This window comes from Nothobranchius furzeri, chromosome 12 (genome assembly GCF_043380555.1).
Source record: "Nothobranchius furzeri strain GRZ-AD chromosome 12, NfurGRZ-RIMD1, whole genome shotgun sequence".
NCBI classification, from domain to species: domain Eukaryota; kingdom Metazoa; phylum Chordata; class Actinopteri; order Cyprinodontiformes; family Nothobranchiidae; genus Nothobranchius; species Nothobranchius furzeri.
Window position 1 is genome coordinate 32,418,768 of NC_091752.1, and position 144,179 is coordinate 32,562,946.

The window sequence follows — 144,179 nt, forward strand, 5'->3', positions numbered from 1 at the left end:
CGATATTTAGGTTCAACTCTGAGGATGTTCATTATCTTGACGATTCACGGGAAAAACCACCACAATGATTCTAGTCGAAGAAGAAGAAGAAAATATCATTTCTATAGCGCCTCTCAAGATAAAAATCACGAGGCACTACACAAAAACAAAAAAAATGTTAAAATATAAAAAAGCATTTAGAAAATGTTTAAAAATATATTAAAAATGAGCAAAAATAGGCAATTGGGATTTAAAAGAAAAAAATGTTAAGAAAGAGTTAGAGTGAATAGGAAAGAGGGAAATCAGTGGATCCTGAGGAAGGTGGAATAGGTGGGGAGGGCAGAATAAAGAGAGAGTGTTGAAGAAGGTCATACAAAAGCCATCTTGAACAAGTGAGTCTTCAGCTGCTTTTTAAAGGAGACCACTGAGTCCACTGATCTCAGGCTCAGGGGGAGAGAGTTCCAGAGTCTGGGGGCCACAGCAGCAAATGATCTGTCACCTTTGGTCTTTAGCCTGGTGCGCTGCACAACCAGTAGGCTTTGATCACTGGACCTCAGGGACCTGCTGGGGGTGTAGGGACTAAGAAGATCACCAATGTAAGATGGTGCTTGTCCATGTAAGGCCCTGTAGACCAGAACCAGGATCTTGAAATGAACCCTGAAGTTGACTGGCAGCCAGTGAAGCTGGAGGAGAAGCGGGGTGATGTGGGTGTGTTTGGAGGACTTGGTCAGAAGCCGAGCACAGGCATTCTGAACCACCTGTAGATGGTTCAGGGAGGTTCTGCTCAGACACGTGAAAAGAGAGTTACAGTAGTCTAAGCGTGAGGAGATGAAGGTGTGGATAACTGTCTCAAGTTCAGAGCGAGACAGAATGGGACTCAGCTTAGCAATGTTCCTGAGATGGAAGAAGGAAGAGCGAACAAGAGAACTGACATGAGAATCCAGGGTGAGAGCTGGATAAAAGGTCATGCCAAGATTCCTGACAGAAGGTTTGGTGTGAGAAGCAAGCTGACCAAGAGAGTCTCTGACTTTGGGAACCAGCTTGTCTGGGGCACAGATGAGGATCTCAGTCTTATCTTCATTCAGCTGAAGAAAGTTCCCAGCCATCCAGGTTTTGATAGAGTCTAAGCAGGTGTGTAACAGGTGCAGCTTAGACATCTCATGGGGCTTAAAGGAGATGTACAGTTGGATGTCATCTGCATAAAGATGGTAGGAGATTCCTTTGAAGGAGCTCAGGATGTGCTGAAGAGGAAGAAGATAGAGGAGGAAGAGCAGAGGCCCCAGCACAGAACCTTGTGGGACACCATGGGTAAGGGAGGTGGTGGAGGACCTAAACTTGGAGATGGCCACAGAAAAGGAGCGCTCAGAGAGATAAGAGGAGAACCACTCCAGAGCAGATCCTGATAGGCCTACCCATTCTGTCAGCCTCTCCAGTAGCAGGTGATGGTCAACAGTGTCAAAGGCTGCAGTCAGGTCCAACAGGACCAGAACAGAACAGTCCCCTGCATCACTGTGAGTCTGAAGGTCATTAGAGACCTTAAACACTATGCAATTGACTTCCGTTTAATTAATCAGAATTAGAATTTTGCTGACCTTGTTAGGACTTTCTCACATGGAAAGCTGCCTGTCAGTTGGAATTTTCTGCGCAGAAGTTTGGAAAATCCCCTATGCACAAGACTGGTCTTTCACAAGAGCTTGTGCTTCGACTGAGTGAGGTAAGTGTTACAGTGAGCATGCCATGTGACACATTGTGACTCTAATTCACAGGGAACACTCGCTCCTGTCCTGGCATTGTTGCACAGGATGGCCATCTGCAGCCACTTGACAGGATGCAGGAGCCAACATGCTGGAGAATAATTGGTGAGGGAAGAGGCGTGGAACCGAAGCTGGGCTTTACCTAAATCAATTAGCAAGAGCTGGAGCAACAAAAGCAGTCTGATTTGTGTGCATGTGCGCACATCTACGAATACAGATGAACATTCACATACTTAACCATGTACTCCACAGCATAGACGGGCCCCCTTTAGATAGATTCACTCACCGCAAAGGTGCATGATTTATTCATGCCCTGAGGGGACATCATTCCTATACGTTTCCTTGCACCATTTGCTTTCCTTAAACATCACTCATGTGTTGTAATGGAAAAAAGTCTATGTGTAAAGAAATGAAGCTGTCAACTCGCACAATCCTCATTTTTACAGGGTAAAACACTGTGTGCTATACTTTTGCATTAAATGACATATTGTGCAGTTTTTTCTTTGCTCCTTCACAAATCACCGATGCAAATTTATCGTTTCTAGTTTCCTGCAACACAAAAAAAACAGCTTTATGACAAGCGTTTATCATGAAAATGAGCAAACATACAGTAAAATCTGCTGTATACTGAAAAAAAATCTAAAACTGTGTGTGTGTGTGTGTGTGTGTGTGTGTGTGTGTGTGTGTGTGTGTGTGTGTGTGTGTGTGTGTGTGTGTGTGTGTGTGTGTGTGTGTGTGTGTGTGTGTGTGTGTGTGTGTGTGTGTGTGTGTGTGTGTGTGTGTGTGTGTGTGTGTGTGTGTGTGTGTGTGTATCTTAGAAACAAAAGCAGCTGATAAATCTCATTGTTCTTAGACTTTCTACTACATGTTTGGCACAAATGATTATTTACAGCCTGCTGTCAGTGCAGTCTGTGTGAATAAATTCATGCTTTAAACCGCACGAGGCTCAGCATTTAGGTTGCAGGATGTCCTTGCATGAGTCTCAGATGGCTGAGTGAGTGACAAATGAGTCCTTTCTGACGTAAGAAGTAACACTTTAACTCGTGTCAATGACTTCAGACTCTTCTCATGAAAGTACAAAGAGCTCTTAGAAAAAATATAAAATAATAATGCAAAACCTTTGTGCAATTTTTTCTTTTGTTTCATTTCCCCTGTGTGGGGGGACGGGTTCTGACTGTGGTCTGTGCTTATGCACCAAACTACAGTTCAGACTACCCACTCTTTTTGGAGACCTTGGAGGGGGTGCTGGAAAGCGCTCCTTCTGGTGATTCCCTTGTTCTACTGGGGGACTTTAATGCTCACGTGGGCAACAACAGTGAGACCTGGAGAGGTGTGGTTGGGAGGTCCAGCCCCACTGATCTGAATTTGGGTGGTGTTTTGTTATTGGACTTCTGTGGCAGTCATAGATTGTCCATAATGAACACCATGTTCAGATATAAAGGTGTCCATATGTGCTCTTGACACCAGGATACCTTAGGCCGCAGCTCGATGATTGACTTTGTTGTTGTTTCGTCTGACCTGCGGCCGCATGTCCTGGACACTCGGGTGAAGAGAGGGGCGGAGCTGTCAACTGACCACTACCTGGTGGTGAGTTGGCTCGGATGATGGGGGAGACCAGGCAGGCCCAAACGTATCGTGAGGGTCTGCTGGGAACGTCTGGCAGAGTCTCCTGTCAGAAGGAGCTTCAATTCCCTCCTCCGACAGAACTTCCAAAATGTTCCGGGGGAGTGCGCTACCAACACTATCTATAGTGGGGACGGTGTGCTGCTGACCTCTACTCAGGACGTTGTGGATCGGTGGGCAGAATACTTCGAACACCTCCTCAATCCCACTGACACGTCTTCCAGGGAGGAAGCAGAGTCTGGGGATGTTGGGTTGGCCTCTCAAATCTCTGGTGCTGAGGTCACTGAGGTGGTTAAAAAGCTCCTCTGTGGCAAGGTTCCGGAGTTCCTCAAGGCTCTGGATGTTGTGGGGCTGTGTTGGCTGATGCGACTCTGGAATATCACGTGGACATCAGGGGCAGTCCCACTGGACTGGCAGACCGGGGTGGTGGTCCCCTTATTTAAAAGGGGGACAGCAGGGGGATCACACTCCTGAGCCTTCCTGGTAAGGTCTATTAAGGGGTTCTGGAGAGGAGGGTCCGTTGGATTGTTGAACCTCAGATTCAGAAGGAGCAATGTGGTTTTCATTCTGGCTGTGGAGCACTGGACCAGCTCTATACCCTTAGGGAGATCCTGGAGGGTGCGTGGGAATTTGCCCAACCAGTCTACATGTGTTTTGTGGAATTGGAGAAGGCGTTTGACCGCGTCCCTCGGGGGGCTCTGTGGGAGGTACTCCGGGAGTATGGGGTACCAGGCCCTCTGATATGGGCTGTTAAGTCCCTGTATGACCGGTGTCAGAGCTTGGTCCGCATTGCCGGCAGTAAGTCAGGCTCGATCCCAGTGAGAGTTGGACTCCGCCAAGGCTGCCCTTTGTCACCGATTCTGTTCATAACCTTTATGGGCAGGATTTCTAGGTGCAGCCAAGGTGTGGAGGGCATCTGTTTTGGTGGCCTGAGGATCAGGTCTCTGCTTTTTGCAGATGATGTGGTCCTGTTGGCTTCTTCAGAACGGGATCTTTAGCTTTCGCTGGAGTGGTTTGCAGCCGAATGGGAAGCAGCTGGGATGGGAATCAGCTCCTCTAAATAGAAGAGTTTAAGTTTCTCTGGGTCTTGTTCATGAGTGAGGGAAAACTGTAGCGTGAGATCGATAGGCGGATTGGTGCTGCATCTGCAGTGATGCGGACGTTGTACCCATCTGTCGTGATGGAGAGAGAGCTGAGTCAGAAGGCGAAGCTTTCGATTTACCGGTCGATCTGCGTTCCTACCCTCACCTATGGTCATGAGCTTTGGGTAGTGACCAAAAGAACAAGATCGCGGATACAAGTGGCCAAAATGAGTTTTCTCTGAAGAGTGGCTGGGCTCTCCCTTAGAGATAGGGTGAGAAGCTGGGTCTTCGGGAGGGTCTTGGAGTAGACCCGCTGCTCCTCCACATCAAGAGGAGCCAGTTGAGGTGGCTCGGGCATCTGGTCAGGATGCCTCCTGGATGCCTCCCTGGTGAGGTTTTCCGGGCACGTCCAACAGGGAGGAGACCTAAAGGAAGACCCAGGACACGGTGGAGGGACTATTGGGCCATTCCCATCTGTACCGGGTCGGCCCGGGCCGGGTAGCCCCAGTCGGCCCCAGCCTGGCCCGGTTGATTCCACACATCCTTGCCTTAAGTCCATGTGGGCTGATTCTACCCACCAATCAGAGGCTTGCTCTAATGGAAGGTGTGAATTTGCTGTCAGCAGTAGGTGTGTTGGCCCTGGTCGGCCTGAAGCAGACCCCCTCGAGAAGAGGGCTGAGAATGAGCCTTGGTTGGCCCGGAAAAATACCAGGCCACCCAGATATGTAAACAACCTACGCTACCCGGCCCGGGCCGACCCGGTACAGATGGGAATGGCCCATTAGTCTCTCACCAGGCCAGGGAACGCTTTGGGATTCCCCCGGAAGAGCTGGCCCAAGTGGCTGGGGAGAGGGAAGTCTGGGCCTCTCGCCTTAGGCTACTGCCCCCGCGACCCGACTCCGGATAAGCGGATGAAAATGGATGGATGGATGGATGGATAGATAGATGGATGGATGGATATATTTTATTTTGTTTGGATCTATGTGAAGCACTTTGTGGTTCCACAGAATGTCTGTTGATAAATAAAATGTACCTACCACTTATTTACTAATTTACTTACTTTTTCCTAACAAATTATGTTTAATCTGGATTATATTTTCCTCACATTTAAATGATAAATCTGTAAGATTTCTTACTCAAAATGCACGATTGAATCACAACATGGCAGTGTCTTCTGTTTTAAAGACTCCTGCATTTGCAGCTATGCTTATGATATAGTGACACACATCACCATGACAGTTCCCACCGAGCTCAGAAAAACACTCATTTAACTGTAGGGAAAAAAACGGTTTGGTATCCCCCCTCTAAAATAACCCTAAACCTAACTATAAATTAACTGCATGGACCATGGACCAAACCCTGGTCCTCTACCCTAACTATAAGGCCCATAGACCTGACCCCTTGCCTTTGTTCTACCCTAAGGTTCATAAATCTGACCTTAACTTAAACTTGACCCTTGGCACCAAGGCACAACTCAGAGATCTCTCCCTTCTCCCACTCCTACTAAGCAGAGCACATAATAACACACTCCAATAAGATCTGGACTTCACTGAGACCTAGGCCTCGGTGCACAGCATATCTCAAATCAATAGGTTGACTGCCGAAGGTCTCTCGGAACAACCACCTGGAGATACACTTCCCTGAAAACCAGATACCGGTTGCTCCTGATTGGACTTGAACTCGAGTAAGCGTGCCTACTTTTGGATTCCATACCAAACTCTGTGGAGTCATCCAACGTTAGGGGGATTCCTGTGAGATAATTTCTCACACACCCAACCCCGACCCTGCAATACCTGCATTTTGAAATAATTATTTTGAGAATAGGACAAAGACTAAAAATAAATAAATAATTAAGTAAGTAAGTAAGTAAGTAAAAAAATAAAAAAAATATAAAACACCAAAGACAATCCTAATCACTGAATGTCTCTGTGGATTAATTCTTCGTGTTTTTTAATATTATTGGATGCTTACAATACTAATAGCCCATACATGTTAGCCTTTGACTTAATATTTTGTGATCCTTGGCTGGCTTTGTTATGGGCAGATGTTTGGCAAATAGCAAATTAGATCTTTTTCCAAGGTTGGAGGGAAATGAGGCTATTGGGATGCTAGGCTTGTTGTTTCTGTGTTTGCGTCTGACAAACATTCAGACATGAACTCAGATAAAGAACTATTTCTAAATTCTAAAATGCACTTTTTCATAAGTCCTGTTTGTCAGCATCGCCTGTCAGCTGATGAAAAGAGAGTCGGTGTAAGGTCCAGTGTATTTCTTTCAGAGTCACATCAGAGTTGTCAGAACTCACTCCCAGTGCCGAAGGCAGATTACGATACACGTTCAAACCAACAAGCTGTCATCATGAGCTGGCTCAGGGCTGTTCTCTCTAAAGATCAGCAGGCCTAATTAATACAACCTCAGAAGGGTTTATGTTTTTAATCCTTTTGATTTGTACATTTTTTCCCCGTTTCGCCTCTTTTGTTCTTTTTCTCTTGCTGCATTATTAAACTAGAGCATTGCCTTTTCTCTTGCTTCTCTGCATGGAAAAACACAATACCCTTCCTTCGAGAGAGTTTGGTTATTGCTCTGAGTGCAGTCAGTCTAAGCAGATTGTTTCCCTTTTCTGCTTTTGTGATAGAGTCTAAATTAGCGAGGCTTCATACAGCTTTTCGGGTTCTCACTTAACCCTCTCAGGCTCAAAATAAGTTTTGATAAAAGGACGAACAACTAAGTCCTTCATGGGTACTTCTGAGTTAAAAAATGCTCATGAAATACGTATGTGGAGTAACCGGGTAGGTAGGTTTTAACGTTACAAATCTGCAACGCCTGCTTCCAGAGGGTTAATCATTCTCTCAGAGTGCATGCAAATGGACCCAATTTAAATTTTGTTGATTGATTTAGTTTCACATTGAACATATACGTGGTGTGCAAGTCTATATATATATATATATATATATATATATATATATATATATATATATATAAATAAATACCTACCGACCGCAAAAACAGTGGAGTACGTGCTGCTTGCTGGCCACATCAGTTAGGTGCGTCACCGAGTACAAACCAGGTGATGCACCCCGATCCACAGCAGCGAAATGCATCAGGCACAAATAAAAGAATAAAAAAACAAAAAACATAAAAGGAAATGAACCGACATGAACGATCGCGTGTTAAATTAGTTTTTGAGGTGGCGACACCTGATTTGATAATGTTACTGTGGCCGTGCTCAGGACGCAGATGTCTGGAGCGCGTCAACAATCAGAGCTTTGCATGCGCAAGCTGGTTAAGGTTAGGATGGGGGTGAGGGGAATGTTAAATTGCAAGAGGGTAAACGTCACAATTTGGTTAAATGTCCGTTTTACGGCGGGTGTCTGTACCGACGCTCTGGCACAACGCGTTGCTTCCCGACGAGCAGGAGCTTGTCACCTGCTGACAGCAGGCTGCTGTCTTTTCCGTGGACTGCATCTTGCCGGTCATTATCACGTGACAGCGACTAGTCGATGACAGGCATAAAAAGTCACTATAGAGCGGTGAAGTCGACTAGTGACTAGTTCATACAACCCCTATTGCTCTCCAGAGTGTTCTGCAGCATAATTAGCACGTTCTCTTTGAACTTGATATCAAATTTTCGCCTCCTCTTCGTCTCCGCACCTGCCACGGTTAAAGTTACCCTCGCAGTCTATCACTGGCAAATCAAAAGTGAGACGGATGACACAACCGCCCCCCGTACCTGCTTGTTACCACATTCCACCCGGCCACAATAAAAAACGGCCATTATTCACCTCTGCCGACTCCGACACCGGCCAAAATATGATACCCGGCAGTTAATTAAATACAGGCTAATATTAGAGGATTTACGGTAGATGGATAGATAGATAGATACACACACACACACACACACACACACACACACACACACACACACACACACACACACACACACACACACACACACACACACACACACACACACACACCAGCAGAAGCTGGCCACGCCCACCCCTCCCTCACTTAGACACCTTTACCCCGGCTGCACACTGAAAGCGGAGTGGAATGGCTTACTTGTGACAATCAGCACTCCAGTGCACACAAGAAGAGTCTCAGCAGCGAAGCAGCTTCTCTGCCATGCTTGTGGCTCGACTCGTAAGATCACGCAATCCCTCGAGACTTCAAATGTTACGGTTTGTTTATGCCATACGCCATTAAACCAAAAGGAAAGGAAATCACATTATGTTATGGACATTTTTTATATTTAATTACTTTAGTTCTATTAACAAATCTTTTAACTGAATGTCCTGAAAGCATTCACACACACACACACACACACACACACACACACACACACACACACACACACACACACACACACACACACACACACACACACACACACACACACACACACACACACACACACAAACAAACATGATCCACTCCCTTTCCTTTCTTATATTTTTGTATAAGTAAACTCTGTGACCAGATGTTTGGGGCATTTGCCCTGTGCACTTGCCACAAATCATGATTTGGTTGTATGTCTGCCTTATTGTCTCTTGTCCCTCTCTCTAGCTGCAGGAAATATTGATAAAATCCTTAACACCTTATTATCGCTGTTTGATGTCATATATGATGTTCCTCTCCACTCCCAGGATTAAAGCCATGAAAACACACCGCTGCACTTCTGGAACATTGCTGTGGGTAAATAAGCCATTAGGTCAAACGTAAGCTTCATATATTTGAAATCGCATCACTGCAGTACTTTTATTTTGAAAATTACCGGGGGATTTTACACTGAAACCGTGTGTGATTTCCTTTCTAGCCCTGTGTTAACTGCGGTAATTGATGCATTCCAGAAGCGGCTCACGGAAAAAAAAAACCCAGTTCTATCTTTAGCGGCGCGTTGTGCTGCTTCTGGGATGAATCTGAAAATTGCTGCTGGTTTGTGACACTCCATAGACTATAACGGATTCTATTTGAAGCAGTGCTGTTCGGCTGCTGTTTCACACCGCTGATGCTTCCAGTGTGTAGTAGGGTTATGCTGATGAGCTTCAATATTTGGGAGGGGATTAGAGTACAGCCACTGGTCTTCCAGCATGTGAGGTGATTCTATTCTAAAACAAGAACTTAATTTAACTATTTAATTAATTAATTCCTTTTAGGGGTGGGAATTTATTTAAGAATATCCAAATTGTGGTATTTGGGAGTCAGCCAATCAGTGACCTTTAAAGACCAGTGACAGATACGTTGGTGTGCTGTGCTTGCCATTTACCTGACTGTCATCATCACTGCAGGTAAATGATCTCTTATATCTGTGTAAACATGGTCTCAAACATCTTAGGTTCACAGTTTGATACTAGGGCATTTGAATGATCACTTAGCGGTGTTTTGGCCATCCTTGCTGCTGCAGCGGTGCCAAAACTTGTCTAAGGACTGCTCCCAGTTGTGCCCTTCTGTCAGTTCAGCTGGAACATGGAAACTGTTCAAAATGGATAGAAAGAGAGGCCATCCTTACTGCCTCCCATCAGATTCATACAAACACAGAGACATGCATCCTGCTAAAACATCAAATAGAGACACGCACCTAGCTCCTTTTTTAGCTTTGACTAATGACCCGCCCATCTTTTTCATCCATTCCGACGACTGCAGCATGTTGATGTGACAGTAACAGAGTGGGTCATTTAGCGGCAGGCTGAGTGACAGTTTTCATACTTGGGTGGTGAAATGTGGACAGTCAAATGAAAAAGACAAATGATGAGAATGGCAAATTGCTGTGGTATTTATCTGAAATGTTTAGTTTAGTTTTCACTCTCTGTTCTGTGCCATGTAACCTGAATGGATTTTGTTGTTATATCCCAGTGACAGAAAATTAAAAGGAGTACAGAATAATTTTTATTATTCATGCTCAGTGCCAGTAACAGTGGTGCAGATCCCATAAATCAGACTATAAGACACTCTATGCATATATAAAAGGGGTTTTTAGTAGTAATAAAACTAAGTATTACTGACTTTAGAAGGTATTTAAAGGTGCAATGATCTTTCTTAGTCCCACTTGCACATTTAATGAGTTTGATTTATGAAATAGAAAAGAATGTGTGATGAACACACCTCTTATATCAGGATCCTTATATACACAAATCTGCTTTCTCTTGATTAAGATGAGCCTGTAATTATAAAAAAATTGTCATATTTTATTCACCTGTTTCTAAAACTTTTAGCTCTTTAACAAGATTTGTACATTCCTAAAACACCTGCAGTATCAAATCCTGCCATTTTCCCTCTGGTGTCACATCAAAAGGCTTTAGGTATTTTTGCTGCTATTCTTGTCAGGATCTGCTTCATCACTCCCTGCTGTCTGTCTCCCCTTAAGTGTTCATTTAACTCACCTGCCTCTTGTTACCCGACCCACCTGTTTCCCTGATCATCCTCGTGTATTTAAACCTACTGTTTGTGCTTGTCTTTGTCAGATTCTAGTCTTGTCTTCCTGTCGTGTCATCCTACCTGCTGTTATCCAAATAAAACAGTTCTTTTACCAGCCAGTCTGCTTCTTGTGTCTGTTCTTCTGCATTTGGGTGCAAACCAAACACAACCACTTCTTGTAAAATCTGAATTTTTATTGTTTTTATTCATAATTAAACTATAAAATATAATTATTTTAAAATTACATATATCAAATATAGAGTAATATTGTTAGAAGAATTTCACCCTACCCTTTTGTTTTTGAATCAGCTTATAAATTTGCAGTTAGGTTTGCTTTGTTCAGTTTCTTGTTCAGGATCCCCATCTTCTTCCTCACCTGTCAACATCTCCAGTAGCTTTTTTCATTCTTCAGTTTGGGCTTTCAAGGATGAAGAGAAATAGGAGGAAATGGTGTACAATTACAGAATTGAAAGCACATGCAACACAATGTGGATTCGACACAGAGGCAATGATCAAGCCTTAGTTATCCTGCTTCAGGACCAGTCTGCTGGGGGACCGCCAATGATGCAGTAGAAACATTTCTCAAACATTCATATGTTTCACTTTTCATTCATTTATGGTACAATTGCATGCCATTATAGTTCCATTCATTCATTGGCTTTTCCTCTCCTTTCTGTTTCTCTGATTCCAGACCAGCATAATTATTAATTAATTGTTAATTAATTAATTAATAATTATTGTTTCTCACAGCCTTTTCCACCCTGGTGGTAATGTCCCTGTTGGATAAATTATGGATACATAATTTTATTATTTTTTTAAACGAAAGCTTCATCCGGTTTATTTTCAAATGCAACAGCCAGGTGTTTGACCTTGCCTCTTTCCAGTCCTGACTTATCAGTAAGAGCGCCCTGTGCCCGCGCCTGTTGTCTCCCTGCTCGCTGAGAGTCTAAAGGAATGTCAAAGTGTGTGCGTCTGCGTCAATGTTTTAGTGTGTAAATGTGTGTGCGTTTTACCATTTTGTGTGTCTTTAATAAATGCTTTCTGAGGGTTCTGTCTGAGGAGAGCGAATAGACTATCGACTCCTGTGTATCATTTTATCTCTCCACTTTGCAAAGTCTAAATTGTTTATTGTCAATAAGATTGGTATGGGTTAATCGATCGGCTTATTAATATAACCCCTGCGTGTTGAACTTTCCCTCAGGTAACCCTGGATGGGAAAATGAAATTACCTAACAGTCCCCCTGGCTTGCACAAAACTATTACTATTAGTGTTAGACCAATATATTAGTTGGCCAACATATCGCGTCTATATTTTCTGTTTTTTTACATCGGCCTTGGCTGATATTTGTTGTTTTATTAAGCCGATTTGAAGTCAGGCACATGCTCAATCAGCTTGGTTGCAGAATATAAATTAAATGTATTTTTATGTTCACTAATAACATCTGCTAATAAATACTCAAAATGTACTTTATTTAAGTTTCTGACTTTAACATTGAGCAGTACACAAAGTTCAGATTTAACAATTAGTTAAAGCCAGAGATCAAAAACTGATTCAGTTTCAGAAATTTAGGGCATCAACTGATGTTATTAGTGACATTTTCTCTAATTTCCCTCTGGGATTAATTCTCTAATTTCCCTCTGGGATTAATAAAGTATGAATTGAATTGAATTGAATTTTAGCATGAAAATTAGGGGGGAAATATGTAGATATCAGTCATGAAAATCGGCAGTGCAAATCGACAATCAGCTGATCCACATATTGACATCGGCATCGACAACGGAATAAACAATATCAGTCAAGCTCTAATTGCTAACTACCTCGCTATGAAAAAGTTAGTTCAGAATAATTAGGGGTTTGACATGCTGTGCATAACAACTTTTGTTGTTATGGTGGTGTTATGATCTGGTGGATTTGTAATTAAAGTGTCATGGATCGAGACTTCTGCGCTCCAAACTGGAAGGTTTTGCAGGAAGAGAAGAAACTTCTTATAGGACCTAATTTTACCAAAATGAAATGCTCCTTGCTGAAGAAGGTAGTGACACACTGCACAAAAGGTACAACTCATAATAAACTTCTGCAATTTCAACAAAACAGAAGCAATTTTGTTCATGGCAGCAGAGTGAAACACTTTCTAAGCATCTGTCCACTTTCACAGAACAGCAAAAGTTGGTTAAAGCCACACTAAGCAGCCTGTGGGAGTGAATCAGGGGAAAATTGACTTTTTCATTAGTGTTCAGGTGGTTTGTGGGTAAATAAAATGTTCTTTTGGGGAAGAAAAGTGTCAGACATCAACAGACGTGTTTGTCACTGTAACGTGAGGAAGTATGGGTTTCTGTGCCAAAGGTCGTATTTGCCCGGCTGGGTCAAAGCTGGGTCAAGCAGCACCTTCACCCACAGATTAAGACCTAAGCTGCCAGCAAGTCTGAAGGACTCCACAACAGACGAACATCTGCTCTCCAGAAGAAGGACTTCAACCCACAGTCTAGTCAAAATAAAACAGAGTCTTAAGCTTTCTTTATTTCATTAATGTTAAATAATCATTTTATCACTTTGCTCATTATAAATGTATTTTAATCAAATGAATGATTATTACGCTTTGGGTAATCATAATGAACTATTGAATCAGTATACTTAATTAAATAATGTTTTTGAAGATGTTTAGCGATGACCTTCACACCTGCTCACACAGGTCCGTATCCACAGTAACTCAAAACACATTTGCTCTGACGCACAACAAGTTTGCTTTGGGAAGAGAAGTGGTTTCGGTAAGTTAGTCAGAACGAGAGTGAGAACGGAAGAGAGCGGAAGTGCGGAACCAACGCCACGGGGAAAGGAGCCCTGCCGGCTCCTTTTCTCCCTCCACGCTATTTCTGTCAAGCCAGACAGAATAGCTGATATGCAACCAGCTAACGCAGACTCGTCCCAGGGTCTTTTGATTTCTGAGTTAATTTAAACTTGAGAAAGCGCATCTGCCGAAATGCTTCAGCAACGTGTACCAAGGTCAACTCTGGACTGGACCGTCGGACACCTTTGTCTTCTCTGCCAGCCAAGGTGTCATCTGGAGAACACATCCTCCGAGGTCCGGATCTAAAAGGGGGTCCTAAGTACGGTGAGACAGAACACGATAGATAGCGTTCTGATGCTGTTTTTCTAATAAGAACTAAAGTTTAATTGCAAAACATCATTTTTCACTCAGATTCACCTTCTCTCTCCCTGAATCAATCTCAGACACCTGCATGCACGCATTCATAATTCCATCATCCTCAAATTTTAGCACATCCAACACAAGGTCTATTTGTGCAAGCTTAAAATATCAACTGTTAAAGATTGTCCAACAAGGTTGCCAATGTTGATTGTTTTTCCTATGATTGTCATTTCAAATTGTTAGTTTAAATTGAAGAATTAAAACTCTTAAAATTTAAATTTGCCTTTTCATTGAACTGAAACACAGACAAACGGATATGATCATCAGTTTATCGATGAAAACAACCTTTGAGTCTTCTTATCTCTATAACATTTGGTTATTAATTTGTAAAAATTAAGATTCCAGATTATTATGTAGAATGGTTTATCTTTCATAAAAGAGCCAACAACCATTGACTCAGGTGTGCTTCATTTCACATGTGTATTTGCTCAAATTTAGACAAAATTTGCTCAGCTCACCAGTGTGACTTTGCACGAAAAACAATTTGAATGAACTGCAAATAAATCAACTGCAAAACTCATCACATGACATGACAAAGCATAGGAAATACCTGGTGTTTGTGGTAATTAAAGCTATGGAAGCCCATTCCCACCACTCAGATAAAAACATTTATCTCATAATTATTTATTTAGCACATTCATTAAGCAGTTACATTTGTTGTATTCTTTCAAATTTCACAACATTGCGACAACAATGCTCAAATGGAGTGGGCTGAAGCAAAGAAGGTTATGTGCACCTACCCCACATTACAATATTATACAATTTACAATATTAGATTTTTTGACAGTAAATGTTTTGTTAATGAACCTTTCATGCATATTTATTCATGCATATTTATTCAATTTTATGGCAATGCCCCTAATCCCATTTTGTTGTAATTTATTTAAAAGTATGTCATGGTCTACTGTATCAAAGGCCTTTTGGAGGTCTATAAATATGCCAATAGAATACATTTTATGATCCATTTTTTCGGTTACCTCTTCTATGAGATCCATCAGTACAAGAGCAGTTGGTCTATGTTGTCTAAATCCATATCGATTATTATTGAGTAAGTTGTATTTTTCAATGAAACCGTTCATGCGCTCCACATACAGTGTGTCCAATATCTTTGATAACTGAGGAAGTATAGAGATCGGCTGATAGTCAGTGATCTGATGTTTTTCTCCACTTTTATAGATTGGAGTGACTTTTGCTGTTTTCATCAGTTTGGGAAACTCTCCGCTTATCAAAGATAAATTGCAGATATGGGTTAAAGGTGTTGCTATATTAAGTATTGCCTGTTTTATTAAAGTCATGTCAAGATCATCACAATCAGTAGACTTTTAATTTTTACAATTATTAACTATTTTGATGATTTCATTTTCATTTGTTGGTGATAGAAATAAAGGGTGTGCATTATTATATGTATTTGTACTGTCAACGTCACTATTTGATTTTGATATTTTAGAGGCAAGTTGTGGTCCGATGTTGACAAAATAGTTATTAAAGATCTTAACAATAGTGATCATGTTTGTTGTTTTTTCACTGTCAATTATATAATCTTGGAAAACAGCTCTGTTCAAATCCTTATTAATGGCCTGATTTAACACAGTCCATAGTCCATTCATATTATTTTAATTTCTTTCAATCAAATTTCTGTAATAATTTTTTTTACATTGTTTAATTTTATTTATAAATTTATTTTTTATACTCAAATGTTCTCTTCCTCATATGTTTTTTTATACAAGGTATTTTTCTTTTTGCATGCTTTCAATAACCCTTTTGTCATCCATGGACTACTTATTTTTAGTATGTGTGAATGTACAGGTTTTAGCTGGACAATGCTTATCATATAGTTGTTTAAATATGTCAACAAAGTTTTTATACGCTTCATTTACATTATTTTCTCCAAGAACATTGTTCCAGTTTTGTTCCGAAAGGCTTTTGTTAAGAGCACTTATTGAAAGTTCAGGTCTCTGATTTCTTTCTTACAGTATCGCTTCTATTTTCTGTGTTTGCGCTGTATTCGAGAGATATAAAAATTGGCAAGTGATCACTGACATCATTAATAAGTACTCCACTTGATATGCTGGTATTCATAACGTTTGTAAAAATATTATCAATTAAAGTAGAGGAATATGCAGTGATCCTGTTGGGACGAGTGATCACTGGGAATAATGAAAGACTGTACATGGTATTTATGAATTTTTCTGTAGGTCTGTGTAATTTTGATTTTAATAGATTAAAATTAAAGTCCCCACAAATAAATATTTATTTGTTGTTGGGCTTTTTTAAAAACCTCTCTACATAGTTAATGAATACTTAGTACCTGGAGCTTTGTAAATACAAGGTATAAGAACATTTTTCCTTTATCCATAATGATTTCAACTGTTACACATTCAAACAGATTATCGACAGTTGTAGTCTTGCTTTCCACCAATTTTGCATCCAAATCTGTATGCACATACAGGGCAACTCCCCCTCCGAGTTTGTGGTTTCTAATTTGATTGTACATCTGGTAATTATCTAATTTAAAATCCCCATATTTATTTTCATTTATCCACATCTCAGAGAGTGCTATTATTTTAAAGTTTATATCTAATGTATTCAAATATTCTTTAAAGTTATCAATTTGCACAGAGGCTCCTGCAATTTATATGTAATATAGACATGTTTTCAGATTTTATCAATACCTTCAATTGTTCATCTTGATAATATTTACAGCTATGAGAAATTATACCTTAGTATTTCATAATTAGATACTAGGGATGAGCGAGGCCACCATTATCTGTATATGTATCCGTTCAACCATATAAATTATCTATACTTGGAGTGGGCAGGGCCTAAACCGGAATTGGGTGTGGCTTAACTAGAAGTAGGTGGGGCTTCAGAAGTTGCTACATGTGCGTGGCAAAGCGCTGTTTGTGTGTGTGTGTGTGTGTGTGTGTGTGTGTGTGTGTGTGTGTGTGTGTGTGTGTGTGTGTGTGTGTGTTTGTGTGTGGGACAGCAGCTCCAGCTGTTTTGTGTGTAGGGAGGGTCTGTCCAATTACAAAGTGTGAATACAGTCAGTTACAAAATGAGGATTTTCCTTCAGCATGGACACAGTTATTTACTTGTTTTCTTGTTTTATGCTTGTACTCATCAAAAATGTTACTTGTCTGAAACGAGTAACCGGCTCAAATCTGTTAGATACTATCTCAATTATGAGCTACCTAAGTCACAAAAATGAGATGGTATTTCATAATTAGTATCTCATATTCATGATGTTGCGAAGTCATGATTATGAGATATTAAGTCATAATTATGAGATTTTTTACCAGAGTGGCAGGAATGGGCTTCCATAAAAAGTAGTTGCATATTTTTAGCAGTTGAAAATTTTTATTGCTTTGTTGAAAATAAAAAAAAGCACCAATATAGATTTAAATGTGATGAACTGTCCTTGCAAAATTAGTCTAAACAGTCTTATTAGTGAAGGATTACTTCTAGAAAATACTTATAAAGTACTCAGATAAATATGGTAAGGTATTTGCCTGACAAATTCTCATTAGTTGAGTTTATGTTCCTTGTGGACATAGTTCATTCAGAGGTAGACATAATACAACTGCAGAGTATCAGACAATGAGAAGACAAAAATGAATTAAGTATTGTAGAATGAAGGATTTATGACTCCAGCTTTTGTGCAAACTGACCAACCTTTGCTGCTCTTGGTACAAACCTTCCTCCTGTGAAGATGAGCACATTGCACAGATCCCAATTTATCTACTTGCCTCCTTTCCTTGGATAAATCCACTGTCCCTTTGCACTATATGTCTGATGAATTGGTAAGTGGTCTTGAAATTAATTTCAGTGCCTCAGCTTTCAAACCACCTGCTGGGTTTTCGTGCTTTTTGGGGGGTTTAAATGGTTTGAGAGATAGCTGGCAGCTGTGCTAAGGCTTTCTAACCAGGGAAGGAGAAACTGAGGAGCTAGCAGTCAGACCTTGTTCTACTGCTAACAGTGCAGCAGTGCAGCCATTTGACAAAGTAGCTTGGGTGTGGAACTAATACAGACCTAATGTAATCCCTGATAAGTTACCCTGTATATTTAGAGATTATTAGGCATATGAACACTGCAGAACTTGTGTATAGTAGATGAAATATGACTGGAGTAATACATTACAATGAATGACACACTTCAAACCCCAAACACAGATTAGGACCGTCCCCTTGGATACAACATCCTTTCCTGGAACTTTGGTCGGAATACTTGGATTTGGAGGACATCACTTCAGCACATCCATCAGAACTGTCATGTTCTGGGGCGGTTGGCCATCCGGCGGTTCTTTTCAGAGGTACGTTGAAGGGCAGCGTGGTCACTGCCACAGGGATGTGGTGGCTGTGATGGGCCGGTGAAGACTCCGCTGGTGATCGATTCAGCCCCGGGGGGTGTAAACCACGGGAATAGAGCTCCGGACCCCACGTGACTCTCAGTTAGTAGACGCCATTTTGGCAGGTAAAAAAAGGCAAACAAACACATGAACGTGAACGGGATCAGCTTGGATTTTATTTAGTCGGAGTTTACTTCACACTTTAAAACCGAAGAAATCATTTTATATAGTCAGAAATTAAATAGACTAAACATCTCCGACCCTTACCGTGTCCCTGGGATACTTTTTAAAAACGCCAGAAGCTGTCGTAGCGGACTTCTTACCGGACCTGGCCGGGGAATCCCTTGGGATTTACCTGGAGGAGCTGGCTCCAGCGGCTGGGGAGAGGGAAGTCAGGGCCTCTCGACGCTACTGTCCCGCAACCCGACTCTGGATAAGCGGATGAAAATGGATGGATGGATGGACAAATAACAGATTTACACGTAAGTAGTTTAAATAGAGTGCTGTGCTGTTTGAATGTATAAACTGAACGCCAAGAGAAATCACTAGTCTGATTTTTTTTTCCGTGAATAAAATAAATATGTCAGGCAGGAGCGTCTCAGGATCTGTCTCGGTGAGACAGATAATAGCAATCCAAAGTGCTTTTTATGTGTGATCTGACAATTGATCAACCATTGCTTAAAAATGAAATACAGCTTAGCCGGTTAATTGCTGTGATCATAAAACACGGAAACGGCAGCACGCAGAACTCACGAGGCAACGTTTTACGTGATGTTTACTTGTTGCTATGAGTAATAAGACAGAAAAAGCTACGCCAAAATAAGTTTAGGAAGCCCACTAAGAATCGTAATAAAAACATTTAAAATAAATACCATACACAGTTGAGGAAACGTTAGTTTAAGTACCTGATATGAAGCGGTCGCTGCATAAGTGAAATCCTCTACTCTCGGGGTCCCACAGTTTCATTTAAGCCCGGTCACTAGCGCGTTTTATTACAATGATCCAACGTTTGCGGCACTCCGGATCTTGGGGAATCCTGTAGAAAGATCTTCCCTTGACTTGTCCCCGTCTGTTCTGGCATCCTGGGGCACAACAGGAATCGACCATATTTCCCGTGTGAGATTTATGACAACAAATAGTCTAGCTGCGGGCTTCTGCCTGCCAAAATGGTGCCGTTTCGATTTGAACTGTTGCATGCTGGGAGAAGTGACGTCAACTCCCGGAGCTCTATTGCAGCAGGAGGGGGAGGAACCGCGGGAAAAAAAATCACTGCTAGCAGGGGGGTGGCATCAAGGAGAGAGCGGACGAATCAGCACGGATTGGGATAGATTAATGTCCATTATTGGGATTTTGAGAGGTGGGTCCCCAGAATCTGACCACTGTGCCGCTTAAGATTCTATTTATTCTAAGGTTCTATTTTTGCCACGAGCCACTTCTGTGCCGCGTCCATTCCTGCAGTAAACATATGGCTAGACAGGAAATCACAAAAAGTTTCAGTGTAAATTTCTGGCAATTTTCAAAATAAGACTAATGCAGCAAATTTCACGTCTATATGTCTCATGGCTTTGTTTACTTTCAGTTTCTTTCAAGAAGTGATTTTCAGCATGGACAAGGCTTTAACCTGGCAGGGGAGGGGCACAGCACACTCCTGCAGCTTGCACACCTGAATGGTTACGGCCAACTCTCCACATAAACAGGAAATGATCAGTCATGGCGAAAAATGTGCCCCAGAAAATAAAAGAACTGCAAAGATGAATGTAAATGTAAAGGTTAGGTTGTCCAGTAATCAGAAGGTTGCACGTTCAATCCCGGCTCTGACCAGAGAATGCTGCTGTTGTGTCCTTGGGCAAGACACTTAACCCACCTTGCCTGATGCTGGTGGTTGGAGGGACCGGAGGTGCCTGTGTTCGGCAGCCTCACCTCTGTCCGTGCCCCCCAGGTCAGCTGTGGCTACCCAGCTAACAGGGAACGTTCCCATAACTTTTGCTAACATTCTTTAAAAGTTTTTTTAATGTTAGTACATAACGTTGTTAAAGTAATGTTTTTAAAATGTTCTTTGAACGTTATTAATGTTGCTGTAACGTTGATGGAAAATGTTCTTAGAAGATTGTTATAAGAACGTTGTAACAACGTTATTTCTGCATGATGAAAGTTCTCATAACGGTGATAGGAAACGTTTTCATAACAACGTTCTTTGAACGTGTATATAATATTTTTGTGATTGATTAAAGTTCTCATAATGCTGATAGAAAACATTCCTAGAACCATGTTCTTGCAACGTCTTTACAACGTTATTTATGGTTGATGAAAGTTCTAACAATGTTTGTTAGAAATCATTCTTTGAACCACATTATTGGAACGTCTTAACAACGTTATTCATGATTGATGAAAGTTCTCATTATGTTGTTTGAAAACATTCATAGAACCACATACTCGGAACGTGTTCACAACATTATCTGTGATTGACGAAAGTTTTCATAATGTTGTTGAAAACATTCTTAGAACCACATTCGTATAATATCTTTACAACGTTTTTTATGACTGATGAAAGTTCTAATAATGCTTTTTAGAAAAGAACCACATTATTGGAACGTCTTAACAACATTATTCGTGATTGACTTAAGTTCCCATAATGTTGTTTGAAAACATTGGTAGAACCGCATTCTCGGAACGTGTTCACAACATTATCTGAGCTTGATGAAATTTCTCATAACGTTGTTAATGAACATTTTAGAACCACGTTCTTGGAACATGGTAACAACGTTATTTATGATTGATTAAAATTATCTTAATATTGTTAGAAAACATTCCTAGAACCATGTTTTTATAACGTCTTCACAACGTCATCTGTGATTGATGAAGTTCTCATAACGTTGTTAAAATACATTCTTGGAAACACGTTCTTTTAACGTCTTCACAATGTTATTCATGATTGATTAAAGTTCTCACAATGTTGTTGGAAAGCATTCTTAGAACCACATTCATATAATGTCTTCACCACAAATATTTATGATTGATGAAAGTTCTAATAATGTTTGTTAGAAAACAGTCTTAGAACTACATTATTGGAACGTCTTAACGTTATTCGTGATTGACTGAAGTTCTCATAACGTTGTTTGAAAACATTCGTAGAACCACATTCTCGGATCATGTTCACAACATTATCTGAGCTTGATGAAATTTCTCATAACGTTGTCAATGAACATTTTAGAACCACGTTCTTGGAACATGGTAACAACGTTATTTATGATAACGTTCCAGATACTTTATGCCGATGTTCCAGCAATGTTTTGCTAACCTAAAGATAACGTTCCAGAAACATTTTTCTAGCCTTTAGATAACGTTCCGATAATGTCAGGCTAACGTTTTAGCAATGATTTACTAATGTTGCAACAATGTTTTTCCAAACATTAACAAAACGTTCCGGTAACATTGTAGCAGTATTGCAGCCATGTTATGAACCTATTCTGGGAACGTTATGCTAATAATCAAATAACGTTTCAGTAACCTTATGCTAACGTTCCAGTAATATTATGCTAATGTTCTGTTAACGTCATGCTAACCATAAAATAACGTTCAAACAACTTTTAAGCAAACATTCCAGCAATGTTTTTGTAACGTTAACACACTATTCCAGTAACGTTAAAAAACTAGACATTTTTACATTTTTCAAAATAAGCATTCCCATAATGTTCTTACAACAAATTTTTGTTAGCTGGGTACATGGTAAAGCACTTTGGAGTCCTCTGACTCTGAAAGGCCCTATACAAGAGTGGGTCATTCATCATTTAGATCATGGACCCAGAGATGTTTATGAATCTAGAGAACGACGTTCCTGCAGGTTCTGTCAACACACAACTGACCGTGATGTGACATCTGGGAGGCAGAAGCAGCGAGCTTCAGGAGCATCACCTGCTAACTCTAGAAGTTCTGCTAGATGAACCCAGATGTGAGCGGCTCCTGCTATCCTGATACTTCTCTGTTAGAAGTGAGGAAACCAGAACACTCCATCCGTAAAGCTCTGCAAGCGCTCATCTCTGACCTCATCCCTCCTTTCCTTTTGTAGGTCACAAACACGAACAGCAAACAGCAACACCGACTTTCACACACAAACAATCATGTAGTTTGTTTTTCAAAGTAAGAGAAATAAAGCCTTTTGCATCTGTGAAAGTGATGTAAATGCGTAGGGGAAGTTCGTTAGAAATTCGTTGGAATATGCCAGATAATTAATAAAACTAAAATCACTTCCCCGAGTGATTCAGTTTTTGAGCAGAACTTCTGAGATGCCAATCTGGAGGAACCTCTTTGAACCATAAAAGCTGATGACAAGCAGTCAAAGCCTGCCTGCAGCTGATGCAGCAAAACTCTCCTACCGTTTTGGTCAGATTTTTCCATAGTCCATTGCTTAGTTATCACGAGTTTTACTTTTTATAAATGAGTAAATTGCAGGTAAATTTTTTTCCAATTCATATAAAATGTAGTCCAAAAATAGTATTTGAAATGTTTATTGTGGATATTTGGTTTTAAAATCCATAACAGTAGAGTTTTCTAGTAAAAAGTTCCTTTCTCTTGTTTCGAAATCTGAACCTCTGACGTTACCAAAGGGAATTAGAAGCTAGGCTGCCTCAGCTCAGTGTGGAGAGTGGCTAGTTTTAGGGTAGAGAGGTTATCCAGTCAGTGTGTGTTTACTAGTGTTGGATTGTGTTCAGTGGCGGCTGGCCAGTAGAGGGCGATAGGGCGCCGCCCTCCCAGTTTCCCCAGTGTTTTTAATTTTTATTTTAAAAAATAAATAAATGAAATTAACAATAATCACATATTCTAAGTTAATTGTGTGTTTTGTAACAAAAATAAATCATATATATATATATATATATATATATATATATATATATATATATATATGTATGTATGATTTATTTTTGTTACAAAACACACAATTAACTTAGAATATGTGATTATTGTTAATTATTGTTAATTTCATTATATATATATATATATATATATATATATATATATATATATATATATATATATATATATATATATATATATATATATATATATTGGTCTTTGCCGGTCTCTGCCGAGCGGTGGAGGCTGTGTGCTGTTTTTCAATCGCCCAAACAAGACGGGACCAGTTGTCCAATTGCTGACAAGAAAATCAAAGGGTAGGAATGGGAATGTATCCAATCAGCGTCGACGTTGTTTCAGAAGCATGATGGGCGATAGAGCTACCGCCAAGGCTTTCGTTGGTGTTCGGTAGAACTCGGAGAGTCTCGACTCCAGCACGTTTTTGGTCATGACTCGTGACGGTCGTGACGCAGACGTAGACATGGGCGCCAGTGCGCCTACAACCAGCAGCATGGAGACCGGATCTCAGCTGCCACTGAATTCGGTCTCTTCTCCAGTATCCATTCGAGAGGAGAACTATGGTGGAAAAACTTAATGTCAAAGAGCTTGGACCAGATCAGCCCGACGTAAAGATAAGCCAGCAGGAGGAGGAGAAGGGTAAATTGTACACACGACGCTTCTCCCAAAATTGGTACACCAGGAAGCAGTGGCTAGCTGGATGCAATCACGCTAATGCGTTATTTTGCTTTCTGTGTTTGTTATTCAAAACGGCTGGGATCCACAGAAGGTGGATGTGGAACTTGTGTCTCATTGGGGACTCCATTCATTCTCTGACTGAGGAATGCAGCGCATCAGTGCAGCAGCCAACAAAGAAACGGAGGACGTTTGGATAGGGAGAACAGCAGCTGGGTGCAGAGGTAAGCTGTACATTACATTTCTGTAAACAAGACAATCAGAATCAGAAATCCTTGGTTGTCCCACAAACCGGGACATTTGTTTAATAACATGTACATTGTTTAATGTGCAATAACTGTAAAAACTAATTTCAACACACATACCTATTATACATATTTAATCATGTAAATGTGTATTTCAAGTAAATTTGTACATACATCAATCTGATTCCATTTTACTTGTTACACTTCTGCTGCAGCAAACAAATCTCCCAGCTTTTGGGACAATAAAACATTTCTGATTCTCAATGAGATGTTTTTACATTTGAACTACGGCCTCTTTCTTCAGTTATCATGTTTGCTCGGTAATATAATGTTCTGATTACTGACATTTTGTGTATGGTAGGGTATTCTGATGTCCATAATAAATAATGGTCTGTGTGTGTTGGTTTCCTATATGTGTTTATGGTTAGGGTCCTGTCGGTCTGCCTGGTTATTTTCATGTCTATAAATGCTATGCTGTCACCTGTTTCTGACTTAAATGTGAACTTTATGTTACCTGTGTCGTCAATGTTATTTAAGTGTTGTGTTAGTGTTTGTGTTTGTCCTTTTGGTATGATTTCCAGTATGTCATCTATGTAGCGTTTACATAATTTTATTTCGCAGTTTGGGGGAGCAGTGGCTATGGCTTTTTGTTCTAGATCTTCCATGAAAAACTTGCACAGGGTGGCAGATAACAGGTTACCCATGGCGAAGCCTTCCAGTTGTTTGTATATTGTGTCATCGTATGCGAAGTAAGTAGAGTTAGCTACCAGTCCTATCAGTTGTGCTATGTCATCTGCTGTGAGGTTTGTTCTTTTGTGTAAAGTCTTGTCCTGTCTGATTTTGTTAACTACTATGTCCATGGTTTTTTGGGTTGGTGTTTTTGTAAACAGGGATGTGACGTCATGTGAGATGAGTATGTCGTTATCTTCTATTGCAATTTTTTTTAGTTCTTTTGCCAGTTCTATATTTTTGCAGTGTTGATCTGTGTTGCCTAATAACGGGCTGATGATTTAGCTGATTTCTTTGGCCATGTTGTATGTTGGTGTACCTATGCTGTCTACTATTGGTCTAAGTGGGGTGTTTTGTTTGTGTATTTTTGAAGTTCCGTATATTCTTGGTATTACATTTGCTGTAGAGATCCAGTGTTTGTACATGCTTTCTGTTAATTTGCCTTTTTCTTGTAGTGACTTCAGTAATTTTGTCATGTTTTTCTTAATGTTTTCTGTTGGGTCTTTTGTAAGTATTTTGTATGTGTTTTTGTCCTCTAGCATCTGTTTCATCTGTTGTTTATATTTTTCTTTGTCCATTACCACTATGGTTCTTCCTTTGTCTGCTGGTAGAATAATTATCTGTTCATTTTTTGATAATGCTGCCATGGATACCCGACATGGGCAATAAACAAAGGAAAACAACAAACAACAACAGAAAGAAAGGAACAACCAAAGCAAAGGACCAGAAACCTAAAAAGACAAGAACCAAAACCAGTGATAACCCTACCATACATCAAAGGCATAACAGAAAAAATAAGAGCAACAATGAAAAAACGCAACATAAACACACCAACAAAACCATACACAACAGTTAGAAACAGACTAGTACACCTAAAAGACAAGATACCAGCAGGGCATAAATGTGGAATCATTTACGAAATCCCATGCAAACTCTGCAATAAAACTTACATACATAAGAGAAACCGGACACCAACTCAACACAGGAACAATAGAACATAGAAAGGAGTGTGAGAAAGAAACAAGTCAAAGACACACAAGAGCAGCAAAACAAGAAGCAGAAAGCACAGTAAAGAAGTCAGCCATAACAGATCACTGCATAAGAGAAAAACATTTAATTGACTGGGACAACACAGGGATCATAAACACCGAACAACAGAAATACAAAAGATGGATAAAGAAAGCCATAGAGATAAGAAGACGTGGATGTGGGACCATGAACAGAGACGATGGAGTTTACTCATTGGATTATGCATGGGACTGCATCATCGGAGAGGGGAGAGTGGGCAGCAGAGGGCGACAACGTCCTCTGCTGCACGCGGATAAACGGAGTAGGAAGTGACGCCACTAACAGCATCAGCTCTGAAGATGTTTGCTGCCGCAAACGAAACCGTCACCAAGGTAAAAAGAACCAAAAATGGAATTAGAAGACAAACACAGCAAGAACGTACTAATTAAATTGTCTGACTCTCCAGTGAAAGTTTACGGAGGTGGAGAGTTGGCAACCTGGAAGAGCTGAGGCGCGGGTTTTGCACTGAAGCTCTGCGGGGCTTGGGACAGGAGGTTCCACAGGAGAGACATTGTACGTGGATCTGGCAAACCAGTTCATCCATCTGACACCGGGGACGCACTGGCCGCGGAAGTGCCGCGAAAATGGGACCGCCTTCATTCGGCGCCCTTTTTAAGCTATTCTATAGACCACATGGGCCGCCGAAGCGCCGCGAATCGCCTCGCGCCGGCACTCCAGCCCGCGCCGTGCAGCGATCATTTCGGCATCTGTTCTATTTTTTCGCGAGCCGTAGGTGAATCGCGTCAATTCTGGCAGGAAGTCAAACCTAGACATAAGAGGCAGGCCGGTAAATTTAACAAAATAAAGCATTTCAAAATAAAATTCCGCGAGCAGCGGCCGAATTTCGTGAGCGATTCGCTTCTCGGCGCTTCCTGGCGCTTCCGCGGCCGGTGTGTTCCCGGCGTGAGCCAGCCGTTGGTTAGATGTGGCCACTTGATCCAACAAGGTATATATTGCTCTTTCGTGTTGCACCAGGGTCTCTGAAATAGCTGGGGGGACTGATCCTTTTGGGTCTGATTGGCCAGATGATTCTGTCATGTTTGGGTGGAGGCGTTTGACCCAGGGCATGAAGAAACAGGCAAGCTCCAGGAAAGGAGTGAAACGACTCAAAAGGCAACAGCCATGGGTCCAGAAGAGGTGAGCAGTGGGAGAGCTTGCGGATGGGTAACAGGTAGAGACGTGGCTCAAAAGAGGTCCAGGAAGTTATTGTTGACTGGTGGATTGTTCCCGGAGAACCTGGAGATAGGGGAACAGGTTAGAATCTGGAAATTGCTTCTTGGAAGACTCGAATGTGGTGTCACTTGGTTATACCCAAGGTGAGTATCATCCGGCATCTTGGTGTCGTCTGCCTGCTCCTTAAATAGGTCATCCTCGCAGATTGGGTATTAGTTGCAGCTGTCCCAGGTCAGCACCTCTCACCTGAAATCGAGCTCAAAGATTGTTAGCTGTAGGCCACTCACCTCAGATGGTGACAAGAACACTCGAAGTTAAAGATTAATGAATAATAAACTCAGGATCTAGACAGCTGACAATAGTTCCGTCAGAGCAGGATGATGATTAAAAATTACAGTAATATTTTATTTTCTTAGGCTGGGCCAGTGGTGAAATGAAAAATTAGTTTCTTATTTCTTTTGCCAGCCAGAACTAGATGTCCTCTGTTGTGTGCATAAGTATGTGGGTGTTTCTGAGCCTGTGGATTCCTCTTCAACTCATCTATAAATGATAAATCACATTCTTTACTGGAACACAGAAAAGCCTCATATGTTTCTAAGGCATCGAGGGGGTCAGAGTTCAATGAGTCTGGAAAAAATGGTTGATCTTCTTTAATTAATATCCATTAATCATGCCATAAACAGAACCCAGTTGTCATGAGTTTTTACATTTAAGAGGTTTTGAACAATTGATTTAAATTTTTTCAAGATTTGCATGTACCAAACAGTGCAAAGCTTTAAACCTGAATTATTACTTTGCAGCCAATGAGCCAGACTTTGTTGAAATGGTAAAATTAAGCTTGATCAAAAGTGGTACTGGGGATATGAAAAAAAAGTTCATTCACCATATGATTTTTCATATCAGTCCATGTCTATATAATTATGGAAGAAATCACTATGTTGCTGATCTTTAATGCTTTCTGGTACTTTTGAGTGAGATTTGAAGATATCACAAGATAATTAATTAATTTAAAGATTTATTTTCTAAAACATAATCATGTCATCAAACATTGTACAACTGTTTTGTATGAATAGAATGGGTTATTTAAAACTAAAATCTGCAAGTGTTAAAGTGCGAGTAACAGCTAAATCAGCTTTCTTCTATAGATGAGTGTCTTATAGTGCTGTAGACATGTAGTCATTAATTTGGCAGTTTAGTGCAACAGTTTAGTGCAAAATTTATATTTCAGCCCAAAACCATAATTACAGTGGGATGCTAAAGTTTTGGCAGCTTCATGAATTTTCTGTATAAATCGTTGGTTGTTATGATAAAAAATTGTCAATTAAATATATAATTCAGGAGCCATACACAGTGATTTTTAATGAGTAAAACAAAGTTCATAGGATTTACAGAAAGTGTGCAATAATTGTCTAAACTTAATTAGGCAGGTGCATAAATGTGGGTACTGTTGTCATTTTGTTGATTCCAAAACCTTTAGGACTAATTATTGGAACTCAAAAATGGGCCATTTCTTAATTCTCATTGATGCTAGTGTGTTCTTGTGTACTAGACATATATGTTCTTTGCAAGGATACCAAAAAATCTGTTCAGTACAAGGAAGCGAGGGCGTCAGTTTGTTTTCAGAACTGCTGGGGACAATAACCATACACTTGAGTGGGGTTTAAAAACTGCTGGGGACAATAAAGTAGGCTAGCACAGGAGTCGGCAATCCGCGGCTCTGGAGCCGCATGCAGCTCCTCCATCCATCTGATGCGGCTCTCTGTGCTTGTAAAATAATGAATGGATATTTAAATAAAATGCTTTATATTTTACTGCATTAATTTTACATCTGTATGCCAATTCTAAATGTAAAGATTGTCTGCGTAAACCTGAACAGGTCCAACCCGGTCTTACTGTGAGACCGGGTTGACGCGTCACGCTTGTGCGTAATCATAGGCGCATTCTGAGCTGCTTTCTGACCTTCCCACCTACAAAGTTTAATAACAACAATCAAACGTGACAGAGCCTGGATTTGTATTCTGAAAGTCTAAACATGTTTTAAAAAGAAGCGTGTGACAAAAGTGGCACCTGCTCTGTAAAACCACCAACAGGGTGAAAAATACCAAAATATTGTAGGCAGAGACGGGCTACAATTTCTGGATCCACTTTATATAAATCGTTTTATTGATTATCGTCTTATGAAAGATAACTTTGACGTACATGAGCGACCAGGCACGTTGCAAGATTTTCAAAAGTGTGGGGGATGTTGTCTGTGCCTAAAATAATTTGATGTTATTCACCTTGTTAGTTTAATTTCCATAATAGCGGAGCAGGTGCGAATTTTAGATGCGTCACGCATGTCTCCGTTTTAAACATGTTTAAACTGTTCAGAATACAAATCCAGGCTCTGTCTCGTTAGATTGGTGCAACTAAAGTTTGTACTGAATGAAACTTTACATTAAACCATGTTGAAAAGAAAAGGATCCGATTAAATCGTTTCCCCCTCATTTACAGTCATGGAGTACAGTGCGGTGCGCATGGCTCTGGAGTTAATCAAGTTTAGTTGTTTCTCTTTGCAACAATCTTCACAAGAAGGCAAAACAGTTAAATGGCAGGTTAGATATTTCCATTTGACTGTTTATTTTGACGGATAAACTCAAGGATGCTGGTTGATTTCCTCCCACTGAAGCGGTCTGGAAACCCGGTCTCTCTGAGGGACGTGTCACTTGGAAAAATGTTATTTTTATGAAATTATGAAACTTTGGCTGAACAGCGCTTGTTCCCGTCTCTAATAAGGAGACGCATGACGCATCCAGTCTGAGGCAGAATTGCCACTTCAGCTCAGAAAGCACCTGTAGAGACATTTGATCACGCACAAAGTTCATGTGGAGCAGAAGAGGTCGGGCCACGGCAGGTGAAACGTTCCTAGCCTACATGAAGTGAAACTGTTTAATTGTAACATTAATATGTTACTGGGTACGCTGGTCTGGTTGGTTAGACCAGCGTTTGAAGTGGAAAACACACACACACACACACACACACACACACGCACACACACACACACGCACACACACACACACACACACACACACACACACACACACACACACACACACACACACACACACACCAATTAAAATAATGCTGACTGCATGGACTAGAAGACAGGTGATGGTTTATGTATTTAAATGATGATCAGGCTGCTGTAAAATGTAATCTCCATCCACATCCAGACAGAATTATACTCTATTCTTTCTCTATTTGCTCTGCTCTTGTCTGGGCTGACGTAGCTGATGGTGCGCGTGCCACGCCTAACTAGCGGCTGATGCACATTTTACGCATTTGGAGAGGTGGACTGGATGCTTTGCTTTTACTGGAAGATGGTCCACTTAACGCACGGGTGTAGACTACATATTAATGACAAATGAATGAAAATTAAACTGGGAGTTTTTTCTTCATATTTTAGAAATAAAAATGACGGGGTAAAACATTTATGACGTCTTTTTAAACTAAATTTTCCAGCCCGACCTGCCTGCTTCACTTAGTCACTGCTTATTAAGGTCCGTCCAAAATTACCGTGGCCCATCCAAAAATGAAAACCTGGCGCCGCGCCTGTTATAATCCTCTGCACATTGTTGTTCTCCACTTTATCAAACTCAGACTTTGTACAGCTAATGTCAAGATGTAAAATTATGAATTCAGTCGAGCTCTTCCGTCCCTCCCTCTCCTGCTCTCCTGGAAACCCGACATCGGCTGTCAGAAGCGGGAGGTGAAGAAGGAGATGAGGCAAACAGAGTGAGTGCGACTTAAAGAAACCAGACTGGTGTGGAGGTGAGCAAACCAGCTGGAAAAGTGTGGGTGTTGAATCCCCCACGGGTGCCACGCCCATGCGAGCGACCGGTACCGGCTGCTGTCACCTGTTGTGAGCAGCTCTCTGCTGTCTGAGGCTAGGCCCCACCCACAACGCTGCGACTGCTGCAGTGTTTTCTTTACTGTGGGAAATGGGTAATAGGTTGCCGACCCCTGGTATAAGATCTGAGCTGGTAAAACAAAAATCCTCATCAGCAGGCTTTTTTGAAAGTGGGGGGACACAGCTGCCAATCACAAATTTTGCCGGGGACATGTCCCCGGTGTCCCCGGTTAAAATGACGCCTATGCAATGAAGGCATTTGGAACAAAACCGTACTCTGTTGCATCATGGCAGCAAGCGTTGCTTTTTTCTACAGACGGTTAAACAACCTGACATAAAACTTAAAGTCTAGTTTGTTCCTTAAATAACAACGAAAAACATTACTTGTATTATATTTAGTCACATTTTGATCAAAACTGATAAAATACTAGCATTTTCCACCGTTAAATGAATAAAAAAGTTTCTTTTTCATCAAGTCAGAGCAACTCTGCTTTTATTTTAATAGTTAACTTTTTCATTAATTACCTTGTTAGTTTGCAACCCTTCTTCAAGCAGCCGGCCTTTGTCGCACACACATTCTTGACTCATCACTTGAGAGGGGACTTATTTTTTCAGAACTTAATTGAAAAGTATACAAAATCGCAAAATGTATAAACTCATAGAAAGCTATTGTTTACATACGGGTAACTGCGTACATCCACACAAGCTGGAGGGCAAGAACCCCGTCTCCAGCTATTAACCATAGCTGCATCTCTGTGATTGAAGCTAACAAAATAAAATATAAGGGTTTAGATATTACTACTTTAGAACATTTAACACATCTTTGTGCAGAATAACTAAAATTTCAAAGCTAATAGTGTTTAGTATTAAGCTTCCAGATCCGCTTAAAATAGCTAGTGAGCTATGGGGACGACAGTCCTCAGAAGCGGTCGCTTGCACATCTCACAGTTAAAACAACGAATGTGTTACTGGATCTTTTCTACATTTTGCGGGTTAATTCTGAAGGATCGCCGTGACAACGGTCGTTGGAAGCTCCATTTATTCTGACGAGCAACGTAAACACACAAAACGAATGACATTAGAATAGAATAGAATGCAATGGAATTGACTTTATTGATCCCACAGTGGGGAAATTCCCTGGTATTGCACAATTATTGAACACATACTGAGTATTGCATTGATATTATTGTGTAGTAGGATAATACCAATACCAGTTAAACTGAGGAGTTAAGACTCTTACTGCAGAGGGATGACCTACGGTAGCATTCTGTTTTACATCTTGGATGACTCAGTCTGCCTCTGAAGGAGTTGTCCATGGCCTCCACACTGAAATGCAGTGGGTGGGAGGGGTTTTCCAAGATAGAGCTGATCTTCCTCAGCATTCTCCCTTCACACATCTCCTCAACTGAATCTAGTAGGCAGTCCAAAACTGAGCTAACTTTTTAAACTAGCTTGTTCATTCTCTTTCTGTCTCAATTAGAGCTGCCTGCACCCCAACAGAGTGAATAACAGGGCAAACAACAGAGTGATGAAAGGTTTTAGCAGATGGGAATTAATTTCGAAGGACCTCAGCCTCCTCTGGAGGTGGAGGCGGCTTTGGCCCTTCTTATACAGAGCATCTGTGTTGTTGGACCAGTTCAGTTTACTGTTGAGGTGAACACTAAAGGTACTTAAAGGTATCCACCACCTTAGTATCTGGACCCTGGATGTTTACTGGTGAGTGAGAAGGAATGTTTCTCTGGAAGTCAATCACCATTTCCTTTGTCTTACTGGTGTTCAAGCGAAGATGGTTATGCTCACATCAATTCGCAAAGTCCATGATGACTGATCTGTACTCCAGGTCATTCCCCTCAAACACACAGCCGGCAATGGCTGAGTCATCAGAGAACTTCTGGAGGTGACAGCTGCTGGCGTTGTAGGTGAAGTCCGAGGTGTAGAAGTTGAAGAGAAAGGGTGATAGCACCATACCCTGTGGAGCTCCAGTCCTGCACACAACCTCTGCAGACATACAGTTGTGCATCCTCACGTACTGTGGCCTGTTAATGAGGTGGTTGATGTCCATGCAGTCAGATGTTCATCCACTCCTGTATCCCTCATCTTCTGCTGCAGTAGAGATGGGTGGATGGTGTTGAAGGCACTTGAGAAGTCGAAGAACATCACTCTCACAGTGCATTTTGCATCTCGAGGTGGGCCAGCAGCCGGCACTGCAGGTAGATAAGCGTGTCCTCCACCCCTATGTTTAGTTCATGTGCAAATTGCAGTGGGTCTATTTCAGCCCACTCCAATTACACAACACATTTTGTGTAATTGTTATAGCAAGACTGTTATGGCAGGTCACACACAGAACTACACACCACACTGGCGTTGACCGCTTGACATGTTTATTTCTCAGGACTGATCAGCAGCATAGTTCCCCTCCCCGCTGCTGTCTCCACACGGTCAGCGCTTCTCCCCCGGCTCCTCGTGCCTCACAGCCACATGATTTTTATAAAAAAGCCTGTAGGTTGTTAAAAAGCTATAACATGCTTTGTGTATGGGTATATGGGTTAGATATTTAACTTTTTTAATTTAACTATTCTATCATGAGACTTTGTTTGACACGATGTGGGAGGTTTATCCACTAGGATTCTCTACATGGCTGTTTGCCTTCAATGTATTTTAACAGCTAGAAACCTGTAAAATTTAATGTTTATTGTCCTTTTTTCTTTTACTTGTGCAGCCTATAGCTCTATCTGTGGTAACGAAGCTGATTCACTTTATTTTGCCACTATTTAACTGTTTATTTACAACTAACAGAAAAACACAACGATGGTCAATGGGGAGACGCCGGCTACTTACCCTCAAGCTAGAGGCTGGGGATGCACGTGACATCGCTTTTCAGTGGGTCCATACAAAGTTTAACACAGAACAAATGCTAGGGTGCAAAAATATGCATTAAATTCAAACAATTTATATGTAGTGAAATTATAATTTTTTAAAATGCCTTTTTGTCATGCAATCCATTAATTAATTTCATATAAGTCTTGGTATAGTTTCCGCTTTCACTTGTCTCTCTTCAAAACCCTTTCCCTGTCGGCTGAATCGGCACTCAACACCCCCTACACACACGCGCGCCACCACCTCCCACCCACCACCACACACATACACACACACACACACACACACACACGCACACGCACGCACACACGCGCACGCACGCACGCACACACACACACACACACACACACACAGACACACACACACACACACACACACACACAGACACACACACACACACACACATTGGTGGAATGGTGGGGAAACAGGTCTTTTTATGATGAGTCTTATTATGCAAATTATTTTGGTCATTTATCAGGGCTCCTGGGACATTTGGGGCACCAACAAAATTTCATATGCTTTATAGAAGCTCAAAGATCAGTTTCCAATTTCAAATAAATTCAATTGTTCTCCCTTCAATTACATCTTCATATACTGTCTATCGTCTATACAGTTGTTATATTAAATTACAGTTTGAGAAATTTGCATCACTGTAATTATGTTAAAGCCCAAATCTTACCACACATGCTGCACAATGAAGATGCATTTGGACAACAATTTGGCCATTACCTGACAACAGCACTTGTCGTCTTAGTTTATAGATGTGTTATATTTTTCTAGAGACTTTTATGATTTCTTAGCAACCATTTTTGTTTCTCCCAAGCTTCTAGCCTTTCTAATTTTCCACATGGACTCCTTAACAAACGTGCATTCACCGTCCTTCTCTGCATGAGGTCTACCAGCTCTACTGGTAGACTATTTATTTTGTATTACCTTACAGCCACCACTGCTGTTTTCAGTTTATTTAAACAGTAGCCACAAAAATGGGAAGGAACACTGCAGACTATGCAAAGCAGAATTTTTTTTTCTTTGAAGTCCTGACATTACTCCGCGAGAAATCTGATTGGTTCTTTGCAGTAGAGAGAGTGCAATAAAAAGGGATGTGACGAAGATAGTGGAAGCAAGCACAGAACAAGTTTAACAATTGATATCTTTGAGTCAGGCTCACAGAGCAATTTTCTTTTCAAAGCCAAGCTGGAGTACAGAGCAGAGCATATGGAGACGAACTACAGAGAGACACTGCAGGCGGACTTTGATGCATTTGATTTATCTGAAGAGCTGGGATTTATCCTTGAGGAGCCACTGGTGAGGTTTACTGTCATCCTTTCCTTCTCTAATACAGCAGACATCCTTCAAATGTTCGAAGAATACCAGTAATGCTCATTCTGCACAAGCTGATATTTATTTTGTTCACCCTTAAGCACTATTTTCTCTTCTACTGCCTTGATCTAAGTGTTTGGTCAGCAGCACTAGTAGTCCCTGTAGACTGAAACAGATAAGTGTGGTTGTTCTTGTGTAATGTTTAGGGAGGTTATTGATCCAGTGGAAGACTGCCTTTTCACATGACTCATGTAAAGGAGCTCAATTTGCTAAAAAAGAACCAGATTTGGATATTCGTTTCAGTCTTGTGAGCTAGTCAGTAGGAATGGGCCTGATTTAGCTTCCCTGATGATTTTCAAACTTTATTTATTTCCGCTTTCATTACATTGTTTCTGCCTCTGACTGATAACACCAATCATTCTCTGGCATGTAGGTCAGGCACTGTGGCAGACATGAGCTGATGATAATAATACTGATTATAATCAGCATAAAAATGCACAACACACTCACACACTCAGAAGAAAATCAATGAGCAAGTCATTTTACTCTCATTATCTTCTAGACTCACCTTCCAGACTATTATCGCGTGTGGTTGGACTTGGCAAATAATCTGACACATTTAATAGAGTCACGCAAGCTACGAGATCGGGTTCATAAGGTAAGAGTAAGCAAAGTTCATCAGAAAAACAAACTCAGAAGAGATATTCTTTGCAGTATAGCATCACAGTTTCAGCAGCAGAAATCCGGTGGTGTTTACAGTAAGTGTTTAAATCTGATTTTAATTCAGATGCCAGTTTTGAGTCCCCATCTGCTGAGTAACCATCGGGAGCTCAGACTAGCACACTTGGCCCTGGGGTTCATCAGCATGGGATACGTGTGGCAGGAGGGACAACAAGCACCTGGTCAGGTAAACATCATTGCAGAGGATTCAACTTTAGAGGAAATACTGTTTTAGTCATTCCGACTGCGCCACACTGGTATTTGCCAGCTGCTCTGTGAGGCTTAAGGCAGCTTTAATGTTTCTGCTGAAGTTGAGATACCTCTTTATTGACAAGTCGTCTTAATAAGACTTTCACACAGTTTTTGGAAACACTAAAACCTATAAAGTCAAAGTTCCTTGATAAAATCACACAAATAACTCCAGTTCTAACTCAATGTGGCTGAGCTGACACTGTGTCTGTCACAGGCCACTGCAACTGTGCAGGACAATTTTTATATTCTCAGGTCTTCATCTGGTCACAAAAACACAGAAAAGGAAAGAAACACAAAACAATGGGTGTGACTGATGACGTCTTTTCCTTTCACTTTCTTCACCCATGATTGACATTAGCACTTTTCTTATGTTCATGATACTATAGTTGGTATAGTCTGGGCCTCTCGACTTAGGCTACTGCACCCGCGACCCGACTCCGGATAAGCGGATGAAAATGGATGGATGGATGGATGGTATGGTATCTAATATATATAAAGTTGGGAAATCTTTGTTCTCCAGTGATGTATGCATCAGTGTTTAGGAACAAGAGGTGTGTGTGGGCAAGAATCTGGCAATACAATAAAAATCACAATACAGGGTACGATGCACGATTTGATAAATTAATACTAAAAGCCAGACGATATTTGCGATTTTTAGGACAGAATCCAACTGGAAAAGTCAGGCAAGACACATTCAGTGTTATCGGAGGATCTTGTTGTTGCATCAGAAACAAGGTGGTAGAAACTGTTGTAGACTAACCCCTCCTTTCCACCGGAGCCGTGATGGATCCGTCAGCAGCACGTTACTGCAGCAGCACGTCATAGCTGCTGATAGGAACCGCTGTGGTCAACAGAACCTTTTCCACCGGAGCCATCAGCAGCGCGAGTCGGCCGCGTCTCAGGAGCAGCATGTCGCGGCCCTTACGCGCCGGTTCTATTTTCTACACGTGACGCCTCTGAAACGGGTCAAGTTCGACATTTTTGGGGAAGGAAAGACAGGAAATCGGACGCGGAAATGGTGCGAAGCTTCCCGAGATTTTCAGAATAAAGAAACATACTGCCTTCCGATTGCTTTACTTTAAATAAAAAAGTTATCACCTAGCTAGCGGTCTCCTTTGTTTTTCCATAATGGATGACGAAAGGTTGATTACTGAAGTAGAGAAGTACCCATTCCTGTTTGATCCCAGTCACAGTTTTTATAAAGACAACGTCAAGAAGGATAACGCATGGAGTGGCGTATCTGCGGTTTTGGGGCAAGATGGTGAGTTATGTGAGCCATGTAGTAGTTTTTTCCTGTTTCTTGTTGTGTTTACTGACAAAGTCATGCATGATTTTGCTAATGTCGCATGACTTCGTGCTCTGTCAGTTACAGCTGCTCCCCTGCTGCTTCGCGTCTTGTGGGAAGGGGCAAGCAGCAGCTTACGCAAGCAAGACGTGCTGCTGCAGTAACTTGCTGCTGATGGCTCTGGTGGAAAGGAGGGGTTATGGTCAGAGTTGGAATTGCACTCCATGAAAAAAAAACAGTGAATGCTTGCATGTAAATGCTCTATAAAAATTGATACACTGTTTTTGAATAGCAATACAGAATGATAACAGGAAATATTGTGATATTTCAGTATATCAACACTTTCTTACATCCCTATTAGGAGCTTAACTTATTGGTCTTAAAGCTGAATAACTCACCATTATGAGGGAATCAGATGTGTAACCTTTAAATACTTTAACGTCAAAGACTCATTCTAATAAAACAAGATTTTGGTAGTCATGACGGATATCTGCTCATACTGAATCAGGATCCTCTGGAGGTTTATCCTGTTAAAGGGGCGTTTTCCTCCCCACTGCTGCTACTTGTTTGCTTGTTATGGGGATTGCTGTAAAGTCCCTGACAGAACAAGTCAGTGACTTGATGCACTCGGCTGGGTTCTTTATATAGGAAACTTTCAACTAATTGGCATAATTACGTGAACTCAATTGGAATGTTTACTTTGTGAAGTGCCTTCAGACGACTCTTGTCATGATTTGACGCTATATAAATAAACAGAATTGAATTGAAATAGAATGCATCCTATAAGTTAAGCTTGCCAATTAGCACAAACATAGGGAGTTATGTTATTTCATCTTGATGAAGACAAGATGCTATTCAGGATATCTTGTCTGAAAATGTTTAACTTTTGTATTAAACCACTTATTCATTTAGTATTTATGAGCCGAAGTAAAACCTTAAACCTACCAATGAGTTAAAAACATCAGAAGAGTCATTGGGTTCAGACATGTCCTCTGGGAACATCAGTTTTTACAGATTAGATAAATAGTATTGACTGGTTGAGGGCTGAGCAGAAAAACAGATGCTCAGAAACATACAGTTATCATTTTAAAAATGATCTCTAAACTGACCTTTACTTTTATGATGGTTTAACAGATTCTCCCAAAAGCACTGGCCTGGCCTTACTGGAACATTTCTCGCAGACTTGGACTTCCGCCCATCTTGACCTACGCAGATTCAGTTTTAGCCAACTGGAAGTTAAAGGATCCCACTGGGTAATTGGAGTAACTTTTATGTTCATAAAAAACGTTGTTGTGGTGTAAATACGCAATATTGTGTCTCTATAAATCTTTTCCCACCAAAATAATGGCAGTGTTCTTTCACTTTTGTTTCAGGGACATGGAAATTGGGTAAGTAGGACAAAGGACTGTTCTCACTTTCAGTCAACACTCGTGATACTTACTGTCTAACCATTTATATGATGTTTGTCCAAAAAATAAATAAATAAAAAATAGGAACATGGACCTGATATTTTCCTTTCCTGGTGGGGAAAGCTGCAGGGGATTTTTTATGGTGTCATTACTGGTGGAGATGGCTGCCAGTTCAGGCATAACGGTCAGTCCTATCTGCTTCCTCTTTTTTCTATCAGCCCAAAGATGGCCCAGCCTTCAGCCCTACGTTTCTATTTTGTCTCCTCTCCTGTTTGCCTCCCATGCAGATACTGTGTGAATCTTTGCTTCTTGTAACTTAACAGTAGATTTTAAACTTTGACCAGGGGGCCCTGGAGGTGATGCATGCCATGAAAGTCTCAGATCTTATCGGCATACAGAAGGGTCTAATCAAAGTGACGCAGTCTTTGAAGAAGATGAAGGAAACTTTCCAACTCATGCACAGTAATTTTGATTTAAACCTACTTCAATGTGAATTAAACCAGTTAACATGCTGTGCCTTTTATTAAAACTGCAGACTTGAAAGTAATTAAAATGACTCAACCTCTGCGCTGTTCAGATCATGTGGAGCCAGCTGCATTTCATGGAACACTGAGAATTTTTCTCTCGGGGTGAGTTTTGGGGCCATGTTCCACATATTGACATTTTTAATTATCTCTTTTTATCCTTCTTTCATCTGGTGAAGATTTATCTCTTAAGATACCACCTTGAAACTTGAAGGAACTCGTTCAAATTGTTTTAGGTGGCGAGATAACCCCATGCTTCCAAGAGGGGTGCTGTACGAAGGAGTCAGCAATGAGCCCATTTCCCTATCGGGTGGAAGTGCAGCCCAGAGTTCCTCAATTCAGTGCTTTGATGCTTTGCTATGCGTCCAGCACGAGGGTGAGACAGGTAAAGAGGCATTTCCCTCCGTTGTTAACCTATTCGGAGGGTTGTGATGAATGAATTTGTGCAGTTTGTGCAGTCAGTCGATAATTTCTGGCAGAGAATACTTCCGGGAGATGATGTTATTTTCACTCTTTCACAGTCTCCTCTCTGTTGTCTTTATCGATTGACCCTATCTAGGAGACTTCCTGACACGCATGAGAGATTACATGCCTCCTGCACACCGTCAGCTGATAGAAACTCTGTCTGTGTGTCGGTCACTGCGAGACTTTGTCATTAAGTCTTCCAGCTCCGACCTCTACCAGGCCTACAACTCCTGCGTCTCGGCCCTGGCTGATTTACGGAGCTACCACCTTAATACTGTTGCCAAGTATGTCATTGTGCCAGGAAACCAAGTCCGATCTATGGGCTGCCCCCTCAGGGGGGTGGGCTCTGCTCTCAACACTACCGGGACTGGAGGGTCCAATGTTATGGTCTTCCTCAAGAGCGTTCGTAACACCACCCAGAAAGCACTAATCTTAGAGAGACCAACGACATCAAGAGAAACAAAGATGTGATCCTTTTTTTACACCCTAATGTCTTGTACACATGCTAATATTTTATGCACTATTTGTTTATACGGTTCTATTTATGAAATATTTACTAAAAATGATAGCTAGAGATTTTGCTGGGACCAATGCTAGTCAGTTGTGGTCTTTTTGAAGTCCCCTCACCGCTGCAATGCAGTATTTTATTTTACAGGAAGACTCTGCAAGCAGAGTGAGCTTTAGTTTCCGTCACCAGTTCCAGAAGAGGAAGTTAGGAGTTGAACTTCTCTTTTGGCTGAAGAAATGCTGTGGTCATTATTCTGTGACATCACTGCCATGTGTTCAGTGTGAAGCTTTGAAACGGAGAAAGGTCAAACGCTGTTATTTAGTCCTAACAGTTGCTCTTGGCAGCAGCTGCCACCACACTTCTTGGCTCTTTTGAGCCACAAGAAAGAAGTAATGAATAGAATTTTCAGAAACAAAAACATTCATGAATGATACAGAAACTGAAACATGTACTAATCCTATTGGTAGATGTGAAATAACACTTTTTTGTCATGTTAGGCTTTGATTATGAACATGCTGCTGAGTAGCAATATTCCACTACTGCTTTCAAGCCACAAATGTCTAATCTGTAAAGCTCAAAGGTATTTGCACACCTTTAAATCTTTGAGTATCTTTTGTTACAAGATTCCTTATTTTATAAATATTTCTACTTGCATGTATTCCTGTCTGTTCCTATAATATTGATTGATCATGTTGTTTTTGAGCTTTGATGGTCCAAAAAGTCAATATTAAAGAGCATCTACTGTATGCATTAAGTAAATGATGCTGGAAGGTTGCTGAGAAAGTCAAATGAAATGAGAAAAAAAAATTAAAAATATGTATAAAAACAAGAGGAGGGTATGATAGAAGGGTGTAAATGTTAAAATAAAAACAAAAGCAATATCCTGAAGGGAATGAAGAAAGACACAGTAGTGATGAAAAGAGCGAAGGATGGATGTGGGATCGGGTCACTCAGTTTGATGGACTAGAACTGTATCTCCCCTGCAAGACTTGAGGGTCGCGTGTCTTCTTTCTGTTGAATCACATCTGAAGATGCAGGGAGCAAGCACAGCTTCACAGCTGCTCAGCCCTCATCATAGTCTGAGGAAAACATGGACTGTGAGTGTGACAAGCATTAATGGCACTCGGAACAAAGTTTTAAACACACCAACTACCAACAGCATTTTCCTCATCCTTTTATCAAAGGTCAAGTTCTGCCATTTTTTTCAAAGCTGATAGTGTCTCTAAAATATGCACACAGTGCCCTTTGGTGTCAGCACTGCAACACACCTTCCATGGCAATATGTGGCACTTGGTGCAAACGCTGTCATGCAAATGAACTGAGTCTGTCGAAGCAGGTCAGGTGGTCATGGTAAATCACTTTTGTCCTTGAGGGGGCCAAACATACTGTAGGACTGTTTTTTAACCCTCCCTTGCAGAGCAACAATCAACTAATTAAGCTGAGGATTGATGTCTGTTAAACATTATTTAAACACAAGGTTTTCTGTTTGGTCATTTTTACCCTGGTTTACCTAAAACTTTTGTCTATACACCACTTTCTCATGACATCCTGTTGTGGACAAAATATGAAGCAGTTTGCAGAAGCACTTACTTAAGATGACATTAAATTCTTTTACAGAAGTAAATGTATAGGAGGAGTTTGGAATTTGATCAGCTTTTCAAATGTATATAATAGATCAAAATTTGAAGAGATAATGTGCAGCTTTTACCAATAATCTCTGGAAACATCCATCAAAATGTTGCTGAAAATTAATCAAATGATGCCCAGTTTTTGAGAAATATTGGCGGCTTTGTAACATAACCATAAAAATTGGGTCTAAAATACATGGGAGCGGGTCTACGGCTCTGGGCGACGCCATATTAGACGCCATGTTTCCTTTTTACGGGAACCCGTGGGGACAAAATGTGTTTACTGATCTGTAACAAACGGTTACAAAACTTTCACCGTTGATAAATGTGATGGTTTTACACATTTACCTCTTCACTCGTTGCAAGTGATGAAAGGGAGTCTGATGTGCTTGTTATTTTGCTGGAGGTTGCACTCCCAGGGATTTTTGACCCTAATGGCCATCCATTGGTAAGATCTTACTCAAAGACAAAAATCCAGTTTGCTTGCAATAATTTAGGTATGTGCTGCCCCCTATTGCCAGGGAAAATATACAACAAATAAGTCCAGTAGTGACTAAAGCTGCAATAAATGTGTTAAAAGTTAAAATATTTAACTGCAACTGTGCTTACTGAGTTCATTTTAGCATATTTTGAATAAAAAAATGTTAAGCCATTATCCTGATTGGATGTTACTGTTGGATTGCAAAACAACAACATTTTTTAATGAAATTCTGCTAATTTACTGACCTAAATCAAGTTTTTAAACAATCAGGTCACATGATTAACATTACATAATTGCAAACATCTTGCAACAGTTGTGTGACTGCAGTGCAATATAATTGCTAGAGTCTTGGTTAAATTTCCATTGGTTTGCAGGTAACTCCTTTTTAATGGCTACGTTCTTCTCTCGGAAAGTCTCCATATTTGTTGCAATGGCTGAACGACTCTGTGACTATTTTGCAAGAGTACTTCTAACATGTTCAAAATTCCAGCTACTTTATATCAAGTTGTTGCAACTAACTCAAGGGAATTCAGAAACCTTCGAAATGTTTCAAGACATGCTGAACACTCCCCTATGAAGCAGCTTAATGCAATACCACCATAACAGTTCAAATACACCATAAACTTTTTAAAGTTGCATGGATAAAAAATATTCCTCTTGCATCTTGTGAATTATAACAGATTTTCAAGCATTGCTGTACAAAATGTGAGGAATAATGTCAGCAATTATTTTACTGGGTCAATAAAACTAATTATGTTTTGTACATTTTACGTGTGGTAAATAATATAAGTGGCTTATTTAAGAATTTTCTCCCAAATTAGATATATTTAGGTGTGAACAATTTAAATGTAACCCAGAGTCAATCATAGAACATAACTTCAGCTTATCATCAATACAAAAATCTGCTGATGATTCAACACATTTTTTTCCATGGCTCTCCATTCCAACAACATTCCATTAACCTTTGCAGCAGACATAATGCACCAGAACACCTTCAATTGAAAATGTTTTAATTGAGGTTTTAAAAACAGTAGAAAATGCATAATATTGCACATAATCATTAAATTGCACTTTCTTAAGGTACGGCTCTTTGAATGGATAATAGTGGCTAGAATAGTGCCACCCATGGTTTATTCTATTGAAGAGAGCCCAGCATTTATTCTCCTAACATTTAAAATGATCTACCCCGAATCTAAAGTTACAAAAGGCTTCCTATTCAATCAGTACCTGCTTTGTCACGAGCTGCGTGTTGCTGCTACATCATCAGTGTTTCAGTTTTTTGTTTTTATATACATGACCAAAGCTGGTAGCTACAAGTGTGTCCTGCTGAGCAATTACTCCTTTAGCTCTTTATGTAGCCCTTTCTGCTCTTGCAAGTTCAGTGCACAGTTGTTTGTGTGGGCTGACAGACACATTTCTGATGCTGAAAACATCCATCCATCCATTGTCTGAACCCGCTTGTCCATGTAGGGTTCCGGAGGGGCTGGTGCCTATCTCCAGCTGTCAATGGGCAATCAGGCGGGGTACACCCAGGACAGAGTGCCAGTCCATCGCAGGGCAACACAGAGACACACAGGACAAACAATTATGCGCACGCACACACACACACACACACACACACACACACACACACACACACACACACACACACACACACACACACACACACACACACACACACACACACACACACACACACACACACCTAAGGACAATTTAGCCAGACCAATCAACTTAACAGTCATGTTTTTGGACTGTGGGAGGAAGCTGGAGTACCCGGAGAGAACCCACGCATGCACAGGGAGAACATGCAAACTCCTTGCAGAATGATCCCAGGCTGGGAAGCAAACCCAGGACCATCTTGCAAGGCAACAGCTCTAACCACTGTGCAGCCATGCTGAAAACAAGAAAACAAAAATACATTGCGTTTCTAGCAGAACGGCAAGAAAAATGAACGCACCTATGGAACTGGATGTTAAACAGAAAGTCAGTTTTGCTATGAAGCTGCAACATCTTCAGTAAGAGAATTAAAGTAACACTTGGTGGACTGAGAAATGCTTAAAAAGCCTTTATGTGTGACAAGAAAAACAAAAAAATGTAGCAGCTGTTAATTAAAATTTTGTTGAAGTTGTGAGGCTGTCATGATGAAAAATGAAAAAAAAAAAAACTGAAACACAGAAAAATTGCTTTCAATTTCAAAATATTGAGAAGTCACAATATTTAAGCTGTAAAATCTGTTCTCACAGTAAATTGTTAAAAAGATTATTATTTTGTAAAATATAGATTCTCAATGTGACTATAGCCAGATGAGAAACATCTGTTTCCTGGCTATTCGTCTGCACGGTGAGCTAAAGACAGGGATTGAGAGAAAAGAGACAGAGCTAGAAAGACATGATTTTAGCAGACAATCTATCAGAAAAGAGAAAATCAAATGAGAAGCAAGTTATAAAAACAGGAAAAAAGCGGAGGGGATAGTACAAGGTTATAAGAACAGCGCTGATAGTCTTTTACACATATTTAGATTTTTGATTGATTTGTGCTTTACTGAAGTTGGGGCTGATGTCCATTCAAAGAGTATAGCTTCTGTTATTCACGGTCCACTGCGCAGCACCTCCTCTTGTAGTAAAATGCTATAAAGGGGAGAAAAGCACAAAAATACATTGGATAATGCTGTCCATCCAACCTCCTGTTGGTGCTACACTTTTAAAGGTGTGAAACACACTTTTAATCAGTACATTTGGGGTGGGGGGTGGGGTCACGCCAGTTTGAGGGACTAGCCAACTGCCAGATTAGAGGAGAGCTTCAGACAACAGAATTTAAAGGAAGCGGTGTCCTGACCAACCACAAGCTTGTGCTCTCCATCTTGTTCAACGGATGTTTAGAAATGTGGGCTCGACTCCGTCTGTCCTTGCGAGTCTGTTGGGGAACCCTTGCAATTACGGAAAATGGAGTTATGTGTCTCTGTACCGACGCAGACGCATAAACTACGCTTAACTCAAGCCTGGAGGAGTTCTGCATGTGATGGAGCAGCCAATGCTAAGAGTTAGCTTCTACTAGCCAAGATGTTCTCTGGTGTCTCATGGACTTTAAACCAACAACAGACCTTCCCCGTCATGAGTCAAGATGGGTGAGTCCATGAATGTTAAGTGACAGCGTGATGTAGATCTGCCCCGATTTTCAAGTCCTATCGTTTCACCGTCTATTGTTTTTCAGAAGTTAATGCAGGAGATAGGTGTAGGAGACTATTTTCATGTTGAGCCTCAGAGTAACCATTTATAATCAGGAATAATAATTAAAATACGTTTTCAGTGTTCCACATGCATTTGTAGGCTGAGCAGCTGAGTTGACTATCATGAAAAAAGAAAGAGAAATCTTTGCCGATGCCATGCAGTTTAATCTACTGACACTTGCATTGGATAATTTTTTATAATGATGTCACTGTCTTGACCAAAACCTGTAACCTTACTGGTGGAGCTTCCAGCTTACTGTTGTTTGAGCTTCTCTAACTACCATTGGAAGAATCTGGATTTACGGTCTTGTGTTTTTGGAATTCAATCACCCAGTTCTTTAAATTGCCTCAGATAAGAGGTAATCGCAGAATAAGCTGCTTGGAAGAGAAGACGTGGCTGCTTTTCATGGGAAAATCTCATATATTCAGTTCTGCTGCTCAACCAATAAATGCCTTATAAAGTGTCATCAACCAATAAATGCCTTTTAAAGTGTCATTATTAATGTGGCCCCATTTAATGGAAAATAGCTGGGCTTTCCAGCCATGTAAGATTTATTGCCTAGGAACATTGTTTCAACAAAGAAATAATTGAGAAAACACAAGTGTCCTTACTTTTTATTACTAACCTTACATCAAATGAACCGATATGTAAATTGCAGCTCACCTGGTTTTTTGGAAGTGTTGATTCAATCCAGCAAACAAGCCAGAAAAAGAATTAACTGAATTTATAATGTTTTACGTTTCTGCTGTCATCCAGATGACCAGTCAGTCTGTGCTCAGAGCCCCAAAATCAACTGGCTTCCGGCATCATCCATTTGAATGGGTTGATCATCCTCATCTGCATATTTCCTTCAACCCTTCCGAGGATACCCAGGGTGTGATTGTGCCCCATTAAGATGGCCATTTCCAAAGCCTTCGTGCTTCATTCAAAGGAACCAGAGTTTCCAACGAGCATGCTTCTTGGACTCTGTCTTGGATTTGCGTTTAGGGGTGGATGTGAACACTTCGTTAGAATAAGGCAGCGCGGGGCATTGTTTGCTGTCCAAGGGGCAAAGTCTCTTCATCAGGGGCTGCAGCTTGTCCTCCTGCTGTTTAAAATCCAGCTCCACGCTGCAAAGTCAAGCAGAATAAGTGGAGTGTTAGAAGCTCCTGATTATTCTGTTTGGTATTCATGGAAGCTAACATCAGAAACATCAATTCAATGGCTTTGTCCTGCTTAGATTATGTTTGCATTAAAATATAGAAAAAAGCCAGGATTTTAGCTGCTCATGACATCAGACCTCCACATTCATGAGTGTAAACCCAGTTTGCTCGTCGTGATTTTTGTGCCCGCACCATAGCCAGACTATCTCCTAATAAGTCTCTCAGGCCTGAGAGAAATGTGGGACTTAATCCCATCCAAAAGAAACCATTGATACGCTGGGCAGACCCTGAATAAATGTCTGTATTCAGGAAAAGACTAAATGCACCATTGTACACAATTTCCACTTGCTTTATTGCTATTGATTTCTAGTACTTTGTTAGTTTATTTACTCCCAGTTTCTGGAAATTTATCAGAATGGAAAAAGAAAACATTTTTTTACAGAACTGATACCTCTAAAAATGTACCCATGTTGGTAGAAAATTCTGATTAATTTGTCATGCCTCCATTAGGCTATCCACACATAAATCCATTCCCTTCCAGTTCCATCCAAGAGCACTCGGCTAGCCCTCTATTAAAAAGCACTCTCCAGCTGCATCTTTTCAGACACATTTTAAGGTTGATCATCCATAAAAACCAAGTTCAACAAATTAGCAGTTGTCTCTAGAATAATTAAATGCCTTGTGAGTCAGTATCTTTGGGGAAAATTTATAGGAACTTCCCGACATGCGCTGCCGGCCGAACAGTCGTTTTCCGGGCCGTTTTCAGGAATCTTCGGAGTACCTGATCAGGAGTAGGTACTCGGAATAGCCCGGTGGAGTAGCTGAGCAGAACTTTTGGTTAACTCACTCTGATTGCTTGTACCTCAGTAGGAAATGACATCAGCAGACATCCAAAACAACCAGCATTAATAAAATTTGAAGAGTTGCTGGTGAAGTAGAGTGAAAAGTGAAAAAACACAGATCATGCTTAAAATTAAACTCCTGACACCGGACCATGGCCCATGCAGTAATTATCCAATAGCAGGCTCGTATCTAATTGCTTAGTTAAATCCAGGTGACGACTTTATTTTGGCCGGGCAGTGTACGTTTTAACAAATTCCTTGGTCTGCCTCTCCAAAGGAAGTTGGTATTCCAAACAGATGCCACCTCAGATGACTCCTTTTGATGTAGAGGTGCATCGGCTTTACTTCAAACTTCCTGCAGACAAAGGACCCCATATCTTCTTTTTAAAGGGCTCAGCCCAACCAACCTTTGGAGAAAACTCTCTTGTCTATGGTTTATTTTGTCGATCTAAATCTTGAGACCATATGTAAGGGTTGGAACGTAGACAGACCAGTGGTTTTACTGTCAGTGTGACTCTTTGTCTATGACAGCAAACATTACGGTAAAACAAAGCCCCGCCTTGTTGGCCCATCTCTGGCTCCATACTTTCATGGCAACATGTAGACGAAACACCCAGATGCGTAAACCCCTCGGCTTGAGGCACAAACTCATTCCCAACCACAAAGGATGCATTCTTTCTAATCTCTGATGAAGAAATTGAATAAAATGTGAAATAATCATATACAGAATACTTCCATTTTTTGTTGCTTTCCTTTCATTTCAAAAACATCTTGACACATTATCCCATTTGAACAACTGAGCATGACACATAGAGGTTATTTCTGACACTCTGACAATTACAAGGAGAAGAAAAATAATCTGACGAGGCAAGGTCAAACGTGTGATTCTTTTCCCCTCCGGTCAGTCGAACGGACATTGAGGAACAAAGATTGCCTCGATAGGGTCATCACTTTGATAGGCAGTATAATTAGTTCGCTAAAGGATATGCTTGACTCAAAGTGATATAATGAAACTGGAACCTGCCCTCGCTCTGACAATGAGTGTCAGTACGGATCAGAGCTCTATTAGAACCTTCAGGGGGGGGGGGGGGGGGGGGGGGGACCCAATGAAGTGCTGGGTGGTGGATTGGCAGGCAGGGACCTGCAGCAAATTAGTGCATTGGATGAAAATCTAGCAAAGTAAGACAAAACACTGAATTAATGGCTTGTAAAAAGGTCTGTAGCTCATTTTATTATTTCAAAACAAAACCTCTTCCACAGCAGTTGGTTTATTCTCCCATGTGCACTCTTTAGTTCAAATTTACTGGAAAAAGAAAACGAAAGAAAAACAGATTAACTTGCAGGTTTCTTCAACATTGATTCCCTAACAACAAGGAAGTCGATTCTCAGAGCAGAGTGAAGCCTTTCTCTCTACAGAAATGCTGTTTGCAATACGCATGTCCCATCTCTTATTTATACCATCCACTGTTTCATTTTCTCACTTTTATCACTGTTCACATCCATTTTTTAATGGTAAAAACCTCAAATCACACAGCTGCTATTCAAATGGCGTTGACCTGACAGAAAGCATTATGGACTAGCAGCAGCAGAGAGCAATGCAGAGTAGCCCGAGCAATTATTAAGCAATTAATCACTTGGCAGATCAGTGTGATTGCTGCACACTGTGGACAAATGCCTTGGCGGGATGCCAAAGGCAGCGCTGCTTGATGCGTTTGGCACTGGGGAGCAGGTGCCGCAACAAACAAACGCCCTATATCTAAGATCATCTCTGTGCACGAACAGATTGAATCAGTTGGAAACGGGGAGCTTTTCCAGGGTCTTCAGAAAAACAGATTAAGTGTCCCCTTAGCGTAGTGTGAGTAGCTGTTGCTGTGATCAGTGGCGAGTGGTTTGTTTGTTAGTGGTTGAGGTGCGCTGAGCACAATTCACTAATTGTTGCTCCATAAAGGGATATTGCTGCTCTCTGTTCTTCCTGCTTCTGGCACCATTAAAGTTCCTTCACCTCTCATGATTTGCGTCGCTGCTAACCATCCATCGATCTCTACCCTCAACCAAAATATGAACGACATGATGGGGCATCGTTGTAAAGCAACAGAAAATCAAATACAGAACTGGTGTTGAAACGTCCATCAGGTTATCTAATTGTTGTGCACAATTTGCATTAAATGAAAAATAAAACAGTAGTCTGTTACAAAAGAGGAGAAATAATTATCTCATTAATGTGAAGAGAGCAGAATAAAGCACTCTTGACAACTGTGCAACAAACAACCGGAGCTCTGCCATCCCAGCATGGGACATGAGTGCTAATTAGATCTTTGTGTCTGATCATGTTGAAAGACATTTGCCTTTCCCTGAACTCAGCTGTATTTCAAAGTCATTGTTAGTCCCAAATGGGAGACTGTGTATTGTGCAGTTTGATTCAAATACTGGCTCTTAGTCAACACCGGAGGTCATGAATAGAAGTCATCGGCGCTTTGATTGGAGGACAGTTTCAACACGGGCCTCTTGCTGTAGTCCGGGTTGACTCAGAGGTGGGCCGTGTATAATTTGGAATCAATACCGCAAATCCTTGAACAATGAAGGCAGGCAAGTATTGTTGAGGAGCAAAAGGAGAATAAGGCAGAGTGAGCCCCTGTAGGTAAACCAGGTTAGAGTTATTTTAATTATTTCATCTTTATTTAGGATTATCTAGAATCATTTTTTAAAATAAAATTATCAAAGCTGCAATTATCATTAATGAGATGTAAACCTTTAGCAGCAGAAAACCTATAAGTGTGACATCTCTATCGGCACTGCACAAGAAAGGGAATTATGTTTTTAAAATAGGAACGGAAAATTTTTAATGGAGTTTTTCACCCACTGTGACGAACAGTGTCTTAATAGTCAATTCCTGTAATATATCACATGCAGCCCCAACCAATCCATCCTTATTTTACCTGCCAAAACCATACCCTATTTGTAGCAGTGATATATGAGATCCTGCTCAATACCAAATGTGGGAGGAGACTGTCAGGGGAGAGCTGAAAGCCTGGATACAACCCACAGATTGACTACCTGAGCTCTGCAGCTGCTGAACTCCTTAATTTATTGGACATTCTGGATATGCATTAATTCCCTGAAACTGATCATCTCAACCTAGTTTCAGCAGCAACATGACATCACTGTCCAGCTTTGAGTAGTAATTGGACACAACTTGCTGTTTTTAGCTGGTTTTTAATTCACATCTGCCCCCAGACCTCTTTATCAACATGCTGGAGTGGTTTGTCCAGATTTCTCCTGCCTTATCAGCAGTTTAACATACTCAGTGAGGCAAACCTTAATAACAAGGAGGTGGTGATGGGATCACACAGTATTTAGAATGGTTAAGTGGTCTGTTAAAATAAAAAATAAAATAAAAAACAATGGAGGAAAAGCGTATTCTCATTCATTCATTTTTTTGTTTAAACTCATTTGACCTTTAATATAAATTCATTCCTTCATCGCTTTCTGTGGAAAAAAAAGCTCTGGCGCTCCAGTTTCAGGAAGCAAAAGTTAGATGAAAAAGATGGGGGAAGAAAACAGCAGGATTTAAGGTCATACTCATTATAATTCATGGTATTTGAACATCTTCCCTCTGATTGGCTAACAGCAATGCAACTCTTCTACAACCGCTGTCAGGAGTTTCTGACACAAGCGTTTCCCTGTCAATTTTCTTTCAGTAGTTAACACAGGAAATAGAGGTAGAAGAGTATTTTCACGTTCAGCCTGCATGTTAAACCCAGACTGGCCAATCGTATCTAAAAAAAAAAAGAAAAAGGTTCTCAGTGAACTTAGTCTTTAAGATTGTCATCGTTGTAGGAAGGATTGTGTTGTGTCTACCACTAGGAGTCAGTATAGGATAGGAGAGGAGAACGTAGGTAGGAGAGAAGGAGAACAAGTGCTTGAGCGGGAATTTAACATGGATGCCTGACTGCTACATGTGACGCAGGTTGAACAAAGCTTGGAAAAGGAATTCTGCCTAATTGTTCTACTTCCTGGTACGACAGCTGACCATAACAAATTTTATTAAAACAAACCAAGTAGCATCATTTGCAGAACTGAGGTGATATGTCAAAAGATTCTTGAAATCAGTCAAAGAAACAGACAGATTTTATGCCACATCCTTCAGATCATTGTGAGGTTAATGAGCAAGTCACTCCAAATCAACATATTTTTGCTGATAAACTATATAAATGAGTGTCTGATCGTGCTGTAGACATGTGTAGTCAATAATTCAGCACTTTAGTGCATCTTAGTTAAAATTTAAATATTCTGCCTAAAACTGTCAGTGTTGCACCGTCATCAGGTAAAAATCTAGCACTGTATTTGAATTTTAATCTGCCATCACTATTGGCTAAGTGGTACACTATGATAATAGATGGTACATTATGATGTCACAATGTCGTGAGAGTGTGTATTTGTTAGCGGCTCCGCCCTCTCAGTCTGCTAGGCTACAACCTTTGTTGCATTTTTCAAACAGGAAGTGGGAGCTGAGTAAGATTCTGGTAGGGGTGACTCGCTCTTTAAACAAACCAAGTCACTTGTCTGAAGACGGCCCCTCCATGTGTAGTAAGCCTCCAGTCAGTGTGTTGCTGTTACAAATCTAATGATTCCACTTAGCTTTATGACGCCCACAGTCCCTTGATTATCCCATTTAGGGAGTCTACAGTAATCAGCATGTCTAAGAGAAAATCATAGGAAACAGATGACACACCTCACAGGATCATTTATGGATTTCAAAACAGCTCTACATGCTTGTTCGACAGCCTCTACATTCAAATCCCTGTAACTGAGCCACAATATTGCCTGAAACCCTGAAAAAAAGAAAACAAATCGATAAAGACGCCTGTTCGGTCAACGAGAACTCAAATCCCACAGACTGCAACAGAGACACAAATTGACACATGCCGTGTTGGAGTCGCCGTGCACGTCTTGATTAAGTCTGAATTGTGTTACGTTCATTATTTGTAATCACTACACAAGTCGAGCAATTATTCTTATTACAGGAACAAAGAAACAGTCCTTTCTGATGAAACAAACTGCAGAAAATTGTCAATTTCTTTTTCATTTTAAGTCTGTTGAATTATTTACAGTTGATGCCTGAGGTGGACTGCTTTAGATTTCAGGTGGGATTCATGAAGTTCATTAACCCGAGGGGAGGAAAGACTTTTATTACTGTGGAACTCACAGACACAAGAGCATGACTTTGTCTACAAAAACAAAACAAAACAGAAAAAAAGCACTAAAGTTTTTCTCTTGGTTTCTCTCTTATTCTCAAGAGGATGTTAAAAATCTTTGTGCATAACCTCTATACTGAAGCAAGTGAGACAAGAGTAAAATTATAAATTCAGCTGCAAAAACAATTGTGATTGAGCCTTTTTTTTAAATTGTACGGGATGAAAGTCCAATCGAATGTGTTCACTGTTCATAAGTAAAATCATTAGGAAGATAATTTCAGGACTCTATAATTAAAAATAAAGATTTTTCATTGCTTAAAGAGTGACACCAGACTTACAGACTGAGCTGTGATGCATCCATCATTGGAAAAATAACTGTGACAGGCCTTTCAATCAATTCTGAGAGCTCATACTCAATTTTCTAGCTCTGTGCCGTGCTTTAGTGGGGTTTGGATTCAAGATGGACAAGGCGGGAGGCAAAGTTGTTTACGTTTACTTAGGAGAGGTAACACCTGGATGGATGAGAGCTGTATGTTAAAGGTGAAAAACGTACCATCAGATCTATTTTAAGATGTGGAACTCAGAAAAATATAGTATTATTTAATTAATTTGTGATTATTTTGATTATAATCAGACACTCTGAGTTTTTCATGCAGGCTGAACATAAAAATAGACTCTTACATAGAAAATAGATGGTGAAACTCTAGGATTAGAAACGTCTGACAGATCTACGTCACACTGCCACTTAACTTTCATGGACTCACCCATCTTGACTTGCGACAGGGAAGGATGTTTATTTAGCATCAAGGAATCAGCAGAGAATGTCTTGGCTGGTAGAAGCTATCCGTTAGCATTAGCAACTTCACCACACAGCAAAACTCCTCTAGGCTTTTGTTGTTTGGGGAGGTAAAACCTCAACCTTGCAAGTGTCCAGGAGCCAGGATCACCCAGCCCCAGTGATCAGCCCAAACTCACCCCTTCTCTTCCTCTTCTCAAGGCCACTGATGAGCACAACTGACCTGAATCCATCTGATGTCCCAAATGGGAGGCAGAGGTGGAGGGGTTCTGCTGTCCTCCAGGCTTCAGATTTAGTTTTAAATCTCTTTTAGTTTAAATGAGTTTTAACTAAAAAGGTATAACTCTGAGATGATCCAGAAGGAGCTTTTGGCATCACAACTCAATGGTCACGTTAAGGGTAATTCCCCCTTGGACGTCAACTCATGTTGACTGAGATATGATCTTTGTGATCTCTGTTTTTTTAAGGTTAACTCTGGTTTGATTTTAAGACTTTTATCAACTTTGTGGATTTTAAAGTGCCTTCTAGTTTTGGTAAAAGTTTGAACATGTTTTAACCAGGTGTTTTATTGTTGATAAGTTGTCTTTTAACTGTTAACCTTTCTGTGATTGTTTCGTTTGGCATCATTTTCATCATGCCCTCCATGTGTTTGTTCGCTTGTTTTTAGAACCTTTTTATGACAATTAAACCCATTTTAATTCCACTGTTCCAAGTTCTTATGTCCCCCCTCACATTTTTACATCTCCTGTCGGAGTTGTAACAGCAATCAGTGGTAGTCACGTTTCCGTTAGCCAATCCGAGATGTCTAAAAATCGGGAAGTAGGACTCCAAAGCCTGCCGTCTGGAGCTCAGCTGTGATGTGGGTCGCATCTGACCCCCCCACCCGAGACAACTGCAAATGTGTTCATTAAACGAGTGTTCAACACCTTTACAGTCCAGCTGTTTAAAGGCTTTATTTAGTTCAGCCTGCACATTGTCTCAACAGCTGGATAGGGAGATAAATTTGATTTGCTCAGAATACGTCTGACTGTTCTATGTTATTTAGGTTTAGCTCAGTCTTCATTGACAAGATCTGATGTGTCTGTGAAGAGTCTTTTCACATCGGAGATGAGTGACGTCTGCCTTCAGATTGCATTTGATGGTATCTGATGGCAACTCATATTCAGTCTGCTGAGACTTGAGTCTGTTTCAAGTTTTATTGACTACAGTCCAGCGGCTCTGTTTAGCCCTGATGTGGAGGAGTGGCTGTCGCTCTGCAGCACTCTGTTAAGCTCCTGGATTTCTGAGAGGCATCAACAACAATGCTTCTCAGCTCTGCTGCCAACTTTACACTAAAGATCCAGTTCCTTTTTCTGCATGTGCAGAAGAGGGGATGATCTTTAGTCATGCTTCATTTCTAGATTAGCAGTTGTTATTATTTTATATTTAAACCAGAGCTTGCTCCTAGCCCCGGAGATGAATCCCAGATCAGGGATTTCAAATGTAAATCACAATAATTGATATTTATAAGTGCTCTGAGACATAGTGAATCAAATACCAACTCTTCATGGTAGCGTACTTTGTATTATTTATTGTAATGTCAGTGAAAAACTACAATTTAGTTACAGTGATCATTCCAACAAAATTCTTTAGGGAGCTATTTTGTTTTAGTTGTGTTGGTTATTTTAGACAATTCAATAACCTAGCCTTGTCTTTAAATTCCAAATAATTGAACCTAAAATATTTTGTTTGATTTAGAAAACCTGCAAAACTCTTAAAAAGTTTGGATGCATCAAACTTGTAGACCAACGATGTTTGCACAACTGAAGCCTACATAAGACTAAATGATTTGTCGCTCCCCTTAAGCCTTAATGAATTAGAGCTTCTGCTTTCAAGTTCCACACTGATCTTTCACCTCAGTCTGGGCCAACGTGATGAAAAGCACTAATTAAGGTGAGGAGAGAGGCACAAGCCTGTCGATAGCCAATGCAGCGCCCTATCTGCACTAAAAATGGAGCTTCCAACTAAAACTAAAACAACACATAAGTTTTTTTTTACAAATACTAAAGAATGACAAACTTCACTTTAATTAATTATCTAAAAACTCAACAGATTTAACTGGAAGCCTTAAATTTTCTTAGATTGTTTGCAGATGCTCAAACAGCAGAAAACACCTGTAGTCTTGTGTTTGCTTGTGCACATGTTTGCATTTGTCTTGTTATCTCCCCTTGAGCCTAAATAAGTCTAAACATGAAAGTAAAAAGCAGAAGTTAAAAAGATATGAACTTTCATATTTAAAAAAAACAATGCACTGTGCAGTCTTCTCTCTCCCTTTTTTCCTGTTTCATTTAATTAGTTTTACAAAAATAAACACAAGTGAGATTTAGAGGGAAGCTACTACATGAATGTAAAATCTGAGTTTTTTTTTCTCCTATGTCTAAAGGTAGAGTACATTTAGAAATACCCACACAATAGGGAACCCAAGTCTCCTCTTTTTCTGCTTGGCTCATGGGTCCCTGGAAGAATGAAAAAAATGAAACGGGGCTAAAAGAGCTATTTTCTAATCAGCTTTGCCTTACGACCTGAATCGCACATATGTTGTACTGCAATTTTAATGAAAAGTAATGAAGTGTGTTTTTACCATGCCTATCAAGTACTTAGAGATTTATCAGCATGTAAAAGTTTGCTATTAGCATGACTACAAATCAGACATCTGCACGCCACATAAATGACGTCACCACATAATGGGGTCAGCAGTATCTCGACAGGTTGACTGAGTCGTCCAGTAATCGGAAGGTTGCAGGTTTGATCCCGACTTCAGACAGAGAATTCTGCTGTTGTGTTCTTGGGTAAGACACTTAACCCACCTTGCCTGGTGGCAGGGGCTGCATGTCAGTGTTTTTGACAACTAAAATTGTGCCCACATTTTCTAAGTTAAACAGATCTCTTTTAACGACTGTAGTTTCTGCATCCTGCTTCAGCCCTCTCCCCCCTCCCTCTGCGCAGTGGCCGCAAACTCACGATGCGCCATCAGCTTCTCAGAAGTCCTGCTGCTCTAAACGTTAAAATAATTATTTCATTTTCTGTTCCTCACTTCTGATTACCTTCAATGTGTCTGTTTGTTGCAACCAGCAGGTACAAAAACTGACTTGTTTTTATTTGACTATTTTTCTGTCCTGTTTGTTTATTATCTTCCTGCATCTCCTCTCAATCCTAAAGAAAAACTGCTACCTGGGTTCATATATATTCACCTTATGAGTTACCTTTGAACTGTAGTTCTAAAAGATCTACCGACCGCAAAAACAGCGGAGTGCTCGCTGCGCGCCAGCCGCACCAGTAAGGTGAAGTCCAGAGGACAAAACAGGTGATGCGCTCCGCTCCACAGCAGCGAAACGCATCAGGCCCAAATAAAAGACATCCATCCATCCATCCATTTTCATCCGCTTATCCGGAGTCAAGTCGCAGTAGCCTAAGGCGAGAGGCCCAGACTTCCCTCAAGAATTATTCTGTCAAATAAAAGACAGAAAACATAAAAGGAAATGAGCCGACATGAACGATTACGTGTTGAATTTGCGTCAATGATCAGAGCTTTGCATGTGCACGCTGGTTAAGGTTAGGATGGGGTGAGGGGAAGGTTAAATTGCAAGAGGGTAAATGTCACAATTTGGTCAAATGTCTGTTTTACGGCGGGCGTCAGATACCGACGCTCTGTCACAGCGAGTCACCTCCCAACGCGCAGGGGCCTGTCACCTGCTGTCTTTTCTGAGGACTGTATCTTGTTGGTCATTATCACGTGACAGCGACTAGTCTATGAAAGGCATAAAAAGTCACTACAGAGCAGTGAAGTCGACTAGTTGATACAACCCCTACCTGGTGGTCAGAGGGACCTGTGCTCGGCAGCCTCACCTCCACCAGTGTGCCCCAGGACAGCTCATCACCATCAGTGTGTGAATGGATGAATGATACACTGTAGTGTAAAGCGCTTAGGAGGTCTCTGACTCTGAAAGGTGCTATACAAGTGCCAGTCATTTATCATAATCTCCTCTCCCCTAGAGTAGCTGCTACTTACCACATGGCCTGATTTATGGTGGTTCTCTACTCCTGAAGGAAGGATTTGAAGTTCGTTCAACTTACAGCTGTTCCCCTCTGTTTTTCCCCGTGTCTGGTTCGATGACATCGCTTTCGTGAAGCACATTAGTAGTCCTGGACTTATTTTCACACAAAACCTAAAATAGAGTTCCCCCCGTTTGAAAATAAGCGAGTTCTTGGTATCAAATTGCGTGTTTAAAATTTACGGACATCATATGTGAAACCCATGACACATAACAAGCGGAAAATAGCGTTTTTAGCCTGACTGACTTGCATTCAGCTTTTCATTCTTCCAAGGAACCATGGTCCGGAAGTAGATGAGCATTACTTAGTTTCCTTATTGTTATTATAGGGACAGCAGCAGCTCATGAGGTAGAGTGGACTGTCCCATAATCAGAAGGTTGCAAGTTCAATCCTGGCTCTGACCAGAGAATGCTGCTGTTGTGTCCATGGCCAAGACACTTAACCCACCTTGCCTGCTGGTGGTGGTTGGAGCGACTAGTGGCGCCTGTGTTCGGCAGGCCTCGCCTTTGTCAGCGTGCCCCAGGGCAGCTGTGGCTGTATCGTATCATCCTCACCAGTGTGTGAAGTTGTGAAGCGCCTTGGGGGGGATGTAGAACCCTAAGAAGGCGCTATACAAATACAGGCCATGTACCATAACCATAAAATTAAAAAAATATTTAGATAAAAAAACACTTCTGCTACTTTCTGGACCAGGGAAGTCCAAAATGAGTAACTCAAAATGTAGATTTTTGTTCATGTTTTTTGTGTCTAGGTCAGCTTCTTTGGGATTTCTCAGACAAAGCTATGCTGCATAATTTTTCTGTTCATCACATTGAGGTCAGACGTTCTCCAGAAACCATTACAAATAAAACAGAAGACGCCATTTATCTCGTCTTAAACATTTCTAGAGAGATATCAGACCTATTTTTCTGGTTCTTGTACACTTTCAACCTTTTTTTTTGGATTTAAATCACAAAGACAAAGGTTTGCTAAGGCATCACTGAGTGTTGTTTGGATCGTTGCTGCTTTTATGTGAGGTGTTGCCAGCACATGGTTAGAAGTTTGTTTTGCTGTTAAACTATCACAGCTAAACAGTGTGTAAAAGTTGCTATATAAAAAAATTTAACTATATAAAAATAAATTGACAAGTACATTGAGACAAGCTGAGAGAGAGCATTATAATAAAAAGGTAAAAGAAAATAAAAGTAATATTCAAGGGACTTGGAAAATTATAAATAATATTATTGGTGTTTGATCTGCACTCACTGACCTACCTAAGCAGTTTATTAATGACAATAAGGTCATTGAAAACAAAAGTGACATAGCAAATGAGTTTAATTAGTTTTTTGTTAATGTAGGACTTAATCTAGTAAACCATAAAAGAAAAGATGTGGAGCAAGTAGGAAGCCATATGAATGGAAGCAGTAGAATGCTGCAATCTATGTATCTTGGACATGTAAGTGAGACTGAAATTAGAAATGTTGTGAACAAAACCAAAAGTAAAATATCCACTGATAGTGATGTTATTGATATGGATTTTGTTAAAATGACTAAGCCTTTAAGTTACAATTTTCATCTTTCATTTCAGCCTGGAGTTTTTCCAGACAAAATGAAATACTGTCTTTACTTTCACAATTCTCAAAAGTGCTTGACAAATTATTTGCACAAAAATTAGATGCATTCATTAAAAAGCATAAGTTCTTGAGTGAGAGTCAGTATGGTTTAAGATCGAATAGACCAACAGCTTTTGCACTGCTGGAAATAGTCAATGTCAGAAGTCATTAAAATAATGACTCGAGTCTGACTGGAGTCCACACCTCTGCCTATTACTAACTTATATTTGAAGCAGTTGTCCTCTGGCACAGAAAATGTTTAAAATTTAGGCTTGCACGATAAGAGTAACTTAAAATGCTGACTTTTTCATTTTTTAGGACGGGGACACAGTATATATCGGTATCGGATGAATGAGACAATTTCGAGCATCCCTAGATTTTACATGTACTCTGTGCAGAATTAAACCAAATGTAGTGATTTATTAAAGTAATACTAGGCAGTTTTAGCACCCCCTAGTGTCCATTTAGTTGTTGCGCGGTTCATTTTTGAATTAAACTTCTGGTAAATCCGAGATATGACGCACTTTAGCATGGGCCGACCCAAAAGCATCACATGTAAAACAGCATTTAATGCAACGTTAAAGAGCAGATGTGCTGAAAAGCTCACCTGTAAATGATGCAGGCGCTGTTTCGACATGTATCACAGTTTGCTGTGTCTTGACCTGTTCTATAGGAGAGCCTGTGTGAGGGGAGAAAAAGAGGAAAACACATTTATTGGGTTTACCTTTACATTTCAGCACCTCTGGGCTTCAGCAATATAATCTGTTCTACTTTGTTTCACCTTGCCTTGTGTAAAGCTGTAAAATAAAGGATTTCTATCTTATAATTGGTTAATTAAGTGTGTGAACTTGCTAATTCAACCTAATAAGATTAGTTTGCTTTGCTATCTAAAAGGATGAATACATCTTCTGTAAACACGTCTTTCGTCTTTATTAATGCACAACCTGTGCTACTCTTTTTATTTTTGTACCCCATCTGACTCAATTTGGTATGAACAGTTTTTTTTAACAATCAATTGATGCAGCCTAGAATTAATCAATAATTATCCAAGTGAGCAGATACAACACACTGCTATCCCAAAAGGTATGACTTTTAATAAACTATCATTTATAGTGAAATTCTTTTCTTATGCAACTGCATGTACAGGTAAAGGCTTCAGTGATATGGGAATAAAATGGGGAGGCCTGTGTTAGGATCGCTCGTGTAATAGCTTGATGTCAGAATAGCCCTTCACCTGATGGATGACATCTGGGGGGGGGGGGGGGGGGGTTGACCTCAACTGTGCATGATGGCACCAGAGGTGACCACATCAGGGGAAGCTGAACAGCATCTGTGTAGATCGAAAATGCTGATGGGGGCTGGAGGGCAACAAGTTCATCCATCCCGACCCGTTCTTGAATAAAGTGTGCTGGACAGCTGTGAGCAAGAATGGTAACTCAGCGCATTGACAAGGTCTGCTCCGGTGCCACGATGCAGCATGGATTTTCACCTAGACTATTGTAATTTAAAGAGCTTCGCTCTAATAACTGAAATGCATTAACCTAAATTTATAATCGCTGACTGTTCTCAACATAACCTTTTCCTAGTCAGAGGGAAATGTTCATAATCCCTGTCTACTGAGACTGTTACAACACAGAACGCTAGTTACATAGATGTTTTTGCAGGTTCATCTCAAATCAAACTCTGACTTGCTGCTGCATTCTTTCCACAGGTTAGCTTTTGAATTTTCTCATGGACGACATTTCCTCTGTGATAAAATAAAATAAAAAAACTTCTTTGTTTGCACACTATCCTCTGTGTAAAATGCCACATTTCATGACGTTTGTAGCATACAATCCCTCTCACATAAAGGCATTTCAGCAGTTTTATTCTTGACATTTTCAGTACCTTCCAGAATGAGCTGTAATTTCCTGTTTGTGACGTCACAATAGGAAACTTTTTGAACTTTTTGGCTTCTTTTAGACACATAATTCCTATAACCAAACACTGATAGAAAACATATGAATGGATGTTTTGGCACTGGAGTTTTTATAGAGGCAGGAAATACCCACATGGCAACACAAAAGGATGCAAAAAGTAAGCTTTGCCTAAAACAGGTGGGACTCGATATGTTAGCATATCGACCAAATGGTAAATGGCCTGCATTTGTATAGAGCCTTCAAGGGTTCTACAACCCCTCAAGGTGTTCACAACACAACCAATCATCCACCCACACACATATTCACACGCTGGTGATGATGTGCTTCAGTGTAGCCACAGCTGCTCTGGGGCGCACTGACGGAGGTGAGACTGGTGCCACCGGTCCCTCTGACCATCACCATCAGGCTAGGTGGGTTAATCATCTTGCCCACAACCTTCCGGTTATGAGACGGGCACTTAACTCCTCTGCTGCCACCATCCAGAACAGCAAAAGTTAATTTATGTCAGTAGAAGCGAAAAGGACCCTAACCAAGTAGTGAGTACATATGTATGATCATCCCGCTTCAAAGGTCCTACATTTCTCTATTTAAAATCCTTGTTTTGTTGCTTTCATGTAATATTCTATTCGTCTGAGATTTTGAATGTGGGGTTTTCATAAACTGTAAGCCACAATCATCACAATTACAACAAATAAAGGCCTGAAATATCTGGCTTTGTATGGAATGAGTCTATCTCATATATTAGTTTCACCTTTTTATTACTGAAATAAATGAATAAATGAACTGCTTATTCTATGTTTTGAGTTTCACCTGTTTAGCTTTTTTAATATACCATGAATGTTCTCCCTGGGCTGCCACCTTACCGTGGTGGAGGGGTTTGAGTGTCTCAATGATCCTAGGAGCCAAGTTGTCTGAGGCTTTCTGCCTCTGGTAGGGTCACCCATGGCAAACAGGTCCTAGGTGAGGGATCAGACAAAGAGCAGCCCAAAGACCTCTCATGATGAATTGTACAAATGGAAACCGTGTTCCCTCGCCCGGACATGGGTCACTGGGGCCCCCCTCTGGAGCCAGGCCTGGAGGTGCGGCATGTTGGCGAGCACCTGGTGGCCTGGAGCCCAGCTGGGCACAGCCTGAAAAGGAAACATGGGTCCCCCTTCCCATGGGCTCACCACTCGTGGGAGGGGCCAAAGGGGTCAGGTGCAGAGTGTGACGGGTGGTAGTCGAGGGCAGGGACCTTGGCGGTCTGATCCTTGGCTACAGAAGCTGGCTCTTGGCACATGGAATGTCACCTCTCTGGTGGGGAAGGAGCCTGAGTTGGTGTGTGAGGTTGAGAGGTTCTGACTTGATATAGTCGAACTCACCTCAACGCATTGCTCTGGAACCAGTTTCCTTGAGAGGGGTTGGACTTTCTACCACTCTGGAGTTGCTCCCACTGAGAGGTGCCGAGCAGGGGTGGGCATACTAGTTGCCCCCCCATCTTGGTGCATGCACGTTGGGGCTTACCCCAGTGAATGAGAGGGTAGCCTCCCTCCGCCTACATGTGGGGGGATGGATTCTGACTGTGGTCTGTGCTTCTGCACCAAACTACAGTTCAGGCTACCCACCCTTTTTGGAGACCTTGGAGGGGGTGCTGGATAGCGCTCATTCCAGTGACTCCCTCGTTCTGCTGGGGGACTTTAACGCTCACGTGGTCAACGACAGTGAGACCTGGAGAGGTGTGGTTGGGAGGAACGGCCCCCCAATCGGAATTCGAGTGGTGTTTCATTATTGGACTTCTATGCCAGACATGGGTTGTCCATAATGAACACCATGTTAAGATATAAAGGTGTCCATATGTGCTCTTGGCACCAGGATACCTTAGGCCGCAGCTCGATGATCGACTTTGTTGTTGTTTCATCTGACCTGCGGCCGCATGTCTTGGACACTCAGGTGAAGAAAGGGGCGGAGCTGTCACCTGACCACTACCTGGTGGTGAGTTGGCTCGGGTGGGGGGGGGGGGGGGGGGGGGCAGTGCGCTACCAACACTATCTATAGTGTGGATGGTGTGCTGCTGACCTCTACTCAGGACATTGTGGATCAGTGGGCAGAATACTTCGAAGAGCTCCTCAATCCCACTGACACGTCTTCCAGGGAGGAAGCAGAGTCTGGGGACTTTGGGTTGGCCTCTCAAATCTCTGGTGCTGAGGTCACTGAGGTGGTTAAAAAGCTCCTCTGTGGCAAGGCTCCAGGGGTGGATGAGATCCGCCCGGAGTTCCTTAAGGCTCTGGATGTTGTGGGGCTGTGTTGGCTGATGCGGCTCTGCAATATCGCGCGGACATTGGGGGAAGACCCACTGGACTGGCAGACTGGGGTGGTGTTCCACTTATTTAAAAAGGGGGGACCGCAGGGTGTGTTCCAACTACAGGGGGATCACACTTCTGAGCCTTCCTGGTAAGGGCTATTCAGGGATTCTGGTCCATCGGATTGTTGAACCTCAGATTCAGGAGGAGTAATGTGGTTTTCGTCCTGGCCGTGGAGCACTGGACCAGCTCTATACCCTTAGGGGGATCCTGGAGGGTGCGTGGGAATTTGCCCAACCAGTCTACATGTGTTTTGTGGATTTGGAGAAGGCGTTTGACCGCGTCCCTCAGGGGGCCCTGTGGGGGGTACTCTGGGAGTATGGGGTACCAGGCCCTTTGATACGGGCTGTTAGGTCCCTGTATGTCCAGTGTCAGAGCTTGGTCTGCTTTGCCGGCAGTAAGTCGGGCTCGTTCCACGTGAGAGTTGGACTCCGCCAAGGCTGCTCTTTGTCACAGATTCTGTTCATAACTTTTATGGACAGAATTTCTAGGCACAGCCAAGGTGTGGAAGGGATCTGTTTTGGTGGCCTGAGGATCAGGTCTCTGCTTTTTGCAGATGATGGGGTCCTGTTGGCATCATCAGAACGTGATCTTCAGCTTTCGCTGGAGTGGTTCGCAGCCGAGTGGGAAGCAGCTGGGATGAGAATCAGCTCCTCTAAATCTGAGACCATGGTCTTGATTCAGAAAAGGGTAGAATGCCTTCTCCGGGTCAGGGACGAGGCCTTGCCCCAAGTGGAGGAGTTTAAGTATCTCGGGGTCTTGTTCACGAGTGAGGGAAAACTGGAGCGTGAGATTGATAGGCGGATTGGTGCTGCATCTGCAGTGATGCAGGCGTTGTCCTGGTCTGTCGTGGTGAAGAGAGAGCTGAGTCCAAAGGCAAAGCTCTCGATTTACTGGTCGATCTACGTTCCTACCCTCACCTATTGTCATGAGCTTTGGATAGTGAACGAAATAATGAGAACGCGGATACAAGCGGCTGAAATGAGTTTTCTTTGAAGAGTGGCTGGGCTCTCCCTTAGAGATAGGGCGAGAAGCTCGGTCATTCAGGAGGGGCTCGGAGTAGACCCACTGCTCCTCCACATCGAGAGGAGCCAGTTGAGGTGGCTCGGGCATCTGGTCAGGATGCCTCCTGGACACCTCCCTGGTGAGGTTTTCTGGGCACGTCCAACCGGGAAAAGACCTAAAGGTAGACCCAGGACACGGTGGAGGGACTATGTCTCTCACCTGGCCAGGGAACGCCTTGGGATTCCCCCGGAGGAGCTGGCCCAAGTGGCTGGGGAGAGGGAAATCTTGGCCTCTCGCCTTAGGCTACTGTCCCCATGACCCGACTCCGGATAAGCGGATGAAAATGGATGGATGGATGGATGGATGGATGGATGGATGGATGGAAGGATGAATGTTCTCATGCAATGTCACTTAATCTTTTACCATTTAGAAGCATGTTTCTTTAATGACTCTTAGCAATATGCACATCACTTCTTAACTTATTATCTGTAAAATTGGCAGTTTTAGCCTTGTCATTATGATACAACTAGTGGTTCATGACATATTTAGCAAATAAACACACATAGACTCATGCAAAACCTGTGCTTACTGACTTTTATGCTTTACTCATAAGTCATCAGCTGAAGTGTGGAAAACATTTAGAGAAGTACAACTTGTGCTGTGGAGAATGACTGGACTTTCTTTTCTGAGGGTGTCATTAAATTTACCTTAAAATCTAAGGAGAAGTGAAACAATGAGCAAAACTCCTGAAATGAGAGTTCAGTTAATGAACTGAACATGTAAGGAACGGTCATGTTTATGTATTCTCCCAAATTCATTTTATTCTGCACTGTGTTTTAAAAATATGTGACATCATTGATAAAAATACTAGCATGCACAACATTGCTCAGCCAAAAAAGGATCACGCACTGTTTGGTTGGACCACCTTTAGCATGGATTACAGCACATGCTCATTGTTTTGATAAGCTTCTGTAGTGTCACAAGGTTTATTTCCATCCAGTGTTGTATTCATTTCTCACCAATATCTTGTATTGATGATGGTAGAGTCTGACCGCTGCACAAAGCCTTCTGCAGCACGTCCCAAAGACTCTCAATGGGGTTAAGGTCTGGACTCTGTGGTGGCCAATCCATGTGTGAAAATGATGTCTCATGCTCCCTGAACCACTCTCTGTATTTGAGCCCCATGAATCCTGGCATTTTCATCTTGGAATATGCCTGAGCCATCAGGGAAGATGGAATAACCTGGTCATTCAGTATATTCAAGTAGTCAGCTGACATCATTCTTGGAGCACATATTCCCCACAAGCTTGTACAGTAGGCACTAGGCATGATGGATGCATCACTTTATTTGCCTCTCTTCTTATCCTGACGCACCATCACTCTGGAACAGGGTCTATCTGGACTCATCAGACCAGTGGTAAAAAAAGCGTTGAACAGTTTTTAGTCCAGTTTTAGTCATTTCTACAATCTTCTTAAATGTTTTCTCTGCTTAATGTATACCAATGATTTGACCATTCTCAAGCAGGCCAACATCTTTTCCACAACTGCCAGATGTGTCTTTCCACATGTTTGTTTAACCCTGCCACTGTCTTTATGGGTGACCCCGCGAGGAAAGTTGACCATTGAGCAGGATTGATGGTTTATTCCTTGAGGTCCATGTGGCAGGGGTGAGGTGGTGCTCACTCCTCACCCCTGCCACATAGACCCAAGGGATAAACCATCAACCCTGCTCAATGGTCAACTTTCCTCATGAGGTCACACCCGTTAGGACAGTGGGAGGGTTAAGAAATGAGAAGCAACTCATTGCACTAGGAGTTAAATAACATGTTGCCAGCTGAAGGAAGGATAATTCCCCATGCAGTAATTATCCAACAAGAGCCTCGTACCTATTTTCTTAGTTAAATCCAGGTGGCGACTTTGTTTTCGGCTGGACAGTGTATGTTTAACATATTTTAGAGTCAGTGAGCTTGTAGGAACTGTTTAAGTCAGCTTTAGCATCAATTTAATACATTTCTAGAGTTGAAATCCTCTCTGAAAATGTTAATCCAAGTTCTAGACACTGTGAAAGTCAGAGTTTCTGATTTAGGTCATTTTTTCCCCATAAAATCATTCAGTGACCTCTTAAGCCCCGTGAAAAGGAGCATTGTTATAACAGGCCACTATTACTTCATAAAGGTGAACACTCTGTCACATATTTAAAGTGGTTTGCAGTGACCCTTCCCTTTGAGAGGTCAAAATGCCCAACACAATAAAATAAGGCTATAATTCCTGTTATAGTAGGGGTTAGAAGGGGTGGACTGCACTGTTGTCTTGGTATACATGGCATATCAGGTCACACACATAGTGAAAGAATTATGAAGGGTGATTCACATTACTATATCACATTTCTAGAAGAAGTGTAGCTGAAATTTCTTGCACATTAGAGTTTTTTCTCATTTCCCTTTTTTTCTGCCAGGTCAAACTTGCATCAAGGGTCTAATTTAGCTCTTGGTTCAAAGCCAATATTGATCAACGCTGTTTTGCACAGTCCCATGTACTGGACGTCACCTTTGACTTTACCAAAGACTGCAGCTGGTCAGGGTTGCCCCTAAATCACAGCCTCCTTCATGCCGTTTTCATGGTTTCACCCTTCAAATGTGAAGTTCTTTCTCTATGTTCCACAAACGCCTGGTTTCAAAATAATGAGTAATCATGCTGAACCGTTGTCATTGCACCATTCACCAAAACAATCATCACTGTAATTTTTGCCATAATTGAGCAGCAGACACCATCTGTATCCCAACAGAGAACTCTCTCAAAGCCATTTAGATTTTTCTCTGTTCTCACTGCAAAATCGGAGTCAGCTGAGCCAGCCACATACAGAGCATGATTAGATGTTAATTATTTAGCGTTGCGGTAAATTATTTATATTTTTCTCCCTCCAAAAATTCCTCTATTGATGTAATTTACATCTTAGAAATATTGAAATTGAAATATAGGATTTATTTTCCCCAATATTGCACCTGTGAATGTGCTCTAGCAGTGTAAAACTGCATGATGTAATATTGGACTTAATAAGTCATTAATATTCACACATAATCTGAAACGGATCTCAATTTGTAGAAGAGCCTAATTGTACTGAATTGTCTGTGTTGATGCATCAGAATGAGGGTTTTGTAATAACCCATCGAATTCCCTTTAAGATCAAGTCACTTCTTCTTAACTCTTTCTTGCGCGATATATTTACAAAGTATTACTTTGTAGCAGTCTACAGTATCTGGTTGCTCAGTTATACAAAAACAGGAAAGAATGTTTGTAAGTATGCTAGTGAAGACAGCCTTTACAATTGCACTTCTGATTCACAATCCTCCAGAAGAACTCAATACAGGCACTTTAGCAGGCACAGTTTTGTGTAGATGAAAGGCAAATTGTTGTGAGGTCGCACTAATTGTGCCTTTAAAACCAAGTTCCACAGAGCACGCTAGTGTGCCTCGTTGTTCCCTGGATATGGACTCAAATAAAATGTGCTTGCTTTGGGTTTTAAAGATGAGATTCAATGTGCTACAGGATAATTGTTAGCAAACCTATTTACTCCTTTTAAATTCCTCTAATTAAACATTTGTAGGACCCAGTAGACACAGAGTCAGTATAACCCTCTACACTACACTACACTCGACAATCTTGACTATCAATCGAGCTGGTTATCGATTGCCAAATACTTGAATATTCTGAGTGTTTTCAATGACAGGTGCTCATAATTTTGTTTTGTTGGTTTGAGGGCAAAAAGAAAAATAGTAACCATTGCTTTTCAATGTCTCACAATGCCGACTATCAAGCTTCAATTCAATTACATTAGCCTTTCTTTTAAACCTATGGTTATTAACCAAATGTAAATATTTAGTTTACCAACAGTCTAGGTCATCCATCCATTCATTTTCTTTACTCATTTATCCTCGCAGGGTTGGGTTGCCGGGGGGCGGGTGGGGGGTGGGGTGGGGGGGTTTGGACTGTGGGAGGAAGTGCCCTGGGAGAACATACAAACTCCATGCAGAAAGACCCCAGGTTGGGATTTTAACCTGGGACCTTCTTGCTGCAAGGCAACAGTGGTAACCACTGCACCACTGTGCAGACCCAGTCTAGGTCAGTGGGGGGTGGGGTGGGGGGTGGGGGGTGGGGGTGGGGGTGGGGGGGGGGGGGTCCGGAGGATGGTAGCATAATTGACAGCCACTGGTCGAAGCCAAGGCTGTTCAGTTCTGGTCCTGGAGGGACACTGACCTGCATGTTTTAGCTGTTTCTTTCCTCCATCACATCTAGTGAATTAATCTCAATAATCAAATTGCCTCTTGAGAACATCCTCAAGTTCTTCAGAAGCCTGTTAGTCATCCATTGATTCAAATGTTCTAGTGCTGGAAAACAAGCAGGTATGTGGCCCTATAGAGGACCAGGATTTGATAGCCCCGGTCTAGCTCATCAATGTCTACTTCTACCTCTATGTGATGTACCAGACAACTCTACAGGATAATGATAGAGAAGTTTCAAACATGACGTGATGCATTCTACATGGTCTGATGTTATATTATTCAATTCTAATATTTGCATGTCTTAGGATTAAGGGCATGTTCACACAATAGCAATTTGCAATGGTATGCATTAATTTGCTTTTGGGCTTCATCTTTGGCCCATTGAACCTGTTTTCCATTTCTTTCAAAAGCAAGCTAAAACAGACTGATCCAACTCCAGAGCGTGTGTTCTCTATCTTTGTGTCCATTTGTGATCTTATACCGAGCGAATGTCCATACAGAGTTGACATGCAGCACATGTCTTACATAATACAGTTTGATGGTAACATTTCTGAATGCAGCAGCAGAGGGTCTGTGCTGAGTGACGCATGCCTTCCAAACATGCTAGCGAGTCCATCTCACTACATCGATCACAGCGGCTCGACGGTTACTCGTTCAGTATTGCCTGAAAGGCTGAAGGCCACATAGAAATGTGATGTCTGATCTTATAGGTTTCACCAGATCTGTAGTTTTTCTGTATTTTTTTTTTTAGCAGAAGATTTTGAAAGACCCACCACTTTGTAGTCCTATTTCTAGTTTTTCTTTAACGCCTCAAAAAACGAAAGCCAAGCCGTCTTTTCCAAAGACTGTTCATTGATTGCTATCAACTGGGTTTTCCAGCTCATAATCCAGCAGGTTACAGGTAATTGGCATTTTGCAACATGATCATGCTCACTACGACTGATTGTTTAAATCTGGGTCACAGGGATTTTGTGAGGCAAGAAACAGCATCAGTCAGAAAAATCATGCAAGCTTGAAATACTTTCATGTTATAAATCCCTGAAATGGGTCTTGTGTTCCTGTGAGCTGCTGCTTTTTACTGTTACATTTTTTTCAAACAGAGAAGTTAAAATAACACATTAAATGCTGGACATTTCACGACTCTTTCATCTGCCTGCATGTGTCATTTGCCCTTGTAGAAGGGTTTAATATGTTCTGTATTCCTAGATAGATTGCAGTTTCTTTGAGTGTGTTTTCATTACCAATGATGCCAAAAGGAGTGAACAATAAGACAGCATTTTTACAAAATTAGCAATACTCTGCATAATATCTTCTCTGTCTGTTGCATTTGTATACTGAGCATGGTTGGCTGCATTTGTAAAAGTCTGCTCACCCTTCTCTCTGAGCTTCACCTTTCTCCAGCTCCTGAATAACTCCAAGAAGAACCTTGATGGTCTCCTGGCTTGAGTTGATGAGGCTCTCCATGGCCTGCAGCTGTGCTTTGATATCCTTGTCTCCAGATAAAGGTATTATCGGCTGGCTGCTCCTCATGCCTGGGGCTTCCATGCCTCCTGGTGGAAAGCTCTCCTCCCCCCCAACCGTTTGCTGGAGTTTGGAGGAAGCTGATGCATGCCTTGTCCGACACTTCCCTTGCGATTGCACGGAGCATTTGACACTGTGAGGAAAAGTCTGCGAATGCTGTTCATTTGACTGTGCACCCTTTTTCCGTTTACAGCTTACAGAGGGGCTTCCTATAGATTCCACTTGCGTTAAAGAGTTCCATGCAACTGGGCCCATACCTTTTGGCTTGTCCTGTGAAATCTCAGTGTCCACCAGCTGGCGCTTTGAGGAAGTGCCAGCATCAAAGCTTTCTTTGGGTAATCCTTTGTGTTTCGTCCATTTCCCACAAACTTGATATTCTGGTTCCTCTTTAGAAGGAGTTTCACTTGGATGGCTTTCTTCAGTAAAATGGGATGACTCTCGGCACGAGGGTCCATCCACACAATTGGCACTGGAGAGCAAATCCTCCGTATCACTGCTGTCATCAGTGTGGTGAAGCAGGGCTTTTGTCTGCCCCACAATCTTACCGTTGTACTCAGACGACTCTCCAGTTGGCTGTCCATCATCACCTCTTGTCTTTATATCACTCAAAAATCCATTGTTTTGTCCCCTGTAGTCTTCCACCAGAGCAGTATGTTTAAAAGTGTGTCCCTTTTTCCTCTCAAACGGGAACGTCTTGTATCGCTTAGTGAGGTCTGGAGAGGTCTGTACACCAGTGCTCCTGGTCACATTGGGAATAGAGCGTCTGGCAGGCATGGTCATGTACTTTCTGTGGGTTACCTTGCAGGAAATGGATCTCGAGTGTCTTCCCCGGTATTCGTTTTGAGCTTCGCAGATATCCTTGAAGCGCACTTGTAAGGCTTTGTTTCTCTTCTTTACCTGCTTCCCTCCTGATTCTAGTTCAGAGTGTGTAGCGTGTGATTGGCCCGTTTCTGAGTCTGATTCATCTGAATTTGAGAGATCAACACATTGGGTGTCCTCCTTGCTCACCATATTTTCTGAAAACAGAGAAAAAGGAGAGTGAACGAGTTGTTCTGATACTTGCAAGGTGAATTTATTCAGTGATCACTTATTCAAGTAACGAATTTTTTTTATTCAAGTAAGACAAAAAAAACTCACACAGAAGAAATTGAACTCCTGGTTTCTGAGTGCAGGTTTTTCTGGTTCATGTCTACTTTTTATATCTTAGCTGTCTTATTTTTTGCTTCAACATTGGTGCTTTACAACTGTTCATATGGAAAAACAAAACCAATCATCTGAAACCAACCAAGAATTTCTATACACAATCATTTTTGCTGCTTTTGTTAAAAACAAAAACACTTCTTTATTTTTTTTTTATTTGGGTCCGTTAATGATTCCAGTGCTCAGTTCCACTCCAGAAATCCATGCAGCCTTTCCTCATGCTGCGGCATCTCGCAAACCAGTTTTCCTGCCAGTTGTTTGATGATTAGCTTCTTGAGACCTTTTTGGAATAACAATAGCCTTCACGCTGCTGTCCTAGCTGTTTCTGCCATTATTTAAATACTGTTTATAGACTCTGGTACACAACTCAGCCTAGAAACAGCTTTTCTGTTGACACTGGGTACCACTGCTGAATCATTTAGTAGCCAAGATAACGTAATGTGAGTAGAAGAAGTGTGCTCGACAGTATCATTAACTCATGGGTTTCTGATAGTGGACTATGTTATTTTTTACTGTAAAGGGGCTATGGTGTATTTGTTTAGCTGATTTATGCTTAGCTGTGTCAGAACATTTCATGTCCTTAAACACGACAGGCTATTTGGCTTTCTTTGTACTTAGGCCCTGTCCACACGTAGCCGGGGATCTGCCAAAACGTACATATTTTTCTACGTTTTGGCCTGTCATCCACACGAAAACGGAGTTTTTTCACACAAAAACTGATCTTTTTAAAAACTCAGGCCAAAGTGAAGATCTGCGTTTTCTCCGTTTTGGGTGTCTGCGTGTGGACGGACAAAACCGCAGTTTTAAGGTCCGCAACGTCACTTTCCGCAACAAAAAAAATGCTGACGTCACGTGTGCGACCTGTGTTTACACTAGCCGACAGCATGGATGCCCTCAGAGCTGCACTCGCTTTATCAATTGCCCATGCGCTTTTTGCTTGTTTGTTTTTGCAAGCGGAATTACTGCTCCTTGCGGAAGACCACAGACGAAGGACGAGGTTAAGAACGGGGGAAGTACTGCCGCCTACAGGTCTGGCATGTCCTTAACAACGTATTCGGGTACTTGTGGACGGAGTTTTTTTTTAAACGAGGTGGTGTGGATACAAGTTTCTGGAGGGGCGGATATTCGTTTAAAAAAAAACCCGGCTACGTGTGGACTAGGCCTTAGATGTTGGAATTTTGGGGAATTCAACTGGAATTATATTAGTCTCCCTAGATGGTTACAGCGCTGCAGTAAGCTCACGTGGGACACGGCAACCCCACACTCACTGATAACAGTAGTTACATCCCAGCTTCTTTTGTTTTTAAAGGAGAAAACCTGACAATCTCCAGAGCCAGCTGGACATGAAATATGTTTCAGTATAACCTTCCTGCTAAAATGACTGAAACATTAGATTCTTTTGGGATATTCTCATTGTAAAATTTTCACTATATTCTTACATACTGCTCCTTTAACTCGTTCACTTCCATTGACGACTAAAGTCGTCAAATGCATTTTTAATGGGGCATCTTGAAAGTAAACAACAGGGCCTTGATATACTGTACTTGCTGTTTGACAACGCAGATGTGTGTTTAAAATGGCTGCCACACATTACGCTGATTTGAAGAGGCATTTGTGCGTGTCCACTGAAATTAACGTGACACGTTTAAACACTGCAATATACTAGTAACCAGTAGGTGGAGTTGACAATATCAGGGGGACACATGGTGACAGTCTCTGGTTTCTTCGATACAGCTGCTGTCTCCTTTTCTGTCGTGAACTCAAAATTAACCAAGTACTGATCTCTTCTATTGACACCATATTTGTTTTGGTTGTACCCACAAACTCGGCTCTCTGTCCGGTCTGAGTAGTCTAGTGTGCCCCCTTGTGGAACACCCCAGTACTATGTGAAGTACAATGCTGTGCAGACACAGCCTGCTGTCTGTGCCAACGCGAGGTCAAACAGCAAGTATATCACTGCCCTAAGGAGATCTTTTTGGGACCCCGTTATGAAAAAAGCCAGGAAAGCTTCTGCAGCTAACACTTTGTCAACTGATTGTGAAAGAATGGAAAAAGCTAGAAACACTCTGATTCTTCCTGTTGTAAGAAGTGAGTCTACTCTTTCTTTTGGTAGTTTTGATGTTTACATGGTCATAGAGCACTATGTCCTGTGACTCTTCAGCAAACGATACCAATGCTCAAAACCCTGTCAGTCAGGCGTTTTCGGTTCAGAAAACAGCTGGCAGTGATTGAGTTAATGTTGGCTTTTTAATGAAAATGAATAAAAGAGCATTTTTTGCATCACTATAAGCTAAACTTTCCGAGATTTAACACAAGGATCAATTTGGTGTGCCACCCCAACATTTCTCTGGCCCCATGGCCACCCATATGAAACTTTTCTGGGGGCACCACTGGGTGCTACCCTTCATATCTAACCATATTTACACCCTCATGTTTCTTTTTCTCTGTGCAGCTTCTTAGCGTTGCTTGGTAATGATTTCCCCACAATGGTTGGAGTTGTTTTGTTAAATGGCCAAGAGGTATTTGGTGCTGATCCCCCTAGCTAAAAGGTGTTTACTATACCTAATATTCCTTTTGTGGTTTGAGGTTTACAGTAAAGGAAATGGCTTTGCAGTAGCTGTGGTCTGCACACCCTAGACTCTAAATAATAACTGGTGTATAGCTCCTGGAGCTGTATCCACCTGTTGGCAACCAAGCTCCCTGGAGGAAAATTTATAATCATCACTCCTGAATCTCAGCCGTGCTGAGCATGGAGTGGCGAGGTCAAAAACTAAACACAAAATATGAACTGCGCGTGCTCTTCCACACCTAGAGGAGGGTTTACGAGTGAGCCGGCAGAATGAACTGACCTTAACTCTCAGAGAGAAATAAAATTAGGAACTCATTTACACATCAACCGCAGGTGATTAGATAATATTAGAGGCAGCTTGAAACCACTTAACATATTTGAAAAGGATGAATAGTCAAGTCTTTGTGTTAAAACCTTCAGAAAGGCAAAGTTTATAAAAACAACGTTCTGATATTGATTTTTACGTTAACTTAACAATTGGACTAATTATATACATATATATATATATATATATATATATATATATATATATATATATATATATATATATATATATATATATATAAAAATTATTTTTCTATATGGTTTCTTGTCATTATTTTTAAAGTTGCAATGGCAAACTAATACTTTGTTAAACTATTAACAGATAAACTGACCCTCAAGATCTGATTCTTTCATGCAACTCACTACATAAATAAAAAAGAATCCTACATATGATCAAATGTCATAAAACATTATCTTTGAGCGTGTTTCAGGCATTTGCACAAGGAAATGAAGTGATGTCTGATATGGTTGAAGGGAAACTTCAGAAAAAAGCTGCTTAATCATTTTCATATGACAAGACACTGTGCGATGAATAAAGTCCAAGAAATCATTTATCACAGCACAAAAGCAACCTATTCGTGGTGTTGTGGCTCCTCAGAAAGTAATTATGTTTAATCATCTTGAGACACTGTAAATTCATCAGTGAGATTGTTCTGGTGCAAAAGTTACACTGAAGAGACATTTCCTAACTGTCACTACCTCTGTAAATTTTGTGAACAGAATCACTTGCATGAATGTGATTGATACTAATTTCTGCACATGTAGTGCTGCACAATAATACAAAGAAATAACATAACTAGAGATTGTGAATATGGTGCACCCTTTTCACCTGTGTTAAAACTTTCTGATACTCTCCTGGATTGGTTTCTGTGTGCACGTGTTGACAGATAAATGTGCTTTTGTTCTTGTGTGGGTGCATGTGCTCCTTTGAATGTGCTTTGTGCGAGTATGGGAGCAGGAACAGAGGCAGAGAGTGTGTGAGCATTAGTGTGTGTAGGCCTTGTAGTCACCTTTTTAGAGACACCTTTCCCAGCATCTTAAGGAGCATGCACGCAGGCATGCACACACACACACACACACACACACACACACACACACACACACACACACACACACACACACACACACGCACGCACGCACGCACGCACGCACACACATACACACGCACGCACGCACACACACACGCACGCACGCACACACACACATACACACACACACACACACACACGTGCAAACAGACAGGGGCTGATAACAAAAATAAAGCAGGAGTTTGGTTTTTTCCCAGAACTCTTGCCTGGTGTTTTATGCTGCGTTCTTTTCATGGAGCATAACCTTCAGCTGTACAATCAACATTTAGAACAATGCATTCAGCTAGCTGCACTCTGCACTGCTTTAACAGACAGTTAGGTTAAGAAAAACCCACGCCATAAAGTGTAGCTTCATCCCATTAATATGGCGTGCTGTGTCATGAATTTGTACAGAGATGACGGAGATGTTTTGAAAATTGCATAGGGCAGGTGATTTATTTTTTATCTTTTATCTTTTTGATGGCGGGTGGCTGGTATTTGTTCTGAAACACAACTTAATATGCTCTTTGACTTGTAAAGTTGTTTGTTGAGGTGTTTTCACGGATCAAAAAAATTTGTTTGAGGCAGATTCACATGAGAATGTGCTATTTCACACCGATCTTACACCGCTGAAAGGGTAATCACAGCTGCAGGAAGTCTCCACTGAGCACGTACAGTTTCTCATGCAGTCGTGCAGCACATGTCATGCAGCCAAATCAGAATTCACAAAAACGGGATCGAGAAAAGCTCTGACTCATTATTGTTGGAGGTCTGATACAGAGACAGGGAGAGACGGCTGAATGGGAGACTGTTGTGACACATGGATGTATTCAGACTTTTGAAAGAGACTCTCCATTTTCTCAGCATCTTCTTTTCTCCTCCTCCAAGCCCTCCTCCTCACAGCAAGCTATCTCTGCTAATGACCTGAGGTCCTTCCCTGATTTGGCCCCAGCTATCCAAAGGATTATGAATAATGTATTGAGTCTAAAATTGCAAAAGTAATCCTCTGAAATCTCCTTATGTACCCTGACAGTCCACGTTGTGTGCTCCAATTCCCAACAGTTCTTTAAACAGAAATGCTACATGTGTGCAAAAATAAAATAATAATTAGGAATTCCATTTAGCTACAATAACATGATTGATCATCATGAATGCAATGTTGCGGGAATGGGATGCCTATGAGGACGTTTAAATAAACTCTTTTGATGCAACAGCGATTCAGCACCACTGCTGAATCATGATTTCTTCTTCATTGCAACATGAGGGGAAAAAATTGCTTTGCTTGCCATGCATCACTTTCTGTATGCATCAGTTAACTGAAATATATCAGCAGGATATTTACATTTGATAACACCGTCTAGACGTTCTCTTCAACGATAATGAGCTAACACATTTCTCAGCCTTGTATTCATCAGTACAAACTAAATGCATCATTAAAATGTATACATTCTCCTGGGTTTCATTGTATCCTGAGATTAAAATTCACAAAAAAATTAATAAATAAAAACAAAGCATTGAAATGAAGATGCTTTCTGTCCTTTTAAATACCACAGGAAGCCGTTTTGATTATCACCTCCTATGCATTCAACTCTGCAATGAGTCCACTTTGCATGAGGAATTTTTACACTTCATTTGCATTAATTGCAAAGTGTGACATTGCACCAGCTATTGCATTCACAAGCATAAAATAAAGAAGCAGTCACAGGATTTTACACATTGTCCTGTCTGTGAGGCTGTGCATGCGGCCCTCCGTGCGATCGCCATTCCAGAGGTTTATTCCTTATTAGGTTTATTTTTTGGCACGATGAATTTTGCCTCCACACAATCCCTGTTGCAGTAATATTTCTTTGCTTTCCACTGTGTGTGTGTTGAAAGCGGAGCCAGTCTGTTTTAAGAGCTCCACATTCACAGAGATACACGCATCCTCATTCCAGCTGTCGCACAGAGCTATCCCTATCTATCCTGGCTGCAGGCTACACTTGTGAAAGTTAGCTTTATGACTTTATTAGCTTTAAACATTTATCATGGAGCAGCGGCTTCCGTTACAGCAGGATAGCACACAAGGTTTAAGGAGCTTCCATCTCTGTAGTCTTGAATGAGAGCACAGGCTGTGAAAGATCCGTAGGAGATTTGAAGAGGCTAATATCAAAGAGGTCCTTTTTCCCCTAAATCTTCACCTGATATTTTTATCAGCCAAGTAAGTTTGGTCTGACAACAACAGTGCATCACCTTGATGACATCTCATATTTTAAAAGAGGTACTCAGGTAGCTTATAAATAGGATTATAACAGCACAAATGATGTCGAGATATGCAAAGAGAGAGAGAGATCATCCAATCTTTGTTTCCTGTAAAATTTTATTTTAAAGCAATGACCTGCAGAGAGGGACAGAGGAAGGGAGGGGGTGGGTGGAGGCAACAGCTGAGACCAAATACAAGTGCAGCTCTATGATGCAGTACCCCAGAGCCCTCCAGATAAAACACATTACTGGTCATGAGAAGTATCATCGTAGCTCTGATCTAATCCATACGCTACGCATCACACATTGCATGATGCAACTTAAAATAACAGGCGTCCTCCTAAAGAGGGTCATCACACTGATGGTCTGCTACAGTCAGATACACAACAGTGTGTTAGTGATCTCTCATCAATATTCCTCACTATCAAGCCCAGGCAATTCACAACTACTGCAATCTGGATAATCAGCTTCTGCCTCACTAGGTAAATGCTGCATTCCTATCAGCCGCCACAAAGACACGCGTCGTGATAAGTAGATATTAATCAGTCAAATGACATCACCGCTTATCTTCACTCAGTTGTGAAGAAAAAAAAAACATTTTGCATGCTCTTCAATTGGCTTTATACAAAATGCCTCCAACCTAATGTATCTCTCTAATGCATCCATGTGTGTGTGTATTAAATGGGAACTCATCACCACTGGTTAGTTGATTTATGAATTATGTTAGTTGTTTCTACTTTTATTCAGTTACAGATGAGGTGTAAGTCTTACCTTGAAAAACAGATCAGAGGTGAAGAGGACAAGAAAGCACAGATCCCCTGCAGAGCCAGTACTCATCCATGTATTCAGCCGGTGCCAGGGTACCGTCCAACCGCTGGAGCAGCTCATGCAGCCTGGGGGAGTACTAAGCGAGAGGCAGCCGGTGCAGTGACAGCTGGAGGAGTAGTGGCACATCCGGCAAAGATTCAGGTTATCGGGATGGGAGAGGGGAAAAAAGCAGACAGACATTGTCTCCAAACCTCACTGATATCCCTCCCCCTCTTTTTGTCTTTCACTCCACTCTCTCCCCCCTCGTCTCCCTCATGCACCTTATTCAATCATCACTGACACTCATTCGCTCTTGTCCCTGCACTCACCGGGAGCAGGCACTCACACACACAGCAGAGATCTCCATCTCACGGTGCTGCTGCTGCAATCCCTGTGCATTCGTGATTGAGGGTGTGTGTATGTGTGTGAGTTTGGTGTGTGTGTGTTTAGGAAGGGCAGGGAGGGGTAGGCTAGTGGGAGGATGGGTGGGTGGATGGGAAGAGGGCGGAGGACAAGCAGTGAGGGGTACTATACGTAAGCTGCTGGGGAAAGTCCGGAGTTGGTGGACTGCATCGTCGGCAAAGACCCTCTCAACTTGTCCTTCACAGGCTGGCTCCCTTGACACTGAGCTGTTACATAATCTGAAGGGCTTAGAGGGGGAGGCAGGGGAAGGAAAAGGGGGGTGAGAAAGAATAATACATTGTATTTTTAATTGGATGTCTCCTGCCCTCGCGCTACTTTCATACATCTGACACATTACTTATTGGAAGTGCTGAAGAAGGGGTGAAGCGAGCAAAGGGTGAGCAAAGTGGGTCCGTGGTTTCACAGAAGAGGGAGAACAAGGGAGACAAAAAGCCAACAGGGCAGTAGTGTTAATGAGAATACGAGACAAGAGAGAAAATGAAAAGACTAGAAGGAATAATGGAGGCGCCCATCAGAGAGTAAGACCTGGAGAGAAAAGGGCTTCGCTGGAGACATTTCGATAGTTGAATCTCAGATTGAGGAGGAGCAATGTGGTTTTCGTCCTGGCCGTGGAACTGAGGACCAGCTCTCTACCCTTGCAAGGGTGATGGAGGGGGCATGGGAGTTTGCCCAACCAATCCACATGTGTTTTGTGGATTTGGAGAAGGCTTATGACCGTGTCCTCAGGGGGACCCTGTGGGCGACGCTCCAGGAGTATGGGGTGGGTGGCTTTCTGTTAAGGGCCATTCAGTCCCTTTACCAGAGGAGCGTGAGTTTGGTCCGCATAGCCGGTAGTAAGTCGGACCTGTTCCCGGTGAGGGTTGGACTCCGCCAGGGCTGCCCTTTGTCACCGGTTCTGTTCATTACTTTTATGGACAGAATTTCTAGGCACAGCTGTGGTGTGGAGTGTGTCGAGTTTGGTGGCAGGAGAATCTCGTCTCTGCTTTTTGCGGCTGATGTGGTCCTCCTAGCTTCATCCAGCTCTGACCTTCAGCTCTTGCTGGGTAGGTTTGCGGCCGAGTGTGAAGCGGCTGGGATGAGGATCAGCACCTCCAAATCTGAGACCATGGTTCTCGACCGGAAAAGGGTGGCTTGCCACCTCCGGGTCGGGGGAGAGGTCCTACCTCAAGTGGAGGAGTTTAAGTATCTCGGGGTCTTGTTCACGAGTGAGGGTAGGAGGGATCGGGAGATCGACAGGCGGATTGGTTCGGCGTCTGCAGTGATGCGGACGCTGAGCCAATCTGTCGTGGTGAAGATGGAGCTGAGCCAGAAAGCCAGGCTCTCGATTTACCGGTCGATCTATGTCCCAATCCTTACCTATGGTCATGAGCTTGGGTAATGACCAAAATAACGAGATTGCGGATACAAGCGGCCAAAATGAGTTTCCTCCGTAGGGTGGCCGGGCTCAGCCTTAGAGATAGGGTGAGGAGCTCGGACATTTGGGAGGGACTCGGAGTAGAACCACTGCTCCTCCGGATCGAAAGGAGTCAGTTGAGGTGGTTTGGGCATCTGGTCAGGATGCCTCCTGGACGCCTCCCTGGGGAGGTGTTTTGGGCATGTCCTGCCGGCAGGAGGCTCCCGGGTCGACCCAGGACATGTTGGAGAGGTTACATCTCCAATCTGGTCTGGGAACGCCTTGGGGTCCTGCCGGAGGAGCTGGTGGAGGTGGCCGGGGAGAGGAAGGTCTGGAGCTCCCTAGTTGGGATGCTGCCCCTGCGACCCGGACCCGGATAAGCGGAGGAAGACGACGACGACGACTACGACATTATTAGATCATTCGGTTTTCAAAGACTTTTTGAAGATCTTACTTCCTGAGAGCGGTGGACAATTTTATCAAAGCTGTCCATGACACAGTTGTAGAAGCAACAAGCTAAAAAGTTGTAACTCCCACCATTATTGTGCAAGGCAACAAAGTCGTTTTTATAAAACAATGCCGTCAATTGGTTACAACGCTGTGACATTTATAAGTGGTCAGACCACAGAGGTAATATGGCGCAATTGTGGCCTTTATGCAAAAGATTAGGCGATGGTAGCATAAAGGGGGTATGGGGGGGGGGGGGGGGTCTCTGCGCTGCCGCAAACTTCAGTTTATTTTGGACATGACTTGCTTTTTATTGCAGCCGTGCTCATTAATTTAAAGTCAAAAAGTTAAAGTCCCATTAGTTGTCACACACACTGATGTGTGTGCGAAATTTGTTCTCCGCATTTGACCCATCCCCTGGGGGAGCGGTGAGCTGCAGACACAGCCGCGCTCGGGGACCATTTGGTGGTTTAACCCCCAATCCAACCCCGTAATGCTGAGTGTCAAGCAGGGAGGCATTGGGTCCCATTTTTTTCTAAGTCTTTGGTATGACCCGACCACGAATTGAACCCTGATCTCCCAGTCTCAAGGCGGACACTCTACCACTAGGCCACTGAGCTGGTAAGTATTGTTAACAAGCCACTCCTAAAGGTGTCTGTCTTCCACAGTCTCCATGCACTCTCTGGTGATCTGAGCTCCACCTCTCTCTAATGGAGAAAGGCTCCAGGAGCGCTGCATTGCTCCTGATTATCATCTCAACTGATTTTGTTCAAAAAGCAAACCTTACGGCCAAGGCTGGATTAACCATACGGGAAACTGGGCAATTGCCCAGGGGTCCACGAACTCTAAAGGGCCCAGGCCCAGGGCAGCAAGTGCATGAGCAAAATACTGTATCTGTAATCTCCCGCTTTATATTAAACAAACTGTCCACCCAGGCTTTTGTGCTTCACAGACGCTTTACTGCCTATGTCAGTTGAGAGCGTGCCGGTTGAGAGTCAGTCCCATGCAGACTGACCAATGAAGAGAGGGCCTCAAGTTAAGACCCTCTCCTCATTGGTCAGTCCACACGAGGTGGGTCAAAGGTTACGCCGAGCGCGTTACGTGACGTCAGGCGTTGCTACAATTGAAATAAATCATCAGACATGGAGAAGCTAAGTGGCGGCGTGAAACAGAATTAAAAAAGGAAAAGGACATCAGTAACGCAGAAAATTTAAAGTATATACCTAAAATAGGTAATTTCTTTACTCCTGTTAAGTCAGCTTCTGTCAATGACGAGTACTCAGCTAGCCAGGGCTTTTCTACACCGCCAACACCAGGTTACATTTACAGCCCGGACAGCAAAGAGCCAGCAGCAACTTCAAGCAACAAACGAGCTGCAACGAGTCTGATTGCTGAGGAAAGTGGTGATGGCGGGTCTCCAGTTTTGCCGCCACCAGAGCTGCTTGTCGAGTCTGGGAGCAGTCCCTGCATCTCACCGCCTCTACTCCCTGGGGATCCTGCACTGTGGGGGACCGTTACGGAGCAGCTCAGGGAAGAAGCAATTTACAGAGGGCCTGCAGCTTTCCAGAACCGGGCTGCTAAGTATCCTGCATCGGTAAGGGAGTCCGGACTTCGAAGTAGAACACGCTGCCTCACCAACGATTTGCTTCACTGCCGGCTTCCAAACAATCATATTGTGCCAAGAGAATGGCTTCTTTACTCGCCATCAACTGGATCAGTTTAGTGTTATGCCTGCATACTTCTGTCATCCCAAAAGCAAGCATTTATCAGTGGATTCTGTGATTTGAAACATCCAAAGAGGGTTAGTGATCACGAAAAGAGTGCAGAACAGAGACAAACCATGCTGTCTTTATTGCACAGATCTAAATATGCATGCAGAGTGGACACTTCTCTTGCCCGACAGTGAGTCAGAACAGCAGTACTGGAAAGAAGTCCTCAGACGTGTAGTGGCTGTTGTTAAATTTAAGGGAGCGAGGGGACTGCCATTTCGAGGCGACAACGAACTGCTGGGCTCTGCGCACAATTGGAACTATTTGAGACTGGTTGAACTTATAGCAGTTTGACCCCTTTTTAAAGGAGCACCTTGACCCCGGCTTTCCACGGGAGCCGTCAGCAGCACGTTTCTGCAGCAGCACGTCATAGCTGCTGATAGGAACCGCTGTGGTCAACAGAACCTTTTCCACCGGAGCCGTCAGCAGCGCGAGTCGGCCGCGTCTCAGGAGCAGCATGTCGCGGCCTTTACGCGCCGGTTCTATTTTCTACGCGCGACGCCTCTGAAACGGGTCAATTTCGACATTTTTGGGGAAGGAAAGACAGGAAATCGGACGCGGAAATGGAGAGAAGCTACCAAGATTTTCAGAATAAAGAACGTACTGCCTTCCGGTTGCTTTACTTTTAAAAAAGGTTACTAACTGTGCGGCCCCGTGAGAAGTTATCACCTAGCTAGCGGTCTCCTTTGTTTTTCAGGTCCGTATTGGCGATTATAAAACGGACAGAACATAAAACACAAACCATGTTGTAATTTTCTCCTGCTTGTTGTTGTGTTTACTGACGAAGTCACTCGTGTGACTTCGTGCTCGGTCGGTGACAGCTGCTCCCCTGCTGCTTCGCGTCTCGTGGGAAGGGCCAAGCAGCAGCTTACGCGAGCAAGACGTGCTGCTGCAGTAACGTGCTGCTGACGGCTCCCGTGGAAACCCGGGGTGAGAAACATGGCAATAAGGGTAGAGGTGAGCCATCTTACTTGTCATCAACTGTGTGCAAAGACTTTATTTCATTAATGGGTGAGAAAACTAAGCAAGTGATTGCAGAGGAACTCAAACGTGCAAAATATTTCTCTGTAATCATTGATTCAACACCAGATTTAGCACATGTAGATCAGCTCATATTTGGTTTTCATTTTGTCAGTGCAGATGGCAGAGCAGTGGAAAGATTCCTCGGGTTTGAGGCCATCCACAGCCACAAAGGTGTCAGCCTCGCTGAATCTGTGATTGAAATTGTGCGTCATTTGGGGTCAGACTTGTCAAACTGTCATGGCCAAAGCTACGATAATGCTAGCAACATGGCTGGCAAATACAGCGGGCTCCAGGCGCACTTGAAAAAACAAAACCTGCTAATTCATTATACACCGTATGCTGCCCACTCTCTGAACCTCGTAGGTGTTAACTGCATTGATAATTGCTGTGAGGAGGTTAACTCGTTTCTTGAACTGCTGCAGTCATTGTATACATTTTGTAGTGCATTGACACATCACTGGAATACAGTTTTCAATGACAGCGGACATAACATTAAATACACTTTGAAATCCCTCAGCACCACCCGATGGAATTGCAGAGCAGATTTTACAAAAGCTCTCAAAGTAAATTACAGGTCAATTAGAGATAATCAATTCAAATTAATATTCAAAGACTATCAATCCCAGAGGGAAATTAGAGTTTCAGTACACACATTCCTGAGATCAGACATACATACATAGGCATAGACATATGACAAGAATTGGTGACTGTGGTCATTCGCAACCTGAGTCGCGCTACCTTAATAGAGAGATCAGAGGGTTTACATGAGGACTGAGTCAGGTGGAGGAAAAAAAGGCACTTCAGAGTTACCCTCCACAGGGAGGGCAGCTTTGCTATGCAAAAAACACCTCAGACAGAAATGCAACAGACTTCAGACATTACACAACATAAGTGTCCACTAGGTGGGGAGGTAGGGTTGGGGAATATCCTCACATCAGTGCATGCAGCCGCGATAAGCAGCAGACGAACTGACATTTTATTCCTTATGCACATTGCAGATGTAGCTAAAAGATTCCCATCTGAACGTCTGAGCTGGACACTGCTCAGCGCAGCTCGCTGTCAGCGCATACGTGCACAACGAGCTGAAGTTGTGGAGATTGGCTTGGAGCGCGGCGCACAACCAGAGCACATGCGGGAAGGTTCCTCCAACTGAAGCGAGTGTTTTCCAAACCCTGTCTTTCAGAGAGACTTGTCATTTAGAAAATGTTCCCTAATTTTGAAACTTTGGCTTAATAGTGCTTGTTCCTGTCTCCAATGTGGCAACGCATCCAGGAGCCGTCTGAGGAGAAGCCCAGAATCTCATATCCTCTTCAGCTCAGAATGCGCCTATGATTACGCACAAGCGTGACCCATCAACCTGGTCTCACAGTAAGACCGGGATGGAACTGTTCAGGTTTACGCAGACAATCTTAACATAGAATTGACCTAAAGATATAAAATTAATTCAGTAAAATATAAAGCATTTTATTTAAATATACATTCATCATTTTACAAGCACAGAGAGCCACATCAGATGGATGAAAGAGCCGCAGGTTGTGACATGTTTTCTCCAGGACCAGAGAGGACGCAAACTCGATACATCTCTTTTATTGTGAGGTAATAATTTCTCTGAGTTTTGCGGTTGCGGGCGGGAGTAGACATGCACGCAGCGGGTGCGGGCAGTCAGAAATTCAGCGGGAGCGGGCAGGAGCGGGATGAAGAAAACAGTCCCGCGCAGGGCTCTACTGCTGCGTTTAAGTGTTTCATTTTTTTTAGGAATTCGATTAAAAATAAAGGCGCCCGGCCCGGCCCGTGTCCGAGGTAATTACACAGTCGTGTCCTGAAGCCCGGCCCTCGGGCCTAGGGCTTCAGTGCAGGGCTCTAATAGAGCCACAAATAAATAAATAAACATACAAAAGATATAGAAGTCTAACTTTAATCTCATGATTCTGACTTTTTTTCTGAGAAGCCAAAATTCTGAAAATAAAACAGTTCAAAATGTTTTCTTTACTGTGTTTTCTTCCCCAGTGGCTCCAATCTTCTTCTGTGGTAAAAATTTGCCCCTTTAAACAACTATGGAGCTTTATGCCAGCCGTTGTCAAATTACAATTTTCGATGCTGCAGCAGGGACTAATTTGAGCTGGATCTTGCTGGAACAAGATCCAGGAACTGTCTTTTATTTATTTATTTATTTATTCATTTATTTATTTATTTTTACCGTGTCCTGTCTGGCTGTGAAGCAAACAGAATTAATATCTGAATGCTGGTGACAAGCCTTACAGATTTGCTCTCAGGTGGAGCATCAAAGATTCTGCTTTAATGTCATGCCTGATACTTAAAACTTTATTGTTATTGTTTTCTGAATGCTTGTATTCCGACCAGACACGGAGACAGAGGTGAAAGAGAAAGGAAGAGACTAAAACATTCAATGATGAACAAGAGTCTGCTTCTAGACCTGCAGAAGGAGAGAAAAAAATAAAGAAAAGGGACACACAGCAATACAACAGGAGCAAGCTATCACTGTGTCACCCTGATGAGGAAATATAAAATAAACAATTGTTTTACTGAACAATCACAATAATAAATCACAGTGCATTAAGTGCCAACCACAGCCGACATGTGGTGAACGTGCCCAAGTCCATACTTATGAGAGCACCATGTGAGCACCTGTGTGCTTACCCGCGCTTGTATATGTAAGGTTTCTCTATAGGAGCATCCAGTAGAGAGTGTGAGGGGACACAGATTTGCTCCCCAAAGATGTGTAGGAGATGGAAGGAACTCCAAGTCTCAGAGATTCAGGAGCTGCCCCAGAGTGCAGGGACCCCAGGGAGACTACGACCAGAAAAGCCACCACCCCCCTCGAGAGGCGCAGAGGATTGCCCCGGGGGGCCACAACCAGCAGCCGGCAAAGTCCCGGGGGATATCAGCGGCAAGCCCACAGGCCCGCCCGCAGCCTCCCACCCCCAATAGGCACCGGCCGAGCCCGGAACCCAGCGACCCGAGACCCAGGGGTGACCAGCCCCGCCGGGGACCCAACAGAGCCCAGGGACCCAGATCTCACCAGGCAGCCACTGGGATTAATCAGGCGGACGCCAAAAATCTTAAACCCCCTGACCCGGGAGACATGAACACTCAGGCAGACCAAGGCACCACACTCCACACCAAGTGTGACAAGGGGAGGGGAGGTAAAGATGTATAGCAGCAAAAGAAGTCCCAGGAGAGGGGAGGAGTCAAAGGCCCCACCTGACATATATAGTCATACACAAACACAGTCACATACTCCCTCCCTCAGGCTCACATATACACATACAACCTAAGACTCACAAAAATACATGCCAGACACCCACTCATACTCCCCATATACACCCCATTCACTCTGGTCCCGATACTGCTGCACAAAGGGTACAACTATCACCGGTTCACAGAGTTCGACCCTTTCTGCTGGGGTGCTGATGAGCAGGCTCTCCCGCCCAACACCGAGCAAAGCGACCCACCACCCAGACCCCAGCCAGACGGCCAGATCCCCCTCCTAGCCTCCAGCCCCGGGAGGCCAAGCGACAACAGAGGTGTGCTAAGACCCCTAGTCACCCTCCGCCTGCTCCAATACAGTGTTGGTGCCAGCTGATGCCACCACACCACCCCTCTTCCCCCCACTGCCCTCTGTTGGGGTTATTAGGAGCGAACAATTCGTAAGCTTTAACTTACTTTTGGATTCTTCAATAAATTCTGTAAATATGGAACTATTTACTGATTTATTAATTAATTAAGATATTCTTAGATATCTTCGGGGCACCACCCTTTAATTAGAAAGGGAAATGAATCCAAAACTCTTATCAGTCTTTCTTGAAGTTCGTAGAATCCTCGGAGCAGAGACTTCTCTTCGACACAACAAAGCTACTGGACACAAAAATCTGAATTTTATAACATTTAATTAACAATTTGTCAAATGAATAAACAGTGGAATAGATGAATAATAACCGTGTGATATGATTGAAGATGGATGTGTTTGTATGTGATGGAGGATGTATGAATGGGGTCCTTTGTTCTCACAAAGGAGTAGTGTGTGTGTGTGTGTGTGTGTGTGTGTGTGTGTGCGTGTGTATGGATTCAAAATGGAGTCTTGAATACAAGATGGCTGACCCCTTTGTCTGGCTAAAGTGTGGGTGGCAACTTGCACTTTAACTTCCAAAGCACTTAGAATCAGTAGTAACTTAACCTTAAATCACTCAAAACATTTCAAAAGATCATGAAACAACACAAAAGATTAATCACAAATTAATATCTTTTAGTTTCAGCCTGGCCATGACAGAAACCATTTTAAGATACCAAACAATGATCAATAAGCAGTTTATTCTTTCAAAATGACCCGACGGACGTGTTTGGGACGAAAGAGGAAAACACGAAGCTACTTTTTAAGCAATAGCGCAATTTTATTGCTTATTCTGGACTATAGAGGAAACGGGAGAAGAAAAGGAGAGAAAAAAATGAGTTTTCTGATCACCAAAGCAGCAAGGCGTCCCCCGCTGTTATGACTTGACGGTTCTCCGTTTTTCTCCGCAGTTTCCAGCGTCATCCGTCGGTTTGATGCTTTCTCCGTTGTTTGGCGTTCACGAGTGTTTCTCCACGGGCTGGACAGAGACAGCAAAGTTTCTTTCTGTGCTGAGTTATAACTTACAGCGTGCTTGATGGAGTTGTTGCTTTCCTCCGCAGTTCTGTGTCCTCAAACATCAGCTGGAGGGGAGCAGAAACGAGCAGATCTGATGGGCTTGCAGTTTAGTTTCCAGCTGTTCCGTGGCTCAACTTGGCACTTAGAGCTTCCGCGTGCTCAAGTTGTCGGAGCGTTGACAAGCGTGTCCTTACCGCCAGGTATCCTGGGCAAAAGAACGAGGATTCTTTGTCTCTGCTGAAGATTTATGGTCTTAGTTCGCGGGAAAAGCTCCACGGCTCCCCGCACATGCGCAGAACGTGTTTCTGGTACTAGGCGGTGACGTCATCACAATGCTTCCGTGTGCAAAGCATCATGGGAAATGAAGTTTCTTGGCGTTGATGTGATTATTTGCTTTTCAGAGCAATTTAAGCACAGTCATTTTGGAGAAAATCACTGCATAGTAATTTCCTCATGAGGTCAGACCCTCAACATTCCCCCTTTTGGTTTCGGGGATCGCGCCCAAAGCTCGATCGTCGGAAGCACAGATGGGTTTGTTCCTCATGAACGTAGGTCGACTTGATTGTCGGAAGCACAGGTGGGTTTGTCCCTTAGGACGTTGGTCTCCTTGGACGCCTTTGTCTTTGGTCTTTGTCTTGGATCCTGGCGCCTTTGGTCTTTGATCCTGGTCAGGCACAAAGAGGATAGGAAACGGGATAGTCCCCAACGCGCATAACGAGAAGAAGCCACTCACGCAGGTGGTACGCAATGATGATGTCGTCCATGCGAGAGGTAGTAGTGTAGAAGGAGGAAGGTCGGTGGGCGGTTAACTCCACGAGGGAACACAAAGGCATCTCACCGCCGGCCATACAGTTCAGTTTTATGGAGCACGCGGTGATGTACGAGGTCAATAGTTCGCAAACGCGCATTGACCTATGTGGTCCCAAGATTCCCCCCTTTTTGGTCCAAAGGGCGGATCAGGACAGTCTTTGGGCTAAAACAAGGACCATAAAACTAAGAGGTACTACAATGTGCTGGTGCGTCAGACAGAGTCATTGACAGACTGAGCTGGGCCGGCACATAACCACTAGTTAATATGTGACCAAGTACGAAACAAAAATACAGAAAACCCAAAAAAAAAAAACCTATAACATCCAAGAAAATTCATAGCAACCTTGAGGTCTCATAAAATACATTCTTAGGTCATACAGTCAGTGTGTAGCTTATAAAGAATGTGACATACTGCAACACTCAGATAAATATGTGAGGTAGACTAAAATGAGAACTACTCTTAGGTTTACAGAATAACAAAGAAAATGTTGCTCACCCCCTTTAGACAGGTGTGGTACATTCACGCTTGGAGTCTCCCAGAACGCGGTCACGAGGCACACCGTAGGTGAGCAAGTGCATCTTATCTTGGAGTTTCTTAACACGCCTGTAGGCGGAATAAGCTATCACGGCCGTGATGAGCCATTCCATCCCCAGGGCGACCAATGTGCAGATTAAAGTCGTATAATCTGTGTCAATGTAGCGTCTTGGGTATCTATTCATGGGCGTCAAAGTAAGTTCACGCGGGGTTTGTGTGAACTTAACAAAATTGGTTCCTTCAATCAGTAATTGTTGGTCAATTTCTAAATCGAAGGTAAAGTTATAACCCTGGAAAGCGTCCATGATCTCAATCTCTGAGTCATGCTGTTCGAGGTTGAGATGATGGAGTGCCAGGTTTCTAGTTCAAAGTGGAAATGCCTACCGTCCTTTCAAATACCAATGTTCAGCATCGACTTAAACCTATAGATGTGAGGTGTCACAATTATGGGAACGTTTAACAGGAAACCGAGTTCTAATTTTTTTTAACGTGAATGGGCATTGCACTACTTAGGCTGTACGCTAGGTGGATTTGTGAAAGGTGCACAGTAGAGGGGTAGCAGCTGTCAAGCTATCTTTGAGCAGGTCCAGTGGTACCAAGTACGGGGAAATACGACTTTCAACCAAGCTGTCCAGCGTGGAACTTACTTCCCTGAGCAGGTCCTGCATCAAATCTCTCACCACTCATGTGTACACAATATCCTGATGTATGGTTTCAGACAAAGTCTTGATTGCACGTAGAGATTCATTAATCAGAGCAGAATGTAGGTTGACAGTTACAAGAGTACCCTGTAAGGTTTTAGTAAGTACTTCCTGTTAGCGTTCTAGGAGGAGTTTCTCTTGGTTAGTGAAAATGACGGCGGGGGGGCTTGGTTCTTTGTCGGTTAGTACATGTTAGTGGGTTAAACGTGCACTTCCCCCCTTTTCCATTTCCATGCATAGAACTATGTAGCGACTACGTCTACCTCCTGCGGGGAGTCTGGTCTCTGTACCCGCGGGGATGGTTTGACGTAGGGTTTGATTTGGTTTGCATGCACCCATTTGTAGACAGGCTCCTGTCTCGCTTTGGTGATGCGTAACCTGTATGCAACTGGAGAGAGTTTTGCCACGATCTCAAATGGTCCTGACCAGCAGGGCAGGAACTTCTTAGGTTTGCGTGCCGGTTGGGCGAACCGAAAGTAGAATACTTTGTCACCCACCTCGTATTCGCGGCTGGTTGTCTTTTGGTCGTAGTAGGCTTTAGCGCCTTCTACGTTGGTCTCCAGTTTCTTCTGAGCGTGCGCGAACGTAGCTCTGAGGTGTGTTTTCAAGTCTGCCACATACTGATGGGCGGTATAGGCAGTGGCAACACTGACATCCTCTGGGTGATACAGGAGGTGCAGTGGTAGAGTCATCAGTCTGCCGGTCATCATCTCAAAGGGCGTAACCCCCGTGGATCGCTGTGGAGTGGACCGTATGGCCATCAGGACCAGAGGGAGCTTGACGTCCCAGTCCTTCCCAGTGGAGCAGACGTACTTTTTGAGCATAGAGACGACCGTGCGGTTCATCCGTTCGACCTGTCCGGATGACTGTGGGTGATAGGGGAGGTGGAATCTCACTTCCACTCCCAAAAGTTCAAACAGGGACGTCATTACACTGGATGTGAAATGAGTTCCTCGGTCAGAGTCAATGCAGAGTGGAAGTCCCCATCGACTGAAAACGTGGTTAATCAGCAGTACAGCGGTTGTGACGGCTGTATCGTTTGGCGCTGGAAGGCACTCAACCCACTTTGTGAAACTGCAAGTTACAGTTAGCATATATTTGTTTCCTCTTGCCGATTTGGGAACCGGTCCAACCCAGTCGATCTGCAGGTGGGACCAAGGGAAGGTTATTCCCCTGCGTTGCAGTGGTGCTCTAGCAAGCGGCTGGGAGGGTTGAAACTGGGCACAGATGAGGCAGCCTTGGACATAGCTGTGTACGTCCTTGGACATCGACGGCCAATATGCTACTTCTGTCAGTGACGCGAGGGTAGCTTTTGCTCCGCGGTGACCTCCAACCGGAGTGTCGTGGGCGTAGGCAAGCATCACTCCTCTGTGGTCGAGTGGAACAACCCAGCGCGGCGGGCTGTGATCGTCACGCATGTAAACTAACAAATCGTTTTGTAGTTTCAGGTGCGTGAGTTGACGATGCAGGTTTACCAAATCTTGGCTTGCACCAATAGGTGGTGATGGTTGTTTAGACATCGGGCCCTTTTGGAGAAGCTCGCGGATGAGCTTCAGGTCAGGATCTTGTTCCTGCATGGTGACTAGGTCCGCGTCCTGTGGTTTTCTGCCTAGAAACACGGGTACCCCAACGTTCTGAGGTTCGTCTGCCTGTTTAGCATGGCGACGAGTAATCGCGCAGACCTCGTGAACGGCCTTGGGTGGAAGCCACTCGTCTTTGAATTCCCAGCAGGTTCCCTGGTCAGCACCGAGCTTAGCAAGGCGGTCAGCTTCGTCATTACCATCTTTCTCTGGACCTAGGGTCCTGGAGTGACCTTTGACCTTTTTCCAGTAGACCATTATGCCTTTCTCAGTGGTGAGCAGATCACACGCTAGGAATAACTCCGAGTGTTTCACATCTCTGTTCCTGGCATTTTTCATGTTGTTCTCCTTCCACATGGGGAAGTGAGATATGAAGCTGTGTCTAGCGTAGTTTGAATCTGAGCAAAGGACGATTTGAGTGATGTCCAAGGCTGCCGCCTGCTGGAGGGTTATCAACACTGCAGCAATTTCGGCGTACTGACTAGACTTTTGGCCCAACCGGTAGTGATTTGGTTGCTTAGTGTCACAGTCCACCCAAACGACTCCAACCCCAGCACGGAGCTGGCCTTCGTGAAGGTAGGAGCATCCATCAGTGTAAACTTTCGGAAGCCCTTGGCAAACATTCTCATCAAAGTAGCGATGATTGGATGCGGTTGGGTAGACTGCGGCAGGTGTGTCCAGGGGGCCCATGACGGAGTCAGAGTCACAGTGCTGGCAGCCTGCTAGCCCTTGTCCTAGCGCTAGCTTGGTGTTCTGACCATACTTGACCTCAATGTTGTATCCTTGGAGCACCATCATCCACGTCGCAATGCGGCTGTTTGACACTCTTCCTTCGCGAAGTCGCTGGCTGTTTAGGAAGGTGACGGGCTGATGACACGTTTCAATGATCACTTTCTGTCCACCGATGTAACTACGAAAGTGTTCGACGGCCCAGACTGTAGAGAGGAGAGCTCTCTCGCAGTCTGAGAACTGGAGTTCCACCTTGCTCAGAGGCTTGCTGGCGTATGCCACAACTCTCATGTCCTGATCGTGTTTCTGCTTCAAAGCAGCGCTCAGGCAGTGAGAGGAGAAAGTAGCCTCTATGTAGAACTCTTTATCCTTGTCTGGGTAAGCCAGACAGGGTGCGGACGCCAACTTCTGTTTTAGGAACTGGAAGGAGAGTTCTTGGGGTCTGTCCCACACGAAAGGTGTGTCGTTCCGAAGCAGCTCAGTGAGGGGCCTCGCTGTTTCAGCGTACTCCTCAATGAACTGCCTGGAGTAGTTGCAGACTCCGAGGAAGCTCCTGAGTTCGGTCAGATTAGCTGGGGCTTTGATGTCCTGAATGGCTCTAATGCGTCCCGCTTGGGGCTCGACTCCATTAGGGCCAACCAGCAGTCCAACATACTCCACTTTGGTTCGACACCACTGTCCCTTGAGAATCGCCAATTTAGCTCCGGCGTCAGCGAGCTGTTGCAGCACGTGACGGAGTTCGGCCAGGTGCTCCTCGAAGGTTCGACTCCTCATCAAGATGTCATCGACATATATGAGGTTCCCTCTGGAAGCAGCATCTGACATGGCTTTGTGGAGGAAGATGTTGAACTCGGCAGGTGAGTTAGAGTAGCCAAAGGGGCAGCGAATCCAAGTATATTGGCGATTTCCAAAGGAGAAAGCCAGTTTATACTGGTCCGCCGGCTCAACCTTCATGGTCCAGAAGCCGTTGGCTACGTCAACCGTAGAGAAGAAATGAGCATCTCTGACTCTGGCTAGCTCCTGATCTAAATGGATCATAGGCCACCTGGAGAGAGGTACTTGTTTGTTCAGTGCACGATAGTCTATGGTGAGACGCCATTTCCCAGTCGGTTTCAGAACCGGCCAGATGGGAGAGTTGTAAGTGGAGTTACACTCTCTGATGATGTTTTTCTCCTTCAGCTGATCGAGGATCTCCTGGATCGACTCATAAGCAGCGAGGGGAATCTTGTACTGACGTACAAAAGTAGGAGGGGCATTCGGGTTCGTTGGAATGCGAACCGTATGCAGGTTTGTGAGTCCACAGTCCAGGGAGTCCCTGGATAAGATGGACTGAAACTCATAGAACAGGCTTCTAAGCGCTGCTCTCTGCTCCTCTGACTCCAGCGCATCCGCTTTGTCAAGCTGCTGGCTGACTTCGGCCTCGAAGCCGTCATAAGGTTCAGAGGAGGAGGGTCTCTGGTGTTCCGGGCTTTCAACCGGTGACTCAGAGGGTTGAGTATTTATTGCAAAAACCATTAGACACTGACCGCTGTCAGTATCTAAGGTTGCACTGCAAATGGGTTCCTTAGGAAGGGCTTCATGTCGCTTGATGGTAATCATTTGTGAAGGGAAAGTACTGAATGTGTCTGCACCAACCTGTCTGTCGTTCAAGAACAACGGAAGTTGTCCGATCACGGGGACTGAAAGTTCGAAGTCATGGAATGAGCTATCTATCAGCATGCCCAAGGGCTTTCCTGCCGGCAGGTGGATAGGACTCTGGGTCGGATTTTCGACCAACAAGTACGCAGAACGATTGTTCAGCTCCAAGAGTGGCGTGCCACAGACGGCTAAGTTGAGCTCCAAGAAGTGTGGTGATGGCTGGAAGAAGGCCTGTGTACCTGGCAGCTTCTGATGCTTCATCAGAGTCAGACGAACAGGCACTCCTTTGACCAGTGGGGGCAGAACCGTGCTGGCCTCAACCACTGCACGGCAGGCCTGTGGAATGGTCTGTCCGGACAGCAAGTGTTCACGGCCTTCTGAGCCAGGCTCAGAGGATGGTGTGGCCCGGGCCCAAAGGACTTGATTGCAAGTGTCCAGCTGGGCACCTAGTCGAACCAGCAGATCTGCTCCAATGAGTGCAGGTGGATCAAGCTGTGGTATGATGCTGAATGTATGTGTGAGCTGTCTTGCTCCAAGTTGGATAGTCAGAGAGCAGACCTCTGGCGCTTTCAGGAGCCTCTGCGGCCAAGTAGGTGACAAGAGCCGATGGCTACGTGTCACACTGACCAGAAGGGGGTCCTTCTGACGCAGGTGTTCAAACGTCTGCTGGCTGATGGCTGACTTTTCAGACCAAAGAGCAAGGCGAGCATCTGAGATGTGGGTGCAGTTGATGGTAAGACCACCAACTATGTGTGGTGCATATGGCTGCAGGCTGACGTTCTTCAGCGAGCAGAGAAAAGATGAATGTGCGCGGAGCGGAGTTCCAGGAGCGGTTTCGTGCCTTTGCAGGCGGTCATCGTCTGTGGGAGCCGTAGGGAGGGGCATGACCTTGGAACAAGGGTTTTGCGGCTCACTTATGCTGACTTCAAGAATGGAGGATGGTCGGCTGCTATCTGGGTTCCAGGGCTTAGGTGTGTCCACCTGGGCCCACAGTTGACCCTTCTGGCAGTCGATGAGGGGAGCTAGACGTTCAAGCAGGTCCTGACCAACGAGAAGTGGTTCAGTGTCTAGCTGGCAGACATAAAACGGGTGAACCAGAGTCATGTCTTGGAAGGTGATATCCAGCCACGCCCGGTGAGTGATACACTCCCGGGTCTGGGTGTAGCTGGTGATTTTCAGGTCACAAGGTTCAACCTGGACTGGTTTCCCGAGCGACCGCATGGTGTCAGACACGCGATGGAACAATGTGGAGCACATCAGGGTGATTTCTGAGCCGGTATCCAGCAGAGCATCAACTTGTATGCATCCACCTAGATTGGTGCTACAGTACAAACGGCGAGCATGATCATGGTTTGTTAAGTCACCAAGGAACTTCAGAAATTTAGTATCTGGTTTCTCTGGGGGGTAGATTTCAGGAGACTCCTGTGGTCTACCAGTAGTGTTTCCCCAACTGATCAGGTAAGTCCTGGCCACGCTGGGGGGTTGAGCCACGCCTAGTCATGCGGACGTTGGCTCTGAGTCTGGCTTCTTAGAAGCAGACTTTGGTGCAGGGGTCTCATCTGCAGATCTCAGCTGTTCCTTTTGTTTAGCTAGGAACTGCTGAAACATCTCCTGGAGGTCGGCTTTGGTCAAGTACTCACCTGCGGACTTGTGTTCGGGACCTACCTGTGGGCGGCGCTCCTTAAACCTTCCACTGTTCCGACCTGCCTGCCGTTGGTTTTGGTTGGGCCACTTCCTGTCTGATTGTCCAGACCTAGGCGGCCAATCAGCACCCCCCTTCCCCTGTTGAGGAGATTGGGACTGCTTTTGCGGTTTAGCAGGTCTAGGTTTAGCAGATTTTGGCTTAGTGGGTGGAGCTTCTGTGCCTTCGAGCTCCAAACGCGGCTCGGCGTCGGGAGCTAGGTGCATGACGCGGTGATGTGCGTCAGGCTTTTGGGGCTTTCCGCCGGCTTCCCAAGCCTGTTGAGCGTATCTCCTAATCTCCTGAGTTGTCAGTTTTTTCATCCGACAATACATTGAGACTTCGGAGCGAACACACTCGTGCAGGTTGTGAATGAACAGGGATCTGAAGGCAGGGTCTTCCTCGAGCCCAGGGCCATTTCGACCTTGGAAATAAGCACTTTTGAGTCGGCGATAATACTCTCTGGGGGGTTCGTTCCTCCCGTGTTTGATGGAGAAGGCCCCCATTGTAGCTGACGCAGAGTCTGCATACGTGGCGTATTCATCTCTCAACGCTCGGCAGAGCGAGGAGTACCGATCACGAATGTCAGGTGGTAGAGTTTCCATGAAACCGTGCACCGTTCTAGATGTGGTTTTCCAAATTAGCTTGAGCTTTTCCCTTGAAGAGGGTGCTGGAAGATCAAGCAGACAACGTTCTATCTCCCTGAGATAATCGTCGACGTTGGATTCATTGGTGTTAGGATCAAAGCGTTCTATATCTTTAGCTAGCGATTCAATTTGACGTACACGGAGCCCTGACTCACGGTACGGCGCGTCATCCTCTGACTCTGACCCACGGTCTGTCTCAGAGGGCGCTGGATATCGCTGGTGTGCTCTGGGCTCCCAATGTTGACTCCTGGGGCCCAAATCGGGGTTCGGCATGTTGTGGCGGGCTGCTGGCACGTCACGTGGGTGTCTTGGGAGGTCCTCCTCCCGGGGCACGTCTGCGTAGTGCAGCCTGCGTCTTTCAACTGGGGCTTCTGCGTAATACGCTCTGTCCGGGTACGGACTGGCGTATGATGCTTGGTCATGCAGCTGGTTATCGGCATGCCGAATACCGGAGTAGCTAGGATGGGTGGATGGTTGAGGTGCAGCTTGGGGTGCATAACCCCAATCGGCACCTTGCACCCTTCGTGGACTGGGGGAGCGGTCTAAATAGAGGTGCCGCTCAGCTGGTCGACTTCTCACTGATTGAGAAGGCCGTGAAGATGAGGGTCCAACCTGGGATTCGAGGGTGAACTGCTCTCGGCCCCTAGGTGGTCCTGAATGCCCTATAGTGTGTGTAGGGAACGGGGCCGAAGGTTGGAACAGATGAGCTTCATCTCTCCCCTGCGGCGTGCGTCCGTCCAGAGAGTCCTGGTGTTTCCCCCCTTCCCACTGTCTGTTGTCATCAGCAGAGGGGGGCGGGGTCTCCTCCCCATCTTCCCCAGAATCGGTGCGGGTGTCGTCTTCCTCGATCAGCCTTCCATTTCGCTGTTTTTCAGCTAGCATACTCTGGAGGTTCATGATCTTCTGACCACGTTGGAGTCCTCTCTGATAGAGGATCAGGGCTAACTTAGCTAAGTGAACCTGGATTGGTTTTGTACCATCCGGGTTTTCTATTTGATCAATTACAGCGTCTAGCTCGTCGCTACGCTGTTCTTCAGTGAAATCCCTAGAAGGGTAGTCGGGTTCTCGAGCAACCGCGACCAGTTTGGACAATATTTGTCCAGAAAGTAGGCCAGGTTCATAGTCGTGGGCCGCAGCGCCACCTGGTTGCTGGGAGTTGGTCAGTTCACTACTCTGTCCCTCCATTTTTAACAACCGAACCAAAATAGCCTAGTAGAGCTTCTGCAGATAGCTCAAGCTGCACCTTTTGGGCAGCAACTGCTAGCTTTGTAGCAGAAAAACACTAAATTAACCTTTGTGCGCACAGGTTTTAGCGTTTTGAGATTGCACGGAATGCCGTGACTGATGCTTAAAATACTATTCTTTTCAGTATTTTAGCAAAAGCTGGTGCGTTGCCGTAGCAACGTCTTACAACACTTGCAGTGTTAAATATGCTAGTTATTCCTTCAGAATATTAGCAAACAAGGTGTTATCAGTCTTTGAGTGAAGGTTTCAGTTAGTTACAATAGCCACTGTGAGTTAAAGTCGCTAAATTAGCAGTTAATTTTAGCCTAAAAGGGTTAGTCAGAATTACTTACACGCTGCACCTTTAATGAGGAACTGAATTTTAACCTAAAAGGTTAGCCAGAATTAATTACACGTTGCACCTTTAAGGAAAACTGAATTTTAACCTAAAAGGTTAGCCAGAATTAATTACAAGTTGCACCTTTAAGGAAAAGCTGAATTTTAACCTAAAAGGTTAGCCAGAATTAATTACACGTTGCACCTTTAAGGAAAACTGAATTTTTAACCTAAAAGGTCAACCAGAATTAATTTACACGTTGCACCTTTAAAGAAGCACTGAGTTACTGGTGAGAGTTCGATGCAGCTTCCTGCTCAGCGAAATCAGCACCACTCTGTTGCTGGTTCAAGGCTGAACAACTGATTATTTTTAATTCAAGCTCTTTGGATTTATTTGTTTGTTTGTGCCGGATAGAAAGTCTCTGTGTATCCAAGCCTCACGCGGGCTGCACCAATAAAATGTTGGGGTTATTAGGAGCGAACAATTCGTAAGCTTTAACTTACTTTTGGATTCTTCAATAAATTCTGTAAATATGGAACTATTTACTGATTTATTAATTAATTAAGATATTCTTAGATATCTTCGGGGCACCACCCTTTAATTAGAAAGGGAAATGAATCCAAAACTCTTATCAGTCTTTCTTGAAGTTCGTAGAATCCTCGGAGCAGAGACTTCTCTTCGACACAACAAAGCTACTGGACACAAAAATCTGAATTTTATAACATTTAATTAACAATTTGTCAAATGAATAAACAGTGGAATAGATGAATAATAACCGTGTGATATGATTGAAGATGGATGTGTTTGTATGTGATGGAGGATGTATGAATGGGGTCCTTTGTTCTCACAAAGGAGTAGTGTGTGTGTGTGTGTGTGTGTGTGTGTGTGTGTGCGTGTGTATGGATTCAAAATGGAGTCTTGAATACAAGATGGCTGACCCCTTTGTCTGGCTAAAGTGTGGGTGGCAACTTGCACTTTAACTTCCAAAGCACTTAGAATCAGTAGTAACTTAACCTTAAATCACTCAAAACATTTCAAAAGATCATGAAACAACACAAAAGATTAATCACAAATTAATATCTTTTAGTTTCAGCCTGGCCATGACAGAAACCATTTTAAGATACCAAACAATGATCAATAAGCAGTTTATTCTTTCAAAATGACCCGACGGACGTGTTTGGGACGAAAGAGGAAAACACGAAGCTACTTTTTAAGCAATAGCGCGATTTTATTGCTTATTCTGGACTATAGAGGAAACGGGAGAAGAAAAGGAGAGAAAAAAATGAGTTTTCTGATCACCAAAGCAGCAAGGCGTCCCCCGCTGTTATGACTTGACGGTTCTCCGTTTTTCTCCGCAGTTTCCAGCGTCATCCGTCGGTTTGATGCTTTCTCCGTTGTTTGGCGTTCACGAGTGTTTCTCCACGGGTTGGACAGAGACAGCAAAGTTTCTTTCTGTGCTGAGTTATAACTTACAGCGTGCTTGATGGAGTTGTTGCTTTCCTCCGCAGTTCTGTGTCCTCAAACATCAGCTGGAGGGGAGCAGAAACGAGCAGATCTGATGGGCTTGCAGTTTAGTTTCCAGCAGTTCCGTGGCTCAACTTGGCACTTAGAGCTTCCGCGTGCTCAAGTTGTCGGAGCGTTGACAAGCGTGTCCTTACCGCCAGGTATCCTGGGCAAAAGAACGAGGATTCTTTGTCTCTGCTGAAGATTTATGGTCTTAGTTCGCGGGAAAAGCTCCACGGCTCCCCGCACATGTGCAGAACGTGTTTCTGGTACTAGGCGGTGACGTCATCACAATGCTTCCGTGTGCAAAGCATCATGGGAAATGAAGTTTCTTGGCGTTGATGTGATTATTTGCTTTTCAGAGCAATTTAAGCACAGTCATTTTGGAGAAAATCACTGCATAGTAATTTCCTCATGAGGTCAGACCCTCAACACCTCTGTGTCTAAGTGCAGTTTAAAATTGGAAGTGGGCACCGGCACCTGGGATGAGGCTGAAAGAGCCCCTTGCAAAATGCTGTTGAATGTGCTTACTCCCAAGGCCCTAAGTGTGTGTTTGCATGGAAAGTCATTGGTGGAAGTGTTTAATGTGCAAATAAAATTGGGGGCAGGCTGCCACAGGAATGTGGAAATGGGGTCTATACCCCCACCCCCTGACTTGTCCACCCCCCCAAAAAAACCTATGTGCATGTTTGTGTGATGATGTGAGGGAGCAGGAGGAGAAAAATGTGTGGGGATGGGGAGGAATGGCTGGTTGGCTTAAGCCCTCCAGGGAGCCAGCTGCCCCACTGGCCCCAATAGGCACCTCCGTTGCCAAAATTCCAGCCAGGGCATGGAGACCCCAGCCCATCTTGCCAAGGCCCAAAGCAGCAGTATTGCAGAGCTCCACGGAGTCCAAGGGAACCAACGCAGCCCGACCCCAGCAGAATATCTACTCCCATCCCTGCATTTGCAAAGCTTCCAGAATCTATGAGACATAGGGCATCCAGGTAAGGTTTGGTCCTCCCCTTCCTGAACATCCCCTCCCCCGTGATGGACAGCAGAGGAGCCAAGGTCTACCCGAGGCCCCTGAGCCTGGGCCAGGCACTGCCGTATGTTCCCGCCTTCTTCCCGGCAGCATACATTCTAGGACCCAAACCCCAGGAACTGTCTTATTTTGAAAGGACCGTTCCAGCAACTGTCTGCTAGGTTCCGGCAATTCATGCAACCAACTTGTGCTATATGCAGGGTTTGAGTTACAGGTGAGCTAAAGGGAGCCTGGCTCACCCGAAAGGATGACGCTCCCCTGTTTAACACATGATCGTTTATGTCGGCTCTTTTCCTTTTATGCCTTCGGAGCGCATCACCTGTTTTGTCCTCTGGTGAATTCACTTTACAGGTGCAGCTGGCAGGCAGCGCACACTCCGCTATTTTGCGGTTGGTAGATCTTTTTGAAGTGCAATTCAAAGGTATCTCATGAGATGAAAACATATAAAGCCAGGAAGCAGTTTTTCTTTAGGATTGAGAGGAGATGTTGGCAGATAATAGACAAAGACAGGACAGAAAAATGGTCAAATTAAAAACAAGTTCGTTTTTGTACTTTCTGCTTCTTGTTTTGCTGCTCTTGTGTGTCTTTGACTTGTTTCTTTCTCATACTCCTTTCTATATTTTATTGTTTGTGTGTTGAGTTGGCATCCAGTTTCTATATTTTATTGGAGAGTTTGCATGGTATTTCGTAAATTACTCCACATTTATGTCCAGCTGGTATGTTGTCTTTTGGGTGTACTAGCCTGTTTCTAACTGTTGTGTATGGTTTTGTTGGTGTGTTTATGTTGTGTTTTTTCATCGTTGCTATTATTTTTTCTGTTATGCCTTTGATGTATGGTAGGGTTATCACTGGTTTTGGTTCTTGTCTTTCTGGGTTTCTGGTTCTTTGCTTTGGTTGTTCCTTTCTTTCTATCGTTGTTTGTTGTTTTCCTTTGTTTGTCGCCCATGTCGGGTATCCGCAGGTCTTTAAAGTGTGTTGTATGTGTTTGTTCTCGGTCTCTTTCTTCTGTTACCATGTTTGCTCGGTGATATCTCAGTTCTGATTACTGACATTTTGTGTATGGTAGGGTGTTCTGATGTCCATAACAAACATTGGTCTGTGTGTGTTGGTTCATGAACACTAAACAACAGAAATAAAAAAGATGGATAAAGGAAACCATAGAGAAAAGGAGACATGGATACAGGACCAAGAACAGAGACAATGGGGTTTACACATTGGATCATGCATGAGACTGTGCCATCGGTGAAGGGAGAGCGGGCAGCAGAGGGCGACAACATCCTCTGCTGCCTCTGATAAATGGAGAAGGAAGTAACGCCACCATCAGCGTCAGCTCTGAGGAATTATAGAGCCGGTAAACGAAACTGTCAGCAAGGTAAAAAAGAAACCTGTTCTGTGAACCAAACCAAAAATGCTAAAAAAGAAACCTGTTCTGTGTGAACCAAACCAAAAATGCTGTTAGAAACTAAACACAGCAAGAACATACCAAAGAACGATATGAAAATTGTTTCAGTATAACCCTCCTTCCAAAATGGCTGAAAATTAGACTCTTTTCGGATTTTTTCTGTAAAATTCTCACTAAATTTTCATTTACTGCACCTTTAATTTGGTCTCATACATAAGATATTTGTCTCTTTTGGTTACATAAAATTTCATTCCATGACAATTAAGAAACAAACAAATAAATTAATTACAAATTTCTTCCTCAGATAGGGCAGCATTTCACAAATATAAGACCTTTTTGAGGCAGATGATGAACTATCTCGTATTCTGTTTTGTTGTGTCAATTTAATCTTTATTCCTGAATTCAACTGTTTCTACACTGAGAATAATTTGTAAAACTACACAATATAGGTGGCACATTTCAAATCAGATTAAACAAAAGCCACAGTAGAAGGAAATCATCCAGTTCATGAAGACTTTCATAAATTTCTGCAATCTCAACACTTTGACAGAGTGAAAAGGTAATTTGACTCACTATTCTTGTCAGGTATTTTGGTCCTGTTCTTATAATTGTTCATTTGCACTGAATTCATCACTGGTGGAAATACTTGTTTCTTTGATTTGACCACAAATTGAAGCTGTTTGTTTTCAACAGCAAACAGTCTTGAACTCATAGAATTGTTTCAGGCTAAATAAAGCTTTTTCAACACACACATTTTTGCAGCCACGGCTGCTCTGAGATTTGAACCCTCAGATTTCTGTAATTGTTTGTTTTTGGCCCATTCCAAGTAGCGTTAAATGAATCTGCTTTACTTCAGTTTGGAGTTCATTATCTAGATGTTTCTTTGTTTCAGGAAATGACCTTTTCTTTTCTTTTCTTTTCTTTTCAAACTCTCCTACAGCACTGAAAGCTCCAAAGTGAAAATGTTGTTCCAGATACCACATCTCAACAGAAAAAGCATCTCTGAGGCTAAAAGACAACTCTCAGGCAGGTGATTAATTTTTAACATGTGTGGAAATCTATTTTTAAACTCTCAAATGTAATTTGCTATGAAATAGTATTCCACAGCACAAAGAAAAATGCATGCTTGTTATTTTCCAAAAGGTGTCGGAGCTGCGGCCAGTGCAGTAAACTGCTGACTGCTGCCTTATTGATTTAATTGTCTGTTTTCCTCCCAGCTCCGCTGTCTCTCAGACCACTGACGAGCTACCCACAGAAAATCCAAACTTCCAAAACAACAGCCCCCTTCAGTCCCAACACCAGCTTAATCTCTCTGTGCTTAATGAGTGGAACAACACAGAGTTGACAAGTACAAAAATCCTGCCCCTCTAACGCTTTCTGCAACCCCCTCTCCGCCACTCTGTTCATAGACCTGCCAAAGGCTGTGATGGGAGTTTCCAGATTTATGTAAAAAGATTCTCCTCTACTTGCAGATGACTGTCAGCTTAGTCATTCATTACAGTTGGATCCCCAAGGACAACTTGAGCCTCTAGGCCACTGTAGAGATTTAGACGTGGTCAAACTCAATCGTAACGGAGGCTTGGGCAAAGACGCGTGAAAGGGAAAACAGCAAATGTTGCATGAAAAATGCATGGAAAATGTTGAAGTTCAGACACAAAACAGTATTTGTTTTCTTTTCTAATAATTTCTAGGGCTCTGCTGAGCGTGTGCATGTCTCAAAGTTTAAGGAAGTATGCACTGTCAGATGATTCTCTCAGATCCGTGAAAAATCCCAAGGTAAAACAGAAATGTTTGCATTTGCATATGAAACAGCCAAAGCAGTAAACAGTCATTTTTATCTTATATCTAAATTATTCATGAGGATTTTCCCACTGTAAGCAGCAAACACACAGGGATCAAAGTAATTGTGATAACTGCACATAGTTACAAACATGAAAACAAGGACTTCATCACACCCCCCACAAAAAAAAAATATATATATATATATATATATATCTATATATATATATATAAAGAAAACTTTGAGGGGAAAAAAGTGTACAGCCCCAAACATGCACCTTTACTTCAAAGATAGAGAACATAGTGACTGTATCTGATGACATTACCACAGATGGCTGCTTTTAGTCAAGCTAGTGGGGTGGCCAAAGGGATGGCAGAGTCACAGTTGGTCCAACGCTTTAATGCAGATCGTAATAACTCAGCAAATGTTGGATAAATTACCATGACAGTTTGTAAGGGCATGCCCTAAGGATGAGTCTGATTCCCTTAATTCTACCGTGACATCATGGGTAGAGTGACATTTTTGTGGTTGTGAAGTTCTTTAACTTAACGATCTGGAACGGCGCTCCTTGATTCCTGACATTTCTAAACGTTTTCTTGTTTATTGTGAATTCCAAAAACACTTCTGAGGAGTGAGTTTTGGCTACCAGGTCACACCTTTTTTTAAATCGATTGCCATTTATTATTCCTGTGTTCTTGCCAGGTTTAACAGAGCCTTTTGCGTTACAAATCTTAATATTTAAAGAAGGTTCATTCTGTTGTCTTGAGTTATAACAGTTCTATGGTGTACACAAAATATGATTATGAAGTTCAGTGTGCAAACCCCCTCCCACATGAAGCAATGTCAGCATTCTTGACAATTTCAGGGCCTTCCACAATGAGTTGTTTAAGAGCTCCGCCCCTTTATGGGGCAGCAGTAACTCAGGCGGTAGAGCGGGTTGCCCAGTAATTGGAGGGTTGTAGGATTGATCCCAGATCCTGGAACAGGATTCTGCTGTTTTGTCCTTTGGCAAGACACCTAATGCACCTTACCTGCCGGTGGCGCCTGTGCTCAGCAGCCTCGCCTCTGTCCGTGCGCCCCAGGTCAGCTGTAGCTACAATGTAGCTTATCAATACCAGTGTGTGAATGTGTGTGTGAATGGATGAAAAATACACTGCAGTGTAAAGCACTGTGGAGTCTTCTGACTCTGAATGGATCTATACAAGTGCAGGTCATTTATCATTTATAGAAAACAAACTGAGAGCTGGCCACGTCCATCCCTTACTCAATCAGGTTGCTATAAGCCGAGAAGCTCGTATATCCAGAAGGGGATTGGAGAATATCCTCCTGTTTCTCCATCATCAGGGCGCTCCTCCAGATAAATGGGAATTCTATGCTAATTTCCTCATTTTTAAAATCACAAACAGGCTCTTTTTGAAACGGCTCATTTTAGGCACATAATTCCTAAAACTAAACACTGACAGAAATTAGATGGACACATTTTTTAATGTCTGAAGTGTTTCTTTGGGACAGGCGTCACCAACTCCAGTCCTTGAGGTTAGCATCCTGCTCTTCCGCACATAAATGTAGTGATTTAATCCTCTCTTTACCACGTTTAACTCTGCACAGACCTGTTAAGTACTCATTCATTTCTATCAAATGTATAGGAGCAAAGATACAGCTAATGTTTGCAGGATGGTAGCCCTCAAGGAGCGGAGTTTCTGACACATTTGTGACACAGTACAAAGAATGCAATAGGTGAGTTTTGCAAAATATTTCCCCTTTAAGATTGTAATGAGTCCAGATATAAAGCTTTGCACCATGGCAACCCTGATTTTTACTATTATGACTGGTGGATTTCAAATAAATCGAGATAATACTAGGTCCAAAAGAGGTGACAAATTCACTTGCATGCACACATGCACACACCCTATTGAACACAAATGGTGGTCATTCCCCTGCCATAATGATACATTATGGTGTCCTTGTTAAAGTCATAACAGCCCATCTATTGACTCCCACTCTACTTTAGCAGCACTTTCACTAAACTGCCCTCACTCGTATTGCATTACATTAATAAACCAGGGCCATTAATCACTATTAATGTCTCTGGAAAATTGGCTTAACTATCTGTAAAAACTCCCACAGAGAAACCAGCGATAATGTTGAACTCATTTTCGTTACACAACAACAGCGTGTAAACAAATAATCACTGTGATATAGGAATGTTGCAACCTATCATTTCCCTGTTGGCTGCAGATGATTACTGGGCAACTACTGTATTAATCATGTAGCGTAAACAACTGACTAATCAGTGGTTTCAGTGTCTCTTGTGTCCAGTGAACTAACTCTGTTGTAATTTAATGATGAAGCAGCAAATATATGTTTGCAAATATGTTCTTCAGTGTGTTTTATCAATAAAAAAATAATAATAAAAAAAAAAAATATATATATAGTCTAATTAACTCAAAGAGAGGGGTGCATAATTATATGTGCTAAAAGTGAAGTTGTCTAAAAGACAAGAAGAATGGAAGCTTCTAAAACAAACATATAATCTACATCTTCAATATCAAAATCTTTGACTTTGCATTCATCCTCCCAGTTGAAACAAGCTCTTCTTTGTAGTTCTCTTTTTTTTGATGAGTTATCAATTTAATTGGTCATCTGTAAACTGATTTGCATAATGCTGTGCACACAGCCCTCCCAAGATCAGTCAAACACAACTAAGCTGCCTTTAGGGACATAACTCAGCATGCATTTGTTGGATCAACACACAGCAGACTGAAAGTACTAGTTCTTACATTGTTTTCCCTTTTACTATACCATAGTTTATGTTTAAGTTTATGTTTATTGATTTGGCAGACGCTTTTATCCAAAGCGACTTACAATTTATAACCTATAGGGCATGTTGTGATCTGTGGGGGAAGCCGGAGTACCCGGAGGAAACCCATGCATGCATGGGGAGAACACGCAACTCCACGCACAAAGGCCGCAGCCGAGTTTCGACCCTGCAACCTTCGTGCTGCGAGGCAACAGTGCTAAAAACTGCGCAACCATGTAGTTTATTCGTATAGCACATTTAAAACGCAGCATGGGAGCTGCCCAAAGTGCTGCACAGGCTGGACCAAATCACGACCAATCAAGCAACAAAAACAGAGGATAAAAATACTGATCAATAAAAGCAAATCAAACACGAGGAAGACTAAGAACACATCAAAACAACAAAACAATAAAACGAGTCACAGTCTAAAACCCTAATTGTAGAAGTGGGTCTTTAAACGAGATTTAAAACCACCGATGATGGACCCTGTCAAACTATAATAGGTGGAGTTCCACAGCTTTGGGGCAGCATGTACAAATGCTTTTGAATTTTAAAACGACCATTCTCCTTCAGAAGATTACAAAGGTATGTTACAACCCGATCTAGGAGTGGTGGGCTTTAACAAGGAGGGAGACCAGACAGAGGAGTGTGGGTTTAACAAACTGATTTATTTAACAAAACTAAGGTTTGTCTGATGCATTTAATAAACAGAAAATAGTTGCCAGTGAGGAGTCTCCACCACACAGGAGAGACTCACTAAAAGCAACAAGCCAGCAGGCTTTATAGGCAGCACCACACCCTGAGCCCAGGTGCCTCCAAGGCTGCTTAAAGAGCTGCCTGCAATGGAAGAAAAAACAATTAAACACAAATAAAATCCAAAGAGACGGTAGGGGTGTCACAGGTAAGATAGTTTCAAAATAGTATTTTGCAAATTGCTTTAATGTATTTAGTAGTGGTAAAGGTCAGAAACAACAGGTAAAATCATGTTTTCTTCTAACCTAATAAACCCTATTTTAGGTGATGTTATTGTTCTTTTAGCCCCAGATAATGTAGTCTGTAGCACTCATAACTACATAGAACATGTATGGCCAATCCATGTGATTGGTTTCGGCATCTGTGATCGGTATCGGTGATCGGTATTGGTGATCGGTATCGATAATCCAGAGCAAAAAACCTGATCGGAGCGTCCTTAAATAAAATTATTTGTAACGTTTCTGTTAGATTAGATGTGTAGAATGAGGAATAAATCACACATGCAAACAATGTAAAGAACAGACATGGAAAGTTAAAGATTAAAAAGTATTATTCCAGGGCAGTTGGCCCTAATGATGATATTATTTTGAATCCAGTATCTTTAATATTTGCACATGCAGTGTGTAACACCGTCAAAGTCATCCCAGTCCCAACTGACAGCCCACTGTCTACAAACCTAATGAAAGTCCTCCTAATGAAGGAACAGTTGTGATCTCCTGAGAGCACCTCCTTCCCCATCAATAATGACACAACAGCCCAAACTCTGTTTGCTCCCAAGTCTGTGTCAACACTGACTTCAGGCTGGGGTCAAAAGCACTTGTTGATGCTGATCCTGTATGATTGTTCCTGCGTTTTCTCACATGCACCACCTCAAGAGTTTGAGCTGTAATGTAGAACTGAACATGCGTGGAACCAGAAACAACACATCCCCACATTCTCATCTCTCATAATTTATTCATTTTTCCAAAGCTGTGAAAGTGACAACTACCTTTTGTAAAAATAACATGTTTCACCAGTGGCATCTTCACTGACTTTTTATCTGTGTTCTTTAAACCGTCGTCACATTTCAATTACGATCCACCCCTCTGGCCAAGTGCACTTTTCCAGTTTCGGGTGAAGCAGCAGCAACAGCATGTCTTGATGACATTTTTAGGTTTGGTGCTATTTATCATGAACCTGTAGGAAATGTAACCTTGATCTTGTGCTGTCGATGCACCAGATATAAAGTCATTTTTAAGAGCATTTAGAGTTTCTTATGTTTAAAATGGATTATTAAAAACGCGTCATTTACTTAGAGAAATACTTGAAGCAGACATAGAGTGACAATCATTGATTATTGGAGATGTGTTATTTGGATACTAGAATTAATACATAGTGTTACCAACATTTGCAGGTAGTTTGCGTAAACCCCGTCAACCACCACTTATTCTGTATATTCATTTATTTATTTTTTTCATTTTTTTATGTCACAGTTGCTTTTATGCCTTTGTCATCCCAGACTAACAAGATCAAGGAGATGCGCCATCTGTTCCTGTTCTTCTTGTAGCTGAAGGTACATTTTTAATGACAGAAGGTTGCACATGTACAGTATAGGTTCTCATCATCTGGCACCAAGTAGACTCGAGGCATGGATAATGAAGGTATTACATGATAGATAATGGATGCAAAACATCTGTGTGTCTAAAACTTGTTCGCGTCATTTGAATGTATGTGGGTGAAGAGAAAGCCGAAGAGAGGATATTCTGTAATGTTTCTGCAGGAATAATGACAGTAGTCAGCAAACCAAATGGTTTACTGTTTTAAACTGACACTTCATTTGACATGTCGACCATGTCTTACCTGTTGTAAGACATGGTCAACATAAGCACAGATGAAGCGCCGTGTGATGTTTATCTAGAGATTTGCTGCATAATAAAACATTTTCTTCTACTTTGTCTTCTTCTTTTTCTTCTTTGTCTTGCAGAAAGAGTCACACACTAACACAAGAGCTGAACAAATTTCATTTTTATTATAGCATAGTTCACAATACTGTTATCCTAATGGCGTGGGGTGTTGTGTTATTGCTGCAAGCATTTGAAGGCATTTTACAGGTTTAAAGTATATTTTAAGGGCACAGTGTGTCAAATTTTACTATTAAATTATGTGTATCCTTTCTAAAGATGTACTTTTCCCTGAAAATTTCTCACCAATGTCTATTCTATCCATCCATCTATTTTTGACATGCCCAGAAAACCTCACCAGGGAGGCGTCCAGGAGGCCTCCTGATCAGATGCCCGAGCCACCTCAACTGGCTCCTCTCAATGTGGAGTAGCAGCGGGTCTGCTCCGGGCCCCTCTCGGATGACTGAGCTTCTCACCCTATCCCTAAGGGAGAGCCCAGCCACCCTGTGGAGAAAACTCATTTTGGCCGCTTGTATCCGCAAACTCATTCTTTTGGTCCCCCAAAGCTCGTGACCATAGGTGAGGGTAGGGACGCAGATTAACCAGTAAATCAAGAGCTTTGCCTTCTTGTTCAGCTCTCTCTTCACTATGACAGATCGGTACAACACTCTGCATCACTGCAGACGCAGCACCAACCCACCTGTCGATCTCACGCTCCACTCCACTTGTGAACAAGACCCAGAGATACTTAAATTACTCCACTTAGGGCACGACCTTATCCCTGACCCGGAGAAGGCATTCTACCCTTTTCTGACTCAAGACCATGGTCTCGGATTTAGAGGAGCTGATTCTCTTCCCAGCTGCAAACCACTCCTGTGAGAGCCAGCGATCACCTTCTGATGGAGCCAACAGGACCACACCATCTGCAAAAAGCAGAAACTCAATTCTTAGACCACCAAAATGGATCCCCTCAACACCATGGCCTAGAAATCATGTCCATAAAAGTTATGAACAGAATATGTGACAAAGGGCAACCTTGTGACAAAGGGCAACCTTGGACGAGTCCTACTCTCCCTGGGAGCAAGCCCAACTTACAGCTGACAATGCGGACCAAGCTCTGTCACAGGTCATGCAGGGACCTAACAGCCTGTATCAGAGGGCCTGGTACCCCATACTCCTGAACTATCCCCCAAACGGCCCCCCCGAGGGACGCAGTCGAATGCCTTCTCCAAATTAACAAAACACATGTAGATTGTTTGGGTGAAATCCCACGCACCCTCTAGGGAACCCGTCTATTCTAAATAGTCCTATTAGCTTCATATTTATTCACACAAACTGTGGTTGACGCTCCATAGTCATGTGCCATCTTCAGATACCATAGCTCAGTGATGTCCAACTCCCTACCCCAAGGGCCAATATCAAGTTTGTTTTATTGTTTTCTCTGTTGCAACACACCTGGTTTGAATCAGCAGGTGATTAACAGACTTCTGCAGAGCCTGACGAGCTGCTGAACAGGTGAATAAAGTGTGTCGGATTAGGGAAATGACTAAAACATGCTGGATACCAGCCCTCTGGGAAGGGAGTTGGGGATCAGTGCCAACTGTTTCGGGAAATACAAGATATATTGCTCCATGTGTCGCATTTGTGCTTTGACAAAAACATTCTCCTTCTCCTTCTATCGTGCGGGGTGGCACCAATTTTTTCCATGGCAGTCTTGCTAATTTGGGGAATTTCTGCTCATTTCCTTTGGCAATGGCATAGATTTGCTCTTGACATCGGTGTGGACTTAGACCCCCCAGTTTGTGTTGTTGTTTTTTCTTTGATACATGATGAAACAAGTACTGGTTATATAATGTTAAATGTTGTTGGAAAGCTATTGTGTGTCACCAATGTTTTAACATTAAACACGTCAATTAACCCTTTTAGTTACAATTGTTTCATGTCTATACACATTTTTCTGAGTTTAACAAAAGTTCTTTCTTTTTGATAATTTTAACACGATTTGTTTCTTCTTCAAAAAACTGCTTTATTGAGTCATAAACATGTTTCCTGCCCTCTGGTGGAAAGTACATTTTTTAACAAGTTGTATTTAGTTTTAGTCTTGTTGTAAAAGTAAATTATTGTATTCGTCAAAAATGTTTCAAAATTTAAAGAACAGTTTTCTGATTATTATTTCATATGTCAGGCTTTAAATAATTAAATCTTTCTAAACTGATATCTTTGCACAAGGCTGCAGATTTCTCCTGAGTCTGAATGGAAGTTAGACTCTGTGAGAGAAAGAGAACCATGATGATTAGCATGGTTAGTTCTCTTTCTCAGAGAAAGGTAAATCATCTGTGAATCCGACGTTTATATTTTTGGTTAGAGGGAAGCATGTAAACTACTTTTGAGAAACTCTAGTTTTGATTTATACAGTCAGACATGATGTGGTGTACAGCGCTTTTATTGCGACGAACAGAAGTGTGTGGGTTGGTTTTTGGGGATCTTGACTGCTGTAATGTGAAGTGGCAGAACCTCACAAGTTCATGGCCTTCGTCCTCTCTTCATGTGTAGCTTAGTTAGCACCATCATCATCTCAGGACCATTGGTACAATCATTCACTTTTGTCCCCATGTGCATTTGAATTGAATTTGAATTTAATTGAATGGCTTGTTGTTTTTTTTAGCAGAGGTGGTCAAATTAGTGGTGGGGACTGTTTGGTCATTGCTGTATATCAGTGGGGAGTTTTAGAGTCAGGTTGGTAGTTTTTGTTTTGATTATAATGCATCCCCACTTCCTGCTGGATCTTCTCTAAACAGCAAACGTCACTGCAGAGAAAGCACTATTGCTGCACAAAAGGCAACAGAGGAAGAGTTGGTGCAAACTCAAATTTCTGCTTAAATGTACTGTAGGAGATAAAAATTTCAATAGTTTATTTTTATGTATTCTCTATGTAGTTTCTATTTTTAATTGCCTGGATATTCATTACTACCCTATTACCTCCCAACCCCAAAATATACACATACTGGCATTATGAGGACTGTAACTTTGAGACCTCACAACCAAATTCATAGAATACCTGTAACATCATATTTGTTTGTCTCCCGTGATGCCATAATTGCCTATTTATCTTTTTTGCTCAGAAGAAACTATAAAACTGTGTAATTTCCCATGAATAAAAAGTCCTCCTAATGACATTAGGACCGCTAGAATCACTGCTTACTTTGCTCGTGGTTTAAATAATCTTTTACGTTCCATGTCTCTTATACATGCACAGCTGGAGTGAGGGTCCTCAGCCTTTTTTAAAGTAACAACTGAGTAAATTAAGGTTTACTAGTCCCACAAATGCACTCAAAATAATTTCAATCCCCAGCTATGTTCAAATCAAGAGCAGAAGGGATGCTCAAAATCTTATGAAAGGGTTAAGATGATGTAATCAAATTCAGTTTCAGTTGGTTTGGCTTAGGCAGTTTTGACTGTACTATCGTCCAAAACCTTCGCTCATCGACATTTACGTTATACTATATGTTACATATGCAGTGAGTGACTTGCATTCAGACAGATCTAAAACACAAATTTCTTTTGTACGTTCATTCTGCGTGTTTTATCCAACTTCATTACGGTTCTCTTTTTGACACAGCAAAAGTGTTATTTTTACCTTGTTTTTACTGGAGTTTCGGCTTCCACTGTGGCTTTCTTCAGAGTTTTGCCGATGTTAGTGCTGATGAATGAAGAAGGAAGTGACGCCACCAACATCAATAAAGACAAGGTTAATAAAAACACTTTTGCTGTGTTAAAAAAGAACCGTAAGGCAGTTAAAACACACATTGCATTGATGAAACTGGCTACTGAAACCAGTTGTAGGAAATTAGACGTTCAAATCACATTGATTCATGAATACATCAGCTGTTGTGGGCTTGCACACTCCCCTATTACCTATGTAACTCACTTGCAATATTTAAATAATTTTTTTCTCTCTCTCTCTCGTTTGTTTTTAAATCCGCCATTTCCATGTATCCTCCAGTTTCCATCAGCTCATCCTTATCATGCGGTAACGCTTGCTGGGAAATAGCACACAAACAGCTGTATCTGCGGGAACAGTTTGTTGCAAAGAAACACTGATCAAGTCAGCTCCATCCAATTGTGGCGTACTGCATTGAAGACTTTATAATGACAGATTTGAATCTCTCCCCAAATAATCTGTCTCTATTCATACACCCTTGAGATGAAGCTGCAGCTTTGTATTACTGAGGGGAAGCTGTCAGACGTGTCAGGAGCAATAGTGGAAGTGCTTACTCATCACTGGGTTTACACACTATGCTCTGAAACACCCACTGCTGATCCACTGGACACATGCAGCTTGGTGAATGTTTTAGCATTTTATCATAACCACACAGTTCTATGTGACAGACAGAAAACCATTTTTTTCTCGCCATGCAGCTAACTTGGCCAAATTCTTAATTTTATGTCTTTAGAGCAGGTACCATATTATTAATGGAAGTCACAACCTCAAAACCAAATGACACCATTTCAGGCAAAGTAAATTTAAAGTACAGGCTATAGGCTGAGCTAAAGATCTGACTTTAATTGGATGGGCTTATTGTAGCTATGTGACACAGGTCACGAGTAAATTGGGTATTTTGACACCAGAAGCAGGAGGTTTCCAATTATGTAAACATAAAAGCAGTGTGCTTCCATGCCTCTGACTGTTTCCTCTGGCCCTGTGTATATAAACTGTGTTTTTAATTAAATTACATTTCCCTAGCATGAGATGCCGTGAGTCAGAGCGTATGAATTACATGAGAGGGAGCACTGTTCAGAGCTTTAAGCTCTAATGCATGATGAAAACATCCATTTGGTAAAACACTAAGATCAGATTCTTGTTCAAAATGTGCTCAGGTAAGCATTAAAGCATAGGAGAGGCACAACAAAGATTTCAGCTCGAGAGAAGCAAGCTTCAGCCAGCATACTAATGATACCTGAGTGGTGCAGAGAAGCCATGTCAGCGCTTTCGAGTTTGTAGACTAATTCAGTAATCATGACTTCCCTGCACATAGTCCTCAATTCAAGCAGGCAAAGTTGTAACATCTCAGGTGTGAAGCTAATGTGATCCCTCAACAGGCTTGTGTAGACGTGTCAGTATGCAATAAACATGAGTACTAGCCTAGAAATCTAGACAGTCCATAGCAGAAGCAAAAGAGGTTTCTCTATGTTGTTTTAGCCATTGTGGCCTCAGCAAGTCCACCATTGGCCCAAATGAATTTAGGTCTGGCCTATCACTGTGAACCATTTGTAGGGGGACGTTGGGCAGGCTTACCAGAGCTGCGATAGAAAAAAAAAAACTACAGAGATGGCATCCGCTCAATGCTCCTCTCATCAACTTTGGATTTTTTAGACTTTGGTTTTTCTTTGAAACATGAGCAGATAGAGGCAATTAAGTGATTTATTTTCAAAAAGGATGTATTTGCTCCATCGTCCTCAGTGGTTTATTGCGGACTGCCCCATTGACTGATTCCCATAGCGATGAACATGTCACGATGGTCATTGCTCTAATTGGTCCTAATGCTGTCCTGTTGTGTGTGGAGAGAGTTTAAAAGACAACAGTTCAGGAAAATGCTGAAAATCTTGAGCCTCCACTATGGACAGAGGCTGGAAATCCTTCACTGTCATCTTTTGAGTGTTGCTGCTCTTGGAGAATTATCTACATATAATATAAATACACAAGGATCATAAAACGATGGCGTCACACATTATTAAAGGCTTCTTCTCATTTAGGCGCAGCACTCAAAACAACTTCCACTGAGGAAAAAGGAAATGGGAGTTTACACATAGTTGCTGTTTTTTTGTGTGGTAGAAGTATTGGTATCAGCAATCGGTATCAGCGAGTACTCAGATCAAAGTATTGTATCAGTTTGTAAAAAAGTGGTATCAGTGCATCCCTAAATATTGTCAGGATGCACTGGTGAGTGGAGCGGAGGTAAGGATCAAACGCTGGGGAGGAAGCAGGCAGGCAGACAAACAAACTAGAAACCTCAAAAGGTGTTTAATGATAAACTGGACACAGGACATGGGAACAATGAGGCAACAAGAGACACACAACTGGAGGGGTTTAAATACAGGAGAGCTGGGAGCTTGGGTGATTGGGAAATGAGAGGCAGGTGGAAGCAATCAACAGAGACACAGGCTGAACCAAATGGGGAGACAGGACAGGGTGTGATATATATATATATATATATATATATATATATATATATATATATATATATATATATATATATATATATATATATATATATATGTATATATATATATATATATATATATATATATATATATATATATATATATATATATATATATATATATGGGGGGTTATTTGAGGAATGTTAAAAAAAAGTGTTTAATTTGGTAGTGAGCCATCAACAAATAAACAAGCTTTTTGCTCTTGCATGTTCAAAGGGGCAATTGCAAGTCAAAAAGGCTGACTCTTATGGGTGAGCCACAAGGAGCGGTTTATTGAACCAGGCAGTCAAAATTCTCATCATTAGAGTGGTAAAACAATAATGAGTTGACCATAGTGTGGCAATCACAAACCTGCATCAGATTAAAGGTTGTGTATCTTGTCCTCCAAAACATTATGCACACAATTGAAATTATATGTTGTTCCTAATGCAGTAACTTGGCACCCTTGCAGAGGAAGAGGTGAAGCAGGTATGTACTGAGTGCTTCATTCAAAGTGAAGCAATGGTCACCAAAGAGGAGGAGGGGTTGTAGTTTGAATGAAGTAATAATAGAGCACACTCTATCTCTCCAGGCTGACATTCATAATGTTGCACTTGTTTTGTTTGAATGAAAAGGGACAGAAATAGCAGCGTTTATGAAAAGGGTGGAGATGCTTTCTCTGGCCCTGGCGCCTAACCACACAGTTGAGCATTCACGGCATGAGGCAGGTGTGGATTGTGATTTTAAAAACACAAAGTGGTCATAAACACATCCGTCCCATCCATCAGGGAAATTGGGACCTGGGCTATGATTACATTTACCTATTTACATAGCAGTTTTGACAGAGTACTCTGGCTCACTTAAGAGCAAAAAAGTGGAGGTAAAGCTCATAAAACAATAAAAAGGAAAAAAAAACATTGTTGCAACTCTGTAATTCTACATACTGATATACAACAATACTTTATCCTTGTAGCTAAGCCAGCAAACTTGATCTTGAGGGATTACCGGGCCCTTCCACTGGATGAGTAAAGCCTGATTTATATGTCTTCATCTGCATTGGTACGGAGACACATAATGCCACTAAGCGTTGGCGCAAGGGCTCTGTGGCAGGTTTGCAGAGGGTGATGGGGACAAGCCCAACTTTTTAACTATCTGTCAAAAGAGACTTCAAGCTTGTGTTTGGTCAGGAGGCCGCTTCCTTTAAATTCGTCAACAACACCGTCATTGCCCCCTCCAAAAATAAAAAGAGCACCGAAGATATCGAGCGGCAGACACAGAGCAGATTGAAGAATGCCTCAGGGAAACGTCAACACTACGAATGTTTATACGCCCATGACTGAAGGGGTACAAAAGTATGCAACAAGTGTTTTATTCATGGACGGGAATTACAAGAAATGAGGGTTCAGAGGTGGCGACCGCATAAAGAGGTGGAGGAGAATCAGGGACAAATTTGTTCATGAGAAAATGTCGCCAATGCATGAACACAATAGCAAATACACTATCATAGAGACATCACTGTAATGGTGGCAAGATGCCACAGAAAAGCACTACACACTATGTTGTCCTGGCAGGGAATAGCTTTGCAAAACTCCTCAGGTGATGGAGAAGTCCGAATGGAAAATGTCTCTGTCAATGTGTCTGTGCAACTCTAAACCCCTGAGCTGATGGAGAAGTATAAATCAGGCTTACGCATAGCATAATGTCCGTAAAGCGTAGTACGCGGTAATTAGCCAGTGTTAAAGTGGATGAGTGCATTTCCACTTGCCACAAAGCCTTACGTTTTTTAAGCATACAAGAAGCGTAGGGATTTTTTACATGCTAAGCTTCCAGAATGTGATAAAACCCCGATGTTCAGAATGGGCCAGACAGGAAGTCAAACACAAAAGCAGTGTTTTCAAAATAAAAGTCACATGCAGATATTCAGTTGCTTAACTAGTAAAAAAATGATGTCATTATCTGTGAAAGCCCCGTAAGCAAGGTAAACAACAGAAAATAAACCACAGACCTTTTTGGATACATGCTGTCGTCTTTCTCCTCGCCTGACCTTAATGGCATTACATTAATCTCCGAGAACAAAGCAAGGAACCTTGGTGTTATCTTTGACCAGGACATGTCATTCAAATCCCAGGTTTCACAAGTTTGTCGGATTTCCTTTTTCCACCTTCGGAATATTGCTAAGATTAGAAGCATACTTTCCAGGAGTGATGCTGAAAAACTAGTTCATGCATTTATTACATCAAGACTGGATTACTGTAATTCATTACTCTCAGGAAGTCCACAGAATGTAGTTAAAAGTCTTCAGCTTGTCCAAAATGCTGCAGCTAGAGTTCTGATGAGAATTAAAAAGAGAGATCATATCTCTCCTGTCTTAGCTTCCCTACATTGGCTACCTGTTAAATTCAGAATAGATTTTAAGATCCTTCTTCTCACATATAAAGCTCTTAATAATCAAGGTCCATCATACATCAGTAATCTGATTGTTCCATATGTTCCTAACCGAGCACTTCGCTCTCAGACTGCAGGTCTACTGGTGGTTCCAAGAATATCTAAACTTAGGATGGGAGGCAGATCTTTTAGTTATCAGGCTCCTCTCCTGTGGAACCAGCTCCCAGCTTTAGTCCGTGAGGCAGACACTTTGTCTACTTTTAAGAATAGGCTTAAAACATTTTTATTTGATAGGGCCTATAGTTAAAATCTGATGTTAGCCTAAATCTGGACAAGTGGGGGATTACAGGGAGGTAGAGTATACAGTCAGTAAAGACGGCTCTCCCTTGCCCTGCCTCCAACATGCCTACATCTAAATAGGATAGATTATCCAGAGTTATCTCTGTAGTTATGCTGCTATAGGCTTAGACTGCTGGAGGATACACTGACCACTTTTCACACTCTACTGCTTTATTCTACAGTCTGCTCTTTAACTGTACTATTTTGTGCAATTTCAGCTGTTAACTTTATTTTCTCTGTAAGTGTTTTTCTCCCCAGAAGAAGCTACAATGACGTTCTGCTGAGCTGTGGTGGCCTCATGGAGGGGGCCATCGACTAGCACACTGCTGCTAACCACTAATACATTCTCTCTCTCTCCTGATAATAACTTTTTGTTTTCATTGACTTGTGATGTGCTAATACTAGTTTATCCGTTTAATTATAGATCCACTAGGATAAATACAATAAATTTTATCTTTCACCAAATACAATATTTACTAAGACATCACAATATAACTATAGACACATTACTTGTGTGTGTGTGTGTGTGTGTGTGTGTGTGTGTGTGTGTGTGTGTGTGTGTGTGTGTGTGTGTGTGTGTGTGTGTGTGTGTGTGTGTGTGTGTGTGTGTCTGCCTGCTCTGTCTTCTCGATCCCCAGTGAGTCGTGGAGGATGGCTGCTTATACTGAGCCAGGATTCTCTGGAGGTTTCTTCCTGTTAAAAGGGAGTTTTCCTCTCCACTGTCGCTGCATGCTTGCTAAGTATGAGGATTGCTGTATAGTCACTGACACTAGTCAGTGACTTGATGCAATTTGCTGGGTTCCTTATATAGGAAACATTATTTCTGATTGGCTTAATGAACTGTGAAATGGAATGTTTATTATGTGAAGTGCCTTGAGACGACTCTTGTCGTGATTTGGCGCTATATGAATAAACTTGAATTGAATTGAATTGAATTGTTATCACGTAACCTGTCAAAGTCATGCAAGATCCTATGATTCTCCCATGACTTCGTGACCTTGTGGCACCAACAGCATGGAATGCCTTTGCTGCCATTTTGCATCTGAAACTATCCCAGTGGAAAGACCGCTTGCAGGTAAAACGTGTCTATTATGAGCTCGTAAATGTTGAATAAAGTACACTCAACAAAAATATAAATGCAACACCTTTGTTTCTGCTCCGGTTTTTCATGAGATGGACTTAAAGATCAAAAATTCATTCCAGATGCACAATATTACCATTTCTCTCAAACATTGTTCACAAATCGTGTGATAGTGAGCACTTGTGCTTTGCTGAGATAATCCATACCACCTCACAGGTGTGCCACATCAAGATGCTGATCCAACATCATGAGTAGTGCACAGGTGTACCTTATACCGCCCACAGTAAAAGGCCACCCTGGAATGTGCAGTTTTGTCTCACAGCAAAATGCCACAGATGCCACACGCATTGAGGGAGCATGCAATTGGCATGCTGACAGCAGGAATGTCAACCAGATCTGTTGATCGTGCATTGAATGTTCATTTCTTCACCACAAGCCATCTCCAAAGGCATTTCAGAGAATATGGCAGTAAATCCAACCGGCCTCACACCCGCAGACGACGTGTAACCACACCAGCCCAGGACCTCCACATCCAGCAGATTCACCTCCAAGATCGTCTGAGACCAGCCACTCAGACAGCGGCTGAAACAATTGGTTTGCATAACCAAACACTTTCTGCACAAACTGTCAGAAACCGTCTCGGGGAAGCTCAACTGCATGCTCGTCGTCCTCATCGGGGTCTTGACCTGACTCCAGCTCGTCACCGTAACAAACTTGAGTGGGCAAATGCTCACATTAGATGGTGTCTGGCAAGTTGTAGAGGTGTTCTCTTCAAGGATGAATCTCGGTTTACATTGTTCAGGGCTGATGGCAGACAGCGTGTGTGACGTTGTGTGGGTGAGCGCTTTGCTGATGTCAATGTTGTGGATCGAGTGGCCCATGGTGGTGGTGGGGTAATGGTATGGACAGGCATCTGTTATGGGCGAAGAACACAGGTGCATTTTATTGATGGCATTTTGAATGCACAGAGATACCGGGATGAGATCCTGAGGCCCATTATTGTACTCTACATCCATGAACATCACTTCATGTTTCAGTAAGATAATGCACGGCCCCATGTTGCAAGGATCTTTACACAATTCTTGGAAGCTGAAAATGTCCCAGTTCTTGCATGGCCAGTATACTCACCAGACATGTCACCCGTTGAGCATGTTTGGGCTGTGCTTGACCGGCGTATACGACAGCATGTACCAGTCCCCACTAATACTCAACAACTTCGCACAGCCATTGAAGAGGAGTGGACCAACATTCCACAAGCCACAAGCAACAATCTGAAAAACTCTATGCGAAGAAGATGTGTTGCACTGCATGAGGCAAATGGTGGTCACACCAGATACTGACCGGTTCTGAGTCCCCAGACCCCAATAAAGCAAAAAACTGCAGATTCCAGGGTGGCCTTTTATTGTGGGCAGTATAAGGTACACCTGTGCACTACTCATGATGTCAGATCAGCATCTTGATGTGGCACACCTGTGAGGTGGGATGGATTATCTCAGCAAAGCACAGGTGGTCACTATCACACATTTAGACTGATTTGTGAACAATGTTTGAGAGAAATGGTAATATTGTGTATTTGGAATGACTCTTTAAGTCCATCTCATGAAAAATAGGAGCAGAAACAAAGGTGTTGCGTTTATATTTTTGTTGAGTGTAAAATGGCGGATGAAAAGCTGGGTCAGATTGCCAGTGGTAACTGTGCACATCAAAGCTTGTCAACTAAACAGAAATTCAATTGCTGCTTCAGTAAAAACCTAAAATATAACCATATGATCACCAAAATTACTCGTTAACTTAATGGAAATTGGAAATAATTATCAATTAATGGATATAATGGATAAAAAATATCCTTGTTTTACATTCACTTTTACATTCCAAAAACATTCCAACCTCATGTGCTTCCAAGCGACAGAGACAGCAAGTAACTATAACCATGAAAATTAACTGTGCGAGCAACATTTACCAACACAATAAAGCAAAGAAGTCTCACCTTAAAGCCCACTAATTAACACATTTGTGTAACGACTGTTCCACACTGAACCGTGTCTTAACTGGGCATGACGACTTCTTAAGACCATTTAGGCGTTGCATGGCAACCTCATATGAGGACAAGATGTTTCCCCTGAATATAGGCTGTTTTATCCAATTTATTATCAGTAAAGCTCATTTCTATTCCCTTCTTCTAAAGGTGACATGGGAACAACTTACATATATATATATATATATATATATATATATATATATATATATATATATATATATATATATATTAAGATTAAGATTAGAATAAATCTACAAAGACTTCTTTCTTATCTTCTCTGTAGGATAAAGGAGGCATGTTAAAAAAAAGCTATTGAGGGCAGCAGTGATCAAAATCTTAGAGGGAATAAAGAGGGGATGGTGCTTGTGCAAGAGCAGGTAATATTAGTTTGAAATCCTGCAGGAGCAGGTGGAAGTGAGGTTAAACAAAAAGTTCTGTTTAAACCTCTGTCTCCGCAAAGTCCTGCAAGATTAAAATAAATGTGTACGCATCCTGCTGATCGGCTCTTCGTAAACACAGGTTGTCACAGTGATCAGTATGCCTCTATTACAGACCACTGAACGAGCAGTCCCACAGACATTACATACATCCTCATCATCCACTACAATCTTCAGTCCAAAACATAAATTCTGCCTTTTGGAGAGATCTCTCCATTTATTCAGCAGATGTGAAGGTGAGAGCTGCTGGAATTCCCCTCGCTGCTGCATTTACACGTGACCCATCAGGCCAGCCCAGAAACGCTGCAGCTGCTCTAATTGCCTCTCTCTGTTCTGTCCTGTTTGCAGACTTTCATCTACCTGCACACGTTCCCAGAAAAGTGCCTGAAAAGCTCAGATAACGAGAACGATAATGGATGTGGATGCAAGTTCACTGTAAAGAAACACTGGAGCCCAACCATATGTATGTTCTGATGTTTTATATTTAAGTCTTTATTATTGATCCCATTTTTTTTCTATTCACAATACATTTCTTTCATTGTTTTACGTCACCTTCTTTCAAGATGCAATGTCTACTTTTATTTGAGTAAACTCTCTTCATCATTAACATGATTTTAATAATCAATTGTTTGTAACATGTGGGAATATGTTTTTTGCAAATATGAAGAAGCTATAATCCAGACCACACAGAAAATTAGGTATTTTCTACACCCAAAATGCTTGATGCAATCATGCAAAATTTAATGCAGACGCTCTTTTAGATTTTAGTAAGCCGGAAAGAAAATCTCTCTTTTCTGCTACACTTCCAAGTCCTTCCCCCATGACTGCACTGGTGTAAATTAAAGGCAGTTTTTTTTTATCTTTTGTGTGTACTGAGTAATAGCCGACTGAGCATGCTATCCTAATTGTTCTTGTCAGGCTTGTAAATCATGAAGCTCTCCCCTCCTCTCCATCACACGCCGCCTCTTCTTGCATAATCCTATTAGCCACAACACTATCAAACAGAAGGGAGCAATATTACATACAGGGGCTGGAACAGATGTTTCATTTTGTAAATAGCCTTCAGTCATAGCATGCAAAAACATTTCTGTCTTGGTTATACATGTAACTGTGAAGAATGAATCTGCTTAACTAAAAATGTACACAGCTGCCATGTGACTGATAACTGAATAAAGCATTATTTGTTTGCCAGCATGGTGGTTACGGTTTGTTGATTTGCTTTTATATCTCTATTTTAGTTGTCTCAGGCTATTGCATTAAAAAATTTAATAGAAATCAATAGATATGAGTTATATAGAACCTTTTGCAGCAAGTCAAACCTAAGATAAAACATTTCCACAGTGGCATGTTTAGTCCTTGAATACAAATGTGAAGTTCTCTCTCTCTCTCTCTCTCTCTCTCTCTCTCATAGTTTCCCATAATGTGATGTCACAAAAGGTTTACTATTTGAAACGGCTCTTTTTAAACATATAATTCCTAAACCCGAAAGACCAACATGGTAGCACAAAAGAAGGATGCAAAAAGAGACTTTTTCATAATATGTCCCCCAGTTTTAGTTCGTTTTAGCACCCAAAATTAAACTCTTCTCTTTGCTGTGCATTTGTCTTTTCAACTCCTTAGTCTAACAGCTGAAATCTCCCCAGCCTTCATTAGTGTCTACAGAAGCGGTCCAACATTAAATCAAACTAATCAGCTGTGTTCATGATATTAACATGCTGGAAGCAGACTGCAGTGCTAGGCATGTTGCCAAAAGTCTGTCTGATGGTGACCCGCCTGTCACAAACGTGGCGGTGACTGAGGCAGATACAGGGATCCACATGCGGGTGAGGGAAGCAGGCAGGCAGACAAACTGGAACGAGTAACAGTCTTTAATGAGGAGAGCACGCAGGACAATGAAACAATGAAACAACCAGACAAAATGGACTAACAGGGTTTAAATACAGGAGGAGCTGGGACCTTGGGTGATTGGGAGACGAGAGGCAGGTGGGAGCAGTTAACATGAACACAGGACTGAACCGAATGGGGAGACAGGACAGGCTGTGACACCACCACTCTGAAATAGCAAGTGCAATATTCTGGCCACAGAGGGTGGTGGGTGGGGTCTGAGTGACTTTTCAATGCAAGTGTTTCATATTTTTTAATTATTTTCTTGAGCCAGTATGTGCTAAAAGGACCCTTAGCAAAGCCTTTGTCACAACCTGCATGGTGTTTTCTGAAGAATTCAATTTTTGTTCAAACTCAGTGACAAAGAAACAAAAAGAACAAGTATAACAGTTAATTAATTTCTCTCTGATTTGACACAATAATTGCTCCGCACGTATCAGTTGAGACCTGCTGTAAACCTTGTGATGTCACAACGCTGCTCTAGCTCCAAAGGTGTCCTATTGTCTTCTTCAAATACTCTAAGTTCAGTTGATGCCATCTCATCTCCATCATCAGTCGGGAAATTAAGTTAAGCTGTCGGCTTCTTCAGGTCAATTTTTCTCTTGTTAAGAGCTCCAAACACTTAAGCTATTAACCTTTTTGTTCTGACAACCTGGATGGATTACACAATCTGTCAGACTTCTGATTACAGCTTCCCTTCCAATGTGCTCTTTATAGTTGTGGTAAGATTGAACCTACTTGTTATCATTATATGTCAAATGGGAGACTGAAAAATCCCCTCAAGGCATCTCATAGAGACAGGCCTGTCCTTGAGTAGCCAACTAATCCAAATGACTCCATTTCAAGTCCATCTGAGCCAATTGTAAAGAAACAAATGCTTCTTTAGCTTGAATGCTTGTCCGGATGTTCCTACAAAAGGCTTCTGGTCTCTGAGCTCAAATTCTTTGTAAAGTTCATACATATAAAGATAATATGTGTTTAAATACCATCTAATTTCAATTTCTACAATCTTAAACAATGCTAAAGACGTGAAAAAGTCTAAGGGTTAGTAGCATCAGTACTTGGGTCTCTGATGAGCAACATTGGAAGTCCCCTGCTCTTTCTATTCAGTACCCTGAGGTATTTATATCTATTTTGCATGGATTAACACTATAATATTATTCCTCAAAGGCACAAAACTACATTGTCTTTGCATGAACAGCTAAACAGGAAATTCACTTATTTCATAGCTACTGACTCAGTCAGTTCAGTTTCCATCAGAAATTCAATTAAATGCAATGTTGTTTAATTCCATGTAAAAAATATATAGGAGCTGCTTTGCATTAAACCGGGATGAATATTTCCCTGGTTGTTAAATATTTAATCCAGATCCTCAGAGCAATGTTGATCTCTCTGTAAAGGATTGTTGGCGCACCACAACTATTCATACATCTATGCCTGCAAAATTGCTGAAACTACCGACGGTATGTTATTGGAAAGACATTTCACATTTTCAGTACTTTATTTGATCTAAAAGTCATTAATTAAACAGAGTAAAAAGGTTATTTCTCATCTCCTTCATAAAACAACCTCTGCCCAAGCAGAGGGAAGACTGAGCTGTCAAGCTGGCGATATTAAAGAGCTTGTTGCACATTTATGTAAGATTGTAATTCAGACAGACACTAATCACGTCATCGTAGTTTATGTTATTGTTGCATGATGTCACAGTTGGTTGTTTGAAAGCATCTTCATATGCATGAATGCATTTTTCATTAACACTGTGTCGTGGAACCATTCCTATGCATCTCTGCTTTAGGTAAACGATTAGCCAAGCTGCAGTGAGTTGCTTTTATTGGCTCCAATTCCAAATATTTGCCCCATTTTCTGAGCAAAACTGTCATATTAGTCGTTAAATACCTGCATTGACTAGTTGTTTGTATCAGCCTGTGCATCTGTGTAAGGCTCCAGATGTTCCATAAAGCGTTGATTGCTGCCACTCAAAAGTAATTCTTATCGTTGAAATGCTAATGCAGAATTGATAATTGCCATATTGTTTTAGACTGCACCCAATCGTGCTTACAAGGACAATGCATCTATAGGGACAACAGAAAAATGCCTGTGTGTGGACAATGATGGATGTTTGTGCACATAAAAGGCCTCCTCGAATATCAATTCATATCCGCCGCTGCATGAAAATACCTTTCAGTGCATTGGAAGAAGCAAGCTAAACAACACACGCATGCAGACGAAGGGAAAAGATGTTTGCAGGAATTAGAAACTTTATACCAGTATCAATGAGATTATATTGTTTTGCTTTGATATTTCTGAGCGAGCCCTTGTGCAACACTCGACAAATCAAAACTCTAATAAACAGTTTAATTGGCCTTTCCCTCGTGACTTTTGCTTCCAGTCCAAAGCAATCGAGATTGCAGAAACCATCTCCTTAGTAATAAAGTGAGTTGTGTGAGCAGAGCAAGGTTAATTGAGTCTGTGCCCATCAATTTCTATAATGATCTTTTTTACTGTAAATTTATTCATCACCATCTTTTCAATTACTATTATTGAGAGAAGTTTGTTGGAAATTTAAATTACCATGTAGGGATGTGTTGAGACTCAGTGTAAATGTATAGATTGTATATTTTTGCATTTGGGACTTGTAGAAATTTACTGTATTTTGCATTTCCACAAACATCTCTGAAAAGTTCAGATTTCAAAAATATTGTTTTTGCAACTTATTTATCTTTTCCTAACTGGAATATGGGACTTTTTGTCTCAGGCCCTTCATGGACAAGATCTCCAAAGGTATCAAATTTGCCTTTTGCAGACTGTGTTGGCATCTTCAAAACATGACCTTCAATACTGGATCAGGTCACCGCCACCATCTGGGAAATGGTGTCAAATCCTCCAAGTCTCAGGTTATGATTATTTACTGGAAAAAAGGTGGAATGCTCCCTCTGGGTTGAGAGTCTGCCTCAAGCAAGAGTTTGTGTCTCGATGTCTTGTTATAGAGTGATGGCAGAGTGGAGTGAAAGATGATTTGTCAGACAGTGACTTGTCTGCTCAGCTCTGCTATTGTTAAAGAATGACTTGAGCCAAGAGATAATGCTGTTTATTTTCCCAATCATCACCTATGAGCAAAATATTTGGGTTGTGAGTTGAAATACTCATGTATTAGAAATGTATTTCTAGGAGGAAACTGTTTGGTTAACATGAAGGAGCTTAGAGAGCAGCTGCTGATCCACTGCATCCAAAGGAGTTAATTAATGTGGTTTAGACATTTCTGCGTCAGATTATTGCCCTCTTCCTTCTACTCTACCTCCTGCGGTCGAGCCGGTTGTCTAGTAATTGGAAGGTTGCAGGTTCAATCCCAGCTATGACCAGAGAATGCCGCTGTTGTGTTAACGTAGGACACTTTGAACCACGTAGGACAATGTCTTTGCAGGCTTCAGATTCGCAACTGTTTAACAGTGGGTATGTTAGTGACCTCTGAACTTTTTATACCTTTTAAAACATTATACATATTTTTATTGTGACAATAATCTGTTGAATTAATTTGAATTAAGAATCATCAATGTGATTTTCTGAAAAATTCATAAAAATGAGGATTAGACAATCTGCCTGCTTAGAAAATATACATGCAGAATTTTCAGGAAATAATTAGAGATCATTATATAATTATTATAAATTATTACAAAACTGCAGAAACTTCAGAATACACATGAAAACATTTCTAAATGTTATAATGGTTCATAGGGGGTTATTGTGAGTGATGTAGCCTAATGCTACTGTTCCTTCAAGAAGCACGGTGGCTGAAGAGTGAAACAGAAAGTTGGAGTTTATTTCAGTTTATCTCAGCTGTTTGAGTCTGTGGTGTTTTAGTTAAGCAAAAAGATCACAATAATAAGAAATAATCTTAAAGTACCTCGCATTTGTAATATAGCAGAAACGCTTCCCGTGCACCGTGCACAGATGTGCTCGGAAGGCGCGCTCCTGCAGGCAGCTGCTGCAGAGACCAGAGATGATCTCTGATGGATTATTGAAAAAAAATGTCTGTGTCTTGGAAACAGAGCAAATTATCAACAGTCAATTAATGGTTTTCAGGAGGTTTATTTTATTTTAGCTAAATCAAAGTAGAGGCATGCTGGTCATATTGTTAGAAGATTTAGTTTTTTGTTGGACAATATTAAAACACGTCAGTATTGTCCACTGTCTGACGTGGTTTTGCAAACACTGTTAATAACTGCTTAACCATAATGCAATACTAAACAGGCCCCCCCCCCCCGGCCTTTTTCCCAACCTTAAGGACACCTAATAGTTAACATTATCAGTAATGTTAATAAAGGGATCCTTTTTTATTAATGTTTAATAATGCACTAAGTCCACTTATCCATCCATTTTCATCCGCTTATCTGGAGTCGGGTCGCGGGGGCACCTAAGCAGAGAGGCCTAGACTTCCCTTTGGCCACTTGGGTCAGCTCCTCCAGGGAATCCTAAGGTGTTCCCTGGCCAACCAAGAGACATAGTCCCTCCAGCATGTCCTGGGTCTTCCTTTAGGTCTCCTCCCAGTTTGACGTGCCCAAAAAACCTCACCAGGGAGGCATCCAGGAGGCATCTTAACCAGATGCCCAAGCCACCTCAACTTTCTCCTCTCAACGTGGAGGAGCAGCGGGTCTACTCCAAGCCCCTCCTGGATGACTGAGCTTTTCTTCCTATCTCTAAAGCCCCCTTCAGACAGGCCATGAAAAACGGAAATGTTCAGGACTCTGTTCGTAAGACCTTTGTGTCTGAATACAAACATCCGGATAACGTTTTCCGTAATTAAACCGGACGACGCCCCTAGTAACAGGTCCGGACTTGTTACAGACAAGGTGGCTGCTTTAGACTGGTGAGGTCGAGTTCCGGACAGGGAGGAGGAGGGGACCGGGGGACGCTGTGCGCTCCTAGATAGCTCACTCCTGTAGCATGCGGCAAACCATGGCAGCTCGCCTCCTACGGTACCGTCTAGACGCGCGACGGAGCGCATCACACTGCTTCCGTGATTCCTTTAACCATTGAGCGCCATCATCCAGGTCTTATGCATATTCTTTTGCGCAGAATTATGCTTAACATGAGTCCGTACCCTGGAACTTTTCCCTGCTGTGTGAAGGCAGCCGAAAGGACAAGTTCCGGTACAAAAGTGGTGTGTCTGAAAACACAGTTCTGGTTACAAACCAGACTGATTTGTCCGCACATATTCCGGAATGTCAATCTGAAAAGGGCTTTAGGGAGAGCCCAGCCACCCTGCAGAGAAAACTCATTTTGGCTGCTTCTCATGCTTTCGGTCACTACCCAAAGCTCGTGACCATAGGTGAGGATAGGGATGTAGATCGACAGCTTTCCCTTCCGGCTCAACTCTCTTCACCATGACAGATTGGTACAACACCAGCAGTACTATAGATGCAGCACCAATCCGTCTATAAATCTCACGCTTCATTTTTCTCTCACTTGTAAACAAGACCCCGAGATACTTAAACTTCTCCACATGAGACAGGACCTTGTCTTTAACCTGGAAAGGGGCATTCTATCCTTTTCCGATTTAAGACCTCTTGGATTGAGAGGAGCTGATTCTCATCCCAGTCGCTTCACACTCGGCTGCGAACTGCTCCAGTGAAAGCTGGAGACCACTGTCTGATGAAGCCAACAGAACCACATCTTCAGCCAAAAGCAGAGACCTGATCCTTAGGCCACCAAAACAGATCCCCCGAACACCTTGGCTGGTCCTAGAAATCCTGTCCATGAAAGTTATGAAAAGACTCTGTGATAAAGGGCAGCCTTGGCAGAGTCCAACTCTCACCATAAACAACCTCGATTTACTGCCGGCAATGCGGACCAAGCTCTGACACCAGTCATACAGTAACGTAACATCCCATATCAAAGGGCCTCCCCATATTCCCAAAGTACCCTCCACAGGACTCCCAGAGGGTCACAGTCAAATGCCTTCTCCAAATCCACAAAACACAAGTAGATTGTTTGGGCGAACTTCCACGCACCCTCCAAGTTCCCCCTAAGGGTACAGAGCTGGTCCAGTGTTCCACGGCCAGGACCACTGATGTCGTTAGGTCTATTATAGGAGGGCTTCAGCCCTCTTTTTTCTAGGGTGCAGTGAATACCGGAAAATATTCTGGGTACTCATTAGTCGAAATATCCGAGATTTCTGAACAAAATATGTTTGTCCTCAAACACCAGTCATCCACAGTCTGGCACTCGTTCCACAAAGGGGCGCATTTCGTGCAAAAGGCACATCACTACAGTGAGGCACGTCACACGTTGCCATCAGCTCAGAGAGCTCATGCAATGCAATCAAACGATTTATATATCGTTTGATTGCATTTTGACAAATCTGCAGATTTGATGACTCTGAAAGCAAGACCACTACTGCAGATCTTTTACTCGTGGATAGTGCATTAAATCTTTAGATTTGTTCAAGGACTTTGTAATCTTGAAAATGAGAAATATGAGGGGACATAGAACAGGGTTGTGCAAAAAGTAAATGGTGGCTCAAGCCAGGCAGCAGGCACAGCTGCAGGTTATCATGCTGATTAGCAGCCCGATACAAAGCAGCCTGATAAATAGGTTTGCTCTGTGCTGGGACTACAGGCATACTAACACAACCAGTGGTAGAGGGAATAAAGAGATGCCAAACATTGCATTTGTGGATATTTGCTGTATAACTGTCCTCATTCCTGAATATATGACTTTCTAAGAAGTATAAAGGAGAGCAGCAAAAAGTAAAGTGTGTAATTCTCTTAGGTCTTCTGTCTTTTTCAACTTTTATTTATTTTTTTTACCTCTGACAAATGTTCTGTCACTTGCACCTTTAGTTCCTGTAACACAAGCTAATTATGCTGGAACACCTCAGAGGGGCATGTTACGAAGCAAGTTCAACAAAGCTGGGCTTGTGCTTGTGTGTGTGTGTGTGTGTTGTGCGTGTTAGCTGACTCAACAAAGCCAAGAACTCTACTCAGAGATAATGAGGTCTATGATGTTAGTTATGATCTTTAGAGGTGGAGCCAAGATATATTTATCCATGTTCACATTGAAAATTAGCATTTTATACAACAATTGATGATTTTCTTCTATTCTATTATATAAAATAGAATAAATGCACATAATTAAAGAGCAATTTTACTGAGAAACAGTTTTTTACTTGTTTTGTTTTTAAAAGTCTTCTACCACCAAAACAAAACAGACAGGGAAATGCTCAGTTCAGATGAAGCCTCAAAGAACTACGTCACAGTGTGAATTAATACTCATGAACTCAGCTATCTTGGCTCGCAACGCAACGGGGAAGACTGTTGATTTAGTAGCCAGGAGAGAGCGGAGCGCGCCTCGGCAAGTAGAAGCGAACTATTAGCTTAGCAACTCCACAACACATCAAAACATTCCAAGGAAAACATTTGCATTGCTGTTGGACAATCAGAGGCTAGATGTCCAAATATTAATGAGTAAGACTCCAAATCCTGCCGTTTTCTGGCCCCCTCCTTTGGCTAATTTCCCTCTCTGAAACAGGAGCGCTAGAGTCTTTTTCCTCCAACAGATAATAACTCAATATCTGTGTGTGAAGTACGCTACTCAGTGCTGATTTGCTCGGTTAGAATTCTCAGGAGGTGGGGTTATTTGAATAGAAGAGTTACCAGATCCAATGCTTCCCATAACGCCTGGAACACACCAGCTGCAATGCTCATGAAATTGGCGCGCTGCTCGTTGCTCCTCTGTTCACATCAGCTGAGAATTTTCGACGAGCGCTTCTGCTCACACCTACTATTTTCCAAAATCCCCCCCCCCCCAACTCAGTCCCGTGCCCTTGCTCTGTGTGTGTGTGTGTGTGTGTGTGTGTGTGTGTGTGTGTGTTTGTGTCTTTGCTGATTTTCATCTCTCTAGTCTGTTTAGACACAGAAATTATGACTTTTATCAATTGTGGTGTTTTATTTGGAAAAATGTCTTTATTTTGTTAAATTTACCAGCCTGTCTCTTCTGTTTGGGTTTGACTTCCAACCAGAATCGACGTGGCTCACACACGGCACACAAAAAAATTTGAGCTCACGCCAAAATGATCTCTGCACGACGCAAGTCTTCATGGCCCTTCGCAGCTGATGTGGCCGACAGCGTTGGTTAACAAGAGCGCAAAATAGAAGCTCTCGTTCTTCCATGGTGCTTCGCGGCACATCGTCGCGCTTCCGTGTTCCGGGCAAAGGAAGCATGGGGCTGTGTAATCAGGCTAGTATGCTCCAGGAGAAGAAACAGAAATATATACCATATTTAATCTCCGTGATTATGGGAAATGCCCGTTCACTACCCAGTAAGATTGACGAGCTCATAGCACTGACCAGGCTGCAGCAGGACTACGGACAGTGTAGCCTGATGTTTAAACCAAGAAGTGGATGAATTATCTCATAGCTGACTCTGAGGTTTCCCTGGAAGGATTTAAACTCACACGGGCCAGCAGGAGCATGGAGCAGAGTGGTAAGCTCAAAGGTGGGGGTCTGGCTGTGTTCATTAATGAGGGATGGTGCAACCCATTGCATGTGACCATTAAACAACAACTCTGTACAAAAGACATTGAGTCACTGGCTGTTGGTCTCTGGCCCTATTATGCCCTCAGAGAGTTTTCACATGCAAAAGAGTTTAATGTGTACATCCTTCCATCAGTTGATGTGGTTGCTGCATGTGAGCAGCTCTGTGGTGAGGCTGCAGATGGCCCACCCAGACACACTCATTCTCATCAGCGGGGATTCACGCCTCACCCTCCTTCACCCTCATCACTTTAACCCAGTATGTGAAGTTGCACATCAGAGGCAATGTGACAATGACCTTCTTTATGCTAATGTAAACAACGCATACAACCCCCCCACCCCCACCCCCCGCTCAGCTGCTCTGATCACAATCTCATTAATCTGTTTCCTGAATACACACCTGGGGTTATTAGGGAGTCTCCTCAGATAAAAAAAAAATGAAAGTGTGGTCTGAAGAAGCCACAGAAAAACTGAAGGACTGTTTCCAATCCACAGACTGGGAGACACTCTTCAGGACTCATGGTGATGACCTTGACAGCCTAACCCACTGTGTCACGGATTACGTGACTTTCTGTGTACATAACACAATCCCAACTTGAAGGCTGGAATGCTTCTTCAATAATAAATCTTGGTTGACCCCTGAAATTAAATCCCTGCTGAATGGTAAGAAAAAAAGCTTTTATGGCTGGAGACAAAGAGGAACAGAGACGAGCCCAGAAGGAGTTTAAATATAAGATCAGATGGGCTAAAGACATCTACAGGAAGAAGCTGGAGAAACAGCTGTGGCAGAACAATGCTCGTGGTGCATGAATAGGCCTTAGAAACCTCACAGGTCACAGTGGGAGGAGTGGTGCCAGTGAGTCCGCTGAAGGGGACCAGAACTTGGCCAATGAGCTTAACCTGTTTTTAACTGATTCGACTCCACCCCTCCCACCCTCCACATCTGTAACAGGTACCATCGACCCCCACCACCTACACTCAGCCAGCCAACCCCCCCCCCCCCCTCCACACACACACACACACACACACCTCCAAATTCCGCAGCATTCAACAGCTTATCGTCCCGCTAACAACCGTCCTCATCAACACACTCTCCCTCACTCCCCCCTCTCAATTACATCTGACCAGGTGAGGAGAGAACTGAGGCGGCTTAAGAGCAGGAAAGCTACAGGTCCTGACGGGATCGGCCCAGACTGCTCAGCTTTGTGAAGTGGTCATGCACATGTTCAACCTGAGCCTTCGGTTGGAGCCGGTCCCCGTCCTGTGGAAGACCTCCCATGTGGTTCCAGTTCCCAAAACATCACATCCCAGAGAACCAGACCCCTACAGACCAGTCGCCTAGATCTCCCATCTGATGAAGACTATGCCAGGAAAAATGCCAGGCCTGAATTTGTGTCCCAGTTCACCCATGGATGGCGCTGTCCATGGTCCTGACCCCAGAGCAGAGAGGGCTGCAGCCATAACATTTGAACAGACTGCTTGCTGCTGGGTGGCAGTACCTTAGAGGGTAGAGTAGGTTGTCCTCAGAGGTTGGTCAGATCCATCCCCACTCCCTACAGGGAATTCTGCTGTTGTCTTTGAGGGATGAGCAATCACAGCAGCCGGGATACCGAGAGAGTTCCCGTTACTCCCACTAGCCAGTTGGCTTGCATGCTGCAAATGCTATGCTTTGCTGGAAATCTAGCGTTACGTTATGAAATGGGTGGAATTCAAATGGATAGAAGGTGAGATTTCATAAACTCAACTCAGCTCAACTTTATTTATAAATCGCGCCTTACAGGCAAAAAGATGCCACCAAGACGCTACACTGATCAAATAAAAACATAAAACAGTAAGTCCAGAAAATAAAACATTGTATCACACGATACAGATAAAAATACAATGAGTAAAATCGCTATAAGTAAAACAATAAAACTAGTTAGAGAGGTTAAAAGACAGGTCATAAAAATGTGTTTTTAGCCTTGCCTTAAAAACCGCAACAGAGGTGGAGGCCCTTATGCTGAGAGGAATCTTATTCCAAAGCTTAGGACCTGCCACAGCAAAAGCCCTATCACCACGTGTCTTTAGGCACGTTCTTGGGACCGAGAGGAGCATGAAGTTCTCCGAGCAGAGTGACCGTGAAGGGGTGTATGGTTGAAGTAGTGACACCAAGTAAAGAGGGGCTAAACCATTTAACGTTTTAAAAACTAGTAAAAGTATTTTAAAATGAATCCTAACATCAACGGGCAGCCAGTGAAGCGCAGCCAGGACAGGAGTTATGTGGTCAAACTTGCGCCTGCCCTCTAAAAATCTGGCAGCAGCATTCTGGACCATTTGCAACCTGGCTATTGAGCCCTTGCTCACACCGAATAGAACAGAGTTGCAGTAGTCCATTCGCACCGTAATAAAAGCATGGACCACCGTCTCAAAATCATGACGTGACAGAAATGGTTTGATCTTTGCCAGCCGATGAAGGTGGAAAAAGGAGGAGGAGATCACTCCATTGATATGGGTATCAAAACTAAGGGCGCTATCCAGTTTAACACCAAGATTAGTCACCGATGTAGACAGCTGGCCCTTAAATGACCCACAGTCAGTTAGGGAAGAGTCACAATGTATGCTTGGAGCAAACAATATAGCCTCTGTTTTCCGATCATTTAGGCTCGGAAAATTTTCAGTCATCCAGGTCTTGATCTCCCTCAAACAGTTTGTAAGAATAGAAATAGAGAGACCACTTGACGTGTTCAGAGGCAGGTACAGCTGACAATCGTCAGCATAAAGATGGAATTGAACTCCAAGCTCACGACAAGTTCAAGTTCATAAAATTCTTTAAAGAAAATAACTTATATTTCAGAACAAAGTACATCTCCATAATACCAACAGTAATATGTTAACCATATGGGCCTAGCCTTGGTCTGAAAGGTTTAAAATAGCATGATATGGTTTCTTTAAGGAACAAATGGATTCCTTCACTGCTGTTCTAAAGCAGGGATAGGGAATACCAGTGAAAGATGTGTAAAAGTTACATAAGGGATTGAACAAGGCCATCAAAATGCTTGGGGCAGCAGTTTACTTCTAACAGAGTGAAAACAGTCTGTAATGGAAATGTTGAAGCACTTGTAAAATCTCACGCAGACTTAATTGATCAAGGATAATTACATTAATTACATAATTAGTAAACCTGGTGATGAGATCATGTTTGTAATTAATTGAATAATCACACATTGCACTACTCTCTCTAACATTTCCTTATATTTATTGTAGTAATGTAGGCTTTTTTGTCAATGTAGGACTAAAGATTTTAGGAGGAATGTCAAGTGAGGGGACAGTTGCGGTCTGAGATGGAAACTAAACAGGCTGCAGGGGTGATGAGTGGTGAAGGGGCAGTAAGGAGTGGCTCATACCAAAAACGGTCCAGCCAGACAGTGTGGACAGAGCCAAAGTCAGAACCTCAAGGGGGAAAAAAAAATCTACCATTTTTAGAATTCATCACTTTCCATTTAGACGGCATTTGTGCGGTCTCCGCTCTAAGCTGCTGTATGAAGTGCTGCTTTCATTGCAGCTTTTATCGATCCTACACAAACACAAACTTCCAGCTGCAGGGTCAAAGAGCTGCGGCTTGAGCAGAAGTCATAAAGGAACAATAGAAAGGTTGAGAGGAGTTTCAGTCCATTTTCAGTTGTTGGGGAATGTCCTTGAAACCGCACCAGAACTCTCCCCAAGTGCAATGAGGATGTCAGTATCTAATTGACAGAAAGGTAAAAACTACAAGTTTAGGAGAAAGAAAAAATACATCACAGGGATTCTTGAAGATCCTTTTCTTGTATTTTCTAAATGTTGCAGTTTTAAATTTCATGAATACATTTAGAGTTTATCAATTCAGTTTAAAGTGGAAACAAAAAACATGTTAGTCAGTAAACGAGTAGCACTGGAAAAGCAAGTGGCCTGTAATTATGCACAGCTGCAATATTGGAAAGATGGATGAAAGGCACTCTTTTGATCATTATGAACTTTGGATATTTATAGTGGATCAAAATTAGCTAAGTCATCCTCAATGTCTTAATTGTGCAATCAAAATTTCTCAGTTCGAAGAAGAGCTGGCAGACATTTTTTATTACACTTAAATTATTAGCTAAGCCACTAATTATCCAAGCTGAAGTGTCTTCAAGTACCATGCTTCATTTATTAAAAGGTTGAGTGATTTTGAAATGCTGATTAGATACCATTGCAACATGCTGACTTAAAATTTACAATGTAAAATCTGTAGCTCCTGCACTCTGCTGTTGTTTAAAGCTGCTATAGCAAATCTGGAAAACAAGTTCGCCTAAAGGGGAACTTAGTAAGTTTTTCTATTTCTTGAGCCAGTATGAGCTAAAATGATTCTTACAAAGTCATTCAGCCCCCCTCTGCCACTTGTGGCTAGAATATCGCACTTGCAACATCACCTCCTGTGGACTGCTGCCCTGAAGTCTCACAAAGTCACACATCTCATGAGAAGCAGTAACGCTTTACAGCCATGCATGTTTACACCTCTGAAACAATGAGCTTTACCTGGTTAGCATTTATTGTAACGTATTCATCCTGGTAGAACCTCAGAATACACAAAGAAAACATTTATCTTAAAGGGCTATAAGATAAAAACAGAGTTTGACAACAACAGGAATCAGACAAGAATCAACATCAGACGTTTTCTGAATCACGAGAGCTCAGAGACGATCATCCTATTCTGCTTGTAAGTACAATTTAATATGTTTTACATGTTTTTACTTTCCCCGGGTTTGTAATTATCTCTAAATGTTAGTCAGGCTGTAGTGATCGTGTCCATTTTCGTCACTGTTCATGCACTCACCCTAAGATCCAAGTAAGCTCTCTGCTAATGATAGGATTAGGTTGTATTTTTACTGCAAGCCGCTTCTGGGACACGTCGATTTCCACAGTTACCATAGGGCTAGACCAGAAATCACACACGGTTTCATTGTAAAACCTCTGATCATTTTCAAAATAAAAGACCATTGCTGTGATGTGATTTCATATCTGTGTAGAATATGTGAAAACATGTGACCTAACTCCCTGCATTTATTCCCAGCATCGTTCCAGAAGTGCAGCAATGTGTTTTTATGGCTTTAATCCTGGCAGTGGAGAAACATCATCATATATGGCATCATTCAGCAATATCAAACGTGATTTCCTTCTATTTAGTTTAATGGTGGATGACATAAACTATCCGTGATCTTTGAAGTCTCGAAGGATTTTACGATATTGCAATTCTAGCTAGGAGCACGGCAGGCTCCTTAGCTGAGATTCTCCCAGTGTGTACTGGCATGCGCAAAACTCTCTAGTAAACCGTTCTGCACCGCTGACGCCTCATTGACTCTTTTACAAATCAGCTTGGGGTCCTTTTTATCTTTACACACCATCAAATCCTCAGAGTGGAACCCAACTACCACTGAGCAACTCTGCCAGGTGGCACCATTGGACCACCCTCAAAACTCTGTCTCAAACTCGGGGCTGCTTTGGCACACATTTCATATCAGCAAATATTGATTCCAACCAGTGATGTCCACTCCTGGGCCCTCATTTATCAAAAGTTTGTAGAAGTTGTCCTATATTCCCATTTACGACCAAAATTTAGGATGTGTGTACTACGAACAGTCAAAAGACTGATTTATGAAACGTCCGGTGGCCTCTCGTACGCACGCATGATAAATCCCACCTGTGCAAACCCAGGCGCTTGTGTCCGTTCGCCGTCATTTACATACAAAAACACCCTCAATTAACCATATTTGGTCATGCTACGTCACGTCAGGGGATTCCTTGTTTTTTTTCCCAGAAATAAGTAAGAAAAACTTTATTGACAAGAAGATCAAAACATTGGTTGCCTAAGTGCAAAAAAAAAAATATATATATATATATACAAAAAAAAGTGGCAGAGGTTATAAACGTGGGACAGAGGAGAGGTTCCTGTCAGAAATAAATAAAAAATTGATTTGATAAATCGTAGAGTAACGTGTCGTCATTTACATTTAAGGAGTTGTTCTGTTTGGAGTTAGTTTCATTTGGAAATGTTGTCTGAGAGTGCAGCCTCAGCCACTTCTGAGCTGTCATTCAGTCTGGTTGCGTGCATGACCGGGGAGCAGAGGAAGTTCTGGGGGGTTGTCGTAGTTTTAAAATAAAATCTGAACTTGAATCAGATTTGTGAGATTTGCCACAAAGGGTTCCAAATCACAGCATAGCAGAAGGATTTCCTAGTGAGCTCACAGAGAACACGTTCCCTCCAGAGTGCACGCTCTGTTAAATCCTCAAAGAACACAGATTAGTCATATTATGTCAGATTTCCATCAGTCACAATTGTCTTTTATTGGTTTTAGCACCAATCATGCGCAAAAGCCATTTTTTCCACAGACACACTGGGTAAGTGTCATTTGTGGATGAGGAGCACGCGTAGATGACTGAGACCTTCACAACTGCTGTGCCACCGTTCCTACGCATGGTCAGAGCTGTTCCTATGTTTAGGAACATTTTCACGCACAGGTACAAATTGGTAAACACCACACAATGCATACAACCACAGATCTGTTAGGATCTGTAAGTATGGTTGATAAATGAGGGCCCAGGTCCTCTAGAGTTCATTTTCTTCTTTTTAGATGTTTCTCTGCTCCAACACATCTCATTTGCATGACTAATAGGCTTCTGCAGAACTTAAAGACATGCTAAAGAGGTAATTTAATTATTGAACCATGTTCGGTTGAACAAGGACACAAATGAAAAGCAGAATAGTTGCCCTCGAGGTCCTGGACACCAGTGACTTGGACTATGTGCAAAGGGACTTACTGTTTTGTCTTTTTGCCAGATTATGACAAGTCCAACACAGACTTATCCTTTAGGTGGATGAAGTTATGGTCTAAGGAGCTTTGAAAGAGAAGCGTATGGACTTCTTCGAGTTGCTTGAAGACGTTTCACCTCTCATCCGAGAGGCTTCTTCAGTTCTAAGGTCAAATGGTGGAGAGTCCCAGATTTAAACACAGTGGGAGTTTCCCCCGAAGAGGGAACAAAAGACCCCCTGATGATCTTCTACATAAAAGATGAAGTTATGGCGTCTTTTAAGGATTTTGCTTGTTCAAAGGTGATTTATGTCTTCTTAATAGATTACACAACTCCCATTCAGTCCAGCAGTTCACAATGCATAAAACATAACATTGAACTGTCAGAGATAAAATATTCTGGAACAAGATTTCAACAAAGAAGGCCCGTCAACACGCACCAATAGCAGATCCCCACAGTGTTTCACATCTAAACGTTAACCTGACAAACAGTGAAATGTTACACTCATACATAAATTGCATCCGTTCTGTTTATCCGCGCTATTTTTGAATAAATATACAAATTTAATAAAGTGCATTTATCAGCTATATTTTCTTCCTATGCCAAACTCTTAATGGCAATGGCTTGTTGGAGGTTTTTTGCATAAAAGATGTAGAAATCTTCACTGATGTTTCATATTTATAAAACGACAAGAAAAATGCAACAAGCCTAATTTGGGTTGCATGCAATGATACAACTAAGCAGAAAAGCCTTTATGAGCATGTGAGGCGGGAGAAGCAAGGCCTGATCATGAGTGCATGGACAGCCAGTCGAGGTCAATACAGCACAATCCCTGTAGAAATACAGAACCACAGACCTCCGCAGCTCGTCGCCGGCCTTTTATTAAAAATTGGGGCCAGGCAAGTCTCTGCTGAAAATCATAACCCATTATCTTTTAATGTCCTAGCTGAGCAATGTACCATATTTAGCCAGTCCAGCCAAATTGCTGTCACTTCGTGTCTGAATTTAACAAGCAGTTTTATTTATTTATTCTTTATTCCAAGAAGCCTTATCGCTTTGAAACACAAGACTGCTGAATCCTCACAGTAGAAGCAGTTTGGTCATTTAAATAATGACGCTCATGATTAGAATTGTAATATAACTCAACATTCACCCTCCCCCATTTGGGTTTGTAGGAGGAATTCTTTTTAAGAACAGAAAAAGGAGTCACCTCCATGAAAGAACAGCTGGCTGTTATAATTAATACATTTCCACATGTCCAAAAATAGATGCTGCAGCACTGAACAACTGTAAGCTTTCAGAACATCTAACAATTAAGCATAGTGGTGTTGTGAACTGCAGGTATATTAATGGTTTTTAACAGCTCTTCTAAGCTTGTGTGACTCATCTGCATTCAAGATGACAAGGAGCGCGCCACAAAGGGACCATTTGGAGAGCTGCCACATGACAAACACGACTCAAATCTTTAGATACATCAGTTAATTTAATCTGAAAGCTATTTCAATGTCAGTGGTATAGAAAAAACAGGTCTCTGGGTACAACTGGCTGACATTTTTACATAGATTGTGACAGGTGATAAAGAAATCTCTTTTTTTTCTGGAAATGCCTCGGAATCCCACGGAGAGAGCTGGATTTTCCTCTGGATCTGCTCAACCAAACTTTGGAGAAATATGGAGGATGGGTTGATGGAATGTCAGCAGTACTGTCATGAAATTTTCTTTTGTTACAGCATGCTTCCCTTTCTTAGCTGGTTGAGACTAAGGAGTCAGGTTCACAGTTAATGAGCAGCTAGCATGATGTCAAGAATTAAACTAATTAGTTTAGTCAGTAACACAAAAGCCATCAACCATCTTTTATGGTGTGGTTTGTTGGAGCAGCAGCTTATCTGCTGCTGAGAGACTGCGGTCGTTTCTCAATACCCAAATACGCCAGTAAGTTCTTATGTACTTGCCAAGTATTTTCTTGGCAAGTCCAGCAGAAAGTCCGTTCTAGCGAGTACGGGAGGACGAGGACAGTGTTTGGAACAGAACCATACCGTTTAAGTCACGGCAACAAGTTCTGCTATATGCTTCGGTTAAACAAAAAGGACCTGAAATTAAAAATAACAATTAATTTTTTTAAAGACAAATCAACAATTATTACAACATATTTGTATAATATTTGATCTACTTTTAATAAACATTAATAAAATACCAGCATTTCTCACTGGAAAATGAAGAAAATTTGTTTGTTTGTTTCATCAAAACAGAGCTATTTAAGGCTATGCTGCTTTTATTTTGATAGTAGCGTTAAATAATTAGCTCCTGTGCAGAGTCAGAAAAGATACCCAGCAAACTTTACAGTTTACACACAATTATACGGAAAAGGATAGGGGCCAGAATTCTTACTTTTCTTCTCAGAATTCTGACTTTAATAATTCTCAGAAAAGTCACAGTTTGCTTTCTTTTCTTTTTTCTTTTCTTTTCTTTTCGTGGCCCCAATCCTCTTCCATATAACTGTATTCTATAACACTATATTAATTTATTTAGACATAATTATTAGCATTTTTGATTAAAAAATAAACCCACAACAGTTGTGACTTCTCTCCTCTGCCTTTTCCCATTTGCAATTTGCAACGGTTTGCAACACAATGCATTGTGGGATAATTTGCTGGTCCAAGTCTGCAGAAGGATGTATGAATGCATTCTCAACACAACGAGTGGAGCAAGAACACATCAGGGAACTTTGAGAGTACTCGCCATGATGCATACTTAGGACTGAAGCAGTACTTGTGCCAGCATTGATGGCATTTCACAAGGATGTGTGTACACAAGTTAAGACAAGTACATATATTGAGAAACGACCAGGGAATAGATTAGCTCATTCAGAGGGCCAGCACTGTCCTAGGATGTCCAGTTGATCCAGTGCAGAAGGTGGCAGACAGAAGGACTCTAGCAAAACTAGCATCACTGTTAGACATTCTCTCCTACAATACTTTGTCTTTTCAGTATCTGTTGGGTTTTCTTGTTGTTTCCTCTTTATTTCTTCTTTCTCCTTTTTGCTTCTGTTGTTGAAGCAATTGCTGCTGAGACACCAAGATTCCCCCTCTGAAAGGCAATAAAATAATTTTCTATTCTATTCTATGATAACAAGTTTTTAGTTTCCAGAAAACGAGCCATGGTCTTACTGATTTTGATCATCTTAGAGGAAAAAAAGAGGTCTTGATACCAGAAGATGCAGTCCATCTTAGAAAAAAAAGCAAGCTTTCCTTTCTTTTATTCCAAAGATTAAAATAAAAAATTTAATTAAACTGTGATCTCAAGATACATAAAAGGGAAGAAATGGATTCTCTCCTTTCAACCTCTGCAGACTTCAGCTAAACAAAAATAAAATCTCATGATTTTGTTTTGTCCAAACCCTTTGTTCCAGTCATGAGTTTATCATCGCTTCCACTCACCTGCTCCACTCACCCACAGGCTCAGTCAGATAATGCAAGGATTTTGTGCGAGGACGTTTAATGTCCACTGTGACTGATGTCAACATTTGCATTCTCACATACAGCTCCTCTGGGTAAGACATTGAAAAGTTCAAGGCTGCAGTAAATGTGTGAAACGGTTTGAGTCGTGTTCTTCTTTATTCTGCCATCCAGCACAGCCACCTCCCCATGACCTCCAGTGATGCAAATAGTAATTGCCCCACATCCTGTGCTTTAAAAAAGATGTTACGATGGATCGTGACATGTGGTTATAGTTCTTCAAAACTATAACAAGTAACTAAAGGGATTGTGTTTTTAAAATGGGTTGTTGATCTTTTATTAAAAGATTTTCTCACAATTTCAGCAACCACCATTTTTTTATTTGTATGAAACTTTGAAATGCATTTCATTGGAAGAGCAAAGTTTAAAATGTAGTAACATATCCGATTTCTCCATAAAATTTCAATATTTATTCAGGATTTCACTTTTTCCCCTTTATTTAGCAATAAAATGAACATAATTATGTTGAAACTGGTACTAATCGCCCCAACGTCACCCCGCCATCGTGATTGTGGGGTGCTAATCCCAACATCACCCCAATATCATTATCGTGGGCCTCCAAAACACATGCCCATGTTCTTGAACCATGCAAGTAGGTCCCTTTAAAAATTCTAGGAATTATTCAGTTATAAGTAATTGTTGCTGTTCTATTTGCACAAATAGTTCTACTTGTATTTGTGGATGTTTTTCTGTCCATTTTTTCTCCTTAGTCCATATTTAGGTTTATATGGATGTAAAAACTGCAGGAAAGGAAGTCTCCTGATTTAAAATAGTTATCTTGCATTTCTTTTCTTTAAAAAAAAGAAAATATGCTTCTTGTAGCCTTAGCTTATCTGTTTTGTTGCAGAACACTGCATGCAGCAGCTATAACAGCAAACAAAGCGGGAATGTGAACAGGATGCACTGTAACGAGCTAATGTTGCACATGAACCAAACTGTGTAGAATGACTTCCATTACACCAGAGTCATTTCAGTGTAGCATAACTTTAATTTCAAAAGCAAGAGGAAAAAGTACCATTGAAGCAAGAATCAATGTTTTTTTCCTTCATTTTTTTCAGGCTGTGCACCCTTTTCCTCCTTGGTCTTTGTGATGAAGGATGGGAACCGAGGGCATGCGTAATGGAGTTTTTTTTCTCAGCAGACAATCATTCATGGAGTACGAGAGTCCATTAAGTGAAAGGTTTGTCGTGCATTCCAGACCCTCTTTTTGTCAAACTGTGGTTGGTGAAGTCACGCTAATAACATAGAGGGGTTGATATTTTAAAATAGATTTCTTGCCTCTTTCATTTTCTTCCCTTATGAATATGTTACGATATGCCGTTTATTTATTTCAAACTCTCACTTGGATAAGGGAAATTTGTTCTGTGGACATTCAACAAGATGATGAATCATTGCAAACATTCAAACTGTGGAACACTGCATTGTCCCAGTGAGCACTTCAGATAACATACAAAATTGCTTTTGACAAATGCTTACATGTGTAAAAGTTGTTTAAATCAATATGTAGAATTGTTTTTTTGTATTTAGCCACATTAAGAATATTTTTCTACATGAACAACCAGTTTCAA

General features: G+C 42.2%; 2 protein-coding genes across 2 annotated transcripts; one reads left to right on the forward strand and one right to left on the reverse strand.

Moving 5' to 3' along the window:
• The first annotated feature begins 34,670 nt into the window (after positions 1 to 34,670).
• LOC107375992 (indoleamine 2,3-dioxygenase 2) lies at positions 34,671 to 41,067 on the forward strand. Its single transcript, XM_015944853.3, has 10 exons — positions 34,671 to 35,231; positions 35,809 to 35,904; positions 36,034 to 36,153; positions 38,638 to 38,756; positions 38,877 to 38,891; positions 38,997 to 39,096; positions 39,257 to 39,374; positions 39,490 to 39,541; positions 39,673 to 39,821; positions 39,996 to 41,067. The coding sequence occupies exons 1-10, from the start codon at positions 35,142 to 35,144 to the stop codon at positions 40,370 to 40,372; spliced, it is 1,236 nt and encodes a 411-aa protein (XP_015800339.1). The 5' UTR covers positions 34,671 to 35,141; the 3' UTR covers positions 40,373 to 41,067.
• A 2,444-nt stretch (positions 41,068 to 43,511) lies between these two features.
• Positions 43,512 to 79,106, reverse strand: insyn2ab (inhibitory synaptic factor 2Ab). Its single transcript, XM_054750330.2, has 6 exons — positions 79,006 to 79,106; positions 78,641 to 78,803; positions 70,323 to 71,487; positions 60,015 to 60,086; positions 46,412 to 46,857; positions 43,512 to 45,148 (listed from the first exon to the last, which is right to left on the reverse strand). The coding sequence occupies exons 3-5, from the start codon at positions 71,480 to 71,482 to the stop codon at positions 46,674 to 46,676; spliced, it is 1,416 nt and encodes a 471-aa protein (XP_054606305.1). The 5' UTR covers positions 71,483 to 71,487; positions 78,641 to 78,803; positions 79,006 to 79,106; the 3' UTR covers positions 43,512 to 45,148; positions 46,412 to 46,673.
• Between the last annotated feature and the right edge of the window lie 65,073 nt (positions 79,107 to 144,179).

What these genes read in the sequence shown, in the direction of transcription:
- insyn2ab (XM_054750330.2), bottom strand. Translation starts at nt 71,482, where the DNA reads ATGGTGAGCAAGGAGGACACCCAATGTGTTGATCTCTCAAATTCAGAT. An exon ending in GGTGAAGCTCAGAGAGAAGG is followed by an intron (nt 60,087 to 70,322) that starts GTGAGCAGACTT and finishes CCCCTCACACAG; the next exon opens with GCTCTCCTATAGAACAGGTC. An exon ending in AGCGCCTGCATCATTTACAG is followed by an intron (nt 46,858 to 60,014) that starts GTGAGCTTTTCA and finishes TTGACTTTGCAG; the next exon opens with CGTGGAGCTGGATTTTAAAC.
- LOC107375992 (XM_015944853.3), top strand. Translation starts at nt 35,142, where the DNA reads ATGGAGACGAACTACAGAGAGACACTGCAGGCGGACTTTGATGCATTT. An exon ending in GACAACAAGCACCTGGTCAG is followed by an intron (nt 36,154 to 38,637) that starts GTAAACATCATT and finishes ATGGTTTAACAG; the next exon opens with ATTCTCCCAAAAGCACTGGC. An exon ending in CTGCCAGTTCAGGCATAACG is followed by an intron (nt 39,097 to 39,256) that starts GTCAGTCCTATC and finishes AACTTTGACCAG; the next exon opens with GGGGCCCTGGAGGTGATGCA.